Here is a 144,179-nt window from a genome sequence, read left to right as displayed (position 1 = left end):
GAAAATCAAACTTTGGTCCACGGAAATTGCCAGAAGAGGACCCAGTATCTCCTGAATGGTTTCGGCTCATGGTTGACTGCTGAAAGTTAAGACCCAGAATTTTGTCATCCAGATCTTGAAGTTTGGTTTTGAGGGATGCCATTTCTTCTTCCATAATTTTTGCTCCTGTACGCGTAACAACCATAAAGCAAGTTTTTTTTTTTTTTTTTTTTTTTTTTTTTTTGGATTTGGGTAAAACTCAGATAGGAAATGGGTGTTCGACGGGTGGTGGGAGACTATCTGGGGACAAGGGAAACAGAAAAATGAGGGTTTCAAGGGGAGGGAGGCGAAATGAGGCGAACAGTCCAAGAGGGATAAGGGAGCAAAATGAGGAATTGAATCTTGTGGCTCAGTTTGGTGGTGATTGGATGAGAGGTGAAAAAGATAGGGCAAACCCTAAAATTAGATAAATGAGGGATTTAGGGCTTTGATATGTAAAATTTGGGGTTGGGTCACCAAGGAAGGAAGTATGCGAAATGATATTGCAGACGTTCTGCGGAAGTATGAGCAGAAACAGAAAGCAAACAAGGAAGCTACGACTGAAAAACAGAAAAATTTTTACTCTTTTTTTTTTTTTTTTTTTTTTTTTTTTTTTTTTTTGAACAGTCGACTTAGAAAAAATTCACTCACAGACAGAACAACTGAAAAGAGTTATTGCAATAACAAGAGATATTAGAAGTGAGAGGAACCTGAAGGCCACGACAGAAAAAAAAAAAATTGATGTAATTTCCACCCAGCGAGCCCAAGAGAGTGCTCTGATACCAGATGTGATGAACCTCCTTATAGCAATATCGTGAGAATGCTCGAAATAACAGAATACAAAGTGATAGCAGAACTCAGAATGAATCTACTGATCGCAGGCCACTTCGAGGGGGTAACCTCCTTTGAGCAAGCTCAATACAATAAATTCGTCCGTGTCCATCAAGGGCCTCAACCTATTCTTATATACTGAGTACGATCTAGAAAAGTAATACTACCTATGCATGTGGGATAATAAAATATACTCACGGGACGACTTACAAAGCATATGCGTCCAACAACACTACTCTAACAAAATAAACAGAAGGAACACATAGGTTCCTAACATATTATATTCGCGATTTTTTTTTCTTGCTATGTAATCTATTGTATATTATTTTTTAAAGTCTCATATCTATATATTTTTTGTGACTTGAATCTCTTAATGTAGGTGGTTGTCATCTAAAGAAATCCATAAAGAAGATATAAACTATTGGAAGAGAAGAATTTGTCATTTACTGTGTGAAATGCAAAAGTGTCTACCTCCAACTTTTTTCAATGCATAGGAACACTACCTCATACACCTAGTTGAGGAGATTGAATTGTGTGGACCTGTACACACTAGGTCAATGTGGATGGTTGAGAGGCACTTGAAATCTTTGAAAGCTTTGGTTTGACAAAGAGCACATCCTGAGGGTTCTACAGTAGAGGGATATATGGCATGCCAGACTATGGTGTACATTACTGAATATCTTCCTAAGTTTGCATCAAATATCCATGTAGATCACATTTGGGATCTCGATCCTTTTAAAAAATTAGAAGGGGAGTACTTGATGGGGAAAGGTACATTGAGGAAAGTGAGAGGTAATAAATTATAAGATGCTATTGTAATAAATTATTTCTTAATCTTCAAAATAAATCGATTGAAAGTTGTCTATGTTTTTTTGTAAAGGTGCTCAAGAGTGGAATGCACTACATTTGTATATTACAAAAAATCTTGATTGGATGACGGTATGGATTGAATGATGTCAATATTTTGGTTGCACATTAACATGGGAAGGTGCATCTTCATTGGTTAAAGAAGCTCATCGTAATGGAGATTCCAATGTTAGGAAAATGGAAATAGATTTAGCATGTGGTTTAAGAGACTTCCAGGTACGTAAAAATTTATTAATCACCCATATGTTTATCAACTCACGATACAATAATTTTGACATGTTTCACATATTATTACAGGTTAAACACCACAAGGCTATGTTCTATAATGGTCAAAAATGTTGTGTCAAAGTGTTGGATGACATGAAGAAAACTTGTGATTTAGGAATTACTGCAGTCTTTCAAGTGACTAATATTTCATCTAGAAATGACTTACATCCTCAAGAGTCTAAAAATTGATACTATGGCATTTTGGGTGATATACTTGACTGTGGCTTTAGTTCCTTCAAATTAGTACTCTTTGTTGTCAAATGGAACAGGCTATGACTTAATCCAAATGATCCTTATAAAACTATTATTGAACATGATAATGGATTTACAATGGTTAATACAGGGTCGTTTGAGCCAATTGGGGATGAGTCCTATGTTCTTTGAAGCCAATGTGAGCAGGTATTTTACTCAGAGGTTCCACATAAATCAGGTTGGTCATTTGTTGTTAGACATGAACCAAGAGGAAGGCCAATAAAGTATAATGCGATGGAAGAAGAAGATGATGTAGATGGTGATCATGATCAATAGTTATTGGATGATGTTCCTGACACAAATTTTCATGAAGAAGAAGAAGATGACGATGATGATGCTACTACTAATGATGATGATGAAGATGATGTTGATGTTGATGATGATGATGTTGATGATGACAATGATGATGATGAAAATGATGGTGAGAATGATGATGATAATGATGATGATGATGACGAGCATGATGATGATGAGGATGATGATGATGATGTTGATGATGATGAGGATGATGATGACGACGAGGATGATGATGATGAGGATGATGATGATGATGTTGCTGATGATGAGGATGATGATGATGAAATTTAGAGGTATTCCATCAATCCTTAATCTATTTAATATTCATTTCTTTATAGAAATATATTTGTCTTATATGGTTACATAGTTTGTCTTATATGGTTGCATAGTTTTATAATGTGAGCCTAATTTAAGTGTTATATTGTGTACCTTTTAATGTTTTTAATTTTTATGTGATTCTTATTATGGATGTGATTATGATTATGATTTGATTATGCTCACGATAATTGAATTACATTTGCAAGAAACTGAACACCTTTCAGGAGCATCCCGAACAGTCTCATGGATTGATAGGTATAAATCAATACTCCTTATAGACAGTCTATTTAATACACTTATCAATAGTAAGATTGATGTATTCTAAGATCTCTCCCATTTGTAGGTGCCAGCGAATAGGTATTTTTTAGAAGTGTCTTCCTCGAGTGAGGGAAATATAGGAATAGAAGAGGAAAGTGAGACATGCAGTTTATCTAGAATAGGGAGATTAACTAGAGGTCAAAGGACTAGAAAGAAATTAAATAAATGCATGAAAATTTTCCTTGCTCAAGGGGGGTCATGTTCTTATGATGATGAGATAGAAGGCGACATTGAGGTGCCCTTGAGGTACCAACATCTACAAAAACACTGGGTACCCAAGGAACTTCCTCCAATAAACACTAATTTTTGTGTTAACGAGAGGATATATCGCATAGCACCATCATCATTACATGGTTTGGGCCTATTTTCTATGGATGGCATAAAGGTGTCTTACAAAAAAGTTTCTGAATTGATGGAGTATGTTGGACCATGTTATGATTACAAAAGTTGGATGCATATTGTTCAATATAAAAAAAGCATGCATAGGTATGCCCTCTCAGCAAATTATATACAATAGCAAGACAATAATCAAAGTAAAAGTGTGGCTATATACATTGATGGAAGGCCAAAAGAAATAGGGAATATTGCAAGTTTTATAAATAGTACACGACCTAGGTCAACTATAAAGCAACCCAACTGCATATTTGAGGTGCGCGAGGGAAATCGTGTATTTATCTGTGTGATAAAATCAATATGTGCAGAGGAAGAGCTTCTTATTGATTACAATTTGAACTGCATAGATACAAATGAGGCTACTATCATGGAGGTGGTACATACTATTAAACCATCTTCTAATCAATGACTCTAACATACCATTTAGTCAATAATTTTTTGGCTAACATTTTTATACTTGATTTTTGACACAAGGGTACAATATGGAGCAACCATTCGGAAGGGATGCTGGCGATGTTCTCGGCTCATCTACACATGAGCAGGTAAAACTCATTGTAATTGTGCAAACTAGATAGAAGCAAAATGTTATTTTTTTAATGTTGTTTTCTTCATTATTTTGGAGTAATTTTGATAATACTAATACTATTGTTGTCATAGAGGGCCAGTGGTCAGAGGGAGGGAATGGAACCTGTAGTCCCTCAGTAGCCCCCCCCTGAGGAGGACCCTTTCTATATTGATTTAGCAGAGACCGATCATCGAATCAGTTTGATTAAAAAGGTGCTAAAGAAAATTGGTAGAAAAATTATATGTTTGGCAACCATAAAGCCTACTACTCAGGAAATAAAAGATAGGGGATCTGAATTGTTGCACACCTTTAAAACCTTAAAAGTAAGTATTAATAAAATTTTTAATTATAACAAGAGTTCAATAATGGTTTTTATGTTATTCTCTTTTATGGCATTAATTAAAAAATGGATGTGTTGTCTTTACAGAGTTTTTTGCTTGATTTTGAGCCCCATTCCCATGATGAGGGTGTTGCAGGTGGTTCAAGTAGATCGCATGTTCCATTCCCCACTTGTGTTTTCCACTGAATATATATAGGAATGATCATAGTCATTGAAAATACATCCTCAAACAATCCTTTTTTTTAATGCTCTAACAATCTTGTCCATGCTAGTCCACACATTCTATATTTATGCATGCTCTAAAAATCTTATTCTTCAGCTTCAAATAAAATGCATCCTATGGCGACGTTGCTTCCATCCAGGACAACCAAAAATCTCTTTTTGACTACTAAGTTGACAACACATAGCTTACAGGCATCGTCCGTTGCACCATCTACTAGTACACAAATCCCTCTTTTTCTCTCTGATGATAGCAACAAATAGTTTTTTTTTTACAACTTTTTAATATCAATTATCATTTGTTCCTTTATACTTCATGACAATGACTTATGAAACTTATGAAACTTTTTGCAATAGGAGCTGCAACATGATTTCCTGGATGTTCCTATGTTCCTAGTATGAGAATGGTGAAGGATGTCATATTGATTGTCAGCGATGATGAAGGCATTCCATTAAAAGTAGACAAAGTTCTAGGTACTTTAAAGTTATTATTATTCTATAGTTATATAATAGTAATTTAGTTTTTGATCACTCTTCATTGACTAAAGAAGAAGAAGATGCCAAAGAAGTAGAAGATAATGTAGATGGTGATCATGATCAATAGTTATTGGATGATGTTCCTGACACAAATTTTCATGAAGAAGAAGAAGATGAGGACGATGATGCTACTACTAATGATGATGATGAAGATGATGTTGATGTTGATGTTGATGATGATGATGTTGATGATGACAATGATGATGATGACAATGATGGTGAGAATGATGATGATAATGATGATGATGATGACGAGGATGATGATGATGAGGATGATGATGATGATGTTGATGATGATGAGGATGATGATGATGAAATTTAGAGGTATGCCATCAATCCTTAATCTATTTAATATTCATTTCTTTATAGAAATATATTTGTCTTATATGGTTGCATAGTTTTATAATGTGAGCCTAATTTAAGTGTTATATTGTGTACCTTTTAATGTTTTTAATTTTTATGTGATGCTTATTATGGATGTGATTATGATTATGATTTGATTATGCTCACAATAATTGAATTACATTTGCAAGAAACTGAACCCCTTTCAGGTGCATCCCGAACAATCTCATGGATTGATAGGTATAAATTAATACTCCTTATAGACAGTCTATTTAATACACTTATCAATAGTAAGATTGATGTCTTCTAAGATCTCTCCTATTTGTAGGTGCCAACGAATAGGTATTTTTTAGAAGTGTCTTCCTCGAGTGAGGGAAATATAGGAATAGAAGAGGAAAGTGAGACATGCAGTTTATCTAGAATAGGGAGATTAACTAGAGGTCAAAGGACTAGAAAGAAATTAAATAAATGTATGAAAATTTTCCTTGCTCAAGGGGGTTCATGTTCTTATGATGATGAGATAGAAGGCGACATCGAGGTGCCCTTGAGGTACCAACATCTACAGAAACATTGGGTACCCAAGGAACGTCCTCCAATAAACACTAATTTTTGTGTTAACGAGAGGATATATCGAATAGCACCATCATCATTACATGGTTTGGGCCTATTTTCTATGGATGACATAAAGGTGTCTTACAAAAAAGTTTCTGAATTGATGGAGTATGTTGGACCATGTTACAATTACAAAAGTTGGATGCATATTGTTCAATATAAGAAAAGCATGCGTAGGTATGCCCTCTCAGAAAATTATATACAATAGCAAGACAATAATCAAAGTAAAAGTGTGGCTATATACATTGATGGAAGGCCAAAAGAAATAGGGAATATTGCAGGGTTTATAAATAGTACACGACCTGGGTCAACTATAATGCAACCCAACTGCATATTTGAGGTGCGCGAGGGAAATTGTGTATTTATTTGTGCGATAAAATCAATATGTGCAGAGAAAGAGCTTCTTATTGATTACAATTTGAACTGCATAGATACAAATGAGGCTACTATTATGGAGGTGGTACATACTATTAAACCAACTTCTAATCAATGACTCCAACATACCATTTAGTCAATAATTTTTTGGCTAACATTTTTATACTTGATTTTTGACACAAGGGTACAATATGGAGCAACCATTCGGAAGGGATGCTGGTGATGTTCTCGGCTCATCTACACATGAGCAAGTAAAACTTATTGTAATTGTGCAAACTAGATAGAAGCAAAATGTTATTTTTTTAATGTTGGTTTCTTCATTATTTTGGAGTAATTTTGATAATACTAATACTATTGTTGTCATAGAGGGCTAGTGGTCAGAGGGAGGGAATGGAACCTGTAGTCCCTCAGTAGCCCCCCCCTGAGGAGGACCCTTTCTATATTGATTTAGCAGAGACCGATCATTGAATCAGTTTGATTAAAAAGGTGCTAAAGAAAATTGGTAGCAAAATTATATGTTTGGCAACCATAAAGCCTACTACTCAGGAAATAAAAGATAGGGGATCTGAATTGTTGCACACCTTTAAAACCTTAAAAGTAAGTATTAATGGAATTTTAAATTATAACAAGAGTTCAATAATGGTTTTTATAATATGCTCTTTTATGGCATTAATTAAAAAATGGATGTGTTGTCTTTACAGAGTTTTTTGCTTGATTTTGAGCCCCATTCCCATGATGAGGGTGGTGCAGGTGGTTCAGGTAGATCGCATGTTCCATTCCCCACTTGTGTTTTCCATTGAATATATATAGGAATGATCATAGTCATTGACAATACATGCTCGAACAATCCTTTTTTTTAATGCTCTAACAATCTTGTCCATGCTAGTCCACGCATTCATTATTTATGCATGGTCTAAAAATTTTATTCTTTAGCTTCAAATCAATTGTATCCTATGGTGACGTCGCTTCCATTTAGGACAACCACAAATCTCTTTTTGACTACTAAGTTGACAACACATAGCTTACAGGCATCGTCCGTTGCACCATCTACTAGTACACAAATCCATCTTTTTCTCTTTGATGACAGCAACAAATAGTTTTTTTTTACAACTTTTTAACATCAATTATCATTTGTTCCTTTATGCTTCATGACAAAGACTTATGAAACTTATGAAACTTTTTGCAATAGGAGCTGCAACATGATTTCCTGGATGTTCCTATGTTCCTAGTACGAGAATGGTGAAGGATGTCATATTGATTGTTACCGATGATGAAGGCATTCCATTAAAAGTAGCCAAAGTTCTAGGTACTTTAAATTTATTATTATTCTATAGTGATATAATAGTAATTTATTTTTTGATCACTCTTCATTGACTAATGATCCCATGATTTTTTTTTAGGGAATGATGTTTTTTGGAAAGAACTTGGTGATGAGTGTTTGAGAATATTTGGGCCCACCCTGTGAACATCATATCCTAACTAAAACCCCAAACCACTATTTTGATTTCATATCATTGCTAGAATAGTTTTCCTTTTCATCCATTTCTTGAACTATATTAAAGGTAGGTTCACTTCATTTATGAGTCTAACATGTTTTTTTTTTAACTTAAAAGGTGGAATATCCAAGAAAAAAAGTTGAAGGATGATCTTATAGAGAGCATGACCCAACTCTTTGGACCTTGTGCATTCAAGAGAAACAAGCTCCTTGAAGAACTAGTTTATGTTTGAAGTATATTAGGGACCAGTACAAAAAAAATTTATAGGAAAACCCCAGGTACGAGCGTCCACCCTATGTTCCTAAGGCTGAGTGGTAGGCTCTGATTTTGGATGAAAAATATAAAGCTGACAAGAAAAATAATATTACACTAGTAGAGAGTACAACAAGGTATGTGATACTATTGAGAATGTAATTATGTACTAATTAACCTCTATATTTATACTATCTAACATATTTGAAACTTTTCATAGATTTCCTGACACGTCAAAGGCAACAAAGGAAAGACTAGAAAAGCACGAGACACACAAGCTTGGCTCTGGTGGTTTTTCAAAATTTCAAGCACTAGTTGTAAGTATTAGTAAATGAAAAATTGTATCAATTTTTTTATATATTGTGTTGGAAACCTTGCTAACTATTTACCATTTCCTTTTAATATTTTAACTACCCTCCATTGGTTGATGAAACAATGCAAGTAAAATTTACCATGCCATGCAAAAATGCAGGGCTTAGAGTTCAAGAGATGCCTCACAGAAGAGGATAAGAGAATTGGCTTCTAGAAAGGCTATAGAGCCGTGGCTGAATAGCTATGAGCTGAAATTAGTGTGTAAGGTTCTAATAATGATGCATCTAAGCCATAGGTAAATAAGATAAATGAAATTTATTTCAAATTGAATACTTTACCAATTAGTCTATTTGATGTTAAGTTCCAATATAAAGTGAGTATATCTATTTTAAGCAAGCAATGATAACAATGCGTAGGATGTTGGAATGCAGCCTGATAATCCTTCTACATAATCTGTGGATGCTGAAGGTTCACATGATGTGCATCCCAGTGGTGGAGGTATACATTTGCTATTAAATTTTTTTTATGTAATTTCAATTGGTGTTTGGATTAATGTAACATTTTGTATAGTAGCTATAGAGGATCGAGGGATCGATGTTCATGAGCATGTTGATGTTGAGTCCAGACAAAATGATGTGGTCAGATTAGGTAGAGAGCACCATAGTTATGTTATTTAAAATAATTAAATACTTGTAACAATTATAATAAATTATTTTTAATTTAACTCCTATATTTGTTATTGCAAAGGATCCCCGTTTGCAACAGCATAGGAATTTGAGATCATCAAGAACATAGAACAAAACAACTGATGAGGGGGGAATTGATGATGACACTGATGCTCCTCTTAGAGCTTACATAGAAAAAAGAAATAGAAAGAAAAACAAGAAATGATTGTCATCTACATACCTTAATTGATAATGACTGAATTTTATGTCTCAATGAATTTAATTATGTGCTAATGAATGTTCATGAATTATGTGTTAATGCAGAATATTGATGAATGTTGCATGTTAATGAATCTAATGTGTTATTGAATGTTATCATGTGATATTGATTGAATTTTACATTTTATTAATGGTTGAAAGAATGAATGAATGAAGGACCTTTTATATTATTGGTATGGGGCTTATCTATCTGCTTGGTCAAAATATAATCCTGATCTTGGTCTGCCATTCTTTGGGCCCTAAAACATCCAAAATTAGTATTCTACAATAGACAGATTGCTAGGAGTGTGATGATTGAAATTCTGAATTTCAATACCAATTCGTGGTCCTTAATTATTTAGCTACATCAGATCGAAATTTTATTTAGTTGTTGGACCAATAATTTTGTTGTAAATATTGATATAAAAGCTTGTGGTCAGTACATCAAGTCTAAAACCTAAAGGCTAATCAATCTATGAGGTATTGTGTTCATTAAGCATCCAAAATTGACAATTTTTTGCTCATAAGGTCAAACAGTTAGTTGTAGATTTATCTCTATTTTTGGCTCTGTGAAACCATACCGTAGTGAGCTGTTAGAACTTAAAAATTAAAATTAATAGACTATTGCTTCAAAAAAATTATGTATAGCTATTTTTTTATTTATAATCTACTATCAACTGAAAGAAAAATTATATATTTGTTTTCTATATGCCAAGCTTCTTATGGAATGAAACAAGTACAAAATGGAATAAACACAACTACATTAGAACTCTTCTCAGAAGTATGCAAAGTGTCTTACAAAGTGTGGATGAAGAGAAAAACATGATTTTGGTGAAACTATAGTAGGGTTCTTACATAGAATATCCATCCCCATAGCTGAGCATCTTCACTCTGTAGTCAAATAGACCCTCCACAAAAGCTATCCCAATAAATGTTCCTAAGAATATCAATAAGCCCAATTGAGTTCTTTCCTTGATCAAAAACATTGATCAAAAAAATGCTCCCATCCCATAGTTACCTTTCAAGATTGAAATTACTATCACCAAATTGCAGATAATCATAACACATGCAAACAACAAAGAGAAATTTACCCATTCTCCAAGGTCAACATATATTGCCTAAGTGGACAGAACCCCTAGGGAAATAATTAGATTAATTGAAACCATGACCAATAGGAGAATACAAGGTGTTCCAAGATCATCTCTATCATGGTAAGAATTTTTTCTACAAGAAGCTTTTTGATTGCATAGATTTAAGCTATAGAATAAACTACTATAGCCTTGGAGAATATGAAAAGGAAAACAAAATAAAAATGACAGAAGACTCTCAAATAATTTGTAGAAACCTGATCGAGCAAAATGACCTTTCATAAACCCAATGGATTTGGCTAGTCATTGAAACTAGGGAGATAACTTCTGCACCTTAAACTGACTGACAAAAACATTGGAAAGAAAGATTACATATACTGGGCAAATGAATACTGTCAGAAAGGTTGTAGAATTGAACCAAAGAAGTTTTATGGTTTCCCTCAAGATCTCTAGTGGTTTTAGAGTGTTGAATTGTTCTATCAAAATTTTCAAGTTATTGGGCAGTCTAGGGAGCACATCCTCCTCCCTCTCCATTGCATTATCTTCAATGAGGTTGTGTATCCATATTTCCTCCCTTATATCTCTTGAAGAGCTTGAACAATATAAAGAACCATCAATTAATTCAATAGTTTCATCACACTGCACCATGACTGACACCTCATAGCTGCTTCCCCTACAATAATGTAGAAGTCCTAGGCTAATGGACAATCTTTATCACAATGTCCATGTTGAATCCAGTTGGGCTTTATGGTAGATCTACAATACCCTTCTTGAATCAAATATGGATTATTGACAGATCTCAATTGTTGAAACTATACCAAATCACCAATGATGCCTCTACTATGTGATGTTTGTTGGTCAAGCTAAAAAAATCACCTTAGAAATGATGTTAATCATCCAAGCCAAAATGCTAGATTCATGAAAACTAGACAGTAATATACATGTGTAAAAAGTAAGACAGAAAGACTCCTCTCCATCTCAAAGATTATGAAAGTGAAAAGTTAACAATAAAATTAAGAAAAGCTCTCACTAACATGACTATGTGACCAAAAAAAAATGGCTTCAACGCCAACCTTAAAAGCCCAAAACTCCTATAAAATAGTCCTATACCAACAAAATCAAGTTTTTTACAAATTTTCTTCTTAAAGAAATGTGGGAACCAAATTGGCATCAAAATGTTGGATGTCTATAGATGGAAACATTAATTAGTTGTACACAATAATATAGGTAAATCAAATTTGATTCAAAATTAAAATAGTGGTACAGATAGTTGCATTTTAGAATTTAGATATAGTAAGCATGTCTACAAAATATATATTGCAACAAATAGCTCCCACTCTCAATAGTGAGAATAACGGAGTCCAAAAATAATGAGAACACTTATTCATTTTTTGGTAGGGACATGTGTGTTTTAGAAAAAAATGTAGCCCTGAATGAAGCCCACAAAAAGTGTAAGGAAGGATATTGGGATATTGGCAACTAAACAGAGTACATGAACTGCAGTAGAACTAACAACTTCTCCAATCTTGATTTACATCAGTGGATAGAGTGAAATTTATGATAATGGAATATGAAACTTGATATAATAGCCATATAGCTACAACTGAGTCATTCCATTGAGGAAATAATACCAGAACTCCCCTGCATCAAAAGTGGTTGCCTACTTTTTTAGGTAGGCATAGGGTATAGGAGGTTTGGTCCTCTCCCTAATAGACTAGTTGACCAACTATCTTCCAAAGATGGCAACATTAATTAGTAGCTGGAAGCTAGCAATTTTTTTTAAAACTTTTTATATGTCACAATTGCGACGGAGTTGCTGTGATGATGAAGCCCACTTTTGTTGCAATTGCGAGGGTGTCCACCACAATTGTGACGTCAACCACTAGCATTGTGATGGGGTTGCTGTGGTGGTGACACCAATTGTTGTTGTAGTTTCCAGGGTGTTTGTCACAATTGTGATGTCAGCCACCAGCATTGTGATGGGTTTGCTATGGTGGCAACGCCAACTACCATTGCAGTTTCTAGGGTAACTATCACAATTGCGATGTTATCCACCACCATTGCGATGGGGTTAATGTCACAATAAAGTAGTTTCATAGTGATAGATAGGAATCATAATTGCGATGGTAAAGGATAGACATCATAATTTGTAACTAAAAAAAAATGACATCTATTACTGTCATAGTGGTGACACATTGCTGTCATAATTGCAACACATAGACATCACAAATTGATGCCAAATGTATTAGTGTGGTAGGCTCTATAAGTTTTTTTGTTGGCCAACTGAGCTCGATAGAATCTAAGAATTGCCTTACTAACCAACTGAGCTTGGTAGACTCTCTCTAACTAATATGACATTTGTGTAACATCAAAAACAACACATAATTGAACAATTGTATCCAACAGATTAAATCTTGAATGCTTGAATGATAGAATAAGAGTACAAAGATGAAGAAATCTCTTTCTTTAAAGGATATTTCCAAGCCTCCTTGTTTCCACCTTGTAAATGTGTTAAGACATATTGGGATGTCTACAATGGCCTCTTCACATGAGATATTCTTTCTTGATCTTGTGTATGATTTTTTTATTGACCTTCAATAAAGAAAAATAAATAAATTGAGGTTGTTTATATAAGATTTAGATTAACTTTATCTTTTAGATAGACCAAGCTCAACAACCTAGTTATGGACCACACCCCAAGAATGGGGAAATGACCAAGGCTTAAAATAGGGCCTCTTTAGGGATGTACTACATGCTTAATTGGTCCATGTAGGGTGAACTATGTTTATGATTGGTCAAGGATGTATTGAATCTTTGGCAATTAGGTGCAACAATCTCTAGAGCAATCTTAGAACTCAAAATAGGTCTTAGAATCCCAAAATTAGGTTTGAATTTTGAAGAAATCCCATTTTGATAAGGAAAATTTGTTAGGTTGATTGACTGAAAGGAGAGACGATAACCTAATTAAATAGATCCTACCTTGATCTTTTCATTGTAGGATAGGAATTCCAAGGAGGACTTATTAAGTTCTACCTAGATCCCATGTAAGAGGAGGATAGGAGAGAGGCATGAATACATCTGAAATCCAAATCCATCATTAAATTACATTAAATAGTAAAAAATAAAAAAATTAAGTGCTTCCAATTCAAAATGGTGTACATCCATTAGTTTAGATTCAATTTTCTTACACATCTTTCTATCCCTTTTCCTATTCAAGTTTAGTTTAGATGATTCACCAAGGAAAGAAACCCCTAAATGAAAGATTTGCCTCTTTCCATAGGTTCACCCACAACCTAAGAGTGTTTCCAAGTTCCAAGATTATAGTTTGACACCACATCACTCTATAGGAAAAATCCTTATTGACTTTAATGACCACACCAACTACTTCATAGTGTTCTGTAATAGAAGTCAAATATGTGTTTCCTTGTGATGGGCCTCCTCTAGAATCTTCTCCACAAATAAAATATTGACCATTGTGATGCCACATTATCACCTCCATCTACATCCACATCATTATATTATAACTAAATCACCCTAAGTCATTGAAACCGTTTACCTATCACTAATTTTAGTTAACCTATCATTACTCAAGTAATTATTCTTTGTTAACTTGTTTATCACTTCTTTAACTAGTCTACCACTACTTCACCCATCTATTACAACTTCACTAGTCACCCATCTTGCATGAAAATATATCACCTATCACCTTTCCATCAAAATGGTCAATATTTTATTTATGGAGAAGATTCTAGAGGAATCTCATGATAGGGAAACATGTATTTGATGTCTAGCATTAAATACTATGAATTAGTTGTTGTGGTCATTATAGTCAATAAGGATTGGATCTATAGTATGATGTGGTTTCAAGCTATCATTTTGGAACATGGAAACACTCTTAGGTAGTGGGTGAACCTCACCTAGGGAAAGAGATGAATCTATAGTTAAAGGGTGTCTTCCCGTAGGGAATCATCTAAAATAAACTTGAATAGGAAAAGGGATAGAAAAATTTGTGTAAAAAATCCAAATTTTGGTGTGGAAAAAGAGTTAGGTTGATTAAATAAAAGGAAAGAAGAGGACCTAAGTAAATAGATCCTACCTTGAGTTTTTTATTGTAGGATAGGAATTCCAAGAAGGACTTATTATGTCCTACCTAGATCCCATATAAGAGGAGGATATGAGAGAGGTGTGAATACATATAAAACCCAAATCTATCATGAAATTACATTAAATAGTTGCTAAAAAATCATAAATTTAAGTGCTTAAAATTCAAAATAGTACACACTCCATTAGTTTATATTCAATTTTTTACACATAGCTTTCTATTCCTTTTCCTATTCAAGTTTTGTTTAGATGATTTACTAGGGGAGTAGACCCCTTAACCAAAGATTCACCCACAACCTAAGAGTGTTTCCATGTTCTAACATGATATCTTGACACAACATTACATTATATACACAATCCTTATTGACTATAATGACCTAACCAAGTAATTCATAGTATTCTATACTAGAGGTCAAATACATGTTTCCATTTCATGAGCTTCCTTTAGAATCTTGTTCACAAATTAAATCTTGACAATTATGATGCCACATTATCACCTCCATCTACATCCACATCATTATATTATAAATAGCTCACCTTGAGTAATTGAAACCTTGTCATCTTTCACTAATTTTAGTTAACTGAACATCACTCAAGTACTTATTCTTTGTTAACTTCTCTATCACTTCAATAACTAGTCTACCACCACTTCATTACAACTTCATTGGTGACCTTTCTTATATGAAACTATCTCACCTATCACCTTTTCATCTTGGAAATGGTTTATTTGTCATAATAATGAGTTTCTATCATAACTAAGTCACCTTCATTGTCTACTAAACATCATCCTATGATTACTCCACTCCATTCACCATGGATTTGATAAAACAAAAAAATTACCTTTATTTTATCACTGAGTATTCTTGTAGTTTAACTATTACCCTAATGGTTATCTTATTCTTCTCTTCACCAAAAATATTGTAAACCTTATTCTATCTACAATACCATATTATAGTTTCAAATGTACTAAGAACACTAGATCAGTGGTTGACATCAATGAAATAAAAATAACTAATCATCATGCAATCAAATTCTCACTCTTTACATCATCATCACATCACTATGTATGCCACCAATCTCATCTCACATTGGTTATTCAAACATATCTCTCTCTCTCTCTCTCTCTCTCTCTCTCTCTCTCTCTCTCTCTCTCTCTCTCTCTCTCTCTCTCTCTCTCTCTCTCTCTCTGTCTCCCCCCCCCCCCCTCCCCCCACCCGCCTTCCCCTCTCTCTCTTCCTAGAGCTCCCTCCCTCTCGATCTCCCTCTCCCTCTCCCTCCCTCCCCCTCTTCACCACTCTCCTTCCCCTAGGCCTGGGCTCATTTTGAGTTTTTTCATAACTTGATTGGGTTATTCAATTATTATTATTTTTGGTGTTTCCACTTTTCTCTCCACCATCTTGGTGTAGATACCCTAAAGGGTATGTGTACCAAGATGGTGAACAAAAAGCGGGGTATAAGTAGACACCTTTTTTTGAAATTAGTTAAACGTAAACTTAGAAGAGATATTTGAGGGTAATCCACTCAAAATGACACAATGTGTAAAATAGAAAAATTGTATTACCTTGAATGTAGTTTATAAAGAACTAAAGTTTTTTAAGAATGGATAAGATTAAGTGGGTGAAACCCATGCATGGAAAAAAAATGTTCTTGATGTTTTAGAAAAAAATAAAATATGTGTTTCTACATGTTGCATAAAAGACATAGTTATATTTATCCCTTTGGTAGGATGATAGTTAAAAGTGATATCTAGAAGTTTAGTATTTGTTTGTAATATTTTATGAGTAATTTTTTAAATGATTTTTCTAAGTGACCACACCATGAAATTCTTGTACCTATTTTTGCATTGGGCATAACTTGTATTAAAATAATTGAAAATTATTTTGTTTAAAGTATATAGAATCAAACATAGAACAATAACAAGTAAATTATTTCAAATTTGTTTAATTATATCAAAAGTTATTGAAACAAAGGTAGCCATATTTCTATGAGGATTGTGAAGATACTAGTAAAAATAATTAAAGTTTACAATGTTAATGTTGTCCAAAAATAGAACAAAAAGAAGGTTAGAAAGATAAGATGTGTGATGTTAGGGTGGTGATTTTAGAGATACCCACTTTACCATTTGCAAACCTGATGAAGGCAAAGATAAGAGTTAATATTAGAAGATGAAAAATATCTAAAAGAAAACAAAATCCCAAGCCTTTGGGTCATTTCCCTAGGTTGTTACCAAGACATGATTTGATAAAGTTTCTAAGATTAAAATATATTGATGAGGTTTTGAAAATCAAAAAGTACCTTCATAACCCAAAAAAGTCTAATTATTAGATCTTCAAAACCCAAACAAATCATAGAAAAATAGAAATAGGCTCTACTCAAGAAGCAATAACTTTCACATATAATGTCTAATTGACTCCATTTAAAATGATTTGGAAAGATATTAAAGAGATCTACAACATAATGTCCCAAAAAAAATGGATCTCAAAAGTTTCTTTTCATCCACTTGAATCAAGCATGGTCTAAAATAGGTAGTCGATGTTTCCCAAATATGAAACAAATAGATAAACAAGAACGCCAATGTATTTTGAATATTCTCTCTCTATCTCTCTCTCTCTACTACACACACATTCTCCTATTTTAATTGTCCCTTTAAAATTTCTCTATCTCTCCCCCCCCCCTCTCTCTCTCTCTCTATATATATATATATATATATCCCCTTCCTTCATACTCTCTCTCTCTCTCTCTCTCTCACACACACACACACACACACACACACACACACACACACACACACACACACACACACACACACACACACACACACACACACACACACACACACACACACACACACACACACATATATCCCCTTCCTTCATACTCTCTCTCTCTCTCTCTCTCTCTCTCTCGCACACACACACACACACACACACACACACAAACACACACACACACCTTCCACTTATCTCCCCTAATCTCTCCTACTCTCTTCCCCTCTTCTTCTCTTAGTCTCCCCCTCTCTTAGTCCCCTTCTCTCCAACTATCTCCCCACCCTAACTCTTATCTCTCCTATAATCTCTCTCTCCCTCCTCCATATTTCTCTCACAATCCCCTTCTCTCCTTTTCTCTCTCATACACTCTCTATCTCTCTCTTGATCTCTTTCTCCTTTTATACTTCTCTCTCTGACCCCACTCAGCTTATCTCTCCCTCTCTCTCTCTCTCTCTCTCTCCCTATTCAATAATAATCTCTGTCCTTCCATGACATTATATCTCTCCTATACTCTCTCTCTTTCTCATATACAATCTCTCACCCTCTCTCCCTTTATATCTATCTCTCTCTCTCACTCACTCTCACCCTATGTCTTTGTGTGTGTGTGTGTGTGTGTGTGTGTGTGTGTGTGTGTGTGTGTGTGTGCACGTGCGCGCGTGTGCGTGCGTGCGTGCATGTGTGTGAGTGAGTGAGTGAGTGAGAGAGAGAGAGAGAGAGAGAGAGAGAGAGAGAGAGAGAGAGAGAGAGAGAGAGAGAGAGAGAGAGAGAGAGAGAGAGAGAGAGAGAGAGAGAGAGAGAGAGAGAGAGAGAGAGCATTTTAAAAATCTTATTTATCTATTCATTTCATGTTTGGGAAATAATGAATAACTATTTTAGACCATGCTTGATTGAAATAGATGGAAAATAAAACTTTGATTTCCTATAGTTCCATCATATTGTAATTCTTATCAATATCTTTCCAATTCATTTGGAAAGAAGTCAATAAAACTCCAAATGTGAAAGTTATGGCTTCATGAGTAGATTCTATTTTTATTTATTCATAACTTGATTGGGTTTTGAAGATCCTTTTTATTCTTTAAAGCCTGATCAAGTTTTACAAAACATCAAAAATCAACTAGATTTTGATTTATATTTTTTTTTTCTAGGCTTGGTAAACAAGTGGTTCCGCTTTTTAACATTTTACATAACTCAATTGGGTTATTATTTTTTTCTTTTCTTTTTAGGTAGTTTCAACTTTTATATCCACCATCTTTGTTCACATACCAAACACATACATACACACAAATATATATATATATGTGTGTGTGTGTGTGTGTCTCCCTCTTCCCTCTCTTTTGTGTATTCTTGTCCCCATTGTGAGTGGAAATGTGGGACTCTGTAATTCACACACACACTTCAACATCATCATTATATGAAGAATCATGTTAGAATGAACATGAGATTGTTCATCCAAAATAATTTGACAAGTTGATTTGTTGCCTCCTAACTATATTGATTTTTTTATTCACTCTTAGATTGAGAAGCTAGCAACTAGACATCTAGAATGAAGGTTTTTATCTAAATGAGATGCAATAGTTAAACTATATGAGATGAAAATAAATCTAGAAATAAGAAAGAGAAATTAATCTAAATAAATACATATTTAAACTAAATGATAGTAATATGAAAGAATAACAAAGCCATGAATGTAAATATGTGAGTAGTTAATTCAGCATAAGTTTGATCCTATTCAATTGCAGCCTCTTCTACAAATGAGAGACTGAAGGTTTCTTAAATAGAATCCAAGAATTTGATCAACAATCAAGATCAAATAAAATGAATGGTTGAGATTAGAAATGAGATTCAGTTAGAATAGAAACTTCCTTTATGAAAAGGGAGTTAACTGATTGCTTTTGGGTGGAATAAAGAGTTGACTAGTTTAATTCCTTTTCTAACTCCAATTCACTCAATGTTATTATTTTTGAAATAAAGAAGAGTATTTGAAGAAGATATTTGATTTCAAAAGCTTAAATATGACCTCATAAATAAATAATCTAATTAATTGAATAATTAAATTCAATAACTAGAATGAGGGTATTTAATTAAATCAAATACATCCCTTGTACATTAGCTAAAAGGTGATTTTAATTTAATTAAAGTATGAAGAATTATAATTAAATTAAACTTAATTAATAGGTTTAGTGTAGCTAATTTGAGTCAATATTTAGGAATTAAATGAAGTTCATGATTAATGTAGATTAGGGATTTTCTACATTTGACACTTAGGTCAAAATAGCGATCATCAAAATCACAATTTCTTAGTACAATATAACTTTAGGTAAGATCAATAGACTAAAATTGGCTGTAAATTGAAATGTGCCAATTTTTGGGGTATTAAATTTTCCCCTCTTTGAATAAATGTGTGAGCAACACATTGGTTAAAATAAATCATAATTATGAAGCATAGATCAAGAAGAGAGATTGGTTCTAAAATTGATGATATGGAGACCAATTTGAAGAAGATGGGTGAATCTAACTCATTAGATAGAAGTCCCATTGTTGAAATGGCCATAACATGATAGATGGAATTAGCTCCCTAGCTGGAGCATGAATAAAATTCCCTTAGAGTTGGCATTTCTTGTAGGACTTGGTGTATTTTATTACCTCTTGCTCTATGTTTGACCAATAGTAACTAGCTCTAACAAGTTTATGAGCTAGTGTCAAGCCATTAGAGTGAGATCCATACATGCCATTATGTACATCAATTAATGTGTGCTTGGACTCATTAGGTTATAGACACCTAATGAGTGTTCCATCAAGACCTCTCCTAAACAAGTCATCAATAGTAATAACATACTATAAAACACTACAAATAAGATGACATTTTTCATTATGTGTTAGATTGTCTAGAATTTTTTGGTCATACAGGTAAGAGTATATATGATGGAAGTAGGATGAATTGTGTAATACAATAGAGAAAATCATCCAGGATTTAGGGGGATTATAGGTAGGGTAGAGTAATGCCTCTACCAAGAACTCATGTTGAAGATCATTCATAGAAGAAAGAGTAGCCATTGCATCAGCCACTTTGTTGTCTGCCCAAAGATTTTTCTAAAAAATGATATGAGAAAACTATTTATTTAGATCATCAACCATTCATTGTAGGGTATCAACTTCTAATCCTTTTTCTAATACACATCATTAACCTGGTTGATTACAAATTATGAATCACCAAAGATATTAAATTCATCTACTTGCCATTAAATTGCAATCTTCAAGTTGTTGATTAGGGCTTCATATTCTGCAATATTTTTTGTACAAGGAAAAAAAATCTTGTATGCCTTAGGTAGTAAATGCTTCTATATGGTGTTCTAAATAAGAGCCCAACACTAGGTCATTGTTGTGTGAAGGAACCATCAAAGAACATCAGCCAAGTTTGATGTATTAGCATTAAAATAGATTCATTGGGAAAGTCAATGTTCAATGGAAGAAGACTTTGAATTAGTGCTTTTTCTAATTGATTAGCAATTGCATGTCCTTTAATAGCCTTCATTTCAACATACTGAATATCAAACTTACTTAATATCGTGACCCACTTAGCTAATCTTCATGTTAAAGCTGCCTTGCTAAGTAAGTATTTTAGTGGATCAATTTTAGCAACCAATCATGTAGTATGAGAAAGCATGTAGTGTCTCAACTTTTGGGAAGCACAGATGACTACTAAGAAAGCTTTTTGAATGATGTTATACTTCACTTCATAAGAAATTAGAGTGTGACTAAGATAGTAGATAGCTGGTTCTTTATTATCATTGTACTTCTAAGCTAGCAAGATACCCATAGATGGTTTTGTTGCTAAGATGTATAGAATGAGAGGCTTTTCATATATAGGAGTCATTAAGATCAGTGGATTATCAAGTTCTTGCTTTATTTGTCTTAAGATCTAATCATAATCTTTTTTCTGGTCATATTTCATGCCTTTATGAAAAGTCTTAGTAAAAGGTTGTGATCTCTCTGCCAACTATGAGATGAATCTATGAATAAATTGAAGTCTTCCTTTTGAGCCCCTCATTTGATTGATATTATGGGGTGGAGGCATGTCCATGATTGCTTGAACTTTCCCTAGATCTACCTTGATTCCTTTCACAAAGATAATGTAGCCAAGTAGTTTCCTAGAAGTTACACCAAATGTGCATTTCTTTGGGTTGAATTTGAGACTAAACTTCTCCATACAATCCAAAATGGGTCCCAAATCTTGTAGATGAGAGTTGTTTCATGTACTCTTAACCAAGGTTTCATAAATATAGTCCTCCATTGTCTTATGCATTATATCATGGAAGATGGTTGTAATTGCCCTTTGATACATGGCACTAGCATTTTTCAGACCAAATGGAATCACATTCTAATGAAAGGTCCCCCATGCACAAGTGAAAGCAATTTTCTCCTGGTCTTCTTGTGTAATTTTGATCTGATTATAATTAGAAAAATAGTCCATGAGTGAGTACATTTTATATCTTGTTGTCATATTCACTATCATATCAATATTGGGAAGTGGAAAATCATCATTTGGACATGCTAAAATTAGATCTTAGAAATCTATACAAACTTGGTTAGACTTTCATGTTTGGAGATTGGAATAATGTTTAATATACATTCAACATAGTCAATAACATGCATGAAACTAAAAGCTTTTCCAATCCATCTTTAACAAGTAATGCAACATGAGGATCATTTTCTTGAGCTTCTCTTTGATCAATTTACTCTTGGTGTGATAGATAAATGATGCATTATGGGATTAGGATCCAAGCCTAGCACATCTGAGTATGTCCACACAAAATTTATCTTTTTTTCTTGAAAGAAGGCAATAAATTCCTCTTTCTCTTTTATAGATAAAGACTATGCAAGGTGTATCATGTGAGGTTGTTCCTTTGTTCCCAAGTTGATCAACTATATTAGCTCTATCAACATTGATTATCTTTCTTGAAAATGACTAATAAGTGCATCAAATATCTCATGCTTAGGTGCCTCATAGAGGTTTTCACCTTTAGATATGTCTTTTATTTTTACTATTTTAGGTTCTAATACTATAATGTGTTTTTCACCATCGGACCTTCTTTTTCTTTTTCTTTTAATTGTGTAACTGAGATATTTGATGTTAGTGGTCTAACTCACAATAGGTATGTGATAATCATGCCCAAAGCCTTTCTTACGAATAGTTTATTCAATCTAAGGATTACTTCTCCGACCATGAGGTGCATTTAATTTGTCAACCTAGGGATGTATACTTGAAATGGTCGGCATAGTTTGTGCACTAGGTTCCTTAAAGAGTCATTATGCTTATGCTGTAGGAAAGTAAAATAAATATAAATAACCTACACTAGTACTGTAAGAAAGTAACACACTTAACTCCTTACTAAAATGAATTCTAGAAATGTAACTCTATGCTAACCTATATTTCAACCTAGACCATCCACTATAACTACTCTTATAGATGCTGCAAGAACATTTGTAAAGTATAATGATGTAGGAAGAAACTGTAAGTTCTATCTAAAATAATGGAAATTCTACAAGTAAATCTACACTACTCTAATCTAATCCACCTCCGAATTGGCCCCCCTTGGTTGGCTTCTACTAATCTACTAACATAGAATGTAAACCAAGAATTACTTCATTATATTTCAAAAACTCCTGACATAAGAACAATACATAAAACTAGAGTACAAGATACAACAATGTTTTTCCATAAACTTTTTCCAATCTTCTTAAACTATTGATCCAATCCCTACAAATAGAAGATCAACACTTATTCTAAAATAGAAAAGAAAAGAACTAACTAAAGATCCACTAGAGAAGACAAGGGAAATATAATATCCCATAGAATAAGCAATAAAGTTTGGGTGACCAATTCAGCACAATAGTAAATGAAGTGGGAATATAGAAAAACTCCATCCTTGCATTCGTAGAATAATGGCTCCTCCTTTATAGTAGTTGTGTCATCTGGTGCCATAATGATTCCTCCATCGTAGTTGGTCCTTGATGCTCCTTCTTAAATGTTGTCAACCACTCGCCAACTTCTTCCTTTCCTAGAAAGTTAGTTGTTATGCCAAAATATTTATGCAAATAATCATAATAAAACTAAATCTAGATATTTCAACATACATTATAATGGTTATATTAAGTACTACATTATATGTATAATATTAGAAAAATATGACATAACTATCTACCTATGGTTTAATAGTTCTATCTGGACTTTATCATAAGTTCAACTAGTTATGAGTTCACAAATGTCTAGATAGTATTAAAAATAATATAAAATAGAGGAAATGATTGGCCTCACTATTTTCCCCTTGGTTAGTTGAATGCTTGTCCTCAAGCATTGCATCTTCTGGAAATTGATCGAAAGTCTCCAATCCCAGTCCTCCCTCACTCGTGACTCTTGAAGGAGTAGTAGAATCCTCTTGTTCTTTCCTAGACTCCCCTCCTATGATCCTCCTACAACCTATCAAGTCATTCAGAGTTGATGTCATATAGGGGCCAAAGGACTAAGGGTGGTCAAAACATTAATGGACACCATAGTTCTTGTCTAATTTCCCTTCCTAACTACATGTATTTTGGTGTGTGATGAAGGGATGCCTCAAGGTTGATAGGGCTATGTGGTTTTGACCTTCTGAATCCCTTAGGCAATCTATTCCATCTATTTCTAGCATCAGCCATGGCTATTTGAAAGAAAAAGTAAGGCATGTTGTCATACTTTGTATACACACAAAGACTTATTTTATTATTTCCTTGTGAACATTTCCATAGGTCATCCTAGACCAATCCTTAAGGATTTCTTGTGGTGTATTTCTTTCTATTCTTAATGGTAGGGGTTCTGTTCTCTCTCATTCTCTATAATTGTTTAGTTGTCTATCATAGTTGGCCTCATTGTGCATCTTAGACATTAGAACCCTAAGGTGTATATCCCCTATATAAAGTAGAGTGTTCCATTGAGTTTCTATAGGGATAATGAAATTATGCATATACAATTTACAGAGTAAATTTTTTTGCAATAGTGGAAGGGTTTGGTACAAGCCATAAAATTCTTGAGTTGGCCTAAATTCTTTATCTATATATTTGAGGGTCATCATCAATTGGAATAAGAGGAATTATTCTTTTAAACATATGGCATAGATCCTAGGTGGTAGCCTACAAGTAATTATTTGGTTAGCTAGCTTAAGGGCATGATCCTTCTTTTTCTTCTATCTTGCATTTGCTGTTTTAATTCTACAATTTCTTCACCTTGGTTTATTATCACCTTCTTCATTTTCTTTTTCTCTTGTTCCCATAGGTTTGTTGTTAACACATGCTTATTATATAGTTGAAAAAGAAGCATTTGTAAGGTAATCAGGCCACTTTGTTCATCGCAACTATTTTTCTTCCTCTATTCCCTCCATGAACATTTCAGGAAGATTATAAAGTATGTTTTCCTATAAGAAACTAGGGCAATTTTTGAACAAGATAGCTGGTGCATTATTGGGTCTACTTCTTCCTGGGTTGCGGTATCCTATTGGTTTATGTGGGAATAATTTTGGCATTCATTCATCTTAGCTTTAAATTTTTCATCAAGATTCTAAGGAATGTATACAATTTTAGGTTAACTAGGGGATTCATTTGGGATAACTTGTATTGGAGGTTCTTCATTAGATTGTTTAGGTAAAGTGAACTAGGTTTCTAAGGGAACTTTAGTAATTTGTCCTCTCTTTCTAGGGATTTTTTGTATAGGGGTTTCTTCAAGAACCATGACATTTTTCTTGCTAACCCTCTTTGGTGTCTCTACTGCAAGAGTAGCTACTATAAGAACTGACTTTATTTTCTTCCATTTTGAGACTGTAGGGTTTCATTTTTCTACTGCAAGAACCAAAGTTTCTTCATGTAACCCTTTTTTTCTTTTTTCTTGAGTAGAAGTAGGCACATTGGTCATTTGAGTAGGTAAAGGCACATTTTCAATTTGTGTGCCTTGGGTGCCTTGCTCAATAGTTGTGTCAATAGAGACTACATTATCTTGGCTAGGCTACATATTAGGGGCAACTTGAGGCTGTAGGGTTTTATGCTAAATTTTTTTTTTCCATGCCATAGAAGGGACATCCCTAAGAGATCTTTCTATAAGAAATTTAATTAGGGCATGGTGAGTAACAAAATTGTCCTTTTCTTTTTGGATTTCCTCAACATTAATACATAACATATTGAGCAACAAATTAAGGATATTTACTTGAAGATTATGCCTTACATAATTGAGTAACTAATTGAGCAATAAATGATGTGCATGCAAATTAGAAAATCTTCCTTCATAGGTAAAGTACCTAATAATATGCATGGAATACTCATTGTATGTCAAAGGAATAAACATTCTTTTGCACCCTACTTAGTAATCTCCAATGGAGGGTCACTTGGTAGGGTAAATTGGGCCCTAGCTGATCCAGCATCATGCTCACTGGGGTAGTGTTCCCCTACTACTAGTAGCTTGGTTGCTTTTGCTATTCATTCCTCTATGGAAATGACTGTCATTCCCCATACTGTTGCTTCATCTTCCTCAAATTTATTTGTAAATTTAGTAGCTAACTCTTTATCAAACTTCATTAATTTCAAGAAATATCCTAGCCAACCACATGCATTAAATCTTCTTAAGTCTTCTATATCAAAAAATAAAACACTATGATCTACTAGTTCATGTTGTTGTAACTGACCTCCCATTTGTTCTTACTAATCTCAACCTTTGTTACATTTTCAATAATTACCCTCTTCCCTTTTGTGAATTTTAGACTTCTTCTGTGTAAAACCACAAACCCTTTTCACATTCTTCTGGCATTTCTTTCGTAAACAATAATAATATGGTTTTAATAGAATGAATCATAGATATGTGAGAATCACTTCAAAATTTAATTCTAGTCACATCTTAGTCTAACAATGAGGGATTATTTAAGAAAAAAGGTATGACACTTGACATTTGTGTAATATGGCAACTAGATTTTAATAAAACAAAGGGAAAGTACATATTTGAGGATCTTTAATGAGTAAATAGAAATTTCACTTAGAATTAGGAACCTTCCCCGCTCCTAAGAAAAATGGACAAGTGTCTTCACTTGACATACTTGGCATGAGGTACAGAATTGAAATAATGCCACAATGATGTATTTAGTGTAGTAGTAGATATAACTGACTAAATCTATGCACTAAAAATGAATGGAATTTAAAAATCTTATATATCTCAATTTTATCATTGTACGTGCCAATTAAAGTTGGTGAGAGTGGAAGAATGACAATGACAACATATGTTAGTAGACTTGCCATACTATTGAAAGCATACAAAAATGGTGACATTGAAGGTGGCTGGGTGGAAGAGAAAGAAATGAAATGAGTTGAAAAAGAAGAATTTAGAAAGTGAATGGAGAATTAACTTTATGTAAACACAAATTTTTTATTATGGCCATGCTCAAAGGAATTCTTATTGAAGAGCTATAGGAAGAAGGTTGGCACCCTCTGCTATAGGAAGTGTTACCTATTGTTCATTTGAAACTAGCTATTGAAATTGTTGTAGGAAGTCTTGTTTCATTTGGGGTTGATGATACAACCTTAGCCAATATTCATTGACTAATAACTTGAAGTGTATTGGATCAATTGTGGTTAACTAGACTAGTCCATTTTCAAATACAAGTTTTATTTCATAGGGACCTAGCCATCATGTTTGTAGCTTCCCTGGTATTTCTTTGAATTTGTTTTCATAAAGTAATGCCCAATATCCAACTTGAAATTGCTTACTCTTAATGTGGGAGCTGTGCTATTGTTTCATTTTGTTCTATATGATTTTTGTGCATTCTAGGGAAACCTTGTGCATTTCATCCAAAGAATTAAGATATAATAAGTGCTCTCTATGCTACAAGAAGATCAATGTTTAACTCTAGTGTTTTTTTTAATTTTTTATGTTAAAATTTAATGGGTAGCATTATTTCTTTTCCATACAATATTTCAAATGGTGTGAAACCTATGGTGGTCTTTCATATTTTTTGATATGCCCAGACAACTTCTAGTAGTCTACTACTCCAATCTCTATAGTGCAAATGAACTTCCTTTGTCAAGATGGCTTATATCTCCCGATTTGTAACTTCTGCTTGTCCATTAGTTTGAGTATAATAGGGCTTGATTTTTAATGTCTAATATTACATTCCTTCATGAGTTCTTTTATCAGATTGGAAGTGAATTGAGTACCTTGGTCAATAACAAGTTCTCTAGGTATGTCATATTGAGTAAAGATTTCTTCATATAGAAATTTGAAAAGTTTATGGTCACAAGCATGCTTCATGGCTTTGACTTTGATCCATTTTTAGGTAGTCAGTACATATGAGGATGCATGATTTCCCATTGGATGATCTATTGGACCAATAAAGTCCATGCCCAATTTGTCAAATGGCATTACACCACCTGTGCATTGAGAGGCATTTCATCTGATCTTGTTGGTTGGCTCATTCTCTAACATTTATCATGCTTTCATGTATCAATAGTTGCATCTCTATGAAGTGTAGGACAATAGTAACTAGTTGTTAAAATATTCAATGTTGTTCCTTTTGTTGCAAAGTGCACCCCACATGGTTCATTATGACATGCATGCAGAATGTTGTATGTCTCATTTCTCATGCACATCTCCAAATAACTTGATAAGGTCTTGTGTAAAATAGTCTGTTATCAATCCAAGAGAAATGGAATATTTTCTCTACAAGCAACCTCCTATCCTTGTAAATGAAATGTGTGGGGATTTTTTTAGTTGCAATGTAATTAGCTATGTCTACATACCATGGGGTTTGGACATCAATATGAAATAAAAGCTCATATAGAAATGTATCATCTATCAAAGTAGTATCTTCTTCATCATGGTGGATTTTGGATAGATAATCATCTACCACATTTTCTTTCCTAGGTTTGGCAATGATTGTGATATCAAATTCCTGCAAAAGGAGTAGCCATCTTGCTAACCTACCTATGATGATAGGTTTTTTCATGAGATACTTAATTGTTGCATGGTTAGTATGAACAAATATGGGATAACTAGTTACATAATACTAGAATTTGTTACATAATGCTAGAATTTGTTTATAGCATAAACTACTACTAATAGCTCCTTTTTAGTCACTGTATAGTTTAATGTTGATCCATGAAGGCTTGTACTAATATAGTAGATTGCATTTTCAAGATTTTGAGATTTTTGTCCTAGGACTGCACCTATGGCATAGTCAAAAGAATCTCTATGTATTTGAAAAGGAAAAGTCCAATCAGGACCCCTAAGTGTTTGTGTAGTTGTCAATAGTGACTTGAGCTATCAAAAGGAGTCATCACATTCCTTTGTCTAAAAAAATTCAGTCTCTTTGGTAAGTAAAGTATATAGAGGACTATCTATCTAACTAAAATTTTGGATAAACCTCCTATAATAACTAACATGTCCTAGGAAAGATCTAACTTCTTTTTTCTTTATGGGAATAAAGAGTGTGAGAATTACCTCTATTTTTGTAGGGTCTACCTAGATTCCATAGTTATAGATAAAATATCCCAAGACCATGCCTTCCTACATCATTAGAAAGAATTTCTCACTATTGAGAGATAGGTTGTGTTCTTCACATCATATTAGTACTTTATCCAAGTTCTTTAGGGCTTTCTCAAATGTGACACCAAATATAGTGATGTTGTCAATGTATATCTAAATGCAATCATGTTATATGTTAGTAAAGATGCTAATTATAGCTCTCTAAAAAGTAGTAGGTGCATTGCATAAACTAAATGATATTACAAAATAAGCATAGGTACCCCAAGGACATGCAAATGTGCTCTTCTCTTGATCTTCTAGAGAAATACTTATCTAATTGTAACCAGTATATCCATCCAAAAATGAGAAGTATTTCTCTCTAGCCAAAGTATCCAAAACTCAGTCAATAAAGGGAAAAGGAAAGTGATCCTTCTTTGTGACATTATTTAACTCTCTATAATCTATAAATATCTTCCACTTACCTCCTTTCTTGGGTATAATAACCAATGTTGATTCCTATTTTCTATCAAAGATTAGATAGACGAATCTAGCATATAACAACTTCTTCAACTCAGTCTTAACTATCTCATGCAATGCTAGATTTATTCTCCTCTAAGGCTAATGGAGTGGAAAGCTTTCATCATTGATTTAGATCCTATAGCTGTAGAGTTTAGGGCTTAGTCCTACCATATCCCCACAATCCCAAGAAAAGGGTTCATGTTGATTGGGGAGCTTGGTTAACAATCCCAATTATGATTGGGACAACTTGTTGTTTACATGGAGATTATGACCAGGAGAAAGTTCCACAGTACTTGTTAACTCTACCATTGACACTTTTGGTACTAGACTTGTAGCTACTTCACTTGGTAGTAATAGATTAATTATCTCAAGGCTTGCTGGGTAGACATAGTCTTTATAGGTACATAGATTTAATATAGAACTCTTAGCAATATCTCTAGCCACTATACATTCATTGGTAAGAATGCTTTGTATTACATCATCTTCCTCTTGCATTTTTAGAAAAGAGTGCCTATACAACATCATGAGATAGGGTATAGAGTTCAACTTTTCCTCTTCATCCCCTAAATATGGCCAAATAGGTTCTCTCAAATCTGGTTGGGGTTGGGTAGGTGGATATAGCACTAGCTTCCTTATGGATTGACCATTTGAAATTGTCATCCTACCTAATCTATAATTAATTTTACCATCAATGGTGGCTAACCAGGGTCTCCCTAATATGATAGGATAGCCAACAAGTTTTACTTTAGGTGATAAGATAAGAAAATTAGCAGGGTATTCCCATGAATCTAAATTCACTATCGCATCTTCTATAAGACCATCTGGAGTGACAGTTGAACTATCTACAAGTTGTAACACTGTGAGAGTTGTCATGAAGCTTTTTATACATAACCTCTGCATTGTATCTTTACTCATCATATTTATTATTGCTCCCAAATCAACTAAAGCATTTTCACAACCTATCCATTTATGATCAGATTAACTAGTGAACTACTAGGATCTAAATACTTTGGTATCACTACCTTCCCTAACATGATATCTATTAATTGCTTGACAACATGGACTATTTGAGGATTTTTCTTCTTCCGTGATGGCTTCTTAAGGCATGCTTCCTTAATAGCCTTTCCATAAAAAGGGATGTCCTTAATAGCTTGGAACAAAGGGATTTGGATGTGCATATTTTTCAGCTACTCAACAATATAAAATATCTTTGCCTCTTGGGATATAGATTTCTTCTATTTATCCTATGTTGAAAGGGAGGATTCACTGAGGTGTGGTTAGTAGTCCTACTAGGTACATCATTTGGTGGGTTGGTATTTGGCAGTGTAGCTTCTAGATGTGGTGATGTAGGAGTGTTTGCAACTTCCATAATAATAGGATATTCTAGTGTAGGTAGAGTTGTACCAGAACTCAAATGGATATCAAAACTCTATAATGAATAAGTAGGGCATTAATGAGTATCAGTAGTGTACATTTGTTTTTTCTTTTTCTTGTTGTTTGGATTTGGTTGAGATTGAGTAGGCAATTGGGTTGGCTTAGGATTAGCATTATTTTCTCTAGGAAGTGGCATTATTGTAGGTGGTTCCATTGGAGGCAGTCACTGTGGGTTACCAAAAATTTTGTTAGGCCACTATGGAGCCCCCCTCCATTGGTTATTTTTCTACCAATTTCCTTGCCATGGTTGCCATTGATTCTACTAAATTTGCCACTAGTTATTTTTGCTGATTAGGCAACTGATTATTTTGCTATTTTTCCATTGATTATTTTGTTGATTAGGCCATTGGTTGTTTTTCTAGTTTTTCTAGGGAGGTTGGGAGTACTAAGAAGAATTTTGATAACTTTGGTTTTGCCACCAATTATTGTAAGGATTTAAAAATTATAGAGGATCTTGAGGCATACCTTGTCTTAAAGCCCATGATCGATGTTGAACAATGAAGAAAACTTGATCATTGTCCCCATGTATCTTCATGTACTCAATTGGAAAATGTTGATTCTCTAGGTTAGCTACCAACTTACATCTACAGTATTGCTTTTGTTTGTGGTACTAAGGACAATACTCCAATAATTATGATTTAGCCTTTTCATGCTTCTTCTTTGTAGTCATGGTGTTGAGATGTGTAGTGGCATCATTTATGATGTCCTTCTTGAAATCTTAGAGTAAATTAGATATCTTACACTTTGAAATTCCTTGACTGATCCCTTTAGTGACTATGGACTGGTACCCTTTTCCTTTCTTCATAGTTGACCTTGAGTAGTTAAGATAGATTTTCTTGAGGACATCCCAAGAAGATTGGTATATATCACCACTATCCATTAGGTCTAATGTTTCCAGAAAATTATCATTTACCCCTCTCAAGAAGACTAGTTTTTGTGAATCTTTTGCTAGTACATGTTGGGGTTTCTTCTACATTGTGTACAAAAAATGTGAAACATAGTCTTCTAATGTTTCGTCCTCCTTTTGTGACATTCTAAAAGTTTCATCTCCCCTTGGATCACTCCCCTTGTTGTAAAATTTATATTTCTCCAAAAATAAGTCTGCATCTCATCCCAGGTACCTACTACATTGGTGCTTAAGCCAATGAACCATCTAAGACTGATTCTTTTAGTCTTGCTAGAAACAACTTGAGATTCTAGGCATTGGTGTTATAGTCAAAGCTTTGATAGAGTATGTTGAACTCAAAAAAGAAAGTATCAAGATCCTTAGTTAGAAGGCCATAAAAATTTAGAAAAGAAGTTGTGGGTATATTTTTGAGATTAGCATTATTTATGAGGCTTGAGTGAGGAAATAAAAAATGAGGGTATGTCATTACTAGAGGTACTTGATTATGGGATTACTACTAAAAAGGAGAATTAGCTATGGGATTGTTAACAATAGATGGATTTGGATTAGAACTATCAAGAAAGTTGGCCAAGATTTTAGAAAAAGGATGAAGATCACTTATATCCAAAGATTCTACTCTAGAGGAAGATATTGCAGGAAAATTAGGACTTGCATCCTCAAAAGGAAACTCAACTTCTTTAACTTCATTGTTCAAATTAATAGACCCTCATGGAAGAAATCTTCCATAATCATCTCATCAACTTCCTCTTCAATGCATGCAATTGAATTCTTCACACTTGTGAGGCAATCTTTATGACTGCAAATCTCTATTTTAAAAAAATAACTATAAAGAAAAACTATGACTCAAAAAGATGTTCCTAGCTTGACATCATCCCTGGCAATGATGCTAAAAATGTTCCACCTCATAATAGGTGTGTGATAATCATGCCCAAAGCCTTAATTAGGAAAAGTTTATTCAATCTAAGGATTACTTCTCCCACTATGAGGTGCATTTAATTTGTCAACCCAACAACATATACTTGAAATGGTCAACATGGTATGTGACTAGGTTCCTTGAAGAGTCATTATGCTTATGTTGTAGGAAAGTAAAATGCCTATAAAGAACCTACATTAGTGTTGCAAGAAATTAACACACTTAACTCATAACTAAAATGAATTTTGGAAATGAAACTCTATGCCAACCTATATTTCAACCTAGACCATCCACTATAACTACTCTTGCAAATACTACAGGAAGAAACTATAGCTTCTATCTAAAATAATGGAAATGTAGGAAGTAAATCTACACTACTCTAATCTAATCTATCTCCCAAGTGGCCCCCCTTGGTTGTCTTCTACTAATCTACTAGAATGTAAACCAAGCATTACTTCATTACATGTCAAAAATTCTTACATAAGAACAATACATAAAACTATAGATAACTTGCTACAAGATACAACAATGTTTTTCCAAAAACTTTTTCCAACCCTTTTAAACTATTGATCCAATCCCTATAAATAGAGGATCAACACTTACTCTAAAATAGAAAAGAAAACAAATTGACTGAAGATTCACTAGAGAAGAAGAGGGAAACATAACAACCTATGGAATAAGAAATAAAGTTTGGGCAACCAATTTAGTACAATAGTAAACACAGAAGGAATATAGCAACACTTCATCCCTACATTCCTAGAATAATGGTTCCTCCTTTGAAATATTTGTGTTTTTGGGTGCCATAATGATTCCTCCACCATAGCTAGGCTTTCCGCTCCTTCTTGAATGTTGTTGACCACTCTCCAACTTCTTCCTTTCCTAGTAAGTTAGTTGCAATGCATAAATATTTAAGGAAATAAGAATAATCAAACTAAATCTAGATATAGAACACACATTTTGATGGTTATATATGTATAATATTGGAAAAATATGACATAACTATATACCCATGGTTTAACAATTATATCTAGACTTTATTATAAGTTCAATTGGTTATGAGTTCACAAATGTCCTACTAGTATTAAAAATAGAGTATTAAAATTAATATAAAATAGAGTAAATAATTTGCCTCATCAGTAAACTTTAGTCATGTTGACACTCTATTCTCTAGTAGAGGGCATTATATGTTTGACACTCTATTGACTATAGTATGACTTGACTCTCCTTGTTCCTCAGTAGTGTTGTCTAAAGAATCACTATCGCCATTTGTAGTACTGATATGTGGTACAAATTCATCTAGTTTTGTGAAGAATTTAGAAAGATCAAAAGGAATTAGATATGTATCCTCATCAAAAACATCATCTGCATGATCATCTAACTCAATTTATGACACATGTTCAAATGAACTCTTAGATTCTGGTATAAATTTATTGATCCATAGATGAAAGGGAATCTTTTTGAAACCTAGACTTGATGTATCTCAAGACCTTCTAGCTATCATTGATAGGATCAATCAAGCCATTTGTTATTACATCCAATTGGACCATTCCCTTTATAGCCAAAGTGTTTAATGAGTTTTAAGACCTAGACCATACTTTTAAGGAGTAATCTCATGAGACTATTTTTTGAGATCCACTGGAGTTTCTACTTTGTATATCTAGGCAATGATATCTCTATTTTCATCTTCCTCCTCTAGAGGTACAATAGCTTTAAAAATATACCATTGTACTTAGTTTGAGGTGATAGCACAAAAGGTCTCTTCACTTCAAATGGTTTCCCATAATGACAAGGACACTCAGGAAGAGATACCAAATACATAATAGGTTCTATGTGATATTCCCCCATCCTAGTTTCTTTCAACTTGAGTGACTTCTTGATTTGTTTCATCTTATCATCAATATGATCTATATATTCCATATTAGTAGGTACAAATATTTTAGTAGATTTCAACATCTTAGAGGTGTAACTAGTATTAGTAGGTATGGTGACTTCAGAGCTGTGGAATGGAAACTTGATCCATTGATGGTACATTGAAGGCACAACTTGCATCTCATGTATCCATGGTCTCCCTAGAAGGATATTGTATGCTAATGGAATGTCAAGGACTTGACAAGTAACATCCTTTTATATAGGACCAAGTCAAAGAGGCAATACAAAAAGACCTAGGGATTTATGTTAAACTTCATCATATGCCATGATGGTTATTTTGCAATGTACATCCATAAAATCTTCAGAATAGCCCAATTGCCTGAGAAAATTAGTAGAGAAGATGTTTAGACCAGCTCCATTGTCAATGAGCACATGACAGACATAATTTTTATGTATCATAACTTAAATGTGCAATGGTTGGTTATGCAGATGACTTAGTGAATTATCATCCTCTTCAAAATAGGATAAGTAATGAGGTGAAGTTAGGTGACCCACCATATATTGAAAGCTATCAAGATCAAGATCTTGAGGTACATTTTCCTCATTGATGATTTTTTTGAGAATTGTTCCTATGAGCAGGTGAGATTTTGAGTAATTCAAAGATCATTATTTGAGCACTTGTGCATTGCAATTGGTTGAGGATACTATAGTTGGTAGCCATAGAACATGTGATTTTCACACCTTTGCCACATGGACTAGCAAGGAGTTTGTCTTTATGTTGATCTAACTTGGGAGTAGAAGGCATAGGGCCTTTGAGTACTATCTTGGCATGAGAATGTGAAATAGCATTGGCATGATAATATGGCTATTCTTTGTTGGATTTAGTAGATGTAGCACCTCTTAAGAAAAATGGCATCTTAGGTTTTGTGTTGTCTTTCTTTCCCTTAATCATGATGACATCATAATATTCAAAATCCATATGTTCAACCATGTTGATCACATCATTATCATAAGTGTATATATAGTTGACCTTGTTATTGGTTTTCTATTTAGAAGTTTCCCCTTTCTTGTAGGATGTAAATGGCTCCTTGATAGCCTTGTGAGTCATATTCTTGTTGTGTCCATCCACAATTATTTCACCATTGTAAATTAAGTCTTGAACTTTGTGATACAGGTTGATACAATTGCTGGTTTTGTGACTTTTGTTCTGATGGTATTTGCAAAATGCAATTTCATTCCACTAAGAAGGTCATGGTTGTGGATCATAAGGACAAGAATTATCCAATAGAGAAATGAGCTTGTTTGGTAGAAAGGTCTTATAGACCACATCTAGAGGTTCAACAAGAGGTGTGTATTCTCATTTTGGCATGTAACCCAAGATGCATTTTTCATTTTGTTTCCCAATGTCTTATTTTTAGGAGGATATTTTTCAACATTTTTAGATGCCTTGGGATTATCTATGAGATTGAATGTTGTTTTGATAGGTTTAGGAGTAATGTTATCAATTAATCCATCATGTACTACCTCTCGATTCTTTTTGTTATGCTTGGATTTATCCTTACTAGAGGTTGATCCTTGCTTAGTGTCCTTTTGAAGGGTCATCTTGTCATTTTGACCATAAATTCCTCTATTCAGATAGTTTGTGTGATCATGTCTTTGAAGGTGCATGGACCTTGAAGTTGAACTTTATACCCAAAGTTAGGTAAAAGATTATCCATGAAGATATCAAGTTTTTTTAGTTTAGGAATCTTTCATGAGTATTTGGTGTACAATTGTCACCACCTTTGAAGGAATGTGAGGAAAGGTTCCTTGACTTCTTGTTTGAAGTTACACAAGTCACATATGTTAATTGGATATTGTATGTTATGTGAGTAATGTTGAACAAATAGGTTAGCAATCTCATCAAACATTTTGATACTAGTAGGTAACCTTGAAAACCATTCCATGGCCTAACCACCTAGACTTCATGGGAATAAATGTATGAGATATGTTTGATTGTGCACAAATTCCATAGATAAAGCACAAAATTTCCTCAAATGATCTTGGGGATTAGAAGTTCTGAAGTATTTTTCATACACGGGTAACTCAACTCTTCTCAAAAAAGGCATGTCTAGACTCTTGTAAAAAAGAAATGGACAAAGAGTGTCTATGGTGTATGTTTTTGTTGGTTTATCCTTGTCATGCATCATTTTGGCCAATTGTTCTTGCATGATCTTCAGTTGCTTTTCTAACTTGGATATTTTAGTTTCCTCTTCAGGTGTGATGATTGTTTCAACATTAAAATGATGAGTTAGTTTTTTCCCTTCTTGAGAGAGTTTGAGAAATTATTTCTCTTTCTCTTCGTTAAGCAAGATCTCCATTACTTTTTGGAAATGTTTATCCTTATGATATTTTTTGATGTCTTCTGGAATTATTTCTTTAGTTTCCTCATTCTCATCAGTGTAAGGTTCTTTTCATCTTTCATTCGTTTGGTCATCTTGTCCTCTTCTATATTCTCCATTTACTTGGTCTTAATCAACCATTCTGAGAGTGTGGTCGGTTTCAGTGTATGTTGGTTGAAAAAGTCTTCTGAATGATATTTCAACTATTTTTTTTCGAGACGTAGGTGTTTTGCTAGTTCATGATTCTCTTGATACAAGGGATTCCTAGTTTGCTAAAAGTTTATGAAAAATGTTCTTTGAACATGAGGTGGTCTAATAGATGAAAGAGATCATGAAGAATCCTTAGTAGATTCACTGTATTCAAACCATGTGTAAACTAGGAAGCAACCTATACCATGATTCTAAACCCTAGCTCTAACACATCTAAGTCTATGGGGAGGAAACACATTTCCACTCCTTATTACAAAAGCCATATAAAGTGATGAAAAACAAAGCTTAGAAAAGGATCATACTAGAATGTAGACTCAAAGTAAAATAAGTGTGTTGTATACCTAGGTATGAGTCATCAAAGAAATGGCTAGAACAACCAAGAGTTATAAATATCATGATGCAAGGTATGGTGAATGCAAGAGAATAGAATAAGATAATCAAGTGAGGAGACTAGTTCATGTGTAAATCACAAGTTGTCAACTAAGAAAGAAGTTAGAGTTGGACACTATTACAGATAAAGGAATGACCAAGTATTCAAGACACATATGAAACTTGGATAAAATTTTGAAGAGGGAGCTCAAAATAACTCATTATTTTGGACAAGTTTTGATAGAATTGAATGAGGAAATGACTCCAGGGTAAGGAAACACAAATAGATAGGCTAGAAAGTACTTCTGACAAATCAATTTTGATAGCTTTAGGACAAGATATTGAGTGAAGATTCTCAAAAAACCACATGAGAAAGTAAAAAGAACCAGGTGAAGTTTTAGAACAATAATTTTAGACCTATTTTCTCACATGAGGACTTGCATAGATCCATGCAAGAAAATGATAGTTTGATAAAAAAAAGATAGGACTTTAACTAAAAAAGATAGTGTTTTGGCAATGTTTCGTGCAAGGACTCATAGAAAATAGAGCGAGCAAATGTAGAGGACCCCGTGAAGAAATGCAAAAAAATAGTTTTCTTGCATGAATTTTGTTGGAAGCATTAGTGCTGATGATATTTCTATGGGGGGGTATTGTAGATATGTTACTATGATGATATGTTACATTCATGACTAGGTTTGTCATTGATGTCAACATGGCAATTTTTTGCAATATCTGACAAAAAAAACAACAAAAATATCAAGTTGGTACAGATGACTAGTTGATTATTCTCACTATCTAAGGTTATGGGAGGTACTTCTAAGTATCTAGTATATGTAATTAATGTCAGGTGAATAAATTTTAAGTCTAGAAGAAGTTACTAAGTTTTGATGATGTAGGTTCTAAGATAGAGTTTACAGAGGCATGTTCTGGTAAGCTTTTTATTTCTCTTTGTAGAATTGTTATTCTAAGAATCAAGGTTGAGGATATGAAGAAGACAAGTTAAAAATGACATAACTAAGCTCACTCATCATAATTTTACATGTAGAAAAATTTATTCGAGTTGCAGGGTGGAAGATTAATGTTATCGCTAAGTCTAACCTGTTCTTAAAGTGGTCCTATAATAATTAATTAAGAAGGTCTAACAACTGACTTTGGGAATTTTTTTATGGACTCAGTATAAAGGAAGCACATTTTAATTTATCAATCATGACATGGAGAAGTAATTTGTAAGCAACACAAGAGTGGAATGTGAAGTTGAGCAAAGCAAAGCAGAAGCAAAGGAAATTTCATTGGCAAAGTTTTATTGTGTGATCCAAGGTTTGATATTTGGATCTAATGTAATGCTTACCCCTAATTGACTTTCATGTTGTAGTTTTATATTCTTTTAGGTCAGCTTTATGATTGTGTTTTATGATTATTGATATGTGGTTATCATATTTGATTAGATGTTGTTTTATACTTAGTTGATTAATGTGTTGATTTACTTAGTTATTTTAGGTGTTTACAATTGTTTTGATGACAATATATGTATGTTCATTTAATGACTTTCAAAATTTTAATGATGTTAGTTATATGAATGCTTTTTATGTAGCTTCTATGATTATTTACCCCAAACTTGCATGTGTATGGTGTACTTGTTTATTTTCTTTATGTTTGATGTTTTTGTTGTTGTTGAGCAAGAAATTCATAGTCACCTTCTAGTTGCGATCTACATGATGAACCACTTCCTACCATTTCTTATTTAATTTAGAATATTGTGTTTGTACATGTGTGGATTTTATGTGGATTGCAGGTATTGGGTATTGACTTCCCTGAATTGCTAGGACGAGTGTACCCTATCATAAACTAGTACATTTGACCCTATTTTTAGACCAAAATTTTTTCCCATCTATTAAAATGTTTTAGATTGGTTGGAATATGGAAGGAAAAATATTTTTGTTAAATCCATGCCTGTGTTGGTCTAAATTTTGACCAACATGAGCTAAACATTTTCAAATGAAAATGAGTTACAACTATTTCATTATTTTGTTTAATGCACGCAGGAGCTGCAAACAAGCAATTTAGGAGAAGAGGCGAGAATCAAGGAAGAGGTGAGGAATCAAGGTTGAACCATTTTGTAAATCCACTTTTCCTAATATAGATAATATTTCATAGCCTATCAAAGGGTTGTTTTCTATTTTGATATTTGATTCTATCATAGACCACTCAATCTTGTCCATGGCTTTGACTCTTGTTAGAAATTTTTTTCATTCTTAATGGAATATTGACATGGTTAGAAGATTCATTAAGAAAAATTGGTATTGAAAGGGATGGGTGGAGGTTGTGGCAATGACACACATGAGAGGTCTTGGCTCTATCAATCAACACAATTGTGAGAATCAAATTTTCTAGAGTAGATCCCATATCCTCTGGGATTTTTCTTTGGTATCAAGAATGTGAGTTGGGGGATGTTTCCTAGGAAAAGAGGTGTCCCATTGGCATCTCCATGCATTTCTTTTAAAAACCCTAAATATAAAGGAAAACCCTAAAAATATGAATGCTAAAAGTGGTGAGAGACTATTGACTAATTCCTAATCTAAGTGCACTAGCGGTAGCAAACATGGCTATCTCAAACACCAAACACATAGAAGTCATCGGTTGCAGAGTTAGGTTTATTAGATTTGGTTGATTTGCATGTTGGAACTAACTTGAGATGCTTTCTACTAGCAACTTTAACATCCTATACTTTGCATCAATGAAATGATTTTTATCCTTATGATTTAGTTGCTTTTGCTTAGAATGCTTAAGTGTTGTTGTAATTGTTTCATATTTGATAATTGCTTTCTTTTTTATGAGACTTGCTCAACTATGCAACACTGTGATGATTTATTTTCTAGTTTTATTGTAATATTAATCACTTTGAACTTGAAGTAATCATTTTTACCCTACAAGGTCAATGTTGCAAGAATTTCATTATGTGTTCTTTTTTTAATCACACCTTTTGAGGATATATTACCCCTTATTCCTATTGTAAATGACCTATGCAATTTTTTTCTTTTAAATGGGAGAATTTTTTTTGTCTTTAATTAGGATTATTGTTTGGAGATTGTAGTGTGGAAGAGTGTGCTCATTACTTGGAGACAATCAAAACATATAAGAACAAGCTAGCTGACAGTATTCTAGAGCGTACTGACAATGACTATCTATCACAAGTATTATTCATACCTCTATTGAATAAAAGTTGTTTACTATTCATGTATATTCAAAACTTAGAAATATTCATTTCTCTTAGCTAGGAATAATAAAGATAAAATGACTAAAAGAAAAAATAGATTTAGAAGAACCTCTTTAAATGAATATAAGACATTTATGTTAAATTGTTTTGTGTTTTGTCTAATTTGTATTGTATTTGGTTTTTACATACAACTTAGTAGTGCTCTGAAAACTATTTGATGTGTCAATAAAAATGATGGATTTTCACTTGGTTTTGCATTTGGAGTAAGCTTTTCCTCATACCTAGAATTTGAAGTGTTGTTTGACCTTTGAAATTAATTTATGCTTGTAGTTAGAGTTTTTCGGTTCCTACAATTATAAGTTATAGTTCATATAGATTTATTAAAAACATATTGATAGCTCATAGGACAATGATTGATTTTCATGAAATCCAAGGAGCCTTAATGTAATAAAACTAGCTACAAACATAGTGTGCTTAAACCTATAAGTATAGAATATGTGCTAATATGACTGCATCGTATCTTACTCATCAAGCCGGGCAATTTTCTATGCAAGTGCATATAATAGAATGAAAATTAAAATACCACTGAATATTTTCTATAATTTCCTTTTATATTAGTACAATTCTTTTGTATTCCCTAATACATAAAAATAACTACTATAGAATTGAGCTTATGTCCAAATGGCTTTGATTTTGAAGTTCAGAAGTTAGATTTTATGTACATTGTATATTTCTATAATTTATTGAAATTTAATAGCTTGTATTGAAGCTATATCAATTATACCTTGATTGTATGATTTTGTATATGGAGTAGATTTTTCTACTCTATTAAAATTAATTGGTTATATGGCAAGCACATGCACAACTTAGTTATAAGGCTAACATGATAAGAAGTTAGTATTGGTTTAACCATTGTGTTATGCATAACCAATGTATCTACTTCTTTTAAAAAGTGTAAAGTTATAAGACAAACATCACCAATAATTTGACTAGTTAATAGTCTTATATCTATTCTCTATAAATTTCCATATACCCAAGCACAATTAAAAGTGACATGACAACACTAAAATAGGACTTCAAACTTTTGTAGTCAAAATAACTCATAAATAGAGGCGGATTCCTATAGAGATAACATGTAGATGCTATCAAAGAAAATTCCCAGTGACAATGAACTACTGTTGATGGGGCAAATATTTGAGGTATTCATTATTTGTTTGCCTTCAAAATACAAGGTGTGTTGTGTGCTGAGTTCATGTTTATAAGTGACATAGGGATCCATGTTTTTTGATTCAAGGGTTAGACCCTTGATTCTAATATGCTTAGGGACATTCTTTTTTTGAGAGGAACAAAAGAAACATATACAAAAGCACCATTCACAGAGGATCTTGTTTGATCTAGTGTAATGCAAATGAAGAGAGATTTTTTAATATTAAGTATTGAGAAAAAAAATAAAGCATGTCTTAGAGCTAAGAGTAAAATGTCTAAAAAGTATTTCTTCTATTATAGTATCAATAAACAACAAAAAGCTAGAAGTTATAATAGTTGTACATCATTTTTGAAAAAATAATAACATAGTATTGAGATTAGATAAGAGAGACTATCTATCTAAACTACTTTCTACTTCATTGGTATTGATTGGTGGTTGAAGAGGAGGTATTTCAGCAATAACACCCCAATCAAGGGCATTAGGGGGCTGGCTTTCAAGGATCTCCTTATTATTTTCAGCTACATTGATATTCTCCTTAGCCATGAACTACTTTAGAGGCTCTTGTTCCTTTTCATCCAACATATCGCTCACTATATGTGTTGAAGTAATGAGAAAATTTGAAATCTACTCTTATATCAGCATTGCACCTTCCTATAGAAAGATCATGAATCCACTCTTTGGGATTTCTAAAATAGCTAAGACCTAAGTCATGATAAGTAGATAAGTGAGTTTTATAGAAAACCTAGTAAGATCCCTCTTAATTGAGCTTAAGATCAAAGATACTATAAGACTTCATTAGTAAAGAAAAACCAAAATTTATTGAGCTTAAGATCAAAGGAGTTAACAAATTCAACCAAGATTTCAATCCGACAAAAAATAGAAGGTTTATTCCAATAAATAGGCCTACCAAGGAAGGAAGATCAAATGAAAGCAACAAATTTGCATTAAAAAAAATATTTTCAAAAGATTCAAGAACAAAACAATGCATACAAATAATAGGAGGGACATTATAATGATAGAGTTTGTTAGCAATGGCAAGTTTCTTCAACAAGAGCTTCCAACAAAAACAAAATTTTTTAGGCTCTATGGCTTGGTGCCATTAAAAAACAAGAATGAACTACTAATTGGACTCTTACCATTTTATAGACCAATTTTTATTCAATTCTTTCAAGATAGATGAGTCCTCTTTAATGATGCTATAAATCTTTCTAGTATTGATGTCTGTAAAATTAGATCCATCTTTCCATTTGATCTCTTTATAAATTTTTGTATTGCAAACTAGTTTACCTAGAAAGAAAGATCCTACCACTTTCTTAAGGATGAAATATGTTTTCTTATGGGTGACTGAGATATCAAATTTAGCCTTATGATCTTCCCAAGTCCCCAACCTACTATTAATAAGAATATTGCCAATGGTCATAATGACTTATCACACCAATTTTTTTAGAACAACTCTAGGTTAGAGCTAAAGGCTTAGCTTTGAACTGAATACCCTACCAGATTGATCTACTAATCATAGAGAAGCAAGGAGGACGATCTACTAAACTTTTGAATGTAGCAACCTTCTTACTTGTGTCTAGGCTTTCCAAATGGAGGCAAAAACATTAGATTCAAAAACTTTGATTTCAAAATCACCAAGAATAATATCAATAAAGTCCTTTAGTATTTTGGTTATTGTTGTTTATCTTAATTTTTGGGCAAAATATTTTGTTACTTTTCTTTGAAATAATCATTTCCCTTTCATTATTGTTGTGTTTCTTTGTGTCTTAAAGGTCTTTCTTGTGTTCTGGCTTTGTTTCCTTTTATGTATTTTTTTTGTAATTGTACACAAAATAGTTCAATTTGATAACTTGAAATTTAGAGGAAGGTTTTGATTACTATTTTTTTATGATTTTCTAGTTGTAAATATTTTCTTTTCTCTAGAAATGTGTTGATTATTGTTTTGTCTACTAAGCTTTCTTTTAATTGAGGATAAATTTGTTGAATTTTACTTCTTTTTCATGTCAGGAGAATATTGAAACTAAAGCTATAGAAACTCAAAGTCATAAGAAAGGCTCGAATGATTTTATTTTGTCATTAGAAGGGGATTCTTTTAGTGAAAATTCATTTTTTGAATTGAATCTTTCACATCTGTTATTGAGGGTATACAAAAGTTTAGGCTATCAAAAGCCCACTCTGATTCACGTTTTGAACAATGTAATAGAATTTTTAAGTTTGTTTGCATGTGTTGATGTGTTACTTGTCAGTGCACTCAAAAATTTTTCTGTAGTCATTATTTGACATTTCTTGATATTTTTAGATCTTCCAAGGTATTTTCAGTCATTCTTTGTAGAAAAACTTAGTTCTTTATGCAAGTATTCTATACTTTTTGTACATAAATTCTTGGCAATGCAAATATATTATACCTTTTGCATAGACATTCTTGCACTTCTTTGTTTCTTGAAGTTCATTGGGGAATTTTCTATTTGTATTTATATAAATATTTCCATTTTTTGGTTACAAAGGGTGCAATAAATTAAGAAGATGTAATTAAAACACTATGCAGCAATATAATACCATACATAGAGAAATGGGAGAAGTTGTGGCAAAATTTATCATGTATGTTGAAGTATCCTAAATTATTAGAGATGTGAAATTGGCTAAATAGACAAACATTTCATATTCATTTTAAAGATTTTTTTAGAAAATTCTCTTCTCTATTTAAATTGAGGTCAAGATAATAGCAAGGTTAAATGATATGCCAACCCCCTCTTTATTGTACTAGATATGGATGTGGACATGATACAAGTGAGATATGGCTTGGATATTGTGTGCAGTTGTACCCCAAAAATATTTATTTTGTAATAGTTCCCTTTTCATGTAGATACAACATTTTCATGAATCATGATATCCATGCCATGTTGGAAATTATTGAAAGATGTTAAACACTTCAAACACTATGTAGCCAGAAAACCATCTTAATCATTTTCAAAAGAAAATTACAAGAAAATAATTTAAATAGGAATCAGATAGCTTTTGCATTCATTAGCCAAATGTTCAAAAATTTACAATCAACAACAATAGTAAATTCCAAAAAATATTATAGATTTATTTTTGTTGTATTTGAGAGACGAAAGCTTTTAGCTACTAGCCTTGGTCTCTTATGGTCTTTGCCTGATATTTATCCTACAACTTAGTTAGGTTCCTCCACTAACCCTACTATGCCAACACAAAAAGAAGGATATTGTAAGGATAACTTGTTGGTAATCAATATTTTTAAACATAAACTAAGATTAATGATTTTTGAATACCTACATACTGTAAGTCCTTAGTGCCTTTTCTTTTGAAATTAACTAGCTATAGATGTTGGAAATTTGATTGAAAATGTTTACTATCGAAAAGGGAGATTGTTGTTAAAAGAATATTTTCAATCATTGTTTTGTCATTGATGTCAAACCAACTATTTGTAGGAATGAAAATTTCTTATAAGATCCAAGTACTATCACTTAGTTGATTGAAGAAGAGGATTTAATCAATAGGATGTAATAAAAGCACCTAAGGGAAAGGTTGAGTTATGATATTGTAATGAAGTGCAAGGATCAACTAAGACAATGGTTAAATTGTGTATTGATAACATACTCAAAGACACAGAGGTTGGCTACACTTAGAAACATTGGAGGAATAAGTTATAACAAGGTTGAATAAAAAGCTTAAACTAAGTTCATTAGTGGTGCCAAGCAAGCTAGTTAAGGCTGAGAAAATTTTCAGTTGGAGATAAGTAAATGAAAAATATAGTGTGTGTTGAGTGAAGATCAAGTGCCAAGTGAACTTCAAGTGCCAAGAAATCTTTAGGTGCTGAGTGAAGTTCAAGTGCTAAGTAAAGTAACAAGTGCTAAGCATTAGAAAATCTTATTAGGTGTCGAGTAAACTTCAGGTGCCAAGCATTAGTAAAACATAGTTGATGCTGAGTAACATAGTATGTGCCAAGCACTAGTATTTCAATAGTGCTAAGCTATTGCATTATTGAAAATGACAAAGATTCATCAAATTTGAGTTGACGGAGTTGTTACCCTTAATTTTATGAACTAGTTGGAGGATAAGGATGATGAGCTAGTGGCACAAAATTTTATGTAAACTATTTTTGAGAAAAATTCAAGAGGATTCTTCAACAAGTTTCTAGAAGAAATAGAATATGGGTTAGATTCAATGATTCCTACCTAATCCATACAAATTGAAATTAAAGAATGGAAGAATTGAGTGGGAAAAGAAGTTCCAAACTTCTATTCAAGGAGTCATAGACTAACAAGCAAGAGCTACTAGAGTGCCAAATTGTGAAGTGGTTAGAAGGGTGTCAAGGAGAAGACATCTAGAAGAAGGAAGAATAGAGCATAGAGGCTCTACTTCAATAAGTGGTCAAAGAGATTATTGTAATAGTACATTAAGCATGGAGACACAAGGAGACAACACTTGAAAGGAGGGCAAGTTGTCAGAGCTATAGAGACTAAAAGCTACGCAATGTGAGGAGATAAAGAGTGATCTGAAATCTATAAGTTAAGTTGTATGTTGTAATTAGGTCAAAGACTTTCTAATACTCTCTAGCAATTGTATTAGATATGGAAATCCTATGGACTTAGGTTGGTTTAGCAGTCATTTGTAAATCCTTTAACAAGGTTACATTCCAAGTGAATGTTCTAAAGTCCTCTAACTAGGCCCACTTCTAATAGGGTGGATAAATTGTATAATAAGGTTACATTTAAGAGTGTGTTGTAAGCCTTTAAAAATGTAGGCCTTTCATATGGAATCACTTTAGAAGAGTGAGAATTGAGTAGCATGTTACTGGTGGTTTTACCAAATTGGGTTTCCATGTAAATCATTGTGTTATGTGTTGATATTTTTATATGGTATGCTTGCATGTTGATTTACAGTAACTTGTTGAATAGGGAAGTTAAAGCTTGGATGAATGAATGGTTATATGGGTACACTACACTTAGTGAAAAAGTTTTAAATTGGACATTTTGAAATTGAATAACTTATTCACCCCACCTCTTAGTTATTCTAAATCATTTCTAACAATTAGTATTAGAGCCATCTACTGATTTAGTTTCAAGGTACTAGAAGCAGGAAGATCAAGATGTCCAAGAGAGAAGTTCCCAAGCTCAACAAAGACAACTTTTTTGCATGATAGTGTCTGATGAAATTGCACCTTGGATCAATAGGTAATTATGCAAAAACCTCTATTGGAATAGAACATGTAGATCCAACTAGACCCCTTGTTGTTGATGATTTGAGTGAAAGGAAGGAGCACAATTAGGAAATGCTAGAAATTGCTTCTACACTTAGTTATGTTGAATTCAATGACATCAAAGGATGTGACACTACATTCAGGATGTGGAAAGCCCTATCAAATATCTATGGAAGAGATTAGAATGTTTAGAGAGAAAAGATAGAAAGCCTTAGAGGAAATTTTGATGACATGAAAATGGAGGAAGGTAAGAATGCTACTCAATATGGATCCAAAATGAAGGAAGTGGTAAGTGCAATAAGAAGTCTAGGTGGTCAATTGGAAGAAGAGATTGTTAATAGAAAATACTTGATAACCCTACTCCCTATCTATACTATTAGAGTTTCACCCATCCAAGAGCTAAGGTGTGTACAAGGGAACACACTAACCTTTGAGGGAATAATGGGAAGATTTACTACATTTGAACTATCAAATTTTGATAACTATAGACCTAATAACCTTGAATCTACTTTCAAGGCCAAGATGACATTGAAAGACACTGCAGAGGTGACATCAAAGAAGAAGAGTAGAAAAGGAAAACATGCATCCAGTGATAGTAGCATGGATGAGGAAGATGTGGATCAATTGGAAGCGCTACTAGCTAGTAGATTTCATAGAGGCAAAGGTAAATTCAAAGGCAAGCTCCCTATCATTTGTTTCAATTGCAATGAAGTAGGTCATATTGGTGCAAGGTGCACACAAAAGAAGAACTATAAAGAAAGAAACAAGTACAAGAAAAAGAGAGAAGATGATAGTAGAGATTACAAGGACAAAAGCAAAAGATGCTACATTGTTGAAGAAGAATATGATGATGAAGTAGTCTATGTGGACATGAAGGATGAATCAGATAAAGATAAAAATGAAGCAACAACATTGGTAACCTGTGTGAACAAGAATGACAAGTGGATCATAGATAGTGGATGCTCACATCACATGACAAGAGATAGAAGTAAATTTATTACCTTTACTTAGTATGATGCAAATAGTGTTAGATAATGATGCTCCACATCAAATCAAAGGGAAAGGCTCAATTAAACTTACAGAGAAAATTTCATGTGATAATGCATACTATGTTGAAGGATTGAACTACAACTTGTTGAGTATATGACAGTTAGGCAATGTAGGTGGCAAAGTAGAATTTGGAAACAAAACTACCAAAATCTATGACACTGATGGAAATATGATAGGAAAAGGTGACAAAACTAGGAGTAACTTGTTTTACCTAGATATAGAAGATGCAACTTATCTTGTTTTTGGACTAGATGATGCATGGTTATGGCATAGAAGATTGTGTCATGTTAACTTTGATAAATTGATAAGCATCAGAAAAAAGAAGAAAGTCAGAGGTTTGCCCAAACTGAAGAAACCTGAAATCACAATGTGCAAACAATGTCAACTAGAGAAGATGACCAAGTCTAGTTTCAAAAGAAAAACATACACTTCCAAAGAAGTACTAGAGTTATTCCATAGAGATTTATGTGGTCCAATAGAAGTGCAAAGTTACCTAGGAGACAAATACATAATGTCATTTGTGGTTGACTATTTAAGGATGATGACTACTATTTTTTTAAAGCAAAAATATGATGCATTTCAAATTTTTAAGTGGTATTTGGCCAAAGTTGAGAAGGAAACAACAAAGAGTCTAAAATGCCTAAGGATAGATAGAGGAGGAGAGGTTACATTAAAAGAATTTAAAATATTCTCTAATGACAAAGGTATCAAAAGGAAAACATTAGCACCAAGAACTCTACCTCAGAATGGCATTGCTGAAAGAAGGAATAGGTCAATGATAGATTGTGCTAGAACCTTGATGATGGAGAAAAATGTTACTCTAAAGTACTAGAGAGAAGCTATAAGTACTATTGTTTATACCCTAAATATAGTACAAGTCAAAAAAGGTACAAATGCAACACCTTTTGAATTATGGTATGGTTACTCACCTAATGTAAAAAATTTCAAAGTATTTGGTTGTAAATGCTACATTCTTAATGATACTAGAAGTAAGTCATATAAGTGTATTGTAGAGAGTGAAAATGTAAATTTTGATGAGCATGTAGAAGTACAAGTTGATGAATCCAAGCAATTAGAAGATTATAAATCCTTTGTATACTTCTATGAAGGAATGAATATTGAAGATGATGCTACCAATTAAGTTGAGAATCACCAACAAATCTTAGTATCAGCTGAGTCACACATAGTGAATGTCAAGTTGCATTTAAAAGACTTGTTGTAGAATGAAGGAAATGCACATTTTGACTCTAAAAATAATATACAAGAAAGAAATACTGAAGTAAGAGGTGGAGAAGAACATAATAACTCTGAAGCTAAAGGATCAAACATGGAAAGAAGGATAGAACCAAGATTAGCCAAATATGTAAGAAGAGATCACCCTGCAAATCAAATTGTTGGTGACAAGGATGCAAGACCAATGACAAGGAATAGACTCAGGAATGAATCATTTCTGCTAAGCGAGGTTGAACCTAAATTAGTGAAAGATGCACTACAAGATGATGATTGATATAAAGCTATGGAAGAGGAGATAGATCAGAATGAGAAGAACAAAACCTAAACCTTAGTTCCTAGACTAGCTAACAAGAATGTAATTGGTACCAAATGGGTGTTTAGGAAAAAACTTGATGAAAATGGTGAGATAACAAGAAACAAAGATAGATTAGTTTGCCAAGGCTATGCACAAGGAGAAGGACTAGATTATTGGGGAATATTTTCCCATGTTGCAAGAATGGAAGGAGTAAGAATATTACTTAGATATGTTGCTTACAAAGGTTTCAAGGTTTTCCAGATGGATGTCAAGTCTACTTTTTTGAATGGACTACTAGAAGAGGAAGTCTATATAGAACAACTTGAGGGATTTTTTGATGACAAGAAAAAGGATATGGTTTGAAAATTACACAAAAAACCTTTATGGTCTGAAGCAAGTACCTAGATCATGGTATGAGAGACTACACAAATATCTTGTAAAGATAGGATTTGAGAGAACAGATGACAACAACAACTTGTACATCAAGGCTAAAAAAGATAAAGGCATTTTGATATCTGAAATCTTTGTTGATGATATAATATTTGGAGGAAAAGATGTTCTATGCAAAGATTTTTTTGATAAAATGAAACATGAATTTGAGATGTCAATGTTTGGAGAAATCAAATTCTTTGTTTGTTTGCAAGTACATCAATTGAAGCATGGCATATTTGTGACCCAATCAAAATACATGAAGAAGATACTCAAGACATTTGGATTAGAAGACTCAAAACTAGTTAACACACCAATGGTAATAGGACATAGGCTATCCAAGAATGATGAGTCCGCTGAAGTGAATCAAACAATGTATAGATCAATGATTGGAAAGTTGTAGTATATTGTGTTGGCTCTTGAGTTAACAGTTTAGAAAATGACCAAGAAACTAGATAAATGCATCTAAGGCTAACACTTTCCTATGACAAATACACTAGACTACAGTCTTGGGCCAACTATAAGGCATAACTCCTTCTTCACTTTAGGCTCTACAAGACCTAGGCGGGTTAACCTTCAGGTTTTGAGATATGGTACCAATGCATTTAAAACATAAATCTAAACCTAATTATATAGATAAAAACCCCTTATATCTCCCAATAACTCATGAAATGACATAGATCTATAGTAGCTAGATGCATATCTATGAAATTCATAAGTTGAGTGTGGGTTAATTCCTTTCAGCCTACTACAAGACATGAAAAATTGAAATTATTTGAATACAAGATTTTGAATTCAACAAAACCCCTAATATGGAGCAGCATGAACAAGTGATCTTGGAAATGATAAGTGCCTTATCTATTGGGAAATTCCATTAATTAATCACATACAAATAGATACTTGATACTTATTCATATATTCATATATACAATCTATCCATTCACCTTGTAAATAGACATCCATGTTCAATCTGAACCTTATTTTTACATGATATCCCCATTAGTAAACTTACAACCCTGTCAATTTCCTTGAAGCATTTACATAACTGCTTGAGTTATAAGCAACAATGAAATAACATACAGCCTTAAGGGACTACAACTACAACCTAAGCTCTTTGTTCAAAGATTGTAAAACATTGAAGATTACTGATAAAGGAGACAAGAATCAGAATGAAACTAATGAAATTCCTACTCCTTTGTATTAATTTCCTTGAAATAATACATTTAAATGCATAAAATCAAGACATGAAAACACCTAACATATTAGAACTAGCTGTATTATCTTTCCTATTGCTATTCACACAAAAGAAATTGCTGGAAAAAATGGTGTCTCAGTATTGGGAATACATCAAAACTAGAACCAGAATATGGTCACACAGTAATGTAAAAATTGTTTTCCAAAGAACTAGAACCCCTCTAATGAGAAACAATGAGAAAGATATAGGTTGAAGGAATTCCTAGATTGAATCTACAATCAACATGTGTCCCTTCAGAATTCTCCCTCAAGAAGTTGAAAATAATCTTTCTACCTTCTCTCCTTAACTGTCAGAATCAAAATCCCATCACTTGGCCTCAGAGGTATAAAATATCTCAAAACATAATGATGAAAAGGATGCAACTGATTTTTGATGTTAAAATGAATTCACAAGGTAAAAGTAACAAATCAGTTGAAATGTGATTTCCAAAATGCAAGAAAACTACTTAAAGATGATTTTCTTCACACTCGGATCTTAACAAGCCTTTAGAATTTTCCTCTAATCCATTCTGATGTTCCATGATCAAATCTGAATATTCTGTTGTCAATGCCCTAAATTTTAGAAAATGACCTATAACATGAATTGGTGAGTACCGGTGCAAAAACAAGCTCCAAAATTGGATAGCTCATCTTTTTCTGATTCCAACGGTATATTGGAGTATGTTTTGAGTATCCAAAACCCCCAAAAAGCCATTTCAAAAAATACTCCCTTGTTACAAAGCTCAGATCTACATATATTCAAAAATTAAATTCTTTTAAAGTCTGAACTCTAGGAAATATCATTTTGAAAATTTAAAAGTCTAAACATTTGAAAAAATAATTTTTAAAAGAAAAAATTTTAAATTATTTTTCATTTTTCTGGCCTCTCTCTTGAATTTTGAGGTCAACAGGGTTTGACCAAGTTGCCACCTAGTAGCATCTGATTGGCCAACCTCTATCCAGTCACCTACCACGAACACAGTGCCATGTCATTGCCACATGGCACTCACCTGCTTGTCCATATTTCTTAACAATCTTGCAACTCCATTTTGCGAGCAAGCACCAATCGTCAGATCTGGCCATGTGGCAAGATTAGATAGCTCCATCTCAGGCTCTTGCAGATCTCCACGCTGCCACTTGTTACTTTATGACTCATCTGATAAATGACAAGTGTCTCCTCATAATTAGTTGTTGGGTCCATCTCATCTCCTTGTTGCAAGTATGCCATGTCACTTTGGAGTGGGGCCCACTACCACATGTCAGCAAGGTGCATTCTCACATTATTTATCTAGTGTGTGTTTTGGTATTGTGGGTATGCCTCTGCCATTCGATTGGACACGTGGCATCATCTAAGCACCCTACCTCCACATCATTGTCATTACTTTTTTCATTTAAAATTTTATTTCACGTGAACCGCTAGCTATCATCATCAATTAGGTCAACTACAAGGGCCCATAGATAGCACACAGCTTTCAAAAGAGCCTGTCTTTAAGGCATTAGGCAATATGTGAAGAATTGTATTTAAAAAACTAACACTTCTATCACCCACCTAATGTGGGATATTTCATTTGCTTATTCCTCTCTACCCTATGCAAAAACTAACAGCTTTGACTCCCATGGTGGCCGCTTTTTAATGTCTTGGGTGGTTTTCATAGCCCCACGCATTGGCTACTTTTCTACATGTGTGGACGTGTTCTCCTTTTCTTCTTTGCCACCTCCATATTATGGCATTGAGTTGCATAATGCACATGCTCTTTAACCTCACTTCCATGTCTTCTTAACTGGCATCTACCATTTTTTGGTGTCTACTTACTTGGAAGCTGCAGTGTCTATTTTTCAATGGCATAGACTTTTATTTGATGTGCCTACCCTGCACACAGCCTCTGATCTTTTGAGTGGTGCAGATCTTCTTGACTTTAACACTGGCCTGTATTTTAACATGCACACATTTTGCAATTGGCTACCTTATTTTTTATTTTTAAAAACCTACTTTACCCTCTTTTGTTTTAGCCCCACACCATTTAACTACCTGCTGACCTCTCCTTTGAAAATGTGGATGATCTCTTTGTTCTTGCCTTTGATTGTCCAAAGGTGCCTCTCCTAACTAGCTATGTGGGACATCTCTTTTGGAACATGGGGCTCTACCTTTGTAATGTGTGAACTCCCTCATGGCATTGCTACATTTTTCTTAGACTACTCATGACTTCCTTGCCTAGCTTTTATTTTGGATACAACCTCCTCTAGAAAGGATGCAAGCTTAGATAGCACAATTTCACAAACTTGTAAGTGTGAAAGGCCAAGAGCTAAAATAGAAGCATTTATTTTCCCTTCAAAACTAGCTCTTAGTGATGGAAAAATCAAACAATATAGATCTTTGGCAATTGCAAAGCCACCATGTTCACTATCATCTGGTGGGCAAGAACATGCAAACATGGCATACATTTGACATTGATCAATCTTATTCTCAGTATCATGTGACTGCACTACCTTTCCACCCAAACCTAATGGAGTTATGTTTATCCAATAATCATTGCATGGAATCCAACAACAATATTCTTAAACAAGATATACATAATAACAATTTTCTTGAATCCTATCAATTCTCATATTTTTGATGGAAAGACAACTGTATCAATGGGTTATAGGTATCAATTGCATTGAGGGAACCAAACTATTCTTTGAATCATTCATAAATGAAGGTGACCCTCTTTAACTGCATGAGTGACTCCTTTTATCTATGACATCTTTTATAATTGAAATTGATTATATCTTAGAACCAATGTGAAAATGAAACAATTGCCAACATTGCAATATGTTTTCTTTTCTGAGCTTGTGCACAACTTCAACGAGTTTAATTATGCTAAATCCAAATTTCCCACTATCACCAGGAGTTCTAAACTAGTCACCATTTTTCTTGGTGCCTAACTTGGCTCCTTGTCCAAATACTAGGTGAACCTTCATTGCTCTATTAGTTTTATCACTAGATTCAATTTCTCCATCTATTCAAGAACTAGTACAACTTTAATACCCAATTGCATTGCTAATAGAGTAGTTTCAATATAACTCCTATCCCAAAATCTTATCAACACCATTTACATCATCATTTGACTATGACATTTTAATCCCTTTTATATTATCTTGAAAATCTCACAATGCTTTATTGATCTAATGGAATTAGTTGGGCCCCAAAGTGGGTTCGGCTAAAAAAAAATTTCATTTTTAGACAAATGATATTCCAAAGTGGCCCATTGATTATCTGGCACTGATTTGGATCAAAATCCATCACTGAAACATCATTAAAACTTGTTTTATCACTTAATTGCAAACTATCAATTTAATGCCAGAGGGTCCTTTGACTGGCCTTAAAATTTGATCTGAACACTTGACTAGGCCCTGAGATTGGACACATTGATTCTCTATTCCTTATATTCCTACCCTGTCGAATCTTATCTCATGAAAAATTTGAGGTCAAATGATATTGACCGTCAAAGTTGACTTCTTAGAATTGCCTGCAATAAAACATGTCAAAAAGTAGTAAACTAGGTTCGGATTTGGCTTGAAAAACTAGGCAAACAGACACTTGGGGAAATGAAACTTGGGGCATTGATGCTCTATCATGAGGGAATTATGAGTTTGGGATTTGGGCTCATGAAAAATAATAGGATGCATTTGGCAAGCGGTCAAAGTGCGTTACTTGGAATTTGTAAACTAGAAACACTGACAGAAAACATTTTTTACAAATTGAATTGACCTAGAAAAGTGTACAAATGGATTCGTCATGACTTGCAAATTGGCACACTTGAAGAATTTTCAAAGGAAAAAAAATTATTACAATCCATTCAATCTTACCAATCACGGATCTCAAGTTATGACATCACGAACAGGGGTTCCAACAAATTTGCAAATGTTGACACCATTAAAAAGATAGAAATTGCATTTGGAATTGCATTTGAAAACTAATCAAACGGAATTTTCATAAGCTGAAACTTGAAACATAACAAGCCTTTGACATCTATAGTGCAACACAAAAGGAATTTTTTCATTTTGGTCAACTAGGTCAAAGTTATAGCTCATCAAATAGGGCTCTCTAGAATTTTGAACATTTCATATCAGCATGACATTAATAATTGACAAACTTTGAGGGATTCAAAACCTAGTCAAATGGACTCGAAATGACTCAAAATCTAAAACATAAGTTATTAGGTATGGATATTAGATATTCCCAAAGTAGTGAGTCATGACACAATTCTAAGTGCAATATATTCAGATGCAAATAGGGCCTCCTGTCACTATTTGAAACTTAGATGAAAATGCATATATGACACTGGCTCAAAATAGGACTTTGTCAAATGACTCGAAATGTCAATTTAACTTCATGAAACACATAAAAACATTGAGTGGAAGGTTCTAGAAGCATTAAACACCTTTTATGCTTCAAAGGTACAGCTAGGTACAATCTCATCAAAAAACATTTATAAGGCTCAATTTTCTCAACAATGCTCAAAATTTGGGCTACAATTTTGAGTGCCAACATATTGTATAGAGTAGACTAGAAATTGCATTAGCTATTAGAATAGTGGCAAGATTTCCTGCAAATCCAAAAGAAAATCATCTGATGGCAGTAAAGAGAATACTAAGGTACTTACTTAAAAGGAATTGATGATTTTGGTTTGTATTACAGGAGGAGTGAAAATTTTGAGCTAAGAGCCTACACTGATGCAAATTGGGGAGGTAATATTGATTATAGAAAAAGCACCAGTGGAGGAGTACTTTTCTTGGGAAAAATACTAATTACATGGACCAACAAAAAGAAAAGTTGTACCTCACAGTACATAGCAGAAGCTGAATATGTTTCAGCTACCATCAATTGCACCAATATTGTATGGATCAAACATCTGTTGCAAGGTATAAAGGAAGAGGTAAATGAGCCTGTGATACTCTATTGTGATAATAAAAGTGCTATCAATATATCAAAGAACCCTAAAATGAATGCCAAAACCAAGCATATTGCAATTAAGTATCACTATGTAAGAGAATTGGTGGAAGAAAAGCAAGTGAAGATGGAATATATAAGCTCAAAGGGAAAAATTGTTGATATCTTCACAAAAGTACTACCTAAAGATTCTTTTGAGTATCTTAGAGGTAAGTTAGGGGTGATACCCCTAGCCAAGGCTACTTGAAGTAAAAGCAAGACTGCCCTACATCAAATGAGTTGATTGTTGAAATATTACACATTGATGCATAGGATACCTACTTTAGGATTATTGCTGAAGTAATTAAAGTGCTAAAGTTCCAAATCGGTCACAAGCAAGGTGACAGAGGGAGAAAGTGAAATAATCTATAGAAGCTACACTTGCATATTAAGATGCTAAGATATTATGTCTTTGGCATTGTTGTGAAAGAGGGAGAAGTAGTAGAGAAACTAATCAACAACATTTGAAAAACAATATGAGGAAGAAAGTGCAGAAACTGATCAAATCTAGAGGAAGAAAAGAGAAGTAGCAAGAAGCTAATTAGAATAGAAATAGCAGAAGATGAAAAATGCATACAATGGAAGAAACTATAACAAAGAAGAAAGGAAAGGTAAATGATACAGTAGCTAAGAGGGAGAAGTTATCACAAAGAGGGAGATGTGAAAACTAATGGTAACACAATTACTTTTTGGGATTTGACTTACTATTCTAACCTAGTTAACTTGGTTAAATAGTTTAGTCTAATGTTTGATCAATTTGGTTTGCCATCAATGCCAAATAGGAAGATTTTTGGAAATTTGATTGAAAAGATTTACTATAAAAAAAGGAGATTTTTGTTAAAAGAATGTTTTCAATCATTGTTTTGTCATTGATGTCAAACTTGCTATTTTTAGGAATGACAATTGCTTATAAGATCCATGTACTATCACTTAGTTGATTGATGAAGAGGATTTAATTGACAATATGTAACAAAACCACCTAAGGGAAAGGTTGAGTTATGATATTGTAATGAAGTGTAAGGATTAGCTAAGATAATTTTTATTTATAACATACTCAAAGATACAAAGGTTTTATGCACTTAGAAACATTAGAGGAATAAGTTGTAACAAGGTTAACTACAAAGCTTAAACTAAGTTTATTAGTGGGTGCTGAGAAAATTTTCAATTGGAGCCAAGACAATGAAAAATCTAATGTGTCCTAAGTGAGGATCAGGTACCGAGTGAACTTCAGTAGCTAAGCAATCTTTAGGTGCTAGGTGAAATTCAAGTGTCAAGAAATGTAACATGTACTAAGCATTAGAAAATCTTAGTAGGTGTCAAGTAAACTTTAGGGGTCGAGCATCAATAAAACGTAGTTGATGCTGAGTAGCACAATATGTGCCAAGCACTAGTATTTCAATAGTGCCAAGCTACTGCATTATTGGAAATGACAAAGATTTGCCAAATCTAAGCTGAAAATGTTGTTACATTGAATTTTGTGATCTAGATGGAGGATAAGGATGATGAGCTAGTGGTACAAAATATTTTGTAAACTATTTTTGAGCGAAATTCAAGAGGATTCTTCCTGAAGTTTCTAGAAGAAAAAAAAAATATGGGTTAGATTCAATGAATCCTACCTAATCCATATGAATTGAAATTAAAGGATGGAAGAATTGAGTAGGAAAAGAAGTTCCAGACTTCTATTTAAGGAGTCATAGACTAAGAAGAAAGAGCTATATGAGTGCCAAATTGTGAAGTGGTTAGAAGGCTATCAAGGAGAAGACATCTAGGAGAAGGAAGAACAAAGCACAGAGGCTCTACTTTGATAAGTGCTCAGAGAGATGATTACACTGGTACATTGAGCATGGAGACTCAAGGAGACAAAGCTTGAAAGGAGGGCAAGATGTTAGAGCTATAGAGACTAAAATCCAGGCAATATGAAGAGCTGAAGAGTGATCTAAAATCTACAAGTTAAGTTGTATGTTGGAATTAGGTCAAAGAATTTCTAATACTCTCTAGAAATTGTATTAGATATGAAAATCCTATGGATTGAGGTTGGTATAACAACCATTTGTAAATCCTTTAACACGGTGACATTCCAAGTGTATGTTCTAAAGTCCTAACCAAGCCCACTTCTAATAGGGCAGATAAATCCTCTAACAAGGTCACATTTAATACTATGTTGTAAGCCTTTAATAGGGCAAGCCTTTCATAGGACATCACTTTATAAGAGTGAGAATTGAGTAGCACGTTACTAGTGGTTTTTCCCAAATTGGGTTTCCATGTAAATCACTGTGTTATGTGTTGATCTTTTTATGTGTTATGCTTGCATGTTGATTTATAGTAACTTGTTGAATAGGGAAGTTAAAGCTTGGATGAATGAATGGTTATATGTGTACACTACACTTAGTGAATTTTTTTTGAATTGGACATTTGGACATTGAATAATTGATTCACCCCCCCTTCTTAGTTATTCTAAAGCATTTCTAACAATAGAAAATATAAATGATCCTTAGTATTCAACAGATTCAAGCCTAAACATGACTATTGGAGTAAAACAACATAGATTAATGCCTTATCCATTTTATATTTAATCTTGATAGTTAAAAGAAAACCTTCAATATAAAATAAAAAGAGAATAAGCAAATAATCTAGAGTGGCCTCTCTGAACAATTAATAGTAGTATTCAATAGTTATCTCTTGAACAAGACTATTAAAATATTGATTGGGCCTATACCTTATCAATTGTGTCTTGATATGCATTTTTTAGTACCTCATTAAGGAAAAATTATAAAGAATGAAAGCATGCTTTATATTTTATTGTTATAGCCTATCATATGTTCTATATTTTATCATTACAGCCTACCAAATTTCTTGACCTATTGATACTAGTCATCTACATAGGTATGCTATCAGATAGAAAAATCAATTAAACATATAAATGCAAGTCTTTAAAATTCATCCCATGCAATGCATTTGAAAGAAAAAAACTAAAGGAATATTGTAACTGCCTCTTGAACTATGCCTAACCTCAGCAAGCTAGTTAAACCTAATCTGTTTTCTATTACACCTCTCTGAGGACAATTAAATGTGCTCCTATCTTCTTCTTTTTAAATAGAAGCTATATTATGTAAATTAGCTTTTACCTTCCCAAGAGTTAATACTTATTACCAATAATGTTTACTAAATGTGACTTTGCATTGATTTATGCTTGTATAGTGGCTTAGTATGGTTTAATTAGTATAACTCACTGTCAAACTTTAATGGTTTCAATGGTTCCTAAAGACTACAAGAGCGAAAGGAATCACTAATTATTTTTCTTTGTGGTACAAGTGGATGTGGGAAGTCAAATTTATCTTCTTTATTGGTATCTTCAAAATTCTTTTGATAGAAAATTTATTTACTAGTTTTATTATGAACTGAAAAGATAAAGCTTGATGATTGCAAAAGACTTAATCATATAAAGATGTTGCCAAATGATGAGTCGGTGGGATTATGCCCATATCATATCCTATAGTTGCATAGGCATAACGTTCATTTAAAGTGATCCAGTGTTTCACTCTATCTCCAAACTCTTGAAAGTAGACTTCAGTGTAAACTAAAAAGTCCTTCCTACATTGTTAGGAACATAGTCTCTTTTATGCAAGTACGATGACCAAGAAAATAAATTAAATTTTAATGATTTAAAACTTTTTCTTATGCCATGATTTGAAGCATCTTTTTTAAGGAGGGTCATAGATATTGTGTTTCGAGGAGGCCTCAATCTTGCAACTATGAGGAGCACATATGTTACCACTTACATATGAATGATAGTTAAAAGTATTTGTCCTCACAAGGCCTCTCAAATGATGGCTACACAAAATTTCTCAAGGTTTTGTCATATTGACACAAGGGCTAAGAAGATTTCTCAACCCAAATTTAATTTTCTTTAGACTAAAGCAATGAAATTGGGATTATTTTAGACCTTTTTTGCATACTGGCACCTTGGGTCCTCTATTCTTGTGGGATGATGAAAACCACTAGTTGTTTTGTAGAGGGTGTCTAGGTTCTCATCAACACAAATGGCATTAACAGTTGGCTAAGGAGACTATAGAGTGAGAAGCACAAAAGACCAAGGGCATCCTTAGCATCCTATATGCATTCTCTAGGTATTTTAATATTATGGTTTGCAATCTAACTACCTCTCTCTATCTATAGGGTTTATGGTTCCCTGACTTATGGCTTCTTTTGTACTTATCACATTTTTTTGCCATTGGTTTGGGTTTGGGGTTTCCTAAATGTTTATTTACATGAAATTGCATGTGTACAAAATACTTATGGTTTTCAAAAAAAATATGTCTTTTTCATGTGCAAGAATAGGTGGAAAACCTACTATTACAAATCTAGAAAGTATAGGATCAAATGAATGATCTCTAAATTTTTTAGGAGAAAGTATAAGGTCTATAGTGAGAAGGCAACCTATACCCAGGTATGTGATGTCTAGATTTCCTATGCCCTCCAAAATAACTTTAAATTTAAATCATATGTTACTGATGAAATGTGGTTTCTATTTTCACTCATTATAATTTCATGTCTGATTTTTGTCTTTTTTATTATTTTATAAATTTTCATTTAGCATAATTAGGCTTTTATCTTACATTAGTTTGTTGTATCTCCTCAAGTACAAATTATTCCAATTCATTACCATCAAAGGATCACTTAGTAACTTAGTGCTTAATTTATATTTAAGCCTATTGGGCCATCGTCCCTTTTACTGTACAATTAAAAAAAAGTGGGTCACCTCTCCCTCCTCTTCTAATATTCTATCCTTCCATATTTCTCTTTAATTTACACCAAATAATATCAACTATTTTCAAATGGAAATAAACTTGATGAGGCTATAGGCTTGATTGAAGTGCATGTTTAAGATAGATCATTCTTTAATATTGAGGAGTTTATTAATCCATGAAGGGTGTGAAACGAGTACACAAATCTCTTTTTATTAGTTAAAATGGTAAGAGTTGTGTTATTATAAGAATAAATTCCATCCCTTTTAACTCATGCTTTTCTTACCATTAAATATTATTTGGCTATGTTTAAAATATTGAGATCTCATTGAGCTAGTTATTAGAAATAGAAAACTAACAACGAATACATATTTCTATTTTTTTCAAGTAATTTTTTTTATGTTCCTCTACTTCCTTTTACTCTATCATGGATAGTTCAAGACCATCATTTGTAATACCTTCATTTGAAAAATGTGATAGATTAACTAGACAATAAGCAAACATGTCAACTGGATGTATCTTCAAAGTCTCTTTCATTGATTCACAATTCAAGGGTAAAGGAAAGATGAATAGGGGTCATAAGCTAAATTTCCAAGTGGAAGAGCATAATACTCACTTCAAGAACCTATTTTTAAGGTACACATTTAACATCTCTAAACAATTTATTGCACTTAACTATTTAAAAGACTTATTCCTGCATTAGCCATCTCCAATACTAAATCACTACACACAGGCTAGTAGGATGTTTTGTACTTTGATACCACTATAGGACACTGTGCTATTTCATATTGAAATTTTTGTAACCTGAACTCTGAGAAATTTTTTCAAATAGTTTCCTTTATTTTACCACAACGACAACCTAACTAATTTGTCCTTCAAATAAAATTTGAGGATTAGCTTCTGTAGTTTGCACAAGCTTTATCCTTTGCTACATAAGAGTTAGGAGTCATACTGGGTTGGTTACTTGCACAAGTTCGTTTTGAAAAGAATTTGATTATTTTAAAATAAAGCATGGAGTAATTCTAAAACTAAATAAAAAATAATTTTTGTATTATAGTTTTGAATTTTTGATATTTATAAAAAGTATTCCACCAATATGACAACCATGCAATGTCGACTACTACAATGTAATATACCAGCCCTTGTAAATTTGATGTATTGCTTGAGAAAAGAAGTATATTATTTATAATCAGAGAGTAGAGACATATAATGAATAAATATACCTATTAAGAACACACTTGCCCCTATTGAATGATTTTCAAAAGGAATGTCCATCTTCTTGGAGCACACATAGATCACATATAATTCATATTTCCTTTCATATCTTACTGAAGAGCATATATTTCCTTAAAAAAAAATTGCTATATATTAATATGTTTTGATCTTTTAGTCATATTCATTACTTGATGCATTAATCGCATTAGTCATTGCTATCAGGATTAGTCAAGGCATGCTGCTAATAGCACCTAAGTAACTTTCACCTTGTGATATCTCTTTGAGGCATTTTGCAAATAATTAAGATACAATGTCTATAACTCCACATTTTGCAAACATCTAGGCCTTCTAAAAATTATAGGGTCATTTTAGTTACATTTGAAAACATTAATCAATAATTCTCATATGTGTAGATATAAACATTAACTACAACATGTCCAATTTATTTACAGATATATTTTCCTGTGAAGAAAGACCAGACATGACAATATGAACCTAGAACAAAATAATGAGACAATGGTTGCATTGTGGGCTCAGTTCCAAAAAAAACCTAATAAATATTATTGTCCTTGCAAAAAGTGTAAGGGCTTAAATAATCAAAGAATTCTAATCATAATAGCCTAGAGTCATTGTAGGAAACACGGTCACATTGAAGGGGGGCACGATTTTCATCCATTGCTAAATGTGGATTTTCTACTAGTGGAACATGGAGGTGTGAATATCCAAGCTAAGGATAACACTCCCATGGAAGAAGATGATAATGTGCCAGAGGACATGATTGAAGAAGATAGTATTGGGGCAAGTGATGAAGAGGCTCACAATGATGGTACTAGTGAATCCAATAATGATGATGAAGATGGTCTTGATATACCTTTACTTGAGAAGGCACATGAGGCCTTATACAAAGGCTCCCAAAAAACTCTACTCTCGACTATAGTGTTGTTGGTGAACTTAAAGGTTATGAATGGTATATCCAATATAGCAATGTCATGTATGCTAAGGTATGTCATTTTTGTCATCTTCAATGTTAGCATACAATTACTATTCATTATATTAGCAATGCATATTTTTTTGTTGTAGGTTGATTGGTGAGTTTTTGTTACACCATTAAACATTTTGCCTTGTTTGTATTGAGAATTATCTAAAATTATGAATTAGATTGGAATGAAGTATCAGACAATACATGCATGTCTCAATAATCACATTCTATATCATAAATAATATGAATTTGCAATAGAATGCCCTGATTTTCATATTAGTAGATATCAGTTAGATCAAATAACAAAAAAAGTGCCTCACAAGGTTCTTCAATACATTCCCATTATTCCACATCTTCAATGATTATTCAGGTGCACTAGCTTGGCATAATTTATGGATTAACATGCACGCAATAGAAGTCAAGATGACATTATGCGAATGTCTGTTGATGGTTCTACATTTAAAGAGATAGAAGAAACATGGTCACACTTTAAAGAAGAACCTCATAATTTGAAGCTTTCATTAGTAGCGGGTGTCAATCCATATAGAGATATGAGATCTATTTACTTAGTGTGGCCTATTTTTGTTATCAATAATTACATTCCTCCTTGGATGTCCATAAAGAGGGAGCACATAATGTTGTCAATGATTGTGTTAGGTATTTTTTCATTTTATAGGTATCTAAATTAATTTATAAATAGTGCATGTAAATGGTTATAATAATTATGTAATATTTATGTTTATTCAATTACTAGGTAAGTACCAAGTCAAAGATATGAATGTGTATATTGAGCCCCTAATTGATGAATTGTTGAAGTTATGGAATGGTGTTACTATGTATGACATCTCTAGACCGATAGGACATCAACAATTTTAATTCCATGTAATGCTTGTATGGACAATACATGATACCCCTAGGCTAACTCATTTTTGTAGTATGTTATGTTGTTAAGATTACATATTTTTTATTTTTTATAGTGCTTACACATTACTATCGTATGCTTAAGTTTTGCATGATAATTATACATGATCGAATTGTACATGATCTTTTAGGTCTTCAGACAAAGGTCAAATTTGCATGTTTAGTTTGTGGTCCGAAGATGAAATCTTATCATTTGAGAAGTTTAGGAAAGTAGGTGTTCAATGAGTTTATGCACTTTCTCCACAATAAGCATAGGTATCAAATTACCAAAAAAATATCTTTTCAATGAGAAAGAAGAGAGATAATCAAGGCTACAAAGAATGACACCTCATCTATGGAAGTTGGAATATGATTGACTAAATCATTGAGGTAATGTCCAATTTGTTGTCCAAAGTTTAAACTTTGTATTTTGATATTGTCTTATATTTACTAATTCTATAATTGATGCTTGTGAAAGTTGAAAAAGTATCAATGACCAACTTCCTAGATGAATGAAAAAGTTATTCTACTCAATTCAGTAGGTTACTGTACTAAAAGGATCTCCCAATTGTGCATTTGTTTGATGTTATGCATATTGGAAAGAATGTAACAGAGACACTATGGAAAATGTTGTGTGGAAGGTGTGATAGAGAAAAATTGCCAAAATTTGTACTGACATTCATGAATCCAATCATGCACTAAAATATTTCATTGAATCAAATAGCAATGGAGATCGTATAAATACAAGTGCCCTTCTTTGATTATTCATGGAGCAACAAAGTGATGCATTAAAACAAATCATAAAAAATGAAAAATTTTCAACAGGATTTTTGCAAATATAAGCATTCTTCTATTAAAGAAAGGTGATTTTGGGCTAGGGTTGAAAACACATGATTCGCATACCTTCATCAAGGTAAGTCATGTTTTCTATTTATAGTATATTTATAAAATTGAATGTACTACCTATTGCATTATTTAATAATATATTGAAATGATCAATTTTTAATGATTGCAGTATGTCCTACCTCTATCCCTTCTACACTAGTTTGACAATAGTATTAAACAAGCTATATGTGATCTTGGAAAATACATGAGGTTAGAAGTATTTTTTCTTAGATTTGTAGCTTTTAATCTGAAATCTATTGTATAATTTTATTTTAAATCTCATTTATGTGTTTTTGCATGTTGAATCTCTTTTAGGTGCTTGTCATCTAAAGAAATTGTTAAAAAAGATATAAAATATTGAAACAGAAAAATTTCATAGCTTATGTGAAAAATGCAAAAGTGTTTACCTCCAACCTTTTCAATGCTCAAAAATACTATCTCATACATCAAGTTGAGGAGATTGAATTGTGTGGACCTATACAAACTAGGTCAATGTGGATGGTTGAGAGGCACTTGAAATTTATGAAGGGCTTGGTTTGACAAAGAGCACATCTTAAGGGTTCTATGGTAGAGGGATATATGGTATACCAGGCTATGGTGTACATTAGTGAATATCTTCCAAATTTTGCAGCAAATATCCATGTAGATTGCATTTGGGATCCCAACTCTAATAAAAAATTTGAAGATAAGTACTTGACGGGGAAAGGCAGATTGAGGAGGGTGAGAGGTAATTATAAGTTTTTTTTTTGTGTAGTTTAATAATTCTTATCTATCATCAATATATATAAGTTGTTTCTAACTAGTGTAATTGTCTTCTTTATAGTTGGTAGTGAGTGGGATGCACTACATTTGTATATTACAAACAATCTTGATTGGATGATGGTATGGATTGAACAGTCTCAAAAAAATAGTCACTCATTTACATGGGATGGTGTTGCATCATTTGTTAAAGAAGCTCATTGTAATGGAGATTCCAATATTTTGCCAATGGTACTTGATCTAATATATGGCTTAAGAGATACAAAGGTACACATAAGATTACTAATCATGAGACATAAGTTTAATATCAATTCACAAATCGATGCAAATAATCTTGACATGTTTGAATAATTGTAGATCAAACACCACAAAGCTATGTACTACCATGGCTATCAATTTTGCACAAAAAAGTTACACAAAACAAAAAAAAGTGTGATTTCAATATAAGTGGTGTCTTTGTAGTCACCAATATTTCATCTAGAACTGACATACATCCTCAACAATTCGAAAATCAATACTATAGGATTTTGGATGATATAATTGAGTGAAACTTTAATTCATTCAAAATAGTTCTATTTTTTGTCAAATACTTCAGGCTATGACTAAATAAAAATGATCTTGGTAGGACTATTATTGAACATGATAGTGGATTTACTATGATTAATACAAGGTCATTTGAGCCAGTCAGAGATGAACCCTATATTTTTTCTGTATATGAGCAATGTTAGTATGCTAATAAAAACCAAATTTAAATAAAGGTTCTACAAACTAACCAAAATTCATAAACTTCAAGATAGACTAAGATGAACTCTCAATTGAGAATATGAGCCATTAATGGACTCTCTCAATGAGAAGCTCTCTTGTTGAGTGGCTTTGTCTAAATAGATAGGATGTATGCTCAAACTTATGCTTCAAAAAGGGCTTCAAATGGAGTTGGAATTTGGGTGTGAGTGTATGGTTTGGATGTAAAATGGATTCTCAAAATGGCATTATGACTTTACTTCATGGATTGTGTTATTTTGCAAAGGGGAAGGATCCAATTTATAGGCAAGAGGCTTGAGGGATTGAGGGCTAAGATGCAAGGATGGGAAAAAGCTCATGGAGGGCTTAGATTGCATGAGAGGAGAGCACATGGATTGTGCTTCCTTAAAACCAATCAAGGAGTGACACATGTCACATGGTGAGAGGATGGAGGAAAGGGGAAGGATGAGTCAACAAAGGAGGCTCAAGGGATAAAATCTTCATAAAGACCCTTCATAAGTGCTTTGTAAGAGCATTTATGACTTTGTGGGCTTTATAAAGTTTTGTGGTTGAAGATATTTGTGAGAGATACCATGAAATTCGAATTTGAGGGTTTAGGGAGGTTTTAAGCTTGCTTAGGGTTGTAAAAATGATTAGAGGAAGGGTTAGAGATGGCTTAGGACTAGGCAAGTGGATGGCAAGTGGATTGCAATTAATGAGGGTGGGTGAAGGAGGAGATATTTGTTAACTTTGGCTTGAGTTAGCAAGTCTTAACCCATGTTTAGGGAATGTGACAAGGTTAGGAGGGGATTAGGATTAGGTTTAAATACATCTTCTAGAAAAGTCTAGACTTTGGATGAGGATAAGGACTTTCTAGAATAGTCTAGAATTTTCTAAGATAAGATTTTATGAAATAAATAAAGTTTTATTTATTTCAATGGTTTGGGTTGAGGAGATATTTATTAAAATATTTTTAATAAACATGAGGATTAATCTTTAATCTTGATTAAATATTTTGAGTTGGGATTAGGGGTAGGAAATGATGGGATTAGCCTTTGATCAAAATTAAAGAAGGATTAGAAGATTTTGGAAGAGGTTAGTGGTCTTAAGGAAATTGGCCAAGTTTTGGGCAAAACATTTTTTTTAAATTTATTTTGGGTTTTTTGGTCAATTTATAAATTAAATAATTAATAAATAAGGAAATAATGTTTAAATAAGATTTAAACATTTTTGGGAGGGATTCCTTAATTAAATATTTTTAATTAAGATAAAAGGATTTAATGACATAAAAATTAATTAATTAATTAATAAATGATGATGTCATCAGGACTTTTTCAAAAAATAAAAATACTTTATTTTCTAAAGGTTTTTAGGTGTCTACATTTTTCCCCTCTTTGATGCGATGTCGCAAGTGGCATGGCATCAAAGATAAGAAAATAAGATGCCCAAGGCTAGAGTAGAAGAGGACAGAATGGACTGTGAGATGCCCCCTCAAGAAGGTAGCGGGGAGAGAAAGCGAGGCTTGATGGATTCTTTAAAAGTACAAGAATCTCAGATGAGAAAGGAAACTCAGATTGGCAAAGAGAAGGGGCTGAATTAGCTCAAACTCTCACTATGGGAGAATGATAAGGGAGAATCAGATGCAGAAGAGGAAGCAAGCTTAAGACTTTAGGGAAGGTGGAGGATGAAGGAGCAGAGTGCTATAAAAAGAAATCTAGGATAGGGAGATGGATGAGGGGATTATAAAGCTGATGCAACAGGATTTCAAAGAGTCAGATTGGTGGAAGATGGGTTTCAGAGATCCCTAGGACTAGGATTGTGGATCTCGAAAGATGAGGCTTGGTGGATTGATTTGGATTGGTGGATCCCTAAGACTAGGATTGTGGATCCCTAAAGCTAAGAGTGATGATTGATTCAAAGAGATACTGATGCATAAGCTGGGGTAGGAGAGACGGATGCTGGATATGGATGGGGGATAATGGAGATGAAGGAAAACCATTGAAGCTTTTTGAGCGGGGAGATACTTCAAAGAGAAGTACCACCATGTAGTTGAGCACTAGATTTGCTATAGGACAATTGGTTAATTGCCAAGGTTACCAAGAACATCAAGGCCTTTTCACCAACCATCAAAAGGACTGACAAACTAACTCAAAAAAAATATGCAAGGATTGCCCCAGCATCACACATGACTCCTAGAGGAAGCAGCATGGAAACGACACTGGAGAACCCACAAGCAGAAAAGAAAAACAAATGAAAGACCTGATCAAGACCTTACGCTCTAATTGCCCCATTCGTAGCATACCATGATATGGAAGATCATGGAAACCTTGAGGAGGGAACAAGGAGATTGCTTGGAAAAGATACTTCAAGACCCAAAAGGGAAGATCCCAAATCAAAAGAAAGTGAAAATCCAAAAGAGAGCCATTTGCCAATGAGATGGGTAGGACAAGGTACTAATGGACCAAGATCAGACATGAGGAAAGCTATATCCTGCAAGGACCTATCGAAGAGCATCAAAGTTGGTGGATTTGGATGAGTGATGCGTCTGGCAAGCTGAACTAAGAAAGATAACACTTTGGTGACAAGAAATCTAGCTAAAGGATAGGTTGGAATAGCTAACCAAGATGTGTGATGGGTGCAAGATGCTGATCAAGGATGAACTGACACGAACGCTGGATAAATACAATGGTACTAAGCTAAAGAGGATGTACAACCTAACAGACCAAGATATTTAAAAGTGGGCTAATCAAGATATGGTACAAGCTAACGGACCAATGATAAGTATGATACAGATGGATAAAAAGCTCAGGATGAGAGGATAGCAGGATGGCTCAAGTTGGTGCAAGAGTTAGAAGCTAAGGATGAGGTGATAATGAAAGATATGGATTTGACAAGATACATCCAATGATGATGATGGGGACAATGCTAAATTTGGTGGTAGCTGAATGGATAGATGGCGCTAGAGTGAATGGCTAATGAGAGGATGACATTGGATTTGCATGAGGATAGCCTAGAGCGGGATACTAATGACAAGGGAGTATGGACAAGACAAGATCTCTAAGGAATATAGTGCCCCTAATCAAAAGATAACATGCGGAAGGAGGTCTTATGATGGATGTGATAGGATTGAAGCTAGGATGGAAAAAGCTGAAGGGGCTAGGGAGATGGATGATAGCAGGGATGGTTGGCTGAAGCTGCAGGAGATAAGTGGATGGTGTGAGATGGAAGATGGAGGGTGGAGGATAGGTGGATAGATTGGAAGATGGAGTTGGATGGCAAGATGTGACCAAAAGAATGAGGATGATAGGCTAAGTTGGGGATGGCTGGATAACACATGACGCTTGTTTGCCAAGTTTTCATCATGGTACTTGTCCAAGCCACTTGAATTTTCAAGTTTTCACCAGTGGACACTTTATTTTTCTTTACTTTTTTTTTTTGACTTTTTTAACTTTGGACTTAGCTGGAATGATTTTGGCTTTCTTCAGCTATTTTGGCTTTTTTGGGATTTTTCACTAGCTGTTGGAATGTTCAATTTTGTTGCTAGCCGTTGGTACACCGGATGTGTGATTTATGCAATAGATGGGATTGATGGTAGGAGATGGAGGGATGAAAATTATGGAAAGGAGCATGAGATGGGGATGCTTGCAAGAGAAACATTGGCACATGTTGGAATGGGTGTGAAAAGAGCATATGGGGGATAGATGGTAGATGTGGGCATGATGGAGGATTTGTGGAAGTGTGCTTGGGGATATAGGCACCCAAGATTGAGTTAGGAGATTGGGGACATGAGTCACTAGATGGGGGATTAGCAATGGTGGATGCCATTATGCATTGGGTTTCAACTTTTTTCTTGGGGATCCACATGGTTTTGGATTTTCTTTTCATAGGCTTTTGCATTGTTTTGCATTCTTTGAATGGATTTTTCCTTTTTGGAGTATGTCTTTTAGAATAGACATATGATTGCCTAGGATGTGGATTTTTAGCTTTATGCATTTTGAAGTTGGCATTCACATTGCTGTGGTAAGCTTTGGAAAGATGGTTAGGAGAAGCTTTGTGAGATGGAGAGGATATGAAAGAGCATGTAGGGGGATGATGATGGATGATGTGTCCTAATATGTGCCTTTGTTGATCTTGCATAGAAATGGATGGAATAGGATTTTTATGATGGCTGATAGGAGGATGGAGGATGGTAGATTTTGGGACATAGGGACCCAAAATGGATTTAGCAGATGAAGGGGGGATATGGTAGGTTGTTTTGGGTTGCAAAGATGGTGGAGGGGGGATGACATAAGATTTCTTGAAGGAGTGATGGGAGGCTGGCATGGTGGGCTTGGAGATAGGCTTGGTTTGGGGTTGTGGTGTACCAACACCTTTAGATGGTGAGCCTTTGGATACATATCCAAGACCATGAAATCCTAGATTTTTTTGTGCAATAATAGGCTCTCTGATTCCTTGCTCTTGTGGTCCTAAACCTTGAACTTAATAATGCCATCGATTGAGCATTTGAACAAGCTGAGGAAAGTTTTTGCTTGCAAAAAATGGTAGAAGTGATTTATTAGGTGTATTGCAATGGGGAGATACTATTCTTAATTCTTCTATTGAGAGAGGGCCACCATGGATGAATGTAAGTGAACCAAGAGGGTAGATTATAGATGGTGGAATAGCTTGGATAGGTGGTAAGATGGAAGCATGGAGTGGGGGAGATGGACGGATAGGATCTTGATGTAGCTGGTGGGATGACAAGATATCTTGTAGTGGAGGAGATATGGCTCGAGGTTTTGGAGATGGAGGAGATGGTGACTGCACTATGGATGGAAGACATGGTACGATGATATCTTCATTTATGCTTTGGGGGATTTCAACATGCTTTTGGGAAGGATCTTGATAGGATTGGTTTGGAGTGGATGGTGCGATAGGAGGTGAAGGGATGGATTCTTCAAAGGTAGCGGATGGATAGATGGGAGATTCAGTAGTGGAGATGGGTGAGTAGAAGATGGATGCATAAGGGTCATTATGAGAGATTTGGGAAATGCTTGGAGGCGATGTGGATAGGATTTGGAGGGATTTGATAGGTGGTGGGATTTTGATGCTTGTGGGAAGTGGAAGGATTTTAAGCAATTTGATGGATGGTATGGGGATGATAGCTATGGGAGATGGAGGTGATATTATAGATGGGGAAGCTTCATCACTAACTACTTCACATGGTTGGATTAGATGACATGGCTTATCGACTATTGGAGGTGACTTTTCTTTTATTTCCTCTAGGAGATTCCTTGGAGACTCATGTGTCAAAGGTGGAGGTGGATTGACAGGAATAGCTAGTGTGATGGGGGTGGAAGATTGGAAGCTTGGTTGATTGGGTGATGGAAGGGAAGCTGGGATATCAGATAGCATGACTAGATAGTTTGGAATAACTCTTGGATTTTGGGGGATGCTTGGGGGAATGTTTCTAAGGCTTTCAATATACCCGTCATAGTCAACAAGATTTTCATCATCATTGGAATAGGAGGTGGCAGGAGCAAGGACAATGCGACCAAACACATCATGATAGGATTGGTACTTCATGCTTTGATGATGAGTTTGATGGGGATGGGGTCTTGCATATGGATGAACACGGAAGCTCATGGTTGGATTTGGATTAAGCACAGATTTTGGATTGGCTGATGAAAGATTTCCTAGGGAGAGTCAAAGCTGTATGATAGACCTAAGGAGGATTTGGTTGGAGATTTTTGGCTTTCCTATGGATGGAAGACTTCAAGGGCATGCTATCAAAAATGAGAGTTTTTCTTTCCTATGCGCTAGATTGGTGGAGATTGTGTCAACTTAAGGATAGACTAATGATCCTATGGGCATGACATGAGATAGACCACTTGTGGATCCCAACCTTTAGCTCAAGGTGATGAGGGATACAAGTGACAAATCTAGATTACCCTAGAAAATGCTCTGTCAGAGGGATAACCTTGGTGAGATTGGTTGATTGGTAGGATTGATTGGATAGCAAATTCTAGCAGAATGACAACAACTCTCTAAAGGCTTGGGTGTGATTCTGGATTGGGTTGCTAGCTGGCTGGGGGGGATGATTTGGAGAGACTTTGGATTTGGGATTGTTCTAGATAGATTTGGTTGCGACAGAGGAGCTTGGATGATTTTCTGATGAGGCAGTGACTACGCTAAGTATGCCTTCAGCTGGGAGATTTCTGCTTTTTTGGGATTTTGACCAAAGTTGGCAAACATTCATTCAAAAGTTATAAACAAACAAGCAGACAAAATTTTGGAGCAAGCACGTCAAACACACCAACATCTTAGGAAGCTTTCTACAAGGATGAAATTTGTTATAGCTAGGGAGTCCTCGATATACGTAAGGTACATGAGGCCCAAATCCATAGATGAAACCAAAAAGATGTCACACAGCCGAGAGGAGTGGTAACCCACTTCTCCTCTTTCACTTCTCAAGGGTATAAAGTTCCTTGAGGCTTAGCCCGAGTGACAAAATCTTGATTCCAAGAGAGGTGTCTTTGGATTCACCTCCCAATTTTTATACTCTGCGGGAATGCTGGAATTGAGGTCGTCCCAAGGGGTGATGAAATCCCCAAGCAGGCCTCCTAAAAAGAGAAATAAGGTTTTGGATCCTAATCTTATGCACCCAAGATGGCCTCGAAAGATGACAAGGGGAGAGAAGACTTGGATGACCTTGGGCTAAAAAACATGCTTGTTCCTTTTCCAACTGACTCTTATGTGTGTTGATCTAGACTTTGCAAGCACTCATGTTTAAGAGACAATGTTCAATTCCAACTTTGAAATGTACTAACAAAGCAAAATCGATCAAAAAATGAATACAAAAAGAAGAGTTAGGGTCAACAAAAAAGTAAACCCACGTGCCAGGAGGCCCTCCACATCAAGTATTGATTAATTTCCTTTAAAGCATTCAAGAGTTGGTGTAAATTTTTTTTAAGCCCAAAACAAAGATGTGTGAAACTCGATTGCCAAGTGTGCACCCGGAGGCCCTCCACGTCAAGATTTGTCAAATTTTTATGCCCAAATGAAGTGTGAGCGAGATTAATGCGCATTCAAGGAATTTTCTAACTTAGAAAAACAACTAAAGACCCAAGTGAGTAGAGTTTGATTTTTTTGGAGCACTTAACACCCTCTTAGGTAGACCCATCCCCATAGATGGCACTTAGATTGCAACCAGTGGTTAAATTGATGGGTGATTAAAGAGGGTGAGTCCAACTACAAACTTACTTAAAGCATCTTTATTAGTTTTTATAACTTAGAAGATTTCAAAAATGTGGATTCTTTTTATGCCCCAAAAGATGATTATTTGATCTATGACATTCAAGATTGAGATTTTGTGTGTTGTTTTAAGAACTTTGAAGTGCTTTGTGTTAACCTTAGATCATTCAAGATTGTTTTGGACTCAAAAGTGAAAATGACTCTTTGGACTTTTCTTTTCATTCAAGATTTTGTGTTCTAGTTTGCATGTTTTAAGCCCAAAAATGATATTCCTAGATTGTTTTGATGCATGAAAAACTTAAGAAACATTCAAGATTTTGCAATAACACATTTGTTTGGAACAAATAAAAAAGCTTTTAGGACAATTTTTGGCAACCATTTAGGACTCTTAGTTTTCATGAGATTTTCAAAAGAACTTTAAAATATTTGCAAATGAGGTTCATTTTATCCTTGATTGATGCTTTGAGTTTGATTTAGATTTTAGTGTGCACTTAGTGTTGATTTTGAACCTTTTGAAATGGAAACTTGAAGCTCTTTTTAAATTCCCAAAAATGAACTATTCCTAACTTTGCATGAATGCATCTAAAGCCTTGATGTTGCAAGGATGCAAATGATTGGATTGGTTTAGTGTCACTTGTTAAAAGTTTTTTTCTTTTTTGCAAATTTTTAATTTTTTAATGGATTTAAGTATGATTTGGGGGTTCATTTTAAGCACTAAAAGGAAGTGTGTATGATTTTTCTTCCTTAAAAAAAATGGCCAAGATCTCCCACAAGAAGAAGAAGAAGAAGTAGATGGAATAAGAAGAATATAGACAAGAAGAGGAAAAAGAATTCCAAGTGCTTTGACCACCTATAAGCTTGAAAAATCTGCAAACACTATGAGATAGACTATGAGTTCCTTTGTCTTCTTCATGCTCATGTGGACCTACAAAACCAATTTATACAATCCTACCAATCACAAAAAAAAGAAAAATTAGCCAAAATTAGCAAATGACATACAAAAATAGACTAAAAAAGCTAATAAAAATGACCCATGGAGGGTCCCATTGGGCATGCCAAAATGTATATGAGCAATGTTAGTATGCTAATAGAAACCAAATTTAAATAAAGCTTTTACAAACTAAAGAAAATTCATAAACTTCAAGATAGACTAAGATGAACTCTCAATTGAGAATATGACACATTAATGGACTCTCTCAATGAGAAGCTCTCTTGTTGAGTGGCTTTGTCTAAATAGAGAGGATGTATGCTCAAACTTATGCTTCAAAAAGGGCTTCAAATGGAGTTGGAATTTGGCTGTGAGTGTATGGTTTGGATGTAAAATGGCTTCTCAAAATGTCATTATGATTTTACTTCATGAATTGTGTTATTTTTCAAAGGGGAAGGATCCAATTTATAGGCAAGAGGCTTGAGGGATTGAGGGCTAAGATGCAAGGATGGGAAAAAGCTCATGGAGGGCTTAGATTGCATGAGAGGAGAGTACATGGATTGTGCTTTCTTACAACCAATCAAGGAGTGACACATGTCACATCATGAGAGGATGGAGGAAAGGGGAAGGATGAGTCAACAAAGGAGGCTCAAGGGATAAAATCTTCATAAAGATCCTTCATAAGTGCTTTGTAAGAACATTTATGACTTTGTGGGCTTTATAAAGTTTTGTGGTTGAAGATATTTGTGAGAGATACCATGAAATTCAAATTTGAGGGTTTAGAGAGGTTTTAAGCTTGCTTAGGGTTGTAAAAATGATTAGAGGAAGGGTTAGAGATGGCTTAGGACTAGGCAAGTGGATGGCAAGTGGATTGTAATTAATGAAGGTGGGTGAAGGAGGAGATATTTGTTAACTTTGGCTTGAGTTAGCAAGTCTTAACCCATGTTTAGGGAATGTGACAAGGTTAGGAGGGGATTAGGATTAGGTTTAAAGACATTTTCTAGAAGAGTCTAGACTTTGGATGAGGATAAAGACTTTCTAGAAGAGTCTAGAATTTCCTAGGATAAGATTTTATGAAATAAATAAAATTTTATTTATTTCAAGGGTTTGGGTTGAGGAGATATTTATTAAAATATTTTTAATAAACATGATGATTAATATTTAATCTTGATTAAATATTTTGAGTTGGGATTAGGGGTAGGAAATGATGGGATTAGCCTTTAATCAAAATTAAAGAAGGATTAGAAGATTTTGGAAGAGGTTAGTGGTCTTAAGGAAATTGGCCAAGTTTTGGGCAAAAAATTATTTATTTATTTATTTTGGGCTTTTTGGTCAATTTATTAATTAAATAATTAATAAATAAGGAAATAATGTTTAAATAAGATTTAAACATTTTTGGGAGGGATTCCTTAATTAAATATTTTTAATTAAGATAAAGGGATTTAATGGCATAAAAATTAATTAATTAATTAATTAATGATGATGTCATTAGGACTTTTTCAGAAAATAAAAATACTTTATTTTCTAAAAGTTTTTAGGTGTCTACAATTTCAAGCCAATGCAAGGAAGTGTTTTACTTTGGTGTTCCACACAAATCAAGTTGGTCATTTGTTCTAAGACATGGCCCAAGAGGAAGGCCAGTAAAGTATAATGTGATGGAAGAAGAAGAAGATATTGAAGAAGTACAAGATGAAGTAAATGATTATCAGGATTGCCCATTACCTAGTGATGAAGAAGAAGAAGATGGTCATGACTTTTTTCATGCCGACGATAATGGTGATAATGATGATGATGATGCTGATGACGATCATGATCATGGTGATGAAGATGGTGACGATCATGGTGATGATGGTCATGAAGAAGATGGTGATGTCAATGAAGATGGTGGTGGTGACGATGATGATCAACATGACAAGTAAAATGATGGTGATGATGATGATGATGATGATGACATGGATGAAGATCATGATGATCAATGAAATGTCTAGGTAGGATCAATTTCAACTATTATGGGGTTATGTATGACCAAATTTTTCTTTCCAAACCATATTTGCAGATATAAACATTAGGTAGGACATGTCAAATATTTTTTTAGATATACACATTAGTTACACCAAATTTTTGGCTAACTTAAGACAAATTATTTACATATACAATCCACTTTATTATTAATTTTTTTTTAGATAAGTCTATTACTTTAATTTCACTGCTGATTTATAAGACTTACTAATTTTTTCACAAGGTGACATGGATGCACCATCTCAGACACCTTCAACGAAGGTAAACATTAATTATTATAATTTTTAATGTTAATATAGAAACAAATGTCATATTAATATTTTCTTTTCTTTATGGATTTGGAGTTATTTTGATGAGATTTTACTAATATTTGATGTCACAAATGATAGTAAAAAGCTAGAATGACCATTGATCAAATGTGATCTGAAATATAGGCATCATTTCTATATGACATTGCCCTTAGTGTTGACCCTGTTTTCATCACCTAGAAAATTAAACAAATATACACTGATGAAATTGTTAACATTATCATTTAGGGTGACACAAGCAAGGAGAAAGAGGCACTGATAAAAGAATTGGACTGTAGAATCCAATCTTTGAAGGTAAGTAGTAATTCGACTAAAGCAATAATAGAAGTTCAATAGATGTTAATATTTTACAATATCTTATGGATCATGATCTCTAATTTTATGTGTTCTTGTATATAAATATGTGACAGTTGCGACATCACATGGTGAGGGTTGTAGCACACAACCTTCGTGTAAGTAACACTTTCTTTGTTTGTTTTCATCAACATTATAACACTTACCTCTTTTTTTGTGTGGATGCTTCTAGCTAGTATCCCATTTGATCTTTATCCATTGCAAATTTCTTTGATAAAAATATTGTATTCTTTAGCTCATGATGAAGTGTGGATGCCTCCTTCTATCAGTGGTCCAGTATTGCCTGGTGCATTGTTGACAATAAAGACCATGCAAACATCCTCTTCTATGCCCACTAGAATTGGAAAAACTTTGTTTTTCTATACTTTGTAATATCTATGCCCTCAATATGTTATTATTCTATTTTCTTATATCTATCTTGATCTTATACCTCTAATATATGAGTTTTAGTATTGCATATGTAAGTTGTAGGTATAATGTATTTGTTTTGGTGTTAATATGAGCACTTTTGCTGATGACTTGATAGTTTATTTTAGTAATTGTTTTCATCTTGTAAAGCAATTGTCAGTGTGAGATAACTATCTTTACTATTTTATTTATTCTCTATGGAAGGGAAGTCACTAAATTAGAGTTTTCATTTTTGTAAGATTTTATGTTCATCTTTTTCTTTTATTGATATGATAGCTCTCGATAGCTTGATGAATTGTTTTCTCTTGTTCTTTATTTTCTTTACAATTCTAGAAGGCGTTAGATTTAAATCTTGGATAAGAACTATTGGTGTTTTGAAATGTTATAGGTTTTAGATTACCCCAATAATAATATGGTACATCTAGGGGCAACTAACTCCCATATTTAACATATCATTTTAGACATTGAACCAACTATAAGGCTTGACCCTTCTTCTACTTTAGGCTTTGCAAAACCTAGGTGGGTGGACCTCATATTCATTTATATGGTACTAGTGTAAAAACATATTCCTAACTCTAACAAAGAAGATAACAACCCTTATATCTCCTAATAAGTCATGTAATAACATAGATCTATAGTAGGTAAATGTGAATCTATGAAATTCACAAGCTAAGTGACGGAATTCTATTCTAGCTCTTCAACATGAAAGGGAAAAACATGTATTTAATGATGTTGAATTCAACAAAACCCTAAATATGTAGCAATATGAACAAGTGATTCTATAACTGATTAGTGCCTTATCTATTGGCAAAATCCATGAATAAAACACATACATATGGATACCTGAGACATATTCATATATTTAGATATTTCATCTATCCATTCACCTTGTAAATAGACATCTGTGTTCATAAAAATCTCACTACTTACTGAATATCCTCCTGTTGAAACCTACAACCCTGTCAAAGTAAATAAGCATTTACATGGCTCTTTGTTCCAATAGAAAACTTATCTAGACGTACAACCTTAAGGGATTGCAAATGAATTTAAGCTCTTTGTTTTTAAACACAAAACATTGCAGATATTCAAGGAAGGAGATGAGAATCAGAATGAAACTAAAGAGATTTTTGCTCAACTATATTCATTTCCTTGAAATTATACATTCATATGCATAAAATCAAAACATAGAAACACCTAATAGATTTAAACTTGTTTTATTATCTTTCCTACTACTATTCATACAAGAGAAATTTGTGGAAGGAAATTGTGGTGTCATAGTGATGAGAACACATCAAAATTGGAACCAAAAAAATGGTATCACAATAGTGAGTAGTTTTTCTCCAAAAACTGGAACCCTTATGTTGGTGCCCAAAATTGCATTTTCATTTTGAGTGTTTTTTTGAAATTTTGAATAAATTTAAGCCCTTTAAATGCTTTTCAATACATATGTACCTAGATGTACCTTTCAAGCCTAAGAGGTGTTCAATGCTTCCAAAACCTTCCATCCAACATGTCCAAGCATTCCATGATGATAAATTTCCATTTTGAGTCATTTCATGAAGTCTCATTTTGAGCAAATTCAAAATCTGCATTTTACTCCAAGTGTCAAATAGTGACAAAAGACCATGTTTGCAAGTGAATATCTTTCACCTAGAAATGTTTCTTGACTTATTGCTTTTGGAGTGTCTAGTGTCTATACCTAAGAACCTATGTTTCAAGTTTTGAATCATTTTGAATCAATTTGACTAGGTTTTGAATCCCTCAAAGTTGGTAGTTTACTATTTTCATGCTTTGGCACATTGCACATGATTCTGGGAAGCCCTATTTGACAAGTTATAATTTTGACCTTGTTGACTGAAATATTAAAATTGCATTTGTGTTGCATTGTAGACATAAGAGACTTGTTATGTTTCAAGTTTCAATTCATGACGAATCCATTTGATCAGTTTTCAAACATGATTCCAAATTGAATTTCTAACCTTTTATTGGTGTCAGCATTTGCAGATTGACCGATACCCCTGTTCGTGACATTATAACTTTAGATCTGTAATTACCTAGACCAAATGGATTGTACCATTGCATTGTCCACTAGAAATACTCCAAGTGTGTTAGTTTTTAAGTCATGAAGAATCCATCTGCACACTTTTTTAGGTCAATTCCATTTGCAAAATACTATTTTCTACCATTCTTTTCGGTCAGCAAATCAAAGTAGCTTACTTTGACCGCTTGCCAAATGTGCCGTGTTATTCATCATGAGCCTAAATCAAAGATACATACTCTCCTCATGACAAAGAACCAATGTCCCAATTTTCTTTCCCCCATGTATCCATTTGTCTAGTTTTTGAAGCCGATACTAAACCCAGTTTATTGCTTTCTAACATGTTTTCTTGCAGCAAGTCATGAAAGGTCAACTTTGACAGTGAATATCTTTTGACACTGAATTCATCATGAGATGAAATCCAATAGGGTAAAAATATGTGTAACAAAGAGTTAGTGTACCAATTTTCAAAGCCCGGTCAGTTGTTCAGATCAATTTTTAAGGTGAGTCAACAGACCTCCTAGCACAAATTTGACAGTTTGACAGAAAGTGATAAAGTGAGTTTTAAATGATCAGTCAGGGATCAAATTTGATTCCAATCAGTATGGTGGGTTCAATAGGCCAGTTTGAAAAGTTAGGTGTTTGAAAATGAAATTTTTTTAGCCGAACCGACTTGGGGCTCCACTAAGTTCAGGAAGTAGTTATGGCTCCCAGATTATTTCAAATGTGGAATAGTTTTAAATGGTATTTGCAAGGTTGTTGAAATGTTTCATTTTTTCCCTATAGAGACATATGAGGGTGGAAACGTTGTAGCTCCTTTACAATGTGAAAATAAGTGGTTGCCCCTTCAAGGCATGGCTCATAATTACCTTTTGCATTAGGAACTAAAATTGAGTGGTTACCCAGTAAGAATTTGACCTAAAAGGCAATGAAGAAGTAGGCTAAGAAGGGAGCCAAGAATGCAAGACCAATAACCAAAATTGATCAATGTTCAAGTTTCCTTCAATTTCTTTAATCCTCCCAAGGTTCTTGAAGATCTTGTAGGACGAGCAATGGCCCATTGCAAAGAAGCCAAAGATACAAATAGAGTCACTAAGAAAGCTCTTAAGGCCTGAGCGATGAAAAATGTTTTTAGAGAAAGAAAAATGCTTTCCCACACAATGAATGACACAGGTTTAGCTATGAAATTTTTTAATATGATGGTGGATATGTTGGTGGGAACAAGCATCAAACTAATGTGGCTTCTACTACTTGGAATCATTACATCCTACATTATAGTATTTGTAGTTTCTCAAATAATGCTCTTCACATTTTATTTGAAGAAACTTGTAAGGCATTTTTCAAAATTAATAGTCTTTCTACTCATGACCCACCCTTTTTGATATTGGTGATCGGTGCACCATAGATGGAGGTGGAGTCATTTGAGAATGAAGAGGTGGCAATGTTATTGAATGATTGGTTTGTGAGCAGCAAGTATGATAGAGAAGAGCTTTTGGGATGAAGTGTTTAACATGCAAATGAAGGGAGCAGTCCGCATGAGAAAAAGAAAATTCTCAATGCTAGTGAACGAAGGTAGCAAACAAGATAAGAGCATCACGCATTCAATGAAGTTGCTCTAACATCCTTTGAGTGATAGGGGAGTATGAAGTCCCAAGGAAAACCTCCTCCACATGACCTGTAGAGAGGACATTACCCACACAAATTACAAAGAAGCTCCTCACACCATATTGAAAGGAGCATGCTAAGGGCACTTCACACAACATAAAAAAGGAAGCCTCATGTTTAAAAAAGAAAATCCATGCCTAAGAAAACTACACCATTAAATAACAAAGAAAACACTCTAAGCATAGGCAAGAAACACCATGTGCCACCAAGAAAGTCAAAAAATGCAGTCAATGGCAAGAGCCCAACCCAACATGCAGTAAGAAATGGTCATTAATATGTTTAAAAGAAACAGTTAGCAGATCTAAAGGGATTTTGTGCCTTGAAATGCCAAAGACATAGTCAAAGCCATTAGCAGAGAGATCATCATGTGCAAACAAAAGAACAGGTACCATGAAATGTGGATAGCAGTCATGCCTTCAAAAGAAAAGAAGCTGCCAAACACTAGGGAGAGCATTTTTAGAGGGTCACAAATTAAAAAGAATATGTGGCATGCATTATGCAAGAAAGAAGCTGGTTAAGATGAAGGAGGCAAAGAATGTGAATGAAAACTAAGGCACAGTTCCAATGTGAAGATAGACGTAGTGGCATAAAAAGAGCATTATCCTACATTGGCTATGTGGGAAACATTTTGTGTTTTTAAATACAATAGGACACTCATTGCATTGTATCTTCAAGAAAAAGGCCTTTTAAATGCAGTGCTCATGCATGTGGGGCCCGTGGCCAGCCAATTGGGCACTAAGCTTGAGGCCAAAGTCAATGTGTTTTGACTTGCATATGGCCGAGAAATGAAAATGAAAGTCCTATAGTCTTATGCCCAGCATAAGGTCAGAAGCGGTAGGTGTAAAGCTTCACATTGCTCCAAAATTGATAATCCCATATGAGTGTAAGGTATAATTTAAAGGCTTTCGATGGTATGTTGATGCCCCTATGGGCGTAAAAATAAGTATTAAAACATTCAACCACTCATAAGAGCATAAGACAATTTTTTTAAAAACCTAATCTTATGCTGATGTTGTACAGACGTAAAGAGAAGTGTGAATGTGAGAGTGTAAAGAAAGTTTCAATTGCTCATAGTGCTATGGGAAATGGAAGTAATCAAACTAAAGGGGAATTAATTAATATTTCAAATGTCATGGCCAATCAAATTTTGACATATGGCATCTTTAGATTGGAGGGATACAGAGAGTATTGAACATAAAGTGAAAATTTAGAAGATGTTTCAGACATATGGTTTTAAATGAAAAATTCAAATATATTTAAAGTTTTATATAGTTTTAACTATATAATTTTTTTTAAATTTCATTTTAAAAGTTCTGATTCAATCTAGACCTAATTTTTCAAACTGCTACCAGTGGGACATTTTTGTCCAAAATAGGCCTTATAATATACTGTTGGAACTAGGAGAAGGTGAATTTTTCCAAATTTGGGATCAAATTTTACATAGAAATTCATCAATTCAATCTATAAGCAATTTTGTATTTTCCAGGGGCATTCTTGGTGGAATTAGTAGAATTCATCATGAAGCATTAGGATTAGATAAAAGGTAGATATGAAGGCTTTTTAAAGTTTGCATGTGAAGAAAATCAATTTTGAGATATTTTCTTGGATTTTGAAGGCCAGTTAACTAATTTTCAATTTTTACCTTATGTTCATTCTAACATCAAAAATTAGTTATGATGATGAATCAAATTTTTGATATTCTTTATGCATTCAAGAGCCATAATCATGGAGATTTGATTTGTAGTTGCAGAGAGAAGGTAGAGAGAGGCTTTTCATTTTTTTGGGAAGGAATTCTAAGGGTACACATGTCAGTTGTAGATTCAATCTAGGAATTGCTTCCTTCTTATATCTTTCTTCCTTCTTTTCTTTTGCAAGGCTATTGGTAGTTTTCTCTGCGTAATACCAGTAGGGTTCCAGTGTTTACTATGAAACCACATTCTTTCAGCACTTTTCTCTCTTGCATGAACAACATTAGGAAGGATAATATAGATAGTTCAAATCCATTAGGTTTTTTTTGTGTTTTCATTTCATGCATATGAATGTATAATTTCAAGGAAATTAATACAAAGAACAACAAATGGTGTAGTTTCATATTGAATCTTGTCTCCTTCGTCAGTGAGCTTCAATATTTTATGCTCTTTGAACAAAGAGCCTAGATCATTGTTTCAGTCCCTTAAGGTTGTATATTGTTTCATTATTGCTTATAACTCAAGGGGTTATGTAAATGCTTCAGAGAATTCAATAGGGTTACAAATTTACTGATGGGGATATCATGTAAGAATGAGGTTTAGATTGAGCATAGATGTATATTTACAAGGTAAATAGATAGATCATATATCTAAATACATAAATAAGTATTAGATATCCATATTTATGCATTTGATTCATGGATTTTCCCAATGGATTAGGTGTAATACCCCAAAATTGGCTCATTGCCATTATACCAATTCTGGTCTATTTCTGATAATTTAAAAGTCCTATTCTAATAGGCAATTCTCATTCTCCTATTTGCTACTTGACTTAATTGTCAGATGCAGAAAACCCTAATCTGCATTCATCATATTTCTTATTTAATTCCTATAGTACATACTCATATTAGTCACATTAAACCTACTTGATTTAATTATAATTTAATTATTAAGTATTTATACTTTAATTAAATTAAATTATATCCTAAGGCTAATGTACTATGGAATTAAATTTATTTAATTTAATAAATACACCTATCTTAATTAATTAAATGTAATTATTTAATTAAATGAGAAAGGTATTTCTAATTAATTAAATGAAATTATTTAATTAAATGAGAAAGGTATTTCTAATTAATTAAATGAAATTATTTAATTAAATGGAGTACTTACTTCTAATTAATTAAACAAAGTTATTTAATTAAATGGGAAGCCATTCCTAATTAATTAAATGAAGTTATTTAATTAAATAAGAAAAGTGTCTCTAATTAATTAAAGATTATTTAATTAAATAGAAAAAGTAATTATGAGAGCATATCTCATTTTATTAAATTAAATATCTCAACAAAATCTCTCTTCAGTTCAAAAAGGGAAATTTCCAGTTCACTGTTGATCAAAAATGAGTTAAATTAGTTAACTCCTTTTTCTACTCAAATTAAAACAGTTAACACCTTATTTTACTCAAAATCAAATCTATTAACTCCCTTTAATTTGGGAATCTCCCTTTATGACTAAACCTCATCTTCAATCCTGATCGTTGATCCGAATCGATCTCAACCGTTGATGGATTCCAGGAAAGTCTATTTAAGAGACCCTCATCTCTTCATTTTGAGACGATGAATTTGGAGAATTTGCATCGAATCGCTGCTGAAATTCATGCTCATATTTACTTACATTTCTTGCATACATTCTCATTCTTACTTTAATCTCATTTTAGTTTAATCATGCATATGCTTAATCTAGTTTGCTTTATTTGTTCTTAGATTACATTGCATCTTTCATTTTAGATTAATCTACATACTCATTCTTAGCTTAATTCCATTGTCAAATCCTTCGTTCTTAGAGGGTCTGGTTGCCTGCTCCTTGATTCTGAGGATATTAACAGGCAAAATCCCTTTAGATAGAAGGCAACAGGTCGCTTTGCAGGGAAAATTTTGGATGAACAATCCAATGTTCATTTCGAGATGAATCTGCATGCAATGACCATGTTGAAGTGTGTGTATTAGCATAGGCCGCATTTTCACATATACATTTCTGGCGCCCACCGTGGGGCACGAAAATCAATTTTTTTGGCCTCTTTTTGTATTTTTAAAATCATTTTTTTGTTCTTTGTCTGTACTGTTCCATACAGATTGGAGAATCTTCACGTGAAACTGTTCATTTTCATGCAAGGATCTAGAATCTTCGTGCAAAGATTCTTTTCACATCGCGCGAGAAAGTTCTTTGCCATGCGAAACTTTGTGCGAGACTTGTTTCTTTGTGTGAGCCGAATTTAATTTTGCACAAGCCAAATTTGATTTCATGAGGGCCGTAAAACTTCTTCGCGCAGACTGTCAGGAATTTTGCGCAAAACTCTGCTGACAGACGAAATTTTTTTGCATTGATTTGCGTGTTTTTTGATTTTTCTGCTGACTGTTCGCAGTTTCTAGTGTTTTTGTGTTTTCTGATTTTTTTGAACAGCATAGTAGCAGTTTGTGGGACAATGGGAAAAGCGTGCTAAAGTTGCCAGAAATAGGTAAAAATCTACTAAGCGCGTTGCGAGGATCACCAGGTAATCTTCCTTAGCTGATAACACTTCATTTGTATCTAAAACAAACATCTTTCGTGTTGAGCTTGTGTGTTTCCTTCTGTATTTTCATTTTACAACACATGCATAAATTGATACTAGGGTGTGATCTCTATTAGTATTCATTTAGCAGGCTTAGTCTTAGTGATAGATCTAATTAGCTATCTTGGGTTATTGGACTCGCTAATCAACCGGCCCCTCGTTCCACCCTATAGTTGCAAGCTCAGCACCACGTTAAATAGGGGAGGGGTCTATAGGACATAAGCATTAAAGGCTCCATAAGGCAACCCTTTTGTGCTTTATAGAACTCACTAATTTCTAAGTTGTGGACTTGTTTTGGCTTGTGTGAGGGGTTAAATGTTCCACATCTTTGGACTCACCTCACATTAGCTAAAGTGTTAAGTGTACCAGCTTGTGCTTTTTGATTACTTTTAGATAGATTTTCTTTCAGGAATTAACATCTGTACACACATAGTAATTAAGCCCCCATGAAAACTATTCGTGGATCTTGAGGGAGTGGGTTCTTAGTGAAACTCCTCTCTAAGACGGATTCCTTGTAGGTGGGGAGGATACTTTGAGCATCTCGTAGATAGATGAATCTTCGACTTGTTGATTAAGGCATCCTTTCTCCGGAGAGGTTGATAGATCACAGGAAGATGATATCATAGATCTTTAAGAGATAATCTTAGTTTAGCGTGTCAGATTAATCTATCTATTTTGATTGGGCTAAAGGTGAAAAGGTGTCAAAACCTTGAATTTGGAAGCTAAGTCCCCTTATGGTATACTATTATGAGTTGGTCACCTTTAGAGAGGGTTAACTGTAGCAGACAATCCCTTTACAGGGAAAACTGTGATGACGAAACCTCAAGCGGTAATAGCCATTTTTGCCATGGTAGTGACAACCACTATATAAATATACTTGTGGAAGAAATCTCCATGGGTGTGGTTCATTTTGGGTTGTTAGATCTCGCTAGCAGCTCTTGAAGATTAAGTTCTCAGATTGTGTCAAAACTTCAGTGCACTGGGATTGGAGGTCACCCCTATGAGTCATAAAAGTTGTAGAGTCAAACCATTACTAAATACCTTAGAGAAGCCAACTTTTATTTTCTAGGAATGTGCGCAATGATTGCAAAACTCTTTGAAAATGTACACAAATAGCTCTCTTAGGGATTAGCACAAACTAAGTCACTTGATTGTTCATGTGCAAGGTTGCTTTTTCCCTTGCTCATTATTTTCAAAGGTGCTTGAAATCACTTGCTTGCTGTTCTACATGCCTGTTTATCTGCCTAGTTATTGGATCGATAAATTTTTTTGTCAAAATCAATCGCTATTGTGAAATTGTTCTGTTCTTTCACGCAAAATCATTTTGGCCTCACGCGAAATCATTTGGCTCTTGTGCAAAGCCATTTTGTCCTCGTGCAAAATTAAAGTTCTGTTGCGCATCTTCACGTGATCCAGAAAATATTCTCGCGCGAAATTAAAAATTGTTACTAATCTTCGCGCGAGACAGAAACATCTCCGCACGGCCCGTAAAACTTCTTCGCACCGATCGTAAAAGTTTTTCGCGTGAGACTTTTTATCAGCATTAACAATCTGGGTCTATTCTAGCTATCTATGGCCTACATGTTGTCCTTTTCTACGTCCATTTATCGCTCTTTGTTTGCAAATAGTCCTGAAATAGCGAGATTTTGGTTAACTGAAAACTTGTGTCTTATACCTTGACTAGTCTCGTCTCATAAGTAATTTTGGTCCTTGTCTTAATGCTTGTCATACTTTGTGCCACAGTGGTCATAATATCTGGCTGTTCTAGCCTTTAAATCAGACCATTTGTGCCTTATTGAACAACATTCTTGCTATTATCTTGTCCTTTTTGAGACTCAATCTTAGTGTAGTCCTTGTCTAGGTTCTAGCTTTTTGTCCTTGCCTATGACTGTCACAACCAAAAGCGGCAACATGTTTTATCCTGATAACATTAGACGTGGTTGTGCTAGGGGTCATAATCGTGGCAGAGGTAGCTTACCTTTTGCTACATGATCTATATCCAGTTTGGCTAGTGAGGCATCTTCACGGTCTTCCTCACCTGCAAGGTCATCTAAAGTTCAACGAACATTTTCCAATTTGAAACAAATTAGGAATCCTTTTTACCAAAAGGATACTGAGACAGGTAGGAGTCATGCATTCTCAAACACAATGTATGATCCTTTCTCCACGGACCCTTTTGAAACACAACGTACGAAAACTGAACAAGTTCCTATAATGACTAATCATGAACCTGAACGGGGTAGTCATAGTCGATATCAAGAACAACCTAGGGATGACAAGGAGAAAGAGAAAGAAGATGACACTAATGAAGAACAAGAAGAGGTGGAAATCCTTCCTGAACACATAGTAAAATGTCAAAGAGACAAAAACTTTCAGAAGGTCATGGGAATCTTATTCCACGAAGAGAAAGAAAAGTACTTTCTCAAACTCGCCCAAGAGGGAGCTAAACTACCCACACATTTCAATGTGGAGACCATTATCACACGTGAAGAAGAAATTGAGACCACTAAACTCCAAAAACAACTGAAAATTATGCAAGACCAATTGGCTCAGATGATGCATGAGAAAGAGAAACCCAAAAAGACATACACATTGGATGCTCTTTGTTCATTTCCATTTGACAAAAGTATAAACATGCCGCCTTTCCCAAGAGGCATAGAACTACCCAAATATGATAAGTACTTTGGTACTACTGATCCCCAAGATCACTTGAGAGAATTTGGTGCTTTGTCTCTGGAGTTTATACACAATCAAACGTACCTCATGCATTTATTCCCTAGAAGCCTAGGTGGTCAAGCTTTGGAGTGGTTCTCACATTTACGTCCTAGTATCAAGATGTTTGACGAAATTGATAATTCATTTGTTCAGCAATATTCTCATAACATTCAACATCCTATAAATATTTGAGATCTATGCAACCTTAAATAGAAGGTTGGTGAGCCTTTTGTCACTTTCCTCCAATGGTGGGGACAACTTTATACTAAGTACTTTCGTAAAATCCTAGAAACAGAGAAGCTTGACATTTTCACTGATAACCTCTTACCTGATTTCGGGTATAGAGTCCAACTACAAGGTCCATGTACCTTTGAAGACATGATTACACAAGCTATTCATATCAAAGAATTTATGGTCAAGAACGGTGAGCTCACTCTTCAGAGAGACTCAAAACAAGGTTCCACTTCCAACAGGGATAAAATCAAACATGTCAACAAGAACCGAGAAATTGTACATGATGGGGTTGTTGATAATGTCACACCAAAACCTACTAAAGTAGCATTTAATCTCACATAATGCTTCAAAGTGGCCAAAAGTGCTGAGAATCCTCCTCCTGACAATAAGACATCTGGGAACAAACCAAGAAACTCATGGGCAGCACGACCCAAGCGAGAGTATACACCTTTAGGAGAACCTTTGGATGTGGTTTACAAAATATTGCTACAACACAAGCTTATCTCACCAATGGATAACCCTCATCCCTATGATCCACAACCATGTCCACCATGGTGTAATGAGACCTCATTTTGTGAGTATCACCAAAACAAAGGACACAAAACTAGCAACTGTATAAACTTACGTCATAAAGTCTAGGACATGATTGATGCTAGTGAACTTGTGGTAGATGGACATAACAAAAACTCAGACCATAGGGCATTCAAAGAGCCTTTCCCAGCTTATGAAAAAGGAGAGACTTCAAAACCAAAACCCTACAATAAGGTCAACTATACATATTCCAATGATGAGAATGTCATTCACATGGTTGAACTTGTAGATTCTGAATATTGTGATGTTATTACCATAAAGGGCAAGCAAGATAATGATAAACCCAAGACACCATTTGTCTTGAGAGGCCCTACTTCCAATAACATGGATAATGCATCTTCACAACACTGTGCTAATGCTATTACTCGCTCTCATGCGAAATTGGTGCTCAAAGGCCCTACACCTCCTACTTCAAATCTTGAACAACAGAAGGACAAAGCCCTTGCTGGTCCATCCAGTAAAGGTGCAAAACACATGACAAACTTGACTGCAACCAATTATAGTGTTCTAGATTAGTTGAAATGAACCAATGCTCACATTTCCATATTTGAGTTGCTTAAAATCTCACCTGCTCATAGGAAAATTTTGGACAAAGCCCTCACTGAGGCAAATGTTCCTCAAGATCTTGATCTTGAGCGATTTCAATCTATGGTAGGTCACCTAACCTGACCTTGTCTTATGACCTTCTCCGAGGAGGATGACAACTCACTGAATCACCCACACAATCAGCCTCTATACATTGAGGTTATGATCCACCAGACACATGTTTGTCGAGTACTCATTGACAATGGCGCTGGCCTAAATATTGTTTCTGCTGCTCTGCTTAGAAAATTGGATTATTCTGAGGACTCCGTTGATCCTTGACAAAATATCACTATTAAAGCATATCATGAAGTAGAACGAAAGTCATTAGGTCTTGTGACTTTACCAATTCACGTCAGTCCTCTCGAAAGGGATGTCACCTGTCAGGTACTTGACATTCCCTTAGCCTACAACATTCTGTTGGGATGACCATGGATACATGAGATGTGCACTGTGCCATCCACATACCACCAATGCATTAAATTTCCATTTCATGGCTTTGAAGTTACTATTCCTACTGCTACTAGCTACACTTGCAATATGCTCAAAGCTGCTGACTCTTTCATCCCTGCTAACCGTGAGTCTACTAATTGTCACAACAATAAGCTGAAACAAATTGAGCAGTCATTTAAATTGAAATAAATTGGTATGGGAGAGTACCACATGGAACTAGTTTTTTCATTAACATCTATTCCAGAGTCCCATGGACATTTTGGGAGACCCTCAATAGCAAAGAAGCCATTCATGTTGACACCTCAGACCAAGTTTAATGGCTCTTTTGTCAAAGCTACAATTCCCTTAGAAGATGAAAGTGAAAAAAAAGCCATTGCTGCATGGCTTTACAAAGAAGAGTCTCAAGTAATAGAACAAGCTCAAGAAATCACTCCTAAGAAGTATGGACCTGGTCTTAAGCTTATGGAGCATTTTGGCTACAAGGGAACCAGCCCTATTGGGTGCAATAACAATGGTTTAATAGATCCTATCAAAGCAACAAATTGAACCAACAGTGACACAGCTGGCCTAGGGTTCAAGAAGGTCCCTTTCCATTTGGGATCCAATAAATTCATACCCGTACCTGAGAGTTCATCTAAAAATGAGTCACAATCTGAGTCAGGTACTTGAGAGGAAGAATCTGATGATGAGGATTCTTACCCTCATCCTATTCCTTATGATCTTGCTAAATTATTTGCTGAGCCAGATGAATTTGTGCCACGTGTTAGCATTGTGGATGATACTAGTGATTCTTCTGAGGACAATGCTGAGCAACTCAAATATCGTTCAGAAAAGGGAGAATCTAGTCAGTCATGTCATATTGAGTATTTGTGTAAGAATCTAGAAGCTGAAGGAGAGTATGTCCCTATCACTGTTGGGGAGTTCTATAGTCTCTTAGCATGTAGCACCAATTCTCATGAATATGAATTTGACAATCTTTCAGAAGCAACTACTGATAAAGACATTGACCAAGTGCATGTCTATGAAAATCAAATCAAAATAAGTGAAACATCTAGGGACAGGTCACAGGGGTCTGATCTAACTAGTGTCCTAGAGTCATCAATTACTAATGTTTGTACTCTAAGATGTTTGAATACACCTGTGGGTGAGGTTGCCGTAGGTCTCGAATTGCTGGTCCACGCATTTAATGACTATACTATGAATGCAATTGAACCAGCCACTACTCTCTCACTCGCACATCTTGAGCTTATAGACTAGAACCCCAATGCATCTAACAAAGTATTCATGTTCCAGAATGATTATGCTCTTTCTTGTTACCTAAATGCTATCGAACCTATAACATCTTCCACCAATGAGCAGAGCATCAACATGACTAAGGCCAACATCAAATATCTCAGTCACATAATTAAAAGGAAAAAATGCAAGAGGTCTGATGGTGAAAACCACATTGTGGTAGTGTCAGATCCAAAAAAAGTAAAAACAAAAGATGTATCCAACGGTGAAAACCTCTCTAAGGCGCCCGCGGATGAGATATTTGATGTCCTTCCTAGTCACTTTCAGGAGAGATCATTAGTGTTAATAGAGTCAACATAGTTGATTAACCTGGGCACAGAAGAACATCCTCATGTGATACATCTGGCTCAGTCATTGTCAACTGAAGAAAAGGAATAATTCATTGCCTTTTTCAAGGAGAAGAAAATAAATTTTTCCTAGACATATTTTGACATGCCAAGATTGGATCCTGATCTTATCATGCATCACTTGTCCATAGCACCAGGCATAAAACCAGTTAAATAGAAGTTTCAAAAAATGCATCCTCATGTCGCATTGCTAGTCAAAGTTGAATTAGAGAAACTTCTGAAGGCTGGTTTCATTCGTGCAATTGATTATATTAAATGGATATCCAATATTGTCCTTGTGTCCAAGCATGATAAGTCTATCAGAGTTTGTATAGACTTCCGTGATCTTAACTTGGCATGTCTTAAAGACAATTTTACACTCCCTAATATTGATATGATTGTGGACATGACGGCTGGCTATGAGATGTACTCACTTATGGATGGTTTTTTTGAATACAATCAGATAAAAATTGTGCTAGAAGATCAAGAGAAAATAGCTTTCACATGTGCATGGGGAACCTTTTGTTGGAATGTGATGCCATTTGGTTTAAAGAATTTTGGAGCTACATATCAATGGGCTATTACTACAATTTTCCATGACATGATGCATAGAACTATGGAGGACTATATTGATGATACCTTGGTCAAAAGCGCTAAACACAATACTCATTTGCATGATTTGGGACCAATCCTAGATCGTATGGAAAAGTTTAGTCTTCGGCTCAATCCTAAGAAATGCACATTTGGTGTCACATCAGGAAAACTGTTAGGATATATTGTTTCTGCAAAGGGAATTGAAGTAGATCCAAAAAAAGTACAAGCAATAATGGACATACCTCCACCTTGAAACATCAGTCAAATGAGAGGACTACAGGGAAGGCTTCAATCTATTCACAGGTTTATTTCACAATTGGTGGATAAATCACAACCCTTCATAAAGACCTTACATAAGGGTGTGAAATTCAATTGGAGCTAGGATTGTGAGCAAAGCTTAACACAGATTAAACAATATCTTGTCAATCCACCAATCCTAATGCCTCCTATGCATGGGAGGCCTTTTCTTTTATACATTTCAGCCACTGAAACATCTTTGGGAATCCTGTTGGCTTAGGAAGACAATGATAACAAAGAAAGAGCTATTTACTACTTGAGCCGAACATTGGTCTCTTATAGAAAAACTATAGTATTATTGAGAAATCTTGCTTGGCAGTTGTCTTTGCTTCCCAAAAGTTGAGACACTATATGCTTGCCCACACTACATGGCTTGTGGCTAAAATAGATCCATTAAAGTATTTGCTTAGTAAGGCAGCTCTCACAGGAAGATTGGCTAAATGGGTCATGATACTAAGTGAGTTTGACATCCAATATGTTGAACAAAAAGCTATAAAGGGACAGGAAATTGTAGACCAGCTGGCCGACGCACCCATACAGAGTCTTCTAACAATAAACATTGATTTTCTAGATGAGTCAATTCTAACACTCACTCATCATACATGGGTTATGTTCTTCGATGGATCCTTCACACAACAAGGATTAGGTGCTAGATTACTTTTCATCACACCACAGAGATACTCATTGTCCAAAGCATACAAGATTCTATTTCCTTGTACAAATAACATTGTTGAATATGAAGCTTTGATCAATGGTATGAAAATTGTAGCTGAATGGAGAGTAGATTAGTTGGATATCTTTGATGACTCTTAGCTTGTCATCAACCAAGTAAATGATGTGTATCAAATAAAGGATGAAAAACTAATTCCTTACAAACACATTGTTGATGACTTGACAAAATATTTCGCACACATCACCTTCCAACAAGTTTCATGCGCAAATAATAAAGCGGTTGACACCATGACCACTCTGGCCTCCCTTCTACAAATGCCAAAAAATGATCTACGACACAAGTTCTTGGTGGAAGCATTACACTACCCAACCTATGATACACCTGATTCCAAGATGATCTATTCTATTATAGGACAAGAATCATCCCACTACCATCACATCTATTCCTACCTTCGTAATCAAACCATTCTGGAAGGTCTGACCCAAAATGAGAAACGTTACCTAATCCATAATGCTTCACATTATGTCATTATTGTTGATGATCTGTATAGGAGAGGTCTCGATGGAACACTCCTTAGGTGTTTAGAACCTGACGAGTCCAAACACGCACTAATTGACATTCATGAAGGCATTTGCAGATCTCATTCCAATGGCCTAACACTAGCTCGCAAACTCCTTTGTGCTGGTTACTACTGGCCTAAAATGGAGCAAGAAGCTATTAAATATGCTAGGTCCTGCAAACAATGTAAGCTACATGAGAATCTCATTCACACTCCAGCTAGAGAGTTGATTCCCTCTACTACAACATGGCCATTTCAACAATGGGCCTTTGACTTGGTGGGACAGATTCACCCAACCTCTTCTAATGGACCGAAGTTTATTATCACCGCTATAGATTATTTCACGAAATGGGTAGAGGCAGTCCCTCTCACAATTGATGATGGCAAAACCATAGTTCTTTTTATCACAAACTACATCATCTATAGATATGGTATACTATCCTCAATCATTACTGACAATGGAGGATAGTTCAAAAATAAAGACCTTAAGGAACTGTGCAAGAAATTCAAGATCACACAACATTGGTCTTCCATTTATTACCCTCAGGGTAATGGCCAAGCTAAGGCATCCAATAAGGCGATCCTCAAAATTCTTCATTGCATAGTCAGTAAGTCAGGGAGAGACTACCATCTCCAAATCAATCTAGCCCTATGGGCATATAGAAAAAGCATTAGAACTCCAATGGACATGACTCCTTTTGCATTGGTATATGGGGCAGATTTTGTACTTCCAATAGAGGTTGAGATTCCTACTTTGAGAATCTCCATGAAAGGCCTTATCATTGATGATGACTATAGGATAGCTCAGCTTCAAAAGCTTGTATTGCTAGATGAATGACGATAGGTGGCCTGTGATCATCTAGGAGCATATCAACAAAGAATGGCATGAAGTTAAAATAGGAGAATTAGGCCACATGACTTCCAGCTGGGTGATCTCGTCTTGAGAGAGAATCCTAAGAATCAACAAAAACAAATATAAAAGGGAAAATTTGAACCAAACTGGCTAGGTCCTTACATTATTATTGCAGTATATGGATCTGGTGCCTATTAGCTTTCCACAACCAAAGGAGAAGTGCTTAAAGAGCCTATAAACACTCTCCACCTGAAGCAATTTTACAGTTGATTCAATCTTGGCAAGCTCTCTGTACATATCTAAATGTCCTGAAAAAAATCTTTAAAATCAGAAAAAGTCCTGAAAAAAATTGTTATGCTGGTGAAAACCTAGCAATAGGCGCCTTCGTAACACCAAAAAAATTGAAAAATCTCAAAAATACCAAAAAAAAAACAAAAAAATTGCCACGAAGGTGAAAACTTGGTAAACAGGTGCCTCTTATTCTCAATGCTCCATCTTGCAGCGCATCTTCTAGTTATTCTGTACAGTCGCTTTCATGCCTTTTCTTTCTTTCTTCTTGCTCATGTATCCATGGATTGAGTCTTGTCATAGCTTGGGGGCATTCCCCTTTAGTGTCACTCTTTTCGAGAGTCTCCTCATAGAATCTCCTTCGTGACAGTCACCAATCATTCTGACTGCGTCTGCCTATTGTCTTTAGTGTCACTCTTTTCAAGATTCTCCTCATAGAATCTCCTTCATGACAGTCACTAGTCATTCTAACTATGTCTACCTACTGTTGTTAGTGTCACTCTTTTCAAGATTCTCCTCATAGAATCTCCTTCATGACAGTCACCAGTCGTTCTGACTGAGTCTGCCTACTATCACTAGTGTCACTCTTTTTGAGATTCTCCTCATAGAATCTCCCACGTGAAAGTCACCAGTCATTCTGACTATGTCTACCTACTATCGCCAATGTCACTCTTTTCAAGATTCTCCTCATAGAATCTCTTTCGCAACGGTTACCAGTTGTTTCAGCTGTGTCTTCCTACCATTGCTCGAGTCATGTCTCAAGATTCCTTTATGGAAGATCTCTTTTGCGTCAGTCACCAGTCATCCTGACTGTGTCTGTCTACTATCACTTAGTCCTTCTTAGGTTCTTCATCGTGAAGATTCCTCTTTGACCTTAGTCACCAGTCGTTCTGACTGCGTTTTCCTACTGATGTCACCCTACTGAAGAGATTTCTTTCTTACATGTTCTAGACATTGACAGTTGACATCAATCCCAAAAACATTGAACTCAAAAAAAATGATGATATACTTGTTTGGATATGCTGAGCATTTTCTTTTTTTGCTTTGTTTTGCTTTATCATATCTCCTTGAGTAACTCGATGATGTCATCTTTGACTAGAGAAGTAATGACTGGGAGGCATGATCTTTTTCTTTTCTTTCTGTTTGCAGTTTAGTTCCAATAAGTTGATCTATTCCTATAAGAGGGGCATCCACTATAAGAGCCTCCATCTCATATTGGATGGCCTTGTGTACCTTGACTCCTTTTATACAGATACGCCAATGACATTGGTTCTTCTCCTTGTTTGTTGGAGTGAACTCTTCATGCTATAGTACATACTAATACTCATCCTATTAAGTGAACCTACAGGTCACTGCAAGTACATCTAGCACACTTCTATCTTAGGTTACGGACACAAGGGTCATTGTGGACAAAATGAATATTGAATACTTAGCATAAGAGGAATCTCTCGTGTGTTTGGTGTCCCTATCATGCAAGCAACATTCAGGTCATCCTAGTATTCATGCTTTGATGCTTATGTTAACTTGCTACATTAAAAGGGACAAATGTTCTGGTCATTCTGGCTTCTTGTGCCTCGAATGCTTACATTTAATCCCGACATCCCAATAATGTATGTTATATTCATATTTTTATGATTGCAATGTTAGTGGGAATTGTATAACATACGAGCCTTATTTTATATCCAATGATGATAAATCATCAAAGCTTGGTAACCAGACCTAGGGTTGCATTTAACATAGTCTTGCATTACATACTCCATTTGCATTAGCATGCAATTCGATCATAATTTTGTTCATACTCCACATGCATCAGATTCTTCCACGACTACACAAGCATTTGATTTGTCAATTCACGCTCTTCAATAGAATACATGTGACTGTCAAACAAAAACATGCAACACTACGTAAGATGTCAGTTCATACATATGCGTTCTATCTAAGTACAACATACATCTCATGTACATTAAAGCAAAACAAAAATAGACATAACATGTACACAGGAATACTCAGCTCAAAATCTTGTATATATATATATATATATCAAAGAATGGGTCAGTACAAAAATGGGTGCTACTCAAGTGCAATCGATCAAAAATGATACATGTGGTGCTGGCACACCAATCGATACATAGCCAGAGATAAAAATAAAAAATTAGGCATAGAGCATCTAACTCTGTCCCAAACTCTCACCTCCAAGAGGAACAGGAGGAGTAGGGGAAGTAGGTGGCAGAGGCGGTGGTGGCATATTCAACCTGACAGGAGGTCATGCACCTCCAAACTCTCGCACATACTAAGAGAATCACTACACCTACAATGTCTCATCAGGTACAACGCTAGTGTATGTAGCATAATAATATGCAGCCTGAGTAGACTGGAAGTGGATCTCATCCTTTGCTAGCTCTAGCCTGCGCTCTGCAGTCTTCATGTGCTCTCTCTGACGGTCTATCTCTCGCTGTCGCTCTACCAACTGTGCATCCCTGATTGCTAATGCAATTCGCAACTCTCCTAACTGTCGGGAGGCCACACGAACCCGCTCTTGGTACCACCATACCACATCTTTTACCCCACATGCCAGATGATCTAGCATATCCTCATCAACCATCTCTGGTGGAGGTACCTGTGGCTGTGGAGGCACCTACTGCTGTGGGACCTCCTGCTGAGGGGCCTGCTCCTCTGTCCTCTACCTCCACCGCCAACTATGTCCTGCCCTACTACCCCTAGCACCTGGGTCTGATCCCATCTAATGTGGAGGAATAGGTATATGTTGTACTCGTTCCTGGAACTATGGTGGCACTTGTGGCTATTCTTGCTACTACTGGGGCACCTGTCCCTACCCCTGTACCTACCTTGCCATCCCTAGTGGATCTGTAAAGCATGGGAATAGATGGCTCATCAAAAATGCCTAATATGCAAGCATCATCCTTGCATCTACTACCTCTGGCAGGTAGTCCCACTGAAGAGTAGCCAAACTATGAATATCTATCATGGATTGTCCTTGATCCATCCATGGAGGCCATCCCTGCTCAATATCCCTCTGCACCCTGGCATAGGCACAGTACTCAGCTGAAATATCCTGTGGTCGGCCGTATTGCCGCCACACTCATGAGATCACGAATCTCTCTATAACTGATGTCATCCTACCTACCTGCAGTCGAGAACTAAACATCCAAGGTAGCTCTCTTGAGGCATCATCCCAGTCCTCTGTCTCTGTCCAAGGTCTCCATATAACAGACACCAGATGATCAAGATGTTTCCGCTAGTGCTCAGTCTTACTTAGGTGGGCCTGGGTAATATGCCCTCGATATCTACAGATGTAGGGCTCCATGGGTTCCCGAGAATCCTCAAAAATTGGCCTACATATAGGGAGATGCTCCCAGGCCCAAATTTGTAGCACATAAACACATGCTGCCATGGTCTTCTTCTCATGGAAGATGACCTCATGCATCTCATGAAAAAGATGGGCCAACATGCACTGACCCCACCAAAAGATCTCAGGTGCCTCAACCATCCTACGAAGCATGATACCCCATCCACAATCCAATCCATGTTGTCCCCTGTCAGGACATAGGAAATAGCTCAAGAAAATACCCAGCACGGATGCTAACCTGTGTGTGGGTCCATAGGTATGCATCAAATCATCCCAACTGATGGCTCTGCCTCTCGGTAGCTCTCTCCCAAATATAATGAAAAGTGCCTCTGTCCCTAATCGAGGCATTGTATCATAGATGACTTGAGCACCATGAAATGGGATCCTTAGTATCCTCCATATATCCTCCGAGGTAATCATCATCTCACCCATCAGCAAATGAAATGTGTTCATCTCTGAATGGAAACACTCTACCAAAGCAGTCAGTAAGCCATGATTCACCATCACAGCTGGAATCTAGCATAGTGAAGACAAACCCAATCAAGTAATGTGTGCCTGATCTGCATCATCCAAACTCCATAATAGCTCTCCATACAGCAGATAATGAGATCTGAATGAAACATCTTCGAAGACCTCTTGCTCGCACAACAAAAAAAGGACAAAAAAGCAATCAGTATCAAGTCAAAATGATGCATCAAAATGAAATGAAGTGCAATTTCTAAGTGTGAAATCACAAAACTGTCATGGGATTTTGCGCAAGATTCATGAAATCTCAAACGAAGACATACAGTTTCACACAAAATAGTTCTTTTTTCATGCGAAGAATCTAGCTTTCATGCGAAAAAATATCTCCTCACGGGAAGATAGATCTTCTCATGTGAGAAAAGAGGCTCTTGCATGAAACAAGAATTGCCTTGTGCGAAGAATCTCCACCTTCGTGTGAAACCAAAATTGCCCCGCGCAAAGATCCTCCGGCCTTGCATGAAGAAATAGTGTATCCTATTTCTTCGCGTGAAGAAAGAAGATCTTCACACGAGAAGAGATTGGTATTGCGTGAAGAAAGATTTCACAAACCTAAAACATGCTAAAAATGTGCATAAATGAACTCGAGATGCATGAAAATGAAAGTACAAAGATGGAAAATCGATGACTCACCGGTGGTTCATAGTCTACTGGTCGGCTATGTCATCTAGAGTGCTCAAAATGATGATATCTCATGTTCAATGTCATTTCTCTATCAGAGCTCAAAATCACTAAAAGACAAAAGCACAAATGAATTGAAAATGACCCTTCGAGTCCTTATATAGGTGTTGACCAAATTTTTCAAAGTGCTCGAATTTGCACAAAAATTGCACCCCTGGCTAATTGGACTGTTCTGGATCCATTTTCGAGATCAAATTCAAAATTTTACACACCTAAGAGCCTTAAAAATGTGTTTTAAAATTTTGGGGACCGACGTGATCGAACACTTGTGCAGCCCAAATCTTTCTGATACTTTATGATTCTTGGAATCCTTTCAATTTTACATTCTCTATATTTTCAAAACTCATTTTGAAAATAGTCAACTTAAGTCAACTGTTGCTGAATCTGGTCAACTTTTGGTCAAACTTGGTTTTTTGCGACTTCGCAATCATTTCAAATCAACCCAATCTTTAGATCGTTCTGATCACTTCTAGATTCTGCTGACATAATATACTACTTCAAATCATATTTCTAGTGTGTCATCTTTTGATTTCATTCCCGAGGGGGCAAGATGATTACATCATTGAATACTTGATGCTCGGGACATCTTGTTCCCTTTTATCTGGCATCTTTGCCATCTATCACTTGGGGCATCTAATCACTCGGGGTATCTTGTTCCTTTCTATTTGGCATCTTTGCAATCTATCCTATCTTTTCATCAACTAATCAATCTTATAACAACTCTTCTTAGAGTTTGATGGACAAGTATTGGGATAGTCTTAACCCCGACTCCTGAGGATCAAGCCTTGTTTTGGGGATGATTCTATGGCTTATGATTGGACCTTGTTATCTTTTAATCAATCTCAGGTATCTAGGTGTTCTATCTAGATCCTTGAAGGTTAAGCTTCGTGCTGGAGATAATCTTCTAATTGCTTTCAATTCTAGGTATCTAGGTGTTCTATCTGGATCCTTGAAGATTAAGCTCTGTTCTAGAGATAGTCTTCTAAATGCTTTATCACTCTCAGGTATCTAGGTGTTCTATCTAGATCCTTAAAGGTTAAAATTCATTTTGCAGAAGCCTTTTAAATGCTTATCAATTCTCGGTATCTAGACGTTCTATCTAGATCCTTAAAGATTATGCTTCTTTCTGGAAGTAATCTTTTAAATGCTATTGATCTTAGGTATCTAAGTGCTCTGCTTGGATTCCTTAGGATTAAGCTCTGTTCTAGAGATGGTCCTTAAAAAGCTTATCAATTGGTCTCTGTATCATCACCTTTGGAACCAATCTCATGTTCCCATCATGCTTTCTGATTATCTTTGAATTAAACATGTTGCTCACACATTCATTTAAAGAGTGGCAAAATGTAATACCCCAAAATTGGCTCATTGCCATTATACCAATTCTGGTCTATTTCTAATATTTTCAAAGTCCTATTCTAATAAGCAATTCTCATTCTGTTATTCGCTACTTGACTTAAAAGTCAGATGCAGAAAACCCTAATTTGCATTCATCATATTTCTTATTTAATTCCTATAGTACGTACTCATATTAGTCACATTAAACCTACTTGATTTAATTATAATTTAATTATTAAGTATTTATAATTTAATTAAATTAAATTATATCCTAAGGCTAATGTACTATGGAATTAAATTTATTTAATTTAATAAATATGCCTATCTTAATTAATTAAATGTAATTATTTACTTAAATGAAATTATTTAATTAAATGGAGTACTTACTTCTAATTAATTAAACAAAGTTATTTAATTAAATGGGAAGCCATTCCTTATTAATTAAATGAAGTTATTTAATTAAATAAGAAAAGTGTCTCTAATTAATTAAAGATTATTTAATTAAATAGAAAAAGTAATTATGAGAGCATATCTCATTTTATTAAATTAAATATCTCAACAAAATCTCTCTTCAGTTCAAAAAGGGAAATTTCTAGTTCACTATTGATAAAAAATGAGTTAAATCAATTAACTCCTTTTTCTACTCAAAATTAAAATAGTTAACTCCTTATTTTACTCAAATCAAATCTGTTAACTTCTTTTAATTTGGGAATCTCCTTTTATGACTGAACCTCATCTTCAATCCTGACCGTTGATCCGAATCGATCTCAACCGTTGATGGATTCGAGGAAAGTCTATTTAAGAGACCCTCATCTCTTCATTTTGAGAGGATGAATTTGGAGAATTTGCACCGAATCGATGCTGAAATTCATGCTCATATTTACTTACATTTCTTGCATACATTCTCATTCTTAGTTTAATCTCATTTTAGTTTAATCATGCATATGCTTAATCTAGTTTGCTTTATTTGTTCTTAGATTACATTGCATCTTTCATTTTAGATTAATCTACATACTCATTCTTAGCTTAATTCCATTGTCAAATCCTTTGTTCTTAGAGGGCCTAGTTGCCTACACCTTGATTCTGAGGATATTAACAGGCAAAATCCCTTTAGATAGAAGGAAACAAGTCGCTTTATAGGGCAAATTTTGGATGAACAATCCAATGTTCATTCTGAGATGAATCCGCATGCAATGACCATGTTGAAGTGTGTGTTTTAGCATAGGCCACATTTTCACATATACATTAGGCACTGGTTGTTGGATACAATTGTTCAATTATGTGTTGTCTTTGATGTCACACAAATGTCATATCAGTCATCAGATAGAGTCTACCAAGCTCAAAAGGTCAGCAAGGCAAAGGATAGAGTCTACCAAGCTCAGAAGGTTAGCAAGGAAAATGACATTGTCTACTGAGCTCAAGAGGTCAGCAAAGCAAAGGATAGAGTCTACTAATCTTAGATGGTCAGTGAGGCAAAATGGCAAAATTTACTAAGCTCAAAAGGTTAGTAAAGAAAACTTGTAGTATCTACTGAGTAAACAATTTTTACTGAGCTCACTTGATCATCAAACGAAATGTGGCAAAAATAGTTCTTATCGAGCTCACTCGGTCATCAAAGGAAATGTGGCAGAAGTAGTTCTTATCCAGCCCTCATGAAGGAATTTAATTCTTACTCAGTAAACTTGGTAGCCAAAGGATTTTATAGATATTGCAATGTTAACTGAGTCAGGAAGGTTAACTTAGGAAATTTTTGGAAGTAGTATTTACTGAGCAGGGTTGGCTAGTAAAGGATTTCATTTTTTTATGAAATAATGTTTATTTGTTTAGAGTAATATTTGTAGTTAAATGATGTATGGTTTATTGGTAAATGTAACATGTAAATGAGCCAACTTGACAATCTGAATGGTATAATTAAGAGGTCAAGTTGTGAATTCTAAGTGTGAGTGAAGTGGAAGTGGACTTAATGTGATATGCAGACTGATTATTGTGGAAGCAAATTTGAAGGATGATTAGAGATCATCGAGGAGCAACAAAGCTATCTTTGATCAAGAAGGATCTAATGATGTTGAACAAAGACCTATAGTCAAAAAATTTAGTTGCATCTTGTTTAGTTCAATTCATTGTTTCTTTCTAACCATTGTAGTAGTGATTTCAAATCTCTTAACAAAGTTGGTTTAACAACCATTTTGTAAATCCTCTAACAAGGTGATAGTTTAGTTGAATTACTTTTAAGACCTCTAGCAAGGCCACTCCTAATAGAGTGATTAAATCCTCTAACAGGGTCACACCTAACAGTGTGCATTGTAACCTTTAACATGGTTGGCTCCTAATAGAGCTCACTTCAGAAGAGTGAAAAATTGGTGACTAGTTACTTGGTGGTTTTTCCCATATTGGGTTTCCACATTAAATTTTGTGTCTCTTGTGTTCATTTTGTTTTTGGTTACATGCATGAATTCTTAAAGATAAGTAATAGTTTAATTTACCGAGTTACAAAATTTATTTAATGACTATCAGTAGTAACTAGATCTTTAAGACATCTAAGGGATCAGCGGATTAATTTTTGTGTGTAACTAGTTCAACCCACCCTCCCCCCACCCACCCCCCCCCCCCCCAAGTTACTCTATCTTTAATCCCAACAATTGGTATCAGAGCTTATGGTGCTTATAGGAAAAGATTTCAAGGATTTAAGCTAAAGATCAAGATTTCTTACAAAAGGGAAATTCCAAGACTTAATAGGGACAACTTCTCAGCATGGCAAGGATTGATGAAGCTTCATCTAGCTTCTATTAGTGATACAAAGCTAAATTACATCGATGAAAAATATGAAGAACCTTTTGGTACATTATCTTTCAATTATATTACTAAAAAGAAGAGTCACAACAACATGATGATAGATATAGCATTTGCTCTAAGTTATGAAAAATTTGATGACATCAATGATTGCAAAACTACCTTTAAAATGTGGAACAAGATGAAAAAGATTTATGGAGGAGATGATAATGTGAGAAGAGCCAAAGTAGAAAGTTTGAGAGGAAAATTTGATCAAATGAGAATGAGAAAGGATGAAAACATTGCAAAGTATGTTGAAAGAGTTAAAGCATGTGTTGGTGCAATCAAAGCATCTGGAGGAGATATCAATAATGAGACAGTTATAAGTAAAGTTCTTAGAACTCTACTTCCCATTTATGCAATCAGAGTCTCTACAGTTCAAGAAAGAAGATGTGAGGAAAATCATAAAATAAATTTAGAGGCCATAGTTGGAACATTGACTATATTTGAGGTAAACAACTATGACAATTATGTTCCAATTACCAAAAACATTGAATCAACATTTGAAGCCAAGCTTTCACTCAAAGAAGTAGTGAAAAAAGATGAAGGATCCACAATCAGACAGTGATGAAGAATCGGAAAATATTCAAGAGGCAAAGGAAAATACAAAGGTAAGGTTCCTCTAATCTGCTTTTCTTGTGGAAAAATTGGACATATTGCTGCTAGGTGCCCAAATAAGTAGAACAAGGATGAGAAGAAAGGTCACAAGTACAATGGCAAGAAAGACTTCAAATCATTCAAGGATAAAGGTAAAAAACATGTTTCATGGCTAAAGATTCTAATGATTCTGATGATGATGAAGAAGATGAAATTGTCTACATTGTTGTGAAAGATGAGTCTAATAATGATGAAGAAATGGCACTCATTTCTCATATGAGAAGAAATGATACATGGATCATAGATAGTGGTTATTCTCATCACATGACTGGTGATAAAACTAAGTTTGAATACATTATAGACTATGTTTGTGGTAGTGTAAGATTTGGTAACAATGAACCTTGTTGTATAAGAGGAAAAGGAAGAATCTCACTAACCAAGGAACTTGTATGTGATAATGCATATTGTGTAGAAGGACTAAAGCATAACTTGTTGAGTGTGGCACAACTACTCAATAATGGATTCAAAGTGGAATTTATAAATGGAAAAGCAAGATTGCTGGATGGCAAAGGCAAGCTGATTAGATTAGGCACTCAAACAAAAGGTAACTTATTTTATCTTGAACTTGGTGAATGTTCATGTTTCATTGCTCAAATTGAAGAAAGTTGGTTATGGCATAGGAGGTTATGTCATGTCAACTTTGACAACTTGATAAAGATCAGTAAATTCAAGAGAGTAAGAGGTATTCCTAACATAAAGAAACCTTAGGTTGGTCTATGCAAGAATTGTCAAATTGGTAAAATGGGAAAGACTAGTTTTAAAAGCAAGAACTGTCAAATTGAAGAAGTTCTAGAAATTGTGCATACTAATTTGTGTGAACCTATTGGCATTGAAAGTTATATTGGTGAAAAATTCTTCATTTTGTTTGGTGATGATTATTCAAGAATGATGACTGTCATGTACCTAAGAGAGAAATAAGAAGCATTTGAAAAGTTCAAATGTTATTTGGCTAGAGTAGAAAAGGAAATAGGCAAAATTCTGAAATTCTTAAGGTCTAACAAAGGTGGTGAATTCATTTCACATGAGTTCAATAACTTTTGCATTGAAAGTAGAATCAAAAGATAGGTTACAACATTTGGAACTCCTGAACAAAATGGAATAGTAGAAAGAAAGAATAGATCTATCATGGATTGGTCAAGAACCTTAATGATTGAGAAAGGCATTGCTATCAAATATTGGAAGGAAGTTATCAGCATTGTAGTTCATACCTTGAACTGAGTACAGTTGAAAAAAGACTCATTCAAAACATCATATGAGTTGTGGTATGGCTACAAACCCAATGTAAGTTATCTAAAAGTATTTGGAAGCAAATGTTACATTTCAAAAGAATCTAGAAAAGGTAAATTTGATGTAAAAAGTGATGAAGGAATATTTTTGGGATACTCTTGCAAAAGCAAAGCATATAGATGTTTGAACTTATCTACTCACAAAGTTATAGAAAGTGCACATGTAAAAGTTGATGAGTTTGCAGAAAGAATAGAAGAAGAAAGCAAAAAGGAACCTGAAGACTACAAAAGATTTGTTTACATTGAACCTGATACAATGCCAAGTATACCTATTAATTAAGAATCCTCAACTCCAGAGTCTTCATTAATCGAGTCATAAGAAGTTCAAACTGAGTCAGTACCTACCGAGCTGCAAGAACCCAAGTTGAAAATAGAAGCTACTGAGTTAGCACCTACTGAGCCTGAATAACTAGAAATTGAGACACAGAAGGATAACAATGTAAGTCATTCAAAAGGCAAGGAGCTTGTGTTAGCCAAGTATGTTAGAAAGCATCATGCACCAGATTAGACCATTGGAGATAAATTAGAAGGAATAATGACAAGAAGTAAGTTGAAAGGCACTTGTTTACTTGTTGATTTTGAACCTAAAAATGTCAAAGATGCACTAGACAATGAAAGTTGGATTGAAGCTATGAATGAAGAGATAGAACAGACAGAGAAAAACAAAATATGGACTATTGTACCTAAACCCAAAAACAAGAATGTGATTGAAACAAAGTGGATATTTGAAAATAAGTTAAATGAAGATGGTAATGTATCAAGGAACAAAGTTAGACTAGTTTTCAAAGGATACTTGCAAGAAGAAGGTGTAGACTATGGAGAAACCTTTTCTCCTGTTGCAAGATTGGGAGGTGTCAGAACCTTACTTGGATATGCTGCATTCAAAGGATTCAAATTTTATCCGATGGATGTCAAGTCAACATTTCTCAATGGCATATTGGATGAAGAGGTTTACATTGAACAACATGAAGATTTTGTTGATCCAGACAAGAAGGACATGGTCTAAAAATTGCATAAAGCATTATATGGTCTGAAACAAGCCCCTAGAGCATGGTATGAAAGATTGCATAACTATCTTATTCATATTGGTTTTCAAAGAACTAATGATAACAATAGTTTTTACATAAAGCAAGGACCAGGTAATAAGATTTTTTTGGTAGAAATATTTTTCGATGATACTTTGTTCACAAGAAATGATGATCTTTGCAAATATTTTCAGAACAAATGAACAAAGAATTTGAAATGTCAATTTTTTTTGAAATCAAATTCTTTGTTGGTCCTCAAATTCAATAGAGTAAGAATGACATCTACATCACTCAATCTAAATACATCAAGGAGATACTGAAAAAACTTGGTATGGAAGACTGTAAACTAGTTGGGACACCTATGTATATTGGATTAAAACTGACCAAGGATGATGAATCAAAGGAAGTGAATCAGACATTGTATAGATCTATGATTGGAAAGTTGCAATATGTGGTGCACACAAGACTAGACATTGCCCTTATAGTAGGAATTGTAGCAATATTCTAAGCAAAACCAAAGGAAAATCACATGGTGGAAATCAAAAGGATCATGAGATACTTAAAAGGAACTGAAGATTATGGATTATGGTATAAACTTGGAGGAAATGTGGATTTAAAGGTGTTCATTGATGTAGATTGGGTAGAAAATATTGATGAAAGAAAGAGCACAAGTGAAGGAGATTTCTTTCTTGGAAAAGGATTGGTTTCTTGGACAAGTAAAAAGCAGAATTATACATCTCAATCCATAGCAGAGGCTGAATATGCTGCAGTAGTAGTAAATTACTTAAACATTGTGTGGTTTGAATAATTATTGGAAGGTATGAAGCAAGAAATCAAAGAACCTATTGTTATGTTTTGTGATAACACAAGTGCAATTAACATCTCCAAGAATCTAGCGATGCATTCAAAAATTAAGCATATTGCCATAAAGTATCACTTTGTTAGAGAATTGGTGCAAGAAAAGGAAATAAGATTAGAATATGTCCATACAAACAAAAAAATTGCTAACATATTCACAAAGAATTTTCCCAAGGATGCATTCTTGTATCTAAGAGGTAAGTTAGGGGTCATTCCCCTATCTGAAGCTCACTAAAATATAGTTCTAGCGATGCATCAACAGGAACAGAATTGAAGATCTATCAGTTGATGGAGCAAACCAATGAAGACATTGAATATGAATTAGTACATTAGGTACAATGCTATTCAATTGTTTTGAGTTATCTTTGGCATGTGCTATCAAAGAGGGAGAGTATACTATCATATCTTTCTAAAATTTCCAAAATAATAAGAGTTTGTGTAAGAGGGAGAGATTATTATGAAAGAGGGAGTTTGCTATATTTCAAGAAGAAAGTGAAGTATTTTGTTAGTAAAAGACTTGTTTTCAAATTTCTTTCTACTATGAAATGTTATGTTGCCATCAATGCCAAAGAGGGAGATTGTTGGATACAAATGTTCAATTGTGTGTTGTCTTTGATGTCACACAAATGTTATATCAATCATCAGATAGAGTCTATCGAGCTTAGAAGGTCGGCAAGGCAAAGGAAAGAGTCTACCAAGCTCAAAAGGTTAGTAAGGCAAAGGATAGTGTCTACCAAGCTTAGAAGGTTAGCAAGGCAAAGGAAAAAGTCTACCAAGCTCAGATGGTTAGTAAGGCAAAAGGATAGAATCTACTGAGCCAAGAAGGTTAGTAAAGAAAACTTGCAGTATCTACCAAGTAAACAATTCTTACCAAGCTCACTCGGTCATCAAAGGAAATGTGGCAGAAGCAATTCTTATCGAGTAAACTCAAAAACCAAAGGATTTTATAGATATTGCAACATTAACTAAGTTAAGAAGGTTAACTTGGGAAATTTCTAGAAGCAGTATTTACCAAGCAGGGTCGGCCAGTAAATGATTTCATTATTTTATGAAATAACGTTTATTTGTTTAGAGTAATATTTTTAGCCAACTGATGTATGGTTTATTGGTAAATATAACATGTAAATGGATGGACTTGACAATCTGAATGGTATAATTAAGAGGTCAAGTTGTGAATTCTAAGTGTGAGTGAAGTGGAAGTGGACTTAATGTGATATGAGGACTAATTATTGTAGAAGCAAATTTGAAGGATGATCAGAGATCATTAAGGAGAAACAAAGCTATATTTGATCAAGGAGGATCTAATGATGCTGAATAGAGACCTATAGTTAGAAAATTCAATTGCATCTTGTTCAAGTCAATTCATTGTTGCTTTCTAACCATTGTAGTAGTGATTTCAAATCTCTTAATAGAGTTGGTTTAAAAACCATTTTGTAAATCCTCTAATAAGGTAACAGTTCAGTTGAATTGTTCTAAAGACCTCTAGGAAGGCCACTCCTAATAGGGTGATTAAATCCTATAATAGGGCCACACTTAACAGTGTGTATTGTAACCTTTAATAGGGTTGGCTCCTAATAGGGCTCACTTCAGAAGAGTGAAAAATTGGTGACTAGTTACTTGGTATTTTTTCCCATATTGGGTTTCCATGTTAAATCTGGTGTCTCTTGTGTTCATTTTTTTTTACTTACATGCATAAATTCTTAAAGATAAGTAATAGTTTAATTTACCAAGTTACAACATTTTTTTACTGAGTATTAACAATAACTAGATCTTCAAGACATCTAAGGGATCTGTGGAATAATTTTTGTGAGTAATTGATTCATGCCCGCCCCCCTCCCCCTTCGATCAGTTACTTTATCTTTAATCCCAACACTGGTAAGCTACATGATCATTAAAATCTTAAGGCTACATATTTGAGGGTTTGTTGAACTCAACATTTTTAATCAAATTAGTTCAGTTTTTCATGTTTCGTAGTGGGCTGAAAAGGATTAACCCTCACTCAACTTATGTGATTCATAGATTTGCATTTAGCTACTGTATACCTCTATTATTGCATGAGTTATTAGGAGATATAAAAGGTTATCTACAATAATTAGGTTCAAATTTATGTTTTAAATGTGTAGGTACCATTCATCAGAACCTCAAGGTTAACCCACTTAGGTCTTGCAGAGCCTAAAGTGAAGAAGGGTCAAGCCTTATAGTTGGCCCAAGACTACAGTCAAGTGCCTTCATCATGGGAATTTTCTAGCTTTAGATGCATTTGTCTAGTTTCTTGGTCATTTCTAAAATTGTTAAATCAGGAGCCAACAAAATGGTGACTCTGTTGGGGAGTTGCATACACAAAGAACCAAAATCTCTAGCATGAAAAAAATTGGATATAGCATATATATAGCAAGAGGTTTTTCTTATTTCCTTGCTGAAGTTTCATGTTCCCCAGTTCCTTATTCATTGACAACAATAGTTTGATTGAATTAAATAATTTGTAATATCAAAGTCATTTGCCATTTTGATAAGTTGCTGTCAAAATTCAAAGTTAATGTCATATTCTTTCACTTTGCCAAGAGTGTGAAATTCCCATGTTGTTGTATAAATTTTACAAATACCTATTACAAATTTTGGACCAGCTTGTTATGTTTTGCAAGTTTGGAAAATATTTTCTCACTAAGTGAGTGGCGACTCAAAGTTATATCTATGCACCAGTGCTTCAAAATGTGAAGGTATTCTAAAGGATGCAATAGTCGGAAAGAAAAATTGAAGAGTTCATGTCAAGTTCTTGACAATGGGTGAAAGAATTAGGTGAGATGTAGTGCAAGTGTTACTAAATCCAGATAAGATCTAAATCTGCTATTTTTGGTAGCATTGAAGTATTTGTAGGCATCAACACTGAATGGTATTTACATTTTCATGTGATTTTATTTCCATGAAAGTAAGCTTTCCAAAGTTTCTCTATCAAGTGGATTTTCTAGCACTAAATAGGAGATTGGTTTTGTACATTCCAACATACTTTGTGAGAGGGAGATTTAGTAAAAGTGTTTTTATATTTTAAAGTATGTTTAAAGTTGAAGTTGGTAGGAGGTTGTATAGATCTACCATAAGTTGTTAATCTGAGATTTACAAGTGGTAAATTTTTTTAAATCTTTTCTCACCAAGTATGATTGGGGACTCTAGTCAAAATCTTTGTGCCAGTGCATGGTTTTATTTTAATATCAGAGGCTCTCAATTTGTGGGCAGACCTAGTTGGTTGGAAAAGAGAAATTATAAGTTTCTTGATTAATAGTTTATGTGGTTGCTTGTATCTACTGAAGATATTCATTTCAAAGGGTGAATCAATGTTATGATTTCATTTTCCTCTTTAAGGAGGTGGCAACTCTACAAGGATTCTATCTATGGTGTGAAGGGTTTCATATTTGCACCTATGCCAATTAGTAGATCTGAAGTTTCAGACAACAACACAAAGGTATTTTCAATTTTCATGTCTTTGTCATTCATGAAAGTTAAATGGTATAAATGGATGCCTCCATCTAGTGGTTTCAGCACTAGGAAAATAGAGGTAGGAGTTTTAAAATTCCAAGAGATGGATTCTGAGTTTAGATCTAAAAATGATATACCAACTCTTGAAAGTATTCATGAAGATATTGCTTGGCTGAAAAGAGAAATTCATAATGAGACCGTCATTGACATAAGAAATAAAATTGGTGATTTCAAACTTACATGAAGTTTGAATCAGTAGTTATGATTCTTGATGAATCCTTTAGACTGGAGAAGTCTTCATGGCCAATGGTGCTCTTAGAAGTTTTTATGTCGCATTTAGTTGATTGGTCAGCCAAGTCAAGATTAGAAAAGATTATTGAATTCCAAGATTTTATCATGGAGGTTGAAAGTTCTTTAAAGGCTAATGAGTCTAATAGTAGTGAATGCAATGAGTTCATTTAAAGTGATAATGAATATGAGGAGTCTTAGATTTATGAATTAGAGGATAGTAATTAGCAGTTTGATAATATGCATAATGTCGATTCATCTTTTTATGATGATGAGTATAAAGAAGAAGAAAGGTGTAACAACAGCAATAGTCCTTCCTCTAGTGATGAATGTGATTGTGTTAAGATGCTGATTGTTGAGGTGTTGTTAAAGGAAGAAGATCTATGGTATGATCAAAATTCTGATTTTTCACAATGTATTACTAATAAGTTTGTTGTTGTAAATGTTCCAAGCCATTCAGATAATAATCATAGCCAAGGACAAGAAACTAGGGATGAAGTCTTGTTAAGTGTTGATGAGATTTTGAATTTGTTGGCTCATGATTTTGAAAGGTATGCTATTCTATCCAAGGATGCTTGTGTTTTTCCACATATTGCGTTTCCATATAGTGAAGTCATTTCCCCTAAATTTGATGATGATGAAGATGTAATTTCAGAATATGCTCTATCAAGTTTGGGAGTTGTATGTGATGGTAATCTGTACATCAATGCACATGATGACTTCTATGTTGAGGATGAAAATGTAGAGATAGGGTCTATTGCTAGTTCATTTTCTTTTTTTTTTCATGAGGCTGAGATAAATTCAGATAGCTTATGTGTTGAGAAAACTAATACTAATGAAATTATTTATCCTAATGAGGTATTTAAGGGAAAATTTGATATAGATGAGCACATTGTTAGAATGAAATTTCATGATAATTCTTGTGATTTTGGATCTAATCATTTGTTTGAATATGAAGACAATGCAACATATATTTATTCTAATGTATGGTGTTTTGATGTTGCAAATGAGGAGAAATCAGAGTTTATATACTCTTCATATATGGATGCACAAGGTGAGTTACAATTTGATCCATGTAACTTATTGAATGAAGTTGAATATGAGCACTTTGTGTTTCTAGTTGAAAGAATCCATGATTTAGTCAGTAATGATCGGTTTCAGTTTGATATTAGTTGTTATGATCATGCTGTTTCATTTTTTCATAGTGAGCAAGATGAAGAAAGTATGTCTAATTTTTATACGCACTATGAATATGATGATAGTTTTGTTTTGCCTAATGAGATTATTATGAATATTGATATGTTGGGTGACAGAAATGATAACGAGATTTTTAGTTTGCCTCAGGAGAATGTAAATGAAAATTAGGTGTATGACAGAGGCAAGAAGTTGTGAAAACTTTTCGGTGGCTTGGACCCATCGTTTGTGCATAATCTTAGTGGTAGTTTTTTCTTGCTTTCAATAAAGTTGTTCCAAGAGATTTTTTGAAATTTTGGGAATGGTCTGCTTCTCCCAAAGATCTAAAATCTTGCCATGCCCACAAGGGGCATGCATCCCCAGACAAAACCACTGGTGGCACTTAAAATTACGTTCTCATTTTGAGTATTTTTTCAAAATTTTGAGTCAATTTAAGCCCTTTAAATGATTTTCAATGCATATGTACCTGACTGTACCTTTTAGGCCTAAGAGGTGTTCAATGCTTCTAACACCTTCCATCCAACATGTCCAAGCATTCCATAATGATAAATTTCCATTTTGAGTCATTTCGTGAAGTCTCATTTTGAGCAAATTCAAAATCTGCATTTTACTCTGTGTCAAATAGCGACAAAAGGCCATGTTTGCAAGTGAAGATCTCGCACCTAGAAATGTTTCTTGACTTATTGCTTTGGGATTGTCTAGTGTCCATACCTAAGAACCTATGTTTCAAGTTTTGAGTCATTTTGTATCCATCTGACTAGGTTTTTAGTCCCTCAAAGTTGGTAGTTTACTGTTTTCATGCTTTGGCACATTGCACATGATTCTAGGAAACCCTGTTTGACAAGTTATAATTTTGACCTGGTTTACTAAAATGTTAAAATTCCTTATGCATTGCATTGTAGACATCAAAGGCTTTTTATGTTTCAAGTTTCAATTCATGAAAAATCTGTTTGATGAGTTTTCAAACGTGATTCCAAATGGAATTTCTAACTTTTTACTCATGCTAGCATTTGCATATTGATTGGTACCCCTATTTGTGACATTATAACTTGAGATGCATAATTTCCTAGAGCAAATGGATTGTACCACTGCATTGTCCACTGAAAATACTCCAAGTGTGTCAGTTTGTAAGTCATGACAAATCCGTTTGCACACTTTTTCAAGTAATTCCATTTGCAAAAAACTATTTTCTGCCATTCTTTCTAGTCATCAAATCCAAGTAGCTCACTTTGACCGCTTACCAAATGCATCCTATTATTCATAATGGGTCCAAATTGTAGATCCATACTCTCCTCATGACAGAGAACCAATGTCCTAGTTTTCTTTCCCTCATGTATCCATTTGCCTAGTTTTTGAAGCTGATTTTGAACCTAGTTTATTGCTTTCTAACATGTTTTCTTGCAGGAAGTTCTGAAAGGTCAACTTTGACAATGAATATCTTTTGACCTTGAATTGGTCATGAGATGAGATCTGATGGGGCAAAAATATGTTGAACAAAGAGCTAGTGTGCAAGTTTTCAAATCCCGATCAAGTGTTTGAATCAATTTTTAAGGCCAATCAATAGACCTCCTGACGTAAATTTGATAGTTTGACAAAAAGTGATAAAGTGAGTTTTAAATGATCAGTGAGGGATCAAATTTGATTCCAATAAATATGGTGGGTTCAATAGGCCAGTTTGAGAAGTCAAGTATTTGAAAATGAAATTTTTTTAGCCAGATCCACTTGGGGCCCCACTAAGTTCAGCAAGCACTTATGGCTCCCAGATTATTTCAAATGTGGAATAGCTTTAAATGGTATTTGCAAGGTTGTTGAAAGGTTTAATTGTTTCCCTATAGAGACATATGAGGGTGGAAATGTTGTAGCTCCTTTATAATGTGAAAATAAATGGTTGCGCCTTCAAGGCATGGCTCGTAATTACCTTCTTCATTAGGAACTAAAATTGAGTGGTTACCTAGTAAGAATTTGACCTAAAAGAGAATGAAGAAGTAGCCTAAGAAGGGAGCCAAGAATGGAAGACTAGTGACCAAAATTGATCAATGTTCAAGTTTCCTTCAATTTCTTTAATCATCCCAAGGTTCTTGAAGATCTTGTAGGAAGAGCAATGGCCCATTGTAAACAAGCCAAAGATACAAATAGAGTCACTAAGAAAGCTCTCAAGGCCTAGGTGATGAAAAAATTTTTTAGAGAAAGAAAAATGCTTTCCCACACCATGAATGACACGAATTTGGCTGCGAACAATTTAAATATGATGGTGGATATGTTGGTGGGAACAAGCATTAAACTAATGTGGCTTCTACTACTTGGAATCATTACATCCTACATTATAGTATTTGTAGTTTCTCAAATAATGCTCTTCACATTTTGTTTCAAGAAATGTGTAAGACATTTTTCAAAATCAATAGTCTTTCTACTCATGACCCACCCTTTTGATATTGGTGATTGGTGCACCATAGATGGAGGTGGAGTCATTTGAGAATGAAGAGGTGGCAAATTTATTGAATGACTAGTTTGTGAGAAGCAAGTATGACAAAGAAGAGCTTTTGGGATGAAGAGTTAAACATGTGAATGAAGGGAGTAGTCTGCATGAGAAAAAGAAAACTGTCAATGCTAGTGAATAGAGGTAGCAAACAAGATAAGAGCATCACGTATTCAATGAAGTTTCTCTAACATCCTTTGAGTGATAGGGGAGTTTGAAGTCCGAATGCTAAGCCAAACCTCCTCCACATGACCTATAGAGAGGACATTACCCACACAGATTACAAAGAAGCTCCTCACACCATATACAAAGGAGTACACTGAGGGCACTTCACACAACATAAAAAAGGAAGCCTCATGTTTAAAAAAGAAAATCCATGCCTAAAAAAACTACAACATTAAAGAACAAAGACAATGCTCTAAGCATAGGCAAGAAATGCCATGTGCCACCAAGGAAGTCAAAAAATGCAGTCAATGGCAAGAATCCAACCTAGCACGCAATAAGAAATAGTCAGTGATATGTTTAAAAGAAATAGTTAGTAGATCTAAAGGGATTTGTGCCTTGAAAGGCCAAAGACGTAGTCAAAGCCATTTGCAGAGAGATCACCATGTGCAAACAAAAGAACAGGAACCACATAATGTGGAGAGTAGTCATGCCTTCAAAAGAAAAGAAGTCACCAAACATTGGAGATGGCATTTTTAGAGGCTCACCATTAAAAAGAATCTATGGCATGCATTATGCAAGAAAGAAGCCAACTATGATGAAGAGCAAGGCAAAGAATGTGAATGAAGACTAAGGCATAGTTCCAACATGAAGACAAAGGCAGCAACATAAAAAGAGCATTATCCCACATTGGCTACTTGGGAAAAATTTTGTGTTTTTAAATACAACAAGACACTCATTGCATTGTATCTTCAAGACAGAGGCCTTTTAAAGGTAGCACTCATGCACATGGGGCCCATGGTGGGCCAGCTGGGCACTAAGATTGAGGCCAAAGTCAATTTTTTTTGCTTGCGTATGCCCAGGAAGTGAAAATGAAAGTCCTACCATCGTATGCCTAGCATAAGGTCAAAAGTGGGAGGTGCAGAGCTTCACGTTGCTCCAAAATTGATCATCCTATATGGGCGTAAGGTATAATTTAGAGGCTTTCAGTGGTACACTAATGCTTGTATGGGTGTAAAAGGAAGTATTAAAACTTTTAGCCACTCATAAGAGTGTAAAAAAAAATTTCAATTGCTCATGGTGCTATGGGAAATGGAAGTAATCAAATTAAAGGGAAATTAATTAATATTTCAAATGTCATGGTCAATCAAATTTTGACATATGGCATCTTCAGATTGGAGGGATAACTAGAGTATTGAACATAAAGATGTTTCAGACATATGGTTTTAAATGAAAAATTCAAATATATTTAAAGTTTTATATAGTTTTAACTATATAATTTTTAAAAAATTTCATTTTAAAAGCTCTGATTCAGTCCAAACTTGATTTTTCAAACTGCTACCAAGGAGGAATTTTTTGTCCAAAATAGGCCTTATAATATACCATTGAAACCAAGAGAAGCTGAATTTTCTAGATTTGGAATCAAATTTTGCATAGCAATTCATCGGTTCAATCTATAAGTAGTTTTGTATTTTCTAGGGCATTTTCGATGGAATGAGCAGAATTCATCATGAAGCATTAGGATCAGATAAAAGGTAGATATGAAGGCTTTTTGAAGTCTAGATGTGAAGAAAATCAATTCTAAGATATTTTCTTGGCTTCTGAAGGCTAGTTTACTGATTTTCACTTTTTACCTTGTGTTCATTCTAACATCAAAAATCAGTTATGGTGATGAATCAAATTTTTGATATTCTTTATGCCTATAAGAGCCATAATCATGGAGATTTGATTTGCAATTACAGAGAGAAGGTAGAGAGAGACTTTTCATTTTCTTGGGAAGGAATTCTAAGGGTACACATGTCAATTGTAGATTCAATCCGAGAATTGCTTCCTTCCTATATCTTTCTTCCTTCTTCTAATTTGCAAGGTTGTTGGTAGTTTTCTCTGGGTAATACTATCAGGGTTGCAATGTTTACTATGAAACCACATTCTTTTACTACATTTCTCTCTTGTATGAAAAACATTAGGAAGGATAATATAGATAGTTCAGATCCATTAGGTTTTTCTGTGTTCTCATTCCATGCATATGAATGTATAATTTCAAGGAAATTTATACATAGAACAATAGATGGCTGAGTTTCATATTGAATCTTGTCTCCTTTATCAGTGAGCTTCAATGTTTTATGGTCTTTGAAAATAGAGCCTAGGTCATAGTTGTAGTCCCTTAAGGTTGTATGTTGTTTCATTGTTGCTTATAACTCAAGGGGTTTTGTAAATGCTTTAGAGAATTCAATAGGGTTGCAAGTTTACTGATGGGGATATCATGTAAGAATGAGGTTTAGATTGAGCACAAATATTTATTTACAAGGTAACTAAATAGATTGTATATCTAAATATATAAATGAGTATCAGATATCCATATGTATGCATTTGATTCATGGATTTTCCCAATGGATTAGGTACTAGTCAACTATAGGATCATTAAAGTCTTACTGCTGCATATTTGAGGGTTTGTTGAATTCAACATTTTTAATCAAATGAGTTTAGTTTTTCATGTTTTGTAGTGAGACGAAAAGGATTAACCCTCACTCAACTTATGTGATTCATAGATTTGCATTTAGGTATTATATATCTCTATTATTGTATGAGTTATTAGGAGATATAAGGGGTTTTCATCTGCAATAATTAGGTTCAAATTTATGTTTTAAATGCACTAGTACCATTCATCAAAACCTCAAGGTTAACCCACCTAGGTCTTGCAGAGCCTGAAGTGAAGAAGGGTCAAGCCTTATAGTTGGCCCAAGACTGCAGTCATGTGCATTCATTATAGGAAGTTGCTAGCCTTAGATGCATTTTTTTGGTTTCTTGGTCATTTTCAAAACTGTTAAATCAGGAGCCAACACCTTACAATGAGAAAGAAAGAGAATGATATAGGAGGAAGTGAATTCCGATAATTGATCTGAAGATGACAATTGCCCACTTGAAATTCCCTCTCTTAGTAGTGAAAAGAATCTCTCTAATCTCTCTGCAACTGCATATCAAATCTTCAATAGTTTTAGCCTCCAAAAGCATAAAGTATTTCAGATATTTTGATGAAAATCATAACTGATTGCAAAAGACAAAAATTATAATAAGTTTCATCAACAAGCAAGAAAACTGTGAAATACTTGAAGAAGAATTCATCATTATGTTTTAAATTTTGAAAAACTGAGTCATCCAAGAAAATCAAATGCATCCCAATTAAATTCTATAACTACGATGATGGAGTCATTGCTTATAACTAAGCATCCCACTAAAAACACAAAACTCCTTATAGCACACACCTGTGATCATATGTGTTTAAACTAGCTCCATAAATGGATAGCTTATCTCCTCTCGATTCCAACAATATGCTACACTGCATATTTTGGATGAAATTCGTACCTTCATGATAAATCTAAAAATTTGGCTCCCAGACTAAATAGAGTATTAAAATAAAAATTTAAATGATTATATAGTCAAGACTATATAAAAATATTAAAATCATTAAAATCTTTAAACCATTTGAAAATCTGAGGGTTATAAACATTTGAATTAATTTTTGTATTCATTTTTCCCAATCAACCACTGCCACTTGTCCATCCTCCATTTTGTTGATTGTACTTGGGCAGGTCCTCTTATCATAGCATCTTATTTCATTTTATTTCCTCCTCCAATTTTATGAAAAGCAACCCTTCATAGCATCAAAGACCTTAATATTTCCATTCTTGAACTCACTACAACCATTAAATCATGGCAACTAGGGTGGGAGCCATTGTAGCATCTTCCAACTTTATTATTTTCCATTTATGATCCTACGACATAGTTGTAGCATCATGCCATCTCAAATTTTATCTCTCGACCATATAAGAAAGCCAATTTCTCCAATATTACAGAATGGTCAGATCATCGCACACCTTCAAAGAAGGTTCCCCAATCATATGACAAGTGGCCATCGTAGCATCATAGGGATGAAATTTTTCCTCCATGATGTCCCAACATCTTGGGCTTATCATGATATCACAAACCTCATTTTTGACCTTCTTGACCTTATGCTAGTCGTAGCATCATATATGACTCCCATGTCTAGCTGCCCATCCTATGATGGAATTGAATCTCATAACTTTGGAGACCCTTTGCATTGAGCTTCATGATCACATGACAATGGAGTTTTCATAGCATCTCCACCTGCAAATTTGACTTTTCTAACCTTATGCTAGTCGTAGCATCTTGCACCCATTAAAAATGCCCTCCTATCCCATGACTAAATCACCTTCCCTTGTCTCTTTCAATATCATGGAACTTTTTTTAGCATGGATGTGGAATTTATTGAATGTTGTGTGGAGCCTCCCCTTTATGCATGTGACTATAGCATTAGTAGTGTTGCTTCAGTATCTTTATTATGCATGTGGATATGCTGAATGGAAGGTGTTAGAAACATTAAACACCTCATGGACCTCAAATGGATAGCTAGGTATATATGCATTAAAAAGCATTTATAGGGCTTGAAACTTGGAAAGGACACTCAAAATGGGAATGCAATTTTGAGCACTAACATAGGCTCTATCTAGGGATGCATTCCCCTTGCAGACATGGCAATAAATCATATCTCTACAAGAAGTAGACCACATTCCTAATCATAAAAATTCTCTTGAATAGCTTTATTGAAAGCAAGAAAACTACTCCTACTACTATGAATATTGGCCTCGGGCCAACTAAATTTAACAAAAACTTTTACCTCTATCAAAAACCCAATTCTGATTGACATTTTCTTGTGGTAAACTAAAATTATCTTTCTCCTTTGTTTCACCCAATATGTCAACACTTTCAATCATTTTTTTAGGAAAAACAAAACTATTATGATCACTTTCATAGTGCATATAAAAACTAGACATACTTTCTTCATCTTGCTCACTATGAAAATATGAACCAGCATGATCATAATTTCTGATATCAAATTAAAACTCATCATCACTAACTAACTCATGCACACCTTCAACCAAAAACACAAAAGCTTGGTATTCTACTTCATTCAATGAGTTACATGAATCAATTTGTAACTCACGTTGTGTAACCAGATGTGAAGAGTATGTAAAATCTGATTTCTCCTCTTTTGTAATATCAGTACTCCATAAATTAGATTGAATATATGCTACATTTTCTTCACATTCAAACAAATGGTTAGATACCAAATCACAAGAATCATCACTAAATTGCCTTCTCACTATATGTTGATCCGTGTCAATGTTTTCCTCAAATAACTCATTAGAATAAAATACTTCATTACTATTAATTTCCTCATCATATGAGAAATCAAAATGTATCTCAGCCTCATGAAAACAAGAAGAAAATGAAGCAGCAACAAATCTTATCTCTACAAATTTCTTCTCAACATAGAAGTCATCATGTGTATTGATGTACGAACTACCATCACATACACGTCCAAAACTTGACATAGCATATTCTAAAAATATATCTTCTTCAGCATCAAATTTAGGAGAAATGACTTCACCATATGAAAAGGAAAAATGTGGCAAAGCACAAACATCCTTAGATAGATTTGCATACCTTTCAAAATCACGAGCCAGCAAATTTGAAATCTCATCAACACTTAACAAGACTTCATTACTAGTTTCTTCCTCTTGGCTATGATTATTATCTGAATGGCTTGACATAGTTACAATAGAAGACTTATTAGTAACATATTGTGAAAACCCAAAACCTTGATCATCACATACATCTTCTTCTTTAGACAATACCTCAACAACTAGTATCTTGGCACATTCACATTCATCACTAGAAGAAAGATTCTTATTGCTGCTATAGTTTTCATCTTCTTTACAATCATCATCATAACAAGATAAATCCACATTATACATGTACTATCCTCTGATTCATAAAACTAAGACTCTTCATCTTCAATATCATTTTTAATAGATTCATTGCATTCATTATCATTAGATTCAATAGCATTCAAAGCACTTTCAATCTCTATGATAAAATCTTGGATTTCAATAATATTTTCTAACCTTAACTTTTTCGACCAATCAATTGAATTAGCATAAAAGCTTCTAAGAGTACCACTAGCCATGAAGACTCCTCAAGTCTAAAAAGCTCATCAAGATTCATAATTACCGATTTAAACTTCATGTAAATTTGAAATCCACTAAGGCCCTTAATATCACCAATTGTATTTCTTATCATTATGATGATCTTATTATGTGATGTAGGAGCATCCAGTAGTCTAAAGGCAATCCTGTATCACACAAAAATATTCTTAGAGATAGTTTTTTTTAAATGTATTTTCATTTTTAGATACCCATTTGGGTCAAATAAAGGTTCTAACTCTCACAATTCCACTATTAGTTTTTTGGGTTAGGGTTTTATTAGTTTTTAAGCACCTTGGGATATGTGTAAATGTAGAAAATGAGTTATTTTGTAATTGAGCCAAAATTATGATGAGTTGGAAGGTTTAATTTGGAGGGATGGATCTACTCATAATTTAAAACACTCAAGAAAAAGAATTAGGTCAAAAGGCTTTATGGTTAGAAAGTTATTGTAGTTTTAATTTTCCCGGAGACCTCCTAAGAGCACTGCAAAGTTAGATATGGGGCACTAAATTTCCTTGTATGGTGCCAAAAAATAGGATATGAGCAAAGCTTCTCCATAGGGTTTTAGAGCACTTCAAAAGCTTTACAAAAATGTAAACAGTTCATCAATCAGAATTATGGTTGAAAAGTTATGACTCTTGGAAGTTGGACTACCTTTTCTAGATTCTTCTAATTTTACACCAACTTCTAAGAAGATTTTTGAAACCTTCTATTTTGGTGGTGGATTCCAACTAGCATATTCTAGAATGTATTCCTGACCCTAAACCATTTAGGGCTTATTGAAGAACATTAATGGCATTGTAAAGGTAGTTCTCAATGAAGTTAGAGAGAAGGTACTATGTGGAGGATTTCATTCTCTAGAATCGTAATGTTGTAAGCCCATAGGGAATTTTTCATTGAAAATAATATTTCCCTTTTCCTGTGTGTTCATTTTGGTCTTTGGTTGTGTCTCCATCAAGTGGTATTAGAGTAGGTTTTTCTGAGTGTGTAGATAGAATGTCAACTGTGAGGCAGTTTGCACCAAGACTGTGAGGTTTTGGGTTTGAGACAAGAAGATTCTTCCATAAAGGGAATATGGTGAAAGAGCTAGAATTGTTACTCTTGAGGTTAGAGCCCTCCAGAGACAAGTTCTAGCATTGCAAGAGGAGATCCATAGAGGACTGAATTTTGTCGTAGGTAATGAAAGTGAGGAAGAAAATGAAGAAGAAAAAAATATAGGACAGGAAGGGGAAGATGAAGGGGAAGTCCTAAATTAGGAAAAGGAGAGGCTTTTTAGGGCCATTTCTAAGCTTGGGAAAATACTTAAAATTGATGTGGATATTTTTTTAGGAAATCTAAACTCAAATGAGTTGATCAACTTGATCAATGAAATAGAGGAGTATTTTGAGTATGAAGATATTAGGGATCTAGATAGGGTTAAGTTTTGCCATGCCAAAATTTGGTGGAAAGATATTCAACTAGAAAGAAATAGAAGAGGAAAGGAGAAAATCACAAGATGGGATCGCATGCTAGACAAAATAAAGAAGCAATTTATTCCTATTGACTATGAGCTTGATTTGTTCAAGAAAATGCAAGGATTAACCCAACTAGAAAAATTTGTCCAGGAATATATAGAGAAATTTTATTGACTTCTTACTAGGGTAGGGCATGTAGAAGCAAATAAGGAGAAGATTTCTCATTACCTTAGTGGGTTATGACCTAGCATTGAAGAGGCATACTAGTTTGCCCTATGAGTTAAAAGGAAGCCAAAAAAAAGGTTTGATAGAAGGAAAAGAGGGCATGGTTAAGGAGGAAGGGGTGGTGGTAGGTCATTTATAGGCCGAAATGAGACCTAGAAGAAAAATGAAGATGTGGGTACTGGCAGGAACCAGAGGAACGTGGGTTTCAATTGCTCCTATGATCAAAATTTTGGAGATCAGAAAGGAAGAGGTAGATGACATGGACAAGGATCAGGAAGAGGAGGCTTCCATGGTACCTATTTTGATTTTAATGAAGAATGTCATCATGCATTTGAATGCCCTCGATGACAAGGAAGGATAGATAGGAGAGCTGATGGTCAAGCAAGGGTTGCTCATGTGGATGAGAATGCATAGTCATCACATTCTAAGGATGTATAAAGAGGAGTGGTTCTCATAAATGAAAGGGTCTTACTAAGCAATGAGAGTGAACCTAGACAAAGGAGGAGTTTGTTTCATACTAGATGCAAGTGTGAGGATAAGTTTTGTGATGTGATTATTGATGGGGGAAACACTGACAACTTGGTGTCTGACAAGATGGGATCTAAGCTAAAGCTTAAAAGGGAGAAAAACCCCAAACCTATTGGATTTCTTAGGTGAAGGATGGTCATAAGGTCCTGGTTAGTGAACAATTTTTAGTGAAGTTCAAGATTGAGAGTTACTATGATGAAGTTCTCTGTGACATTATTCCAATAGATGTTTCCCATTTATTATTGGGAAGATTGTGGCAATTTGATAGACATGTTGTACATGATGGTCATGCAAATACATACTCTTTAACAAAGGATGGAGTTCACCATAAACTAAAGCCCATGATAAAGGAAGGTGAAAATGTATGTAGTAGTGCTAGGATATGTCTTGTTGATGGAAGAAATTTTTTGGATGGCATGAAACATTAGTGTATGTGTTATGGTTTGATTCCTAGAAGAGATAAGGAAGGTAGTAGTGAAATTCCACCAGAAATTTCATGTTTATTAAGTGAGTATGGAGATGTCATCTCTGATAATGTTCTAGAAGGGTTGCCACCAACAAGGAAAATTAGTCATCAAATAGATTTAATCCATGGAGCTAGTTTTCCTAATAAGGCTACTCATAGGATGACTCCTACTGAAATTGAGGAGCTAAACAGACAAGTTCAGGAGCTATCGAGGAAGGGTTTGACTCAAGAGAGCCTGAGTCCATATGTAGTACCTATAGTATTGGAACCAAAGAAGGATGGAGAGTGGAGAATATGCGTAGACTCCTATGCTATAAATAGAATAACCACCAAGTATCGGTTTCCTTTTCCAAGAATCGATGATCTTATGGACTACTTGAGTGGACCCTAGTACTTCAAAATGATAGATCTCAAGAGTAGCTATCATTTGATATGGATATGAGAGGAAGATGAGTGGAATACTATATCCAAGACCAAGGAGGGTCTATATGAGTGGTTAGTCATGCCCTTTGAACTGACCAGCATGCCAAGCACCTTTATGTAGCTTATGAATGAGGTAATAAAGAAGTTCTTGGGAAAATTTGTTATTGTCTATTTGGATGATATTTTAATTTTCAGTAAGACTTTGGATGAACATTTATTACACATTCATAGTGTCCTTGAAAGGTTGAGGGAAGAGAAAATGTTGATTAATTTGAAGAAATGTAGCTTTGTAAAAAAAGAGTTAGTCGACTTGGAGTTTGTTGCATCATCTAAAGGTCTCAACTGGATCTAGAAAAGGTAAGGGCCATCTTCGAATGGCTTACTTCAAGGTCTGCTACTAAGCTGAGATCATTTCATGGTCTGGTTAGTTTTTATAGGAAATTCATTAAGAATTTTAGTGGCATATGTGCACCCCTGACTGAAACAATAAGGGGGGATACTAAAGAGTTCAAGTGGACTACAATAGCTGTAAGGAGTTTTGAATTTTTGAAGAAGAAGGTGATAGAGCAACCTATTTTGGCACTTCTAGATTTTAGCAAAGTGTTCTATGTAGATTGTGATGCTAGTAGTAGTGCTATTGGGGTTGTATTAGGCCAAGAAGGTAAGCCTATTGTATATTTTAGTGAAAAATTGAATGATGCAAAGAAGAATTATTTTGTTTATGATCAAGATTTCTATGCAATTGTTTAGGCCTTAAAGAAATGGAGTCATTATTTATTGCCAAAATAATTTGTCTTGTATACTGATCATCAGGCATTGCAGTACCTAAATAGCCAAGGTAAATTAAACTAGAGACATATGAAGTGGGTAGAGTTCTTGTAGAGCTATACATTTGTGTTGAAACATAGAAGTAGAAGGTCTAATAGGGTTGCAGACGCATTGAGTAGGAGACAATTTTTGTTGGCCATAATGTAGGTTGAAGTGGTTGGGTTTGATGAACTCAAGAATTTATGCCCTGAGGATCCTAATTTTACAAAAGCATGGAAGGCTTGTAATGAACTTGTTATTATAGATAGGACCAGGTGGCTAGATTATTTGATTCAAGATGGTATGTTGTTCAAGGGTAGTTAGTTATGCATTCCAAGGAGTTCCATGAGGGAAAATTTGATCAAGGAGAAGCACGGGGGGGGGATGGAAAGACATTATTTTTGGCCTCAAATGTCATAGGATGTGAAGAAGTTTGTATAGAGTTGTCAAGTATGTCAAGCAACCAAGGGATTTAGTCACAATATTGGATTCTATTAGCCATTGCCTATTCCATTGAAGCCGTGGGAAGACATAAGTATGGATTTTTTTCTTGGATTGCCAAGGACACAAAGGGGTAATGACTCAGTATTTGTGATGGTTGATAGGTTCTCCAGGATGGCACATTTCTTCCCATGCCACAAGACTCATGATGTTGTACATATTGCAAATTTGTTTTTCAGAGAGGTGGTGAGAGTACATGGCCTCCCAAAGAGTATTGTTTTTGATAGATATACTAAATTTGTGCCATATTTCTAGAGGACTTTATGGAAGAAGTTGAGGACAGACTTGAGGTTCAATTTTACACATCATCCATAGTCTGATGGATAAACTGAAGTGGTAAATAGAAGTTTGGGCAATTTGCTGAGGTGTTTAGTGGGAGATAAGCCCAAGGGGTGGGATTTAATTCTGCCACAAGCATAATTTTCTTACAATAACTCTATAAATAAGAGTACTGGTAGATCACCATTCCAAACTATGTATGGGAGTAGCCCAAGGACTACACCAAAATTGAGAAAGATGGAGCAAGGGGAGAGAACAAGTGCCAAGGTAGAAGAATTTGCTAAACATATCAAGAGCCTACATTAGGAGGTCCATGCACACATCACCAAGATGACTCAACACTATAAAGCTAGGGTAGATCAAACGAGGAGACATAAGGAATTCTAAGAAAGGGATATGGTTATGGTACACGTATGAAAGGAACAGTTTCTAGTGGGTACTTACAACAAGTTATAGATGAAGAAATTTGGCCCCTATAAATTTTTGAAGAAACATGACTTGGGAAATGCATATGAGGTGGAGTTGCCAGATGGGATTAACATTTCTTCTATCTTCAACATTGTAGATTTAATAGAATATCATGATGATGGTGCAGATGAGGGGTTGATGCTAGAACCATGTCCAATTCCTACTTCTAAGAAGGAGGAGATAGAATAGGTTCTGGATAGTCATGTGGGTAGGAGTACTAGAAATAGGCAGTATGAAGAGTACCTGGTGAAGTGGAAAGGATGACTAATAGAGGAGTCAACTTGGTTATTAGTAGTGGAGGTCGCCCATTTGGGTTTTCCTCTACCATAAAGTGATAGGGTCACTTTTCAATCTACCCTGGGTGTCTGATGTAGGTGCATCTAGTGGTGTAAGGGCAATCCTATATCACCCAAAAATATTCTTAGAGATAGTTTTTGTTTAATCTGTTTTCATTTCTAGATACCCATTTGAGTCTAATAAAGGTCCCAACTCTCACAGTTCCACTATTAGTTTTATGGGTTAGAGTTTTATTAGTTTTTAAGCACCTTGGGATATGTGTAAATGTAGAAAATGAGTTATTTTGTAATTGAGCCAAAGTTATGATGAGTTAGAAGGTGTAATTTGGAGGGATCATTATACTTGTAATTTAAAACACTCAAGAAAAAAGAATCAGGTCAAAAGGCTTTATGGTTATAAAGTTATTACAGTTTTAATTTTCTTGGAGACTTCCTAAGAGCACTTCAAAGTTAGATATGGGGCACTAAATGGAATTATATAGGGCCAAAAAATTGGGGACAAGAAAATCTCCTCTATAGGGTTGTAGAGCACTTTGAGAGATTTCCAAAAATGTAAATAGTTCGTCAATCAGAGTTACGGTTCAAAAGTTATGCCTCCTAGAAGTTGGACTACCATTTCTAGATTCTTCTAATTTTATACTAACTTCTAACAATATTTTTGGAACCTTCTATTTTGATAGTGGATGCTAATTGGCATATTCTAGAATGTACTCCTAACCCTAAACCATTTGGAGATTATTTAAGAACATTTTTGGCATTATAAAGGCAGTTCTGAATGGAGTTAGAGAGAAGGTACTATGTGGAGGATTTCTTTCTTGAGAATCATATTGTTGTAAGCCCATAGGGCATTTTTCATTAACAATAATATTTCCCTTTTCCTATGTGTTGATTTTGGTCTTTGTTTGCCATCATTATGAATCTTTCTTTTTAGCTTTGCAATATTTGCACTAACACTTTCAAGAGTTGGCACATCACTTTCAGACTTAGACTCTGAATCCATCTTATAAACTATTAACATCCTACCTCTTTTTTCTTAGTGTTGAAACTACTATATGGAGGAAACCATTTTGTTCATTCAATTTTTGTGAAAGAAAGATACATTAAAATTGGAAATACCTTTATGTGTTGCTGCATGAAACCTCTAATCTACTAATTGGCACTATGTAAAGATGAAAATTTTCACACCATAGATAAAATCTTTGTAGACCTGCCACCTCCTTGAAGAGGAAAATGAAAATCCCAGTAGTGATTCACCTTTTGAAATCAACTACTTTAGTAGATACAAAAAACCACATGAACCATTAATCAAGAACCTATACTTCCTGTTTCCAAACAAACTAGATCTGCCCATAAATACTGAAAGATTCTAATATTAAAATAAACCATGCACTAGCATAGAGATTTAGATGAGAGTCACCACTCACACTTAGTGAGAAAAGTCTTGAATCAATTTACCACTAATAAATCTCAGATTCACAACTTGCAAAAAATTTATACAACCTTATACCAAACAAATCTCTTCAAATACACTTCACAAACTTTATACAACAAGTTGAAACTCAATCCAATGAAGTGTATGGAACTTATCAAACTATTCTCTTCCTCTTAGTGCTGAAACTCACTTGATGGAGAACACTACCTTTAACAATCAATTTTCATGAAAATATAATACATAAAAATAAAAATACCTCAAGATCTGGATGGCTGAAAGTTCTCTATCCACCATTTATGACAATAGACCTAGAATCTCATCAATTCTTTACTGAACTATTTGAAACAACACATCACACATCTTACTAACCATTTCAATGTTTCAACCTCTTTGAATATTATCTTCTCCTGCAACAACTAATCACAATTCATGTATAGAACTGCACTAGTATAGATATTAACTCTAACTTGCCACTCACATTAAGTGAGACATTAATTGCATTAGTCTTGAAGATAGCACAAACTAATTTGAAAAAATAGTAGATAGAAGACACCTGTTTAGATTTATCTTGAATTTAAAACCTCTAAACAAAGCTGAAACATAACTTTCTTGACTCTCAAATTACAACAACAACTCACACCAAATTGAACTGATTGAAGGCATGCTCATTTCTCAATACAACTTTCATCCAATATCAAAACTATTGCTCTAAGAGAATAAAGCTTAACTAGGGACACAAAATTTCAGCAAGGATATGAAAATAATACCACAATTCCTCACTACTACACTACTTTCCTTGTGTTTCTCTTGTTGTATTGAATCTCCTCTTTTAAATTCTCAAGGTTTGTCTACCATTCAGATTCAATACATTCCCCATTAGAATCACCATTTTGTTGGTGTTTAGAAATGCTATAGGCTTCAAATTACCTAATGAGAATATGGTACATCTAGGGGAAGCTAACTCCAATCTTTAAAATATCATTTCAGATACTAGGCCAACTATAAGGCTTGGCACTTCTTCTACTTTAGGCTTTGCAAAACCTAGGCAAGTGGACCTCATATTCGTTTATATGGTACCAGTGCAAAAACATATTCTTGAATCTAACAAAGCAAATAACAACCCTTATATCTCCTAATAACTCATGTAATAACATATATCTATAGTAGCTAAATGTGAATATATCAAATTCACAAGTTGAGTGAGGGCATTCTATTCTAGCTCTTCAACATGAAAGGGAAAAGCATTTGATTAATGATGTTGAATTCAACAAAACCCTAACTATGTAGCAGTATGAAGAAGTGATCCTGTAACTGATTAGTACCTTATATATTGGAAAAATCTATGAATGAAACACATACATATCAATACCTAAGACATATTCATATGATATCTGATCTATCCATTCACCTTGTAAATAGACATCTATGTTCATAATGATCTCACTACTTGTTGAATATCCTCTTGCTGAAACCTACAACCTTATCAAGGTAAATAAGAATTTACTTGGCTCTTTGTTCCAATAAAAAAATTATCCAAACATACAACTTTAAGGGATTTCAAATGAATTTAAGCTCTTTGTTCTTAAACACAAAATATTGCAGATATCAGAGGAAGGAGATGAGAAGCAGAATGAAACTAAAGAGATTTCTGCTCAACTGTATTCATTTCCTTGAAATTATTAATTCATACGCATGAAATCAAAACATAGAAATACCTAATAGATCTAAACTTTATGTCTTATCTTTCCTACTATTGTTCATACGAGAAATTTGCTAAGGGAAATTGTGGTGTCACAGTGATGGGAACACATCAAAACTGGAACCAAAAAATGGTATCACAGTAGTGAGTAGTTTTTCTCCAAAAATTGGAACCCTTACAATGAGAAAGAAAGAGAATGATATAGGAAGAAGTCAATTCTCTAATCTGATCTAAAGAAGGCAAGTGCCCATTTGAAATTCCCTCTCCTAGTAGTGAAAATAATCTCTCTAATCTCTCTCTACAACTGCATATCAAATCTTCAATCATTTTGGCCTCCAAAAGCATAAAGAATTTTAGATATTTTGATGGAAATCTTAATTTATTGCAAAAGACAAATTTTTTGAGAAGTTCCATTAAAAAGCAAGAAAATTGTGAAATACTTGAAGCAAAATTCATCATTATGTGTCAAATTTTGACAAATTGAGCCATCCAAGTAAATCAAATTCATCTCAACTTAATTATGTAACTGTAATGATGAAGTCATTGCATGTAACTAAGCATCCAACTAAAAACACAAAGCCCCCTATAGCACACACCAATGACCATCTATGTTAAACTAGCTCCATAAATGAATAGCTTATCTCCTCCTAATTCCAATGGTATGCTACACCACATATTTTGGATGAAATTTGTGCCTCTATGGTCAATCTAAAAATCTAGCTCCTAGACTAAACAAAGCATTAAAATAAAAATTTGAATGATTATATAGTCAAGACTATATTAAAATATTTAAATCATTTGAAAATATGAGCATTGAAAATATTTGAATTCATTTTTATATCAATTTTTCCCAATCAACCACTACCACCTGTCAATCCTCCTTTGATTTTATGACAAGTGACCCATCGTAGAATCAAATACCTTAATATTTTTGTTCCCAAACTCATAACAACCATTAAATCGTAACATCTCAAAGCTCATAACTTTGATCCTTGATCTCATGACAAGGGTGGGGGCCATCGTAGCGTCTTACAACTTTATTATTTGCCATTTATGATCCTATGACATAGTTGTAGCATCATGTCATCTCAAATTTTATCTCCCAACCATATGAAAATGCCCATTTCTCTGATATTAGAGAATGGTCGGATCATTGTGCACCTTCAAAGTAGGTTCCTCGATCATACAATAAGGGGCCATCATAGCATTGTAGGGATAAAAAATTTCCTCCATGATGTCTGGACATCCTAGGCTTATCATGATATCGCACACCTAATTTTTGACCTTCCTGACCTTGTGCCAATCATAACATCGTATATGATTCCCACACCTAGCTCTCAATCCTATGATGGCATTGAATCTCATAACTTTGGAGACCCTTTCCATTGAGCTTCATGATCACACATCAATGGATTTGTCGTAGCATCTTCACCCACAAATTTGACTTTCCCAACCTTACACTAGTCATAGCAGCTTACACCCATTAAAAATGCCCTTTGATCACACAATCAAATCACCTTCCCTTCGTCTCTTTCAATCCTGTGGAAGCTTTTCTTAGCATTAATGTGGGCTTTATTGAATGCTATGTGGAGCTTCCCCTTTATGCACATGACTACAAAATTAGTGGTGCTACTTCAACATCTTTATTTATACATGTGGATATGCTGAATGGAAGGTGTTAGAAACATTAAACACTTCATGGGCCTCAAATCAATAGCTGGGTATATATGCATCAAAAAGTGTTTATAGGGCTTGAAACTTGGAAAGGACACTCAAAATGGTAATACAATTTTGAGCATTAACAAGAACTACTTCCTTGTGGCATGCTCTCACTAGTTTATTGTGGTCATGAATAACTCTTCTAATTCTTTGCATATTTTACCATTTATTTTCCCAATATAGTAACGATTGTTCTAGTATTGGCCTATTTGTAATGTTGGTAATCTATTTCTCTACTTATAATAGTTTGAATACTTCGTTTTCATCAAATTAAGAAGGATTTCAAATTTGTAAGCCTTTCTAGCATCTACCTCAAAAATTGCCAATAACAACCATATTTTTATTAACAAACTTTGTACTAACCTGAACTCGTGGTAGAGGTTGTGTCAAAAATATAGGGTACTCCTAAGCTAGAACAATGTGCTAAAAAAATTCAAAACTCCTATTGTACTATGAATTTATGATAACTAGTGCATGGTAGGGTTATTATGTATGATGTAGAAAACATTCTTAGACATTTTTCTTTTTTTTCTAGCATCTTTTCTAAGCCTCCTACCAGTATTATTCTTGAGAGTTATAGTCTATTTGATTTTTCTAGTTTGCACCTACAGGAACAATAACCAAAATACCCTTATTACAAAATTTCCTAACTATAATAGTTGTGATTAAAAAATTATATGAATAAAGCATTGAAAACAAAGTCTCCCAAAACTTTGAAAATTAGGACTCACAATCAAAATGAACATCAGTATCCCCACTCAATTTCATGATATTTACTGCACAGGTTTATTTTTATTTGTATTCATTATTGTTGTGAATGTTGAACATTAATTGTTGCACTAAACTTATGATTGTTTCCATGATGCAGAAGTCGATTATTATTGTTGCAATACTATTTCCTTTCTTTCACATAGGTGTTCTCTATTGCTCAATAGATGTTCTTTTCTACTATGAATGCAACAAAAAATAAAATTCATCATTTAGTACATCTAGATTGTAATTTTGATAAAAGTTTTACTGTTGGTGTCTCTTTTTCTTTTATTTCATTTGGTGTGTGCATTAATTGTCACAATGTTTCAGTTGATAGAGCAATAGAGAGCAATACTACTTGAGCTGATCCATTTCCTAGAGCAATCTGTGTGATTAGTACTCGTTCATATGCAAGGACATTGTTGTGGAACATGAAAACTATTTTTTTGTTAAAAGAAAACAAGCTTCTAGGTGCTTTAAAATTGTTATTATTTAAAGTGTAAATTTAGTTTACTTTTACATTACTTTTTTTTGACCAATAATCCCTTTATGTTTTTGTAGGTAATAATTCTTTCTTTGATCATCTTTTTGATATGATACTGAGACTATTTGAACCCACCATACATAAAAGGTACATAGTTTCATATCATTGCTACATAATTTTTCTTTTCTTCCATTTATTGTACTATATTAAATTTATTGATTTAACAATCTAATTTTTTTTTAAAAGGTAGAATTTACAAGCCGTAGAATTAAAAAATCAGCTCATTACATCTTTTGAAGAGAAATTTGGAAAAAAACATTTTTTACACTGGCCTACTTCTCAAAAGAACATCAAAGCATATAAAGACTATGAGGGATCAATATAGAAGGGCTCTTAAAGATAACCCAAAGTATGACTATCCTCCTATGATTCCACCAATGGAGTGGAATGAAATAGTAGAAGATGCAAAGGAGAAAAGTCTATGTTAAAATAGACTAAACGAAGCAGCACATGGCAAAAAAAGGTATGTCATGATAGTATTAAGTACATTGTAATCATGCACTAATTATTGATATTTGTAAATGTATAATCTAAGATGTTTGAAATTTTTCATATATTGCAGGACACATCCATGGCTACAAAAGTGAGACTACAAAAGGTTGGCCAACACAAACTTGACTCTGGTGGCTATATGAATCTCTAGTCTTGACTTGTAAGTAGGAGCAATGAAATTTCATATTATTATTTTTATTTAATGTTGCAAAAAAAAATTGTTTAAGGAAACAATACATGGAAAACTCACTATATTAAGCAAAAAATATAGGGCATAGAATTCAATGTGGAGCTCATAGATGAAGATAGAAAAATTTCCTTGAAAGAAGGCTATAAATTCATGGTTGCATGCCTATGCAAAGAATCTAAAAGCCTTGCCCAAGAATTTAGTGCACGAAATGATATCTCATAGGTAAATTGGTCAAATGAAAAGTAAATGAAATTGAATTGTTGAGAATATTCTCTTTTGGCATTAGTTTTGAATGTAAATTGACTACATAACAATGTGCATAACATTTTACTGCAGCCTTCATATCCTATCATAGAACCTACTCGTGACAAAGGCCATGATGTGCATTATAGTGGTGGAGGTATTAGTTTTCTATTGGAAATTAATTATGCAATTATGAATACAATTTAACATCTTCAATTTTGATTTGATGTGTATCCCTTTTTTGAATATTTTAGAGCATGTTGAACATCATGGTAAAGGAGTGGAGCATGTTCCAAGTGTTCAACATATTGACATGGTGGCAAATCAAAATATCAATGTACATGATGTGGCTTTGTCAAGTAAAAAAAATGCATTTATGTTGTACTAGTACTTAACTACAGACTTGTAATAGTTAAAAAAAGAAAAAGAGTATGTCAATTTATCTTGTTTACTTATTCTTGCAATAAAGCCCCCTTTTGTGTAGTAGCCTCCTGCTCATCCAAAGAGAAGGAGCCATTGTAATTTGACATTACACATGCCAGAAGACGAGGAGAATGAGGAAGCTATGGATGCTCCTATGAGCACTTTTCTTAAGAGAGCTAAAGAAAACAAAAAGAAGAAATGATGTTTTAAAAATGCTCTTTGATAAACCTTGTTGGATAATGAAAAAACTTTGTTTTAAGTAATTATCTATGAATGATGCTTATTAATACTAATTCTTATTTTATATTAATCAATATTATTATGTGTTAATGAAGTCTTGATTAGTATTGTGTATTAATGAATGTAATGTGATTGTATTGATTGAATGTTATAGTTTATAAATGGATGAATGAAGTATGTAGTTAGATGATAATGGGTAATTTAGATTGATGTTAGAGGGAGGGTGTGAGGCTAGATGAGCTTCCACCTTCACATGGTTGGCCTTGTTAAGTAGAGAATATTATAGTATTCCTGAAACCAAGTGAAGTTCAAACTAACATACCAAGGAATCACAATACCCAAATCTATCTACCTCTCATCTTCTCATCCCAATAAGTCATCTTTTCTGCCACTTTTATTTGGAAGGATCCAAATCCTAATCAATTCATCATCTGCTTATCCTAAAATCATAACACTCCAAAGAAAAGAATGATGTGCTTGAATAATGTACACTATTTCTTTCACCCACTTTATTTGGATGCTCAAGGTAGCTTTCCCCTCCATTGGGGTTTTCTATTTAGGCTTTTACAAATTGCCCCAAATTTGACTATGGAATTGAGCAACCTTGACTTCCCCCTATTTTGTTTGTTGTTAAATAGTTGTAGAACACCCATAATACCCCCATAGACTCCCCTATTTTGAGTACCAGAATTCTTCCTGACCGTAGAGAAAAACATAAGAATGAAGACCAGCCAGAGCTAGCTAATGAAACTATTGAGGTCTATGATGATTCTACTAGAGGGTGTTCTTGGGGGACAGATTCTAGGTGGACCTAGGATCTCTCTACCCATTTCTTTGCTCATAATTCCCCAAATATTCATTTCTTTTCCATGTCACCTAAAACCAAATTGGATTAACATGGGGACCTTGAAATTCCTCATTCGGGCTCCCCTTCACTCCTTCTCCAATGAGTACTTAGTACTTGGGGTACATGTACCTAGTACATGGGTATGCATACACATGCAACCAAGTTAGTTTTATATTGGAGAAAATGAGTTGGGTGGTCTAAATATTTCACAACATTTAGTAGCATCCTTGCTATTTCTGCCAAAATACAAACTTTAGTTTGAGTATGGATGTCCCTCAAAGCATAAATAATAAAGATTGTGTTGCATGTTGCAACTACCACTAGCTTGGTGGACATGTATGCAAGTTGTGGAAGAATACATATGGCATGTATGTGTGTATATGTATGCATGCTTTTTTTGTGTATGTACATATATAATATCTATATGAATGTATATAGATGTGTGTATACATGGATGTATAAAATTTTTAATGGAATGCCTCAAAGAAATGTGGTTTTATGGCATTCCATAATTGTAGGATATACACAAATTGAGATATATATGTGGATACATGCATGCATTGCAATCACATGTACGCATGTAGATTTATATGGGCATTTGTGTTGAATCTATGTATAAATATGTGCATACATACACACATAAATATGTTCATATATGTATGCAAACATATACATAGAATTTTTGTGTTTATAATTATATTCAAGAAAATGCAATTGGTAGATGTGAAGCTTAATTCCATAATCTCAGCTAGCATTCTTCTAGTTTATGCAAAGCTAAATTCCACAATCTCTGCTAGCATTCTTCTACTTTATGCAAAGCTAAATTCCACAATCTTTGCCAGTGATATCAACACTGCAAGCCTACATATGATCCATACTACCTGGGTAATGATGTGTACGGTTTCAAGTTTATGTGATTTGAAAATGTAATTTCTTGAAACCTGGTTTAAGTGATTTGAAAATGAAATTGTTTGAAACCTAATTTTATTTGAAAATGAAATTTCTTGAAAACATAAAAAATCTATGCAAAAACACCATCAATTACACCCTAAGAACACTGTAACCCTTGTCACATTTGAGCACAATTTGTGGCACCAATCCTTTTGGTATTGACTTCCTGTCAACAATAAGTTGCAACACAAGTGCAACCCCCTACCCCACCTATACAACATTCTGATGGCATTCATATATTTATTTAGTATATCTATTGACACTAATTATGGTTTTTTCTTTCCTAGTTTGTGAGGCTTTGATTTATAAAGCTAGGTGGGATTTGATGAGAAATAGCTAGGATTTTCCCAAGTTGGGTAAGAATATAAAGTCATGAATGACCAGGCATTAAATAGTGTAGTTTCTTGTTGTACATGGATTTGATGTGTTATTTCGACTGCAAGCTCTTCTATCTCTCCTTTTTGCATACAGACAAATAAATAATAAAGAGAAACCAAGGGGCTACACAATGGAAGCTTTTGTTGAGTTGGGGGTATGGAGTGGGAATTAAAATTTATTAATTTTGATTGATTGTGTTATAACTTATGCTACTACCTATTTTTTCCCTTCATTCATTCATTTATGATTCAAGAGTGGATATATATATATATTTTTTTTGTTCCCTTGTGATCTATGTTTCTATAGTGATTTTTTTCAGTGGAGAAGGAAGAAAGGGAAAAGGAAAAGGAAGGGTCTTTTATACACTATGTAGTAGAAGTGGCTTATATACAATACTTTAGTTGCCAGTAGGAGCAATAGGAGGCTAAGTCAGTCAGTAGTAGTAATAGTACTAACTATACCATGCTATACTATGTAGAGGGAGACTATGATTCCATATTTTGCATGCATGTCTACCAAGCTAATGGCAACAACATCCAACAATAGTTCTCTATCATTTATGCTTTGAGAGATGTCTATAACCCATTTCAAAGGTTCCATTTTGGAATAGACGAGAGATGTTGGACAAAGCACATATATTTAACTCATTTTCTTTGATATAAATATACACACACACATGTGCATACATGTGTGTGCGTATGTGTGCATACATATTCAAAAAATCAATATGCATATCCTACAATATTTTCTTGCCATTAGATGACATTTCATGGAGGTAGTCAATCAAATAGTTCTAATACCTTACCTATGATTCCACATTTTGCATGCATGTCTACCAAGGAAGGTGCAACTTAAACAAAGATATTCTCTCAATATATCTATTTTGTGCATATCCAGCAACCATGGCTTTTGATGACCACAATATGTTTAGGCATCTTGTCAAATAGTTCACATTATTTATATATGCTTCCATTTTGCAAGCATTTCTCCCAAAGTAGATGCTACTACTTCATCTACACCATCTAGAAAAATCCTTTATGCTTTGATTCTCATGTAATCACAGAGCTACAATCTATGTGTTGTGGATGGAGCTATAATTGTGAACAAGTTGTTTTATTTTCTTTTGTCTATCTCAGGCACTTTGTTGGTCTATTCAAATTTTATTTCACATCATCAGTTAGATATGTCTCTTAAATCCTAATTTGTTATGAGACCATGGAAGATGATTTAACATGAATATCAGTGCTCTTACTACAGTATAGTACAAAGAGTATGTTTTTGAAGTTTCTTTATCTATGTTGCTTTTGTGTTATTGATTTCTTTGCTGCAATGTTAGTGTAAATATTATAATGCAATTTTTAGTGGATTATCAATTATAAAAATATATTGAGTATTTAAAAATCCTAATTTTATATTATTTTTATATAGTGTAAGATAATAGGAATCTAATGACAACTGTTATCATTGTTGGAGTGGTAATAAGTTTAACTTAGCTTCCCTCTTATTTTCATTTTCATGTGGTTCACTGTTTGTTTTAAAAACAGAGGATGCATTCGCCCTAGTAATTTTCAAATTTTTAGTTAAGTTACTTTCTGGGCTATGATTTTGTCAAAATTTGGATTTTTTGTTTTTTGCTTTGATGACTATATCAATTCAAAACCCAGTTTGATGCACTGTATGTAGTGCCTGCCTCTGGTTCGCATTTTGTTATTGTTGTTGAACTCTTTTAGAGCTAGTATATGTTGATGGTTAGTAACATTGTTATGAGATTATTAGATATTGTGCTATGGATTCCATTGATATGTGATGAGATTACTTAGACTTTACATTTCATGTATGCATGATGATTATTTTTAGTGATTTCAGTTATTGATGGTTATTACCTAGATGGTTTTTATTATCATATGTGTTTTCTTATGGATACTTACCACATAGTTCCATGTGTATGGTGTGCGTGTTTGCTTTGCGTGTTTACTTTTGTATGACGTGTCTGATGTGGTTAAGGAAGGGAGTTGTAGTCACCTGCTAGTCGGGATCTACACGATGCACCACTTCCTACCATTGCTTGTTTAGCTTAGTATATATATTGTGCTTGTACATGCATAGTTTTTATGCAGGTTGCAAGTACCGGGTACTAACTTCCCTGAATTTGCCAGGATGAGCATACGCTATCATATTATCTCAATGATAAGAGAGGGGAGATAATTCTCAAGTCCAAATTCCAACTTTTTAAACCATTTGTTCTAATTGAAAATTAGGACAAGTATCTGAGTTGAGTACCCTCTGAATACGTCGGATGACGTAATTCGTGATATTAACCCTTAGCTTTATTTTGTATGTATTTTTGCTATGATGAGTTTTCATATTTTTACCTTGTGAGTCTTTGATGTATTTTCTATTAATTAAGCCTAATTAAAAGATTTAACTAATGGTTTAATTTAATGACAAAATTAATATGATATTTTAATATTTATTTTATTTAATTAACTGAGAAATTAATTAAATAAAATAATTAAATTTGGAAATAAGTTATAAGTTCAAATTTGGAATGCGACAATATTTATTTTAATAATAATATATTTAGTGTTCATTTTCAAATAAATGACTAAATAATATTCTTATTAAGCTAATAAATATTTTAGCAAATTAAGTTTTGGAAAATGAAATTTAAAAGTGGAAAATATATTTAAATTATTAAAAGATTCTAGATTTCATGTGATTTAAAATATAAATATATTAAGATTGAAAAGTGGAGTTATTAAAGTTAGTGCATAAGATTTAATAAATAAATAAATAAAATTGAAAAAAGTAAAGTAAATATTATATTAATTATTGTGCATTATTATAATATTTGCTCACATAGGAGTTTGCAAATTCTCGGGAGTTGTCATGTAGACAACACAAGGGTTTGCACTCTAAGAATGCATAAGTTGTCTACACTTAGAAGTTAGTATTTTATTTGAGCACATGGTGTCTACAACCTTAAGACTCATCTAGAAGGTTGGAGAAGACCCATGCTTGGTTTTCATGCTTATCTTCTAATTGTTTCTAGACACATTCTAGTTGCATCTTAGAGGCCTTTAAATAGAGGCTCTCCTAGTATGTTTGGACAAGCTTAATGGAAGCTACACGCTACAAGCTACAAGCTTCAAGCTTAAATGGAAGCTTCAAGCTTACATGCTCATATGCTCCTTCATGCTCATATGTTTTTAAATGCTCATATATTTTTACATCCTCATATGCTTCTATATGCTTCCATGCTTCTTCTAGCACTCCTAGTCACTCGAAGGATTTGGTTGGCTTGGATCTTGGAGGAATTGCGAATGTTGGAGAAGGAAGAGATTCTCTATGGACTTTTGAGGCATGGAAAATTAGCATCAGTGTCCAGGTGCACTCGTGATAATCACATAATTTATTTGCACTCTTTCTCTTCCTGTCTTCATCGTGTCTGCTATATGTGTTTGAATATTCTCTGTGATTGAATTTGCAATTTTGAAATTAGAATCTAGATATTTTATTTGGTTGAGAAGAAAACAATAGAAAAACCCTAGATCTAATTAAGGAGAAATAATTAGATATGAATCGGGTTTGGGTTCGAATTTATATTAAATTAGAAAGACAATATTTGGAATTAAAATAAAAATTTTATGGTGAAAATTTGAATAATTAGATGTAATCTTTTGATCAATTATATTTTTAGATGCGTATGAACAAACTCTTTTATGGTTAAATTTAGAAAACAATTATTTTAAGAGAAATTCTTAATTCATCACAAATTGTCCTATTGCTGCCCCTTGGATAGACCCGAACTCAGTCATTGATAACTTTTTATCGTGATTGAATTTATTCGATCGGTATAGTCAGAATTAGTGCAACTTGGCCCTCTCCAACATATTTCAATTTCAGCCCGATCCAACAGTTCATTAGAAAGATATGGCCCTTGTACTCGGACTATTTTATTCAAATGCAGATATTTTTCCATTTCCCATAACCAAGAGTTCTTTATGTTTACACTTTACAAAAATAATATATCAAAGCATGGAATGAATTAAAGATATTATTGTAATCTTTCCCTTATTAGAATCTTATTAATATATATTAGTTTTATATGGTTTATTATCTAATCTAATTAAATCAAATTTAATTAAGATTAGTTAATAGTAGAAGAAGTGTAATTAATTATTAGTCAATCTAAGTAAATGGATTTTTAAATGAGAGAAAATTAAAAGAAAAGAGATTTTAATATAGTTTATATAGTGGACTTTTTATAATATATATTAAATACTATTTAATATATATTAAATAATTTAGAGATGGTAATTCTATATTACGTTTTTAAATGAAGAGACTTTAATGATAATGGATTAAGATTTAACTGACATGGAGTTACTGTTATAACATTGTTATAATTTGAATTACTATGATATTATTAATATATTATATATTATTAACTAAATTATTGATATACCTTAATGGTATTAAGAGTTAGCTAATGAAGCTTATGTAAAGTTCTCTAGATCGATTAATAATAGTTTTGATGAGTTTATTATTTATTAATGTTTGTTGGGTCTAACAAACTATTAATAAATAATAGCATAAATAGTTTAAATAGTTATCAATTAATACGATCAGAGTTAATCTAGAGCAGATTAGTTAATGATTGAAGTACTGTAAAAGATATTAATCAAATTGAATTAATTAATAATTTGGAGGAGTATCAATTAACTGAATCAACGTACATAGGGGAAACTTATTTGAGATAATAATACTTGGTATTGGAGATTTATTATAACATTTTATTATTAAAATATAAATGAGAACATTGTTACAGAGTGACGAATGTGGTCATTATAGATTTATTAATAAGATTCCCAATATAGCTTGTTATTAAATATTAACAATTTATTATTATTGAATTATTAATATGATCATTTGAGTATTGAATTATAGTTGCCTTTTATCTTACAGATTTCTAGTTAGTTAATGGTCAACTGATATTCCTTGGGTTGATGGTATGGTTGTGCAATTATTAATTAAATCAATTAACTAGAGTTAATTGGATTTAATTAATAATTATGTTATGTAATAGAGATTTAATTGATATAATTCTTTTAACGAGATTGTAAAAAATATTGATATCAAAGTTGATAAGTCTTATTCTAATAACTTGAATAGTGACTTAGATACTTTAACGGTTATTAGTGACGATTTAATTATTATAATGATTATAATTAAGAGGCTTAAGTGTTAGAGATATTTAATTGAGTTTTAACTATTAGAATATTAATAGGTCATGGATTGTGTACCTATGTTAACTGATTGATTTAATTGATCATTTTAATTAAGTTATAATCTTCTTATTTGAAGACTAGTAATTGGATCTCTTATAATTTGGATGATTAATGATCTTAGCAAAAGATAACATATGTTTGCATCATGTATTCTCTATGCTTCTTGTTTTTGGTTTTTGGGTTGACTAGTGTTGACCAGTCCTAGGTTGTTACCAGAGGCTTGGGGGTTATGAGATATGATGGCATGTTGATCTTATTTGGTTTCAATTTTTATAAACCCAACCATGGATATGTGATGGAATGCTCTATGAGATGTTTGTAATTACTGATTGTTATAGTTGAGATTCTTATGAATGAGACACTTGAGCTAATCATTTTTGAGTCATCGATCAGTTATCCTTGGTTTACTTTTCAGTCGCCTTGATGGGTAAGTAGGAGATGATTTCCACAGCTAGTCAAATTGTGATGTGAATATCAGGATTTAACTGTGTGATTTTTGAGTCAAACTCGATGACCCATGTTTCATGAGTAGTGATTCAACATGAATCCATCTCTCATGAGAATAAATGGAACACTTAGCACTCACCCCTGTGAGCATCACCTAGATCCAATGAGTGCTAAGTGTTCCATTTATTCTCATGAGAGATGGATTCATGTTGAATCACTACTCATGAAACATGGGTCATCGAGTTTGACTCAAAAATCACACAGTTAAATCCTGATATTCACATCACGCCTTGATGGGACTGAAATGTTGATTTATTTTTTGATGATGTCATGTTGTGACATGTTTGACTCAACTATTTTGGAGTCTTTGATCAGTGTTATTTTGAAATATTCTAGGTCGCTTGTTAAGAACCAATGGATATTGTGATTCATATTGGAGATTATATTTATGAGATTTATTTTGTAGAACTTTTATGTGTTCTTGGATGGGAGAACCATCTTATTATTAGGTTTCCTATTAAGGAACTAAGTTTGATCTTTATGAGTATTGTGGTATGGGACACAACTCTGAATTTATGTGCCTAGGAGAGGTGGTCTAGGTACATGACTATGGGAGTGGTTTGCATACTGGTCTAGGGCTCAAAGTGGTCAGTACTAGGGTAACCTAATGTAAGTTATGTAATAAGTGATAATCTAGTAATTAAAATTTATGGGGGGAAAACACATTAAAAAGATAAGTTAGAGATATTTAAACCACCCACGCCTTAAGTGCTTGTATAGACTAAGGATGGGAGAAGTGCCTCGTCTTGTTAAGAGGGCTTCTTGGTTTCCATATGTGCCACGTTGAGGGTCCGGGGTCTAATGAGAGACCAGTCCAGGGTAACTCAAGCAGCCATGTGATGACACTCCCTAGTATGTAGCCTAAGTCTTCTCTATAGATTTTGTGTACCTTTGGTGGTGAACTTATTGTTGTGCCTCTGGGATTAGATGTCAGTTTTGTGATTGGAACCTTTGAGTTAGTATACTTTTGGGAATCCCTGGACTTATGGAGATTTATACTTTGTGGTTTTGATAGTTTGTTTGGGACTTGAGATTATCTCCTCAGCACAGTGGGAGTGGACCACTTAGGTTCCACGCAGTCGGGTGGTAGTGTATTTTCCACTCTTATCATTTGAGATCCGTGTGAGAAACCGTGGCTAATGCATTCTTGGTTGGTATTTATCTTCATTCTATTCTTGGATCATTATGATAGATGATATACCTTATGATGGATGTATTTACTTGTATGTTTCTTATATTGATGATTTGCATATGTTAGATGGTGGTATCATATGCTTTACTTTTCATGTTAGTAGGATATTTTAGGAGTAACATTCCTACTATGATAATATTGATGATCTCTTCGGTGCTTTGGAATGTTACGCATGGAGGGATGGCTAGGATCCATGATGGTCTAATGATG

The sequence above is a fragment of the Cupressus sempervirens genome, chromosome 1 (genome assembly GCF_028749045.1).
Source record: "Cupressus sempervirens isolate cs-2001-9-10 chromosome 1, ASM2874904v1, whole genome shotgun sequence".
Lineage (NCBI taxonomy): Eukaryota > Viridiplantae > Streptophyta > Pinopsida > Cupressales > Cupressaceae > Cupressus > Cupressus sempervirens.
Note: the sequence above shows the minus strand (reverse complement) of the source record.